This window comes from Bos javanicus, chromosome 2 (genome assembly GCF_032452875.1).
Source record: "Bos javanicus breed banteng chromosome 2, ARS-OSU_banteng_1.0, whole genome shotgun sequence".
Taxonomy (NCBI): domain Eukaryota; kingdom Metazoa; phylum Chordata; class Mammalia; order Artiodactyla; family Bovidae; genus Bos; species Bos javanicus.
Genome location: NC_083869.1, coordinates 126,499,144 through 126,640,477, shown reverse-complemented (window position 1 = coordinate 126,640,477; position 141,334 = coordinate 126,499,144). Strand labels below are relative to the sequence as shown.

General features: G+C 48.0%; 4 protein-coding genes and 1 long non-coding RNA gene across 12 annotated transcripts in view; 4 read left to right on the top strand and 1 right to left on the bottom strand.

The window, feature by feature from the left end:
* Positions 1-3,534, top strand: part of LIN28A (lin-28 homolog A) — an 11,290-nt gene extending 7,756 nt beyond the window's left edge. The window contains exons 3-4 of the mRNA XM_061431246.1: positions 2,122-2,306; positions 3,034-3,534. Of these exons, the coding sequence (XP_061287230.1) occupies positions 2,122-2,306; positions 3,034-3,250 (402 nt within the window). The 3' untranslated portion in view covers positions 3,251-3,534. The remainder of the gene's footprint in view (positions 1-2,121; positions 2,307-3,033) is intronic.
* A 4,220-nt stretch (positions 3,535-7,754) lies between these two features.
* DHDDS (dehydrodolichyl diphosphate synthase subunit) lies at positions 7,755-46,171 on the top strand. Of its 5 annotated transcripts, none has more exons than XM_061392380.1 (9): positions 7,755-7,860; positions 8,390-8,505; positions 10,451-10,567; positions 15,341-15,483; positions 18,836-18,952; positions 19,897-19,998; positions 33,263-33,377; positions 35,568-35,675; positions 43,897-46,171. In XM_061392380.1, the coding sequence occupies exons 2-9, from the start codon at positions 8,443-8,445 to the stop codon at positions 44,131-44,133; spliced, it is 1,002 nt and encodes a 333-aa protein (XP_061248364.1). In that variant the 5' UTR covers positions 7,755-7,860; positions 8,390-8,442; the 3' UTR covers positions 44,134-46,171. The 5 variants fall into 5 exon arrangements, with proteins under 5 accessions (XP_061248364.1, XP_061248351.1, XP_061248385.1 ...); XM_061392367.1 differs by having other exon boundaries at positions 43,894-46,171; XM_061392372.1 differs by having other exon boundaries at positions 7,822-7,913; positions 43,894-46,171.
* Positions 46,172-47,288: 1,117 nt separating this feature from the next.
* Positions 47,289-50,964, top strand: HMGN2 (high mobility group nucleosomal binding domain 2). The gene is made up of 6 exons (XM_061392414.1): positions 47,289-47,527; positions 48,551-48,595; positions 48,790-48,819; positions 49,151-49,201; positions 49,593-49,688; positions 50,106-50,964. Exons 1-6 carry the CDS (start codon positions 47,513-47,515, stop codon positions 50,139-50,141), a joined length of 273 nt encoding a protein of 90 aa, XP_061248398.1. The 5' UTR covers positions 47,289-47,512; the 3' UTR covers positions 50,142-50,964.
* Positions 50,965-91,230: 40,266 nt separating this feature from the next.
* Positions 91,231-104,188, bottom strand: LOC133232643 (uncharacterized). The gene is made up of 2 exons (XR_009731415.1): positions 100,312-104,188; positions 91,231-96,562 (listed from the first exon to the last, which is right to left on the bottom strand). It is a non-coding gene; the product is annotated as an uncharacterized LOC133232643 (long non-coding RNA).
* On the top strand, positions 99,070-137,051 carry RPS6KA1 (ribosomal protein S6 kinase A1). Of its 4 annotated transcripts, XM_061392097.1 has the most exons (22): positions 99,070-99,291; positions 105,412-105,456; positions 113,877-113,993; positions 114,269-114,350; positions 116,191-116,271; positions 116,454-116,533; positions 118,163-118,269; positions 119,240-119,277; positions 119,617-119,759; positions 120,175-120,245; positions 120,558-120,646; positions 121,609-121,673; positions 121,935-122,037; positions 123,428-123,558; positions 125,022-125,147; positions 125,666-125,755; positions 126,127-126,285; positions 133,518-133,679; positions 133,908-133,984; positions 134,266-134,383; positions 135,615-135,752; positions 136,100-137,051. In XM_061392097.1, the coding sequence occupies exons 1-22, from the start codon at positions 99,229-99,231 to the stop codon at positions 136,220-136,222; spliced, it is 2,208 nt and encodes a 735-aa protein (XP_061248081.1). In that variant the 5' UTR covers positions 99,070-99,228; the 3' UTR covers positions 136,223-137,051. The 4 variants fall into 4 exon arrangements, with proteins under 4 accessions (XP_061248081.1, XP_061248090.1, XP_061248100.1 ...); XM_061392106.1 differs by lacking the exon at positions 105,412-105,456 and having other exon boundaries at positions 99,095-99,291; XM_061392116.1 differs by lacking the exons at positions 99,070-99,291; positions 105,412-105,456 and adding an exon at positions 110,859-111,082.
* Positions 137,052-141,334: the final 4,283 nt, after the last annotated feature.

The following is a 141,334-nucleotide window of genomic DNA, read 5'->3' as shown; positions in this document are numbered from 1 at the left end:
AGATTTAACATCAAATTCAGGGTGGTGGTTATGCAACTGGGAGGAGGAAAGAATTTTCACCTTTCTGAAATGTTTTAATGTTCTGCTTTAACGCTCCACATTCAGATTGAGGGAAGGGAGTGAGTCATCACAACCCTGGCTGTTCTATGTGAATAAGAAGGGAGAGGATCCCAAACCCTTGGAATATTTCATTCATTGATATTTATTGAGCATATGTCCTGCCTGCCTAATCTTCATTAAAATTTTAGGTAAATAGCTACTGTTATCCCATTGTCTGAAAGATCTGAGACCCAGAGGAGTGTAACTCACCAAGATCAAACACAATGCCAGAAATTGGTGGAATCAGTATTTCTTGAACCAGGATGTATCCGACATCTGAGCCTAGGCTCTTAATTACCTCAGTGGAAGTTTTGTCTTAAGCAATACCATCTAAATTAAAAGAAAAATGTGACTGAGGAATTGGGATCTCATCTGGCAAAAGAGCATGTTTCATCTAAGTCCCAGTTTGAAATAGCCACCTTGCCCCACCCCCGCCAGCAACACCATAAGAGGCCTCAAGCCAGGACTAGGTACATGGTGATCCCTTTTGCTTCTGAACCACATTTTCAACAAGGACTACACCTTGTTGACATATTTGACATGTTCTTTGGATATTTTGGAAGATATCTATAATGAAGTCTGTTTTGTACAGGGTCTGGGAGAGGCTGTCATTCACTAATGTGTTATTGATGCAGAAAATGGCAAAGTGAAATAGGCTATCCATTCCAGAACTCTGGGTTCTTCTGACCCTGGTGTTGCCACTCAACTGTTTGAATAACTCCTTTTTTTCTTTTAAAATTTTGGTTCAAACAAGCAGTGTTTCAGTGAGATCATTCCACATGGTATTTGAAGTCTTTTCCTTTAAAAATTTGATTCTCTTCCCAAGTTATATAATTAATGCCTACCTCCTTGTTCATTAATTCATCCAAAATGTGCTAGGCATTATTTAGGTGACAAAATGCAGCAGTGAACAAAGCAAGGACTTTACATTACATTCTTTTGAATGGCTTTAATGGTATTTTTGTTTCCTGTTTTTTTTTTTTTTTTTTTTTTGAACCAGTGAGATATTGAATATATGTATCATGCTAGGCCCTCCTGTAAATTATTCTGTTCTGTGAGTCTTTCATATTGATTCATAGTAACTTTTTATAGGTTTATCAATTTAGGTATTTTTCCAAAATATTTTGCATACATATGATGCAAAGTATAAATTTCTGGCTTCATTTTCTAGTGGATAACTGGTTTCTCAATAGTACTATTTATGGAATTCTTTTCCTCACCTGCTGATTTCTGCACTTATTCTTGGATCTTCCAGTAGATTTTCTCTTCTAATTCACTGATCTGTCTGCTTGGGTCATACTGTCTTTTCCCTTCGACTTTCAGTGACATTGTTTTGATGTAATTTCAAAATTAAGGAAAGGTTGCAAGAATAGTATGAAAAACTCCCATATAACGTTTACCCAGATATATCAATTGTTAACATTTTGTACTATTTGCTTTATTTTCAAGCATCTTTATCTTTACAATATTTCAGCATTTTTTTTTTTTTTTTCTAAAATATGGCTCTTCTCTTAGGTAACTTCAGTACAATGATCAAAATTAGGGAACTTAACACATTTGCCTACATTCCACCTTTCTTCTAATATTTTCTGCTGTTCTAAGAGCCAATCAGAATCATGTGTGGCACTCAGTGTCTTTACTTCGTAGGGGTTTGTTTTTCATGACTGACGTGTTTTAAGTGTATAGGCCTGTTCCTTTATATTTTACAATTTTACACTGGTTGATTTCCTATAAATGCTATGTTTAACGGTTTTTCCCGCTGTTTATCTTACTGGGAACCTCCCATGAGAATAGCTGCAGAAAGTGCTACGGCATCTGTTTACATAGTGATTGTTCCTTATGTGATGTAGATTTCTTGTTCTAAATGTGGTGACTCTTCCAATCACAGTGGCTTTACCAATAAAATGGAAATGTTACACCCTTACTCTTCCAACCTTAGAGGAACATGTGTATGCAGGTTTTGGTGTTTGGGGTGTAATAATGAAGACTAACACTAAAATCTACCATGCTTCTCTCCCCCAGAGTAAGCTGCACATGGAGGGCTTCCGGAGCCTGAAGGAGGGGGAGGCCGTGGAGTTCACCTTTAAGAAGTCCGCCAAGGGCCTGGAATCTATCCGAGTCACCGGCCCTGGGGGGGTGTTCTGTATTGGGAGTGAAAGGCGGCCCAAAGGGAAGAATATGCAGAAACGCAGATCAAAGGGAGACAGGTATGGACTGGAAGGCAGCTTCTGTGGGTTGGTAGGGATGATGAGCACTCTTCCATTCTTGCTCTCCCTTTCTTGGTTGGACCAGATGCCAAAGATAAAGTGAAGCCTGTGGTCCCTGGCAACATCTGGATGTGGGAGGCGAAGAGAGGGTGGTATGTATGTGTGGAGGGTACTTCATGACCTACTTTTCTACTTGATAAGTAATTAGGTTCTGGGAGCTCTAGCTTTGATTGCTAAATGGGGACTGTGATCCTAACCTCACATGCTACTTTAGAACTAAAGGAGACCATGGATGTGAAAGTGTACGTGGTGAGGCCAAGACAGTACATCTGTAGCTGTTGCTTCTTCACCTCATCTCCAAATGACTGGTTTCTTTCATGTTAGTTCTGTGTGCAAACAGATTCTGGCCCTTTAATTTCTTCTCTATTTTAATGAATGAGAGGTACTGATTTTAAGGATATGGTAGTTCTCAGTTGAGGTCCAGGATTTCCATTCTTGGTATTTTCAATTTGTCATGAATCTCGAGCTGCCATCTAGATATTACAGGCCTGGAAAAGACTCAGATATCTAGTCATATACCCCTTTTGTAAGTGGGGAAACTGGTCTCCAGGAAGGGAAGTGGATCCAAAGTTACAACTAAAACCAGAGCCCAGGGGTCCTCACTCAGGAAACACTGTGATCTCGTCTCACGCCTTCCTCTCAACTTTACTATCTTGCTTGATGCTAGGTGCTACAACTGTGGAGGTCTAGACCATCATGCCAAGGAATGCAAACTGCCACCGCAGCCCAAGAAGTGCCATTTCTGCCAGAGCATCAACCATATGGTAGCTTCGTGCCCACTGAAGGCCCAGCAAGCTCCCAGCTCCCAGGGAAAGCCAGCCTACTTTCGGGAGGAGGAAGAAGAGATCCATAGCTCTGCCATGCTCCCAGAGGCCCAGAATTGAAGCCACAGTGGGTGGGGGCAATCCTTTTGTGATCAGAAAGCTTTGAGGAGCAGGCATCAATCGGCAGAGTGGAGAAAGTGGGGACAGGGTGGGTAGGGGGCAGCTGGCACTGCCATATATCTGAGGCTGGAGTCCACAGCATCACCCCCTCTTCCCTCTTGGTGGGAAGAAGGGGTGAAGCAAAGAAACTCCAATTAGCTCTTTCCAAATGCATATGAGGGCTTTGAGGGTTAACCCTCCCTGCATGCTTTATCTGAGTCTCCACCCCCAGAATCTCCAGCTTTTGAAAGTGGCCTGGGTAGGGAAGTTGTTTTACTCTTAAAGAAGATTGTGGAATAATATTTCCCGTATCAGAGTGTAAAGATTAAGAAGAGAACAGATTGATGGACCCAACCAACAAGCCACTACATTCCATGGGAGGAAACATCTCAGGGGGGCGGCAGGGTTTTCCTCGTCTTCTCTCCTCATAACCCCCTCTTGGGACAGAATGCTAAGAACTGTCCCAAGTAATGGGTTATGATGACAGGTAAAGGGGTGATTGAGGGAACAGCTGAGACTTGCTGCTTCTAAGCTCACTCTTCACCCCATTCTGGGCCAACTCAATTTTATTTATTTGCTGCCTTGGGTGACTGTACCTTGGGTCCCACTTTCTCCAGGATGCCAACTGCACTAGTGTGCGAATGACGTATCTTGTGCATTTTAGCTTTTTTTTTTTTCGTAATATAAATATTCTGGTTTTGTATTTTTGTGTATTTTAATCTAAGGCCCTCATTCCTGCACTGTGTTCTCAGGTACGTGAGCAATCTCAGGGATAAGTCAGCAGCAGCTCCGGGTCTGCACAGCAGGAATGCTTTTTGTTGCTGTATCATCAGAGAGAACAACTATTTGGAGTGTATAGCCTATTGAACTACCTCATTTTTGCCAATTACAGCTGGCTCTTCTGCCATGGTGTCCTCCTGAAATCCCTCCATCTTCAGCGTTTCATGAGAGACTAGGTTTTAACTGGGTTGCCCCATGACTTGGTCTCCTTCCTACTGAAAGATTGGAAATTGGTCTGAACAGGAAAACGTGGTGCAGAGTGGTTAGGAGAGGCTGGGCCAGGTAAGAAGTGTGAGAGGGGAAGCCAAGATTAGGCAAAGGTCGTCTGTATGTGTGGCAAAGGATTCCTGTTCCAGATCTATAATCCTAGGGCACAGGACTCGCTTTATATACCAGATCCATCCTCCACCTGACTGGGCTAGGCCGACCCTGCACAACAGGGTGTGTGTGTTTTTATAAGAAATGGAAGTTGTTAAGGAGAGGTTTTTAAGAACAATGCCTCTGTACCCATCTTGAGCTGCCCAGGGATGGATATGTGAAGCAAGGACAAGATCTTTAACGATTCTGGGCTTTTCCTTCTTAGCTTCTGGAGAGACCATCAGCAATGGCTTCTTTGTGGTTCCCAGAGCCAGGGTCCTACTCTGCTGCAGCAGTGATTAGTATCATGGCAGCTAAAGGAGAAAGGGCGGTGGGGGTGGCGGGTTCGTTTACAAGCTGTGAGATCACTGCAGACCTACCTCACTGTGTTGTCACGGGGCAAATGCAATAGAACGCATTGGGTGATGTGTGTCTGATCCTTGTCTCCCCCAGCTGCTGCCCCCCTCTAGTTATTATATTTGTCTGGGCTTTGTAGGACTTCACAAGTAGCTGATTTGGTGATTGCTAGGTGGCCTAGTTTGTGTAAATATAATGTGTTGGTCTTCTCCATGTTCTTTTGGGGTTTTATTGTTTACAAACTTCTTTTTATATTGAGAAAAATAGCCAAAGCATCTTTGACAAAATGTTCTGCACCAGGCAAAGAAATCTGAAACGTAAGCTTGGGGGCCCCTCTTGAAGTTGGGGGGGTCTTGAACTACACTTTCTTTTGTGTTCCCCTTCCTCTATTTCCTATTTCAAAGAAGATCTGTCCTGAAAACTAGATTCCTATTCCCTCTTCTTTCCACCTTTGTGCCCCCCCGAAATAGACCATATACCTATACATTTAATTTGTGATCTGTGATTAAGTGATTTGTGCAAAAATCCTGAAAAGGCTAAGATTGCTCCATCCCTTGTTCCCAATTTCTAGTCCTGTCCATTCCTTGATGTGATTCATGCTAAACGGACTGATGTATTTGGTTGGATTAAGACGAACTCCAAGGGTAGAGAGGAGCAATGAAGGGGGCCTTCCATGTAGAAGGTAGGGCTGGGAGACCACGAAAGGAAAGATGAATGTATATCCAAGTCACTCAGGAACTTTCATGCAGGTGCAAGAAACTTATGTCAAAGTAGCCACAAGATTGTTTAATAGCAGACGGACGAATGTAACTCCATGTTTACTGCTAGAAACCAAAGCTTTGTATGAAATCTTGAATTTAATGGGGAGGGAGGGAGGGAGGGTAGAAAAGCATGTACCCATCTGTTCTTTTCCTCATCCCTTCTCATTCCTGAACTGCAGGAGACATAGCCCCTTGGGCTTTGGCGACCCCATCTGGGCAGTGTTTATTTGATGGCTGATTTTGCTGTGCCAGGTACTTCCTTTCCCATTTGCTATCATTTTGTAACACACACGCTGACCCTTTTCCCTTTCCTTTGTTTTCCTTGGGAATATACAATGAATAAAAACTTATTGGTACTGAAACTGTCATCTTGGTTGATACTTAAGGCGCCTTCCTCCGACTGTTATTTCCACCTTCTTGGATTGGGACTCAGAAGTCATGAGAAGAACCATTAAGTTTTTGGTTCAGCCATTTTCTTAGGAGTGAATCTTGAAAGTTCAGTCTTTTTAGCACCTCATTACAGTGGATTTTTGTTTCTAGTTAGGGCCTCTTGTCCTTTCCTTGGAAGCTGCCACATTCAAAGGGGATTAAGGGCTTGGCATGCATAAGAATGGGGTTGCCTGTGCCACTGGCTGGGATGAAAGGATGGGGCCATGGCTTGGGGCATGAGACCCTAATAATACTTTGTCCCTTGCTCCTCAAAGCCCTTTACAAATCTTAATTAATTAACCCCCTGTAGCAACCCAGGGAGGGAAATACTGGAAACTGGGGAAAGTGAGGCCAGAGGAGATAACACTGACTAGTTACAAACACATGTTAACAAGTTCGCTAGCCTTCTATTTCTTAACATCTAGCTTCCCCCATAAAAAGAATTTGATTGGAAGCATACCAACTATCACACAAAGTGCAAAAAACCATTAACAAAAACAAGGGTAAGAAGTTTCCCTGGTGGCTCACTGGTAAACAATTATGCAATGCAGGAGATGATGGTTTGATCCCTGGGTCAAGAAGATCCCCTAGAGAAGGAAATGGCAACTCACTCCAGTATTGCCTGGGAAATCTATTGGACAGAGGATCCTGGCGAGCTACAGTCCATGGGGCTGCAGAGTCAGACATAACGGAGCAACTAAACACTCCAGGGACTTCTACCAAAAGTCAAAGCCGGTCATGGAAGATGTTAAAAGCAGCAAACTACTGGATTTCAGTAAATGGTTTTCCTGCAAAATTGAAGTAATCAGATAGGCAACCTAGATGCCAAGCAGGAAGGATGAAAAATTCATGGATGGGTTACTCATCTCTAGAGGGCTCTGATCATTTCACTCAAAAATAACCCTTTTATCATAAAGAGTGGAAGACAAAATAATGAATTGGGAGTTATGACTGCAGTATCTCTTGTTTCTTTGATGACACTGGAACAGGAAGGTTCTTTGAAAATGGTAGTTTTTGTTTTCCACCCTTTAATTTTGAGAAAACCAAACTCCCAATTCCTTTTGTGAGTTAGTAACTTGAATTCCTGAAGCCCTTTTCGTTAAAGGTTTGGTACAGAAAAAATACCCCCGATTTTTCTGTCAGGGTTAGTTGATGGCCTTATAGTTTAGAAGCCATTCTTAAGCAGAGTTCTTTCTGACCTTAATCCTTTTTTTGAGTTCCTTGGGTAGGTCCTGCAAATGCAAACCCTAAAATGTGTGTGCCTTAAGTCAGCACAAAATGGGTTGAGGTTAAGTGTCTTGTAAGACTAACGAGAGCCAGGAACTTCGCAAACGATTAAATCCACTAAGACAAAACGGTGTAAACACAGGCTTTTTAAGACTTGTATCAGCTCTAAAGCCAATTCTGCAGCCTTACAGTTAGCAGAACACTGCCTTACCCCTTCATCTCAGCAGTCCTACTCTGCTGCTAGCGGCTGAGAAGTCCCGGCATTTCTGAGATGAGGCTCCCCTGACTCCTAATTCCTGTCCTGTAACCTGATGGTCTACAGACTTAGCGGCTCTCCCAGGTGGTCTGGACCCCTCCTTCCCCAGCGAGGTCCCTGACACTTGGCCCGAAGCCGAGTCGCCCGCCTCACCGCTTCCCGAAAGCCCGGCTCTCGCATTCGCCTCACCCCACCCAGCCCCCAGGCGTTCGAACAGCCCGGAATGCTGCTGGCCTCGTCGCTCCTCCTCCTCCGACCGGGCAAGCGCAGGCTAAGGCTCCGCCCCTTAGGTGACGGGAGAGGCGTGTCCCAGCGCCCAACGATGACGTGTTCTTCCAGCGCCACGTCGTGAGGAAGTGTCGGTCCACTGGAGCAGTTGGAAGGCGCTGGTAGTGCTTGTCAAGGTGCTGGATTCAGGGTGGGGTGGACTGAAGGAGAGAGATTGACTGGGCAAGAGGTAGCTGTGGGACAGGCAAAAGGAACAGTGGAAGTGACAGAGAGTAAATAATTGGGAAATCTCTAGGATAGGAGGTAACGGGTGCAGTAGCTGAAAGGGTTGTCGACCTGGTGCACCGAAAGTCAGAAGCTGCCTGGGGGAGGATGGAAAAGGAAGAAGGGGGAAGGATCAGGATGTAGGCGCTACGACGTGACAGGAAACAGACGTTTTCAATAGATGTTCAGAAAAAGGCGGTGCAGACACTGAGGGAGAAGGGAATATAGCAGCAAGCTCCACCAAGCCCGTGGAGCCAAGAAAAGGCCTCTGCCCTCAAAGTCCTGTTGTCTTAAGTCTGGGTGGGGAAAGACTAGAGGCTTAGGCCAGTGCCTTTGGGTTCTTATGCTGGCTGCTCTCTACCATTTTTGGTGAATCCCTGCAAGTCAAACGTAGTTGTTTGCCGGCGTGGTGACTTATGGTTCTCTTTCTTGTTTATACAGAGTTACCTGGTTGGTGTCTGATCGTCCTGTGCTGCTTCTCCGGGGCAAGAACTATGTCATGGGTCAAAGAAGGAGAGCTGTCATTTTGGGAGCGGTTCTGTGCCAATATCATAAAGGTGAGCAGTGTTCCACAGCACCAGCTGGCCTTTTGGTTTGTTGGGTAAATTTATATCAAAACCTGTTATTAAAATTGAGTAACCCCTGACGTTTATGGATTTGTAAGAGAATTTAGCAGTGTTAAAGAATCTTAGAGTTGCAAGTCTACGTTTCTGGCAAATTATTGTCCTAACTCCTGCGTTTTCAGGAAACCTAGGACCTCCTGGTGTCACTGGGCAGCACGGCTGTTAGGTTTTCCTGAAATTTGTTTCCGTAGAACTTTGATCGGTTATTCCTAGTACTGTCCTCTGGGTTTAGATAAAATAACTAATCTTTCTTTGATGTGAGGTAGAGCATAATGGTTAAGAGTTTGGGATCTGGAGGCAGACAACTGTGAATGAACGTCCTATTGTGTCATGTACTAACCATGTGACTTTATATGGTGGTTTTGAGGATTAGATGAAACTACATAGAAAGCCCTCAGCACAGTGTCTAGCAGTTTTTAATTACTATTGTTGGGGGTGCCTTTCAGCCATTTGAAGACTATAGTCACTGTTTCCTACACTCTCCTTGGTTCCCCTGTCTCTTCCCTCATCTTTTCTCTAGGAATCACAGCAAAGTTATATCCTCTGCATATGAAAGGTTTGAGATTGGAGCCAGTCAGCTTGGTTTCAGCCCCAGGCTGCCAAGCAGTGGGTAGCAGTGAATTTATGAGTAAGCCTTGAATACCACCTCCCCACACACAAAAAAATGCCAAGTGATCTCAGGCAGTGCAGGAAATGGAATGCATCTCCTTAGGGAATCACTGCAGTCTTGTGTTGGGAAGAACAAACTTCATGACTTTATTGGAATATTTTTTTGGGGAGGGGCCTATATGTAGGGCAGAGAAGGCGATGGCATCCAGTACTCTTGCCTGGAAAATCCCATGGACGGAGGAGCCTGGTGGGCTGCAGTCCATGGGGTCACTAAGAGTTGGACACGACTGAGTGACTTCACTTTCACTTTTCACTTTTATGCATTGGAGAAGGAAATGGCAACCCACTCCAGTGTTCTTGCCTGGAGAATCCCAGGGACGGGGGAGGCTGGTGGGCTACCATCTATGGGGTCACACAGTCAGACATGACTGAAGCAACTTAGCAGCAGCAGCAGCTCTATGTAGGGGTGAAAATAGAAAATGTCAGAGAGTTGCAGGGGAAGCGGTCTATGAAGAAACCCTCCAATGAGGGAAAATAGTCCAAGGAGTGAATTTTTGCTATGGTGTACAATGTAAGGCTGCTCTAAGCCAGATAAGAAGTTTTGTTTGCCTCCCAAATGCCTTTCTTGTTTGTTTTGAAGTGGCTCCTGACATTGAAATTTTTATAAAAATCTTGAGTGTCTTTTCTTGTGAAATAAGAAGATCCAACAATTTTAGGCCTCTATTCCTGTGTGACAGGACTCAGATGGAAGTGGATGCCTGTTTTATGAGGAGGATGCCCTCTACATTTGACCACATCCATCATTATCTTTCTTGTGTCTTCCAGTTGAAAGCTAATGAAACCAAGCTGGTGGTTCAGGGCATATGGTTAAGGCATGCACTCTGAAAGCACACAGACCTCAGTGTGAATCCCCACTTTGTCTCTTCTTAGCTGTGTAACTTGTGCAGGTCACTTGACCTCTCTGAGCCTCAGTTTTCTCATGTGTAAAGTGCAGATAATACTGTTTACTTCATATGTTTGTATGATGGAAAAAAAGCTAAGGTGAAGTATAAAAAATCTAGTATAGCCCTTGATATGTAGTAAGGGCTCAATAAACACATAAATAAAAATAAAAGTGCTTAATGCTTATATATTGAGCAAAAAAATACAGAATACCCAATTCCCTTCCTCAGGACTTTTATCATATAACTCAAGCCTATCATCTTGGCATATTGTCTCCTTTTATCTCTGAGTATTATGTGATGTGTCCGTTTGTCTTCTTACTTGACAGGCAGGCCCCATGCCCAAACACATTGCGTTTATAATGGATGGGAACCGTCGTTATGCCAAGAAGTGCCAAGTGGAGCGGCAGGAGGGCCACTCACAGGGCTTCAACAAACTGGCAGAGGTGGGTATGGGTGGCAGAATCAAGGGTGAATGGTCTGGGGAGAATTGGATTATAGTTAAAATCCAAGCCCTGAGTTTGCTGTGGTTTGGGAGTGCTTTTATAGCTGTTTGTTTTCTTCCTTGCTTGTTTGCTAGCTGTAAGTCTCATACCAACATTCACAAAAAATTAAATCGTCTAGTTAATCATTACAAAGTATTAGATATAAGAGCAAAATTGTCTCCTCTTACCACTTTAATCAACAGTTTATATTTTTCTGTGCCTCATCCCAGTCCTTATAGTATGTTTGACATGACTTAACATCTGTAAAATTATATCTATGCTTTTGAAAAAGTTTATTTTTCAGTTCAGTTCAGTCGTTCAGTTGTGTCCAACTCTTTGTGACCCTATGGACTGCAGCATGCCAGGCCTCCCTGTCCATCACGGACTCCCAGAGCTTACTGAACCCAAGTCCATTGAGTTGGTGATGCCATCCAACCATTTCATCTTCTGTCGTCCCCTTCTCCTCTCGCCTTCAATCTTGCCCAGCATCAGGGTCTTTTCAGATGAGTCAGTTCTTTGCATCAGGTGGCCAAAGTATTGGGGTTGCAGGAATACTGTGTTGGTTTCTGCCGTATATCAACATGAATTAGCTATAGGTATACATATGTCCCCTCCTCTTGAACCTCCCTCCCACCTCCCACCCTTTCCCACCCCTCTACGTTGTTATAGGGGGTTTGGGTTCCCTGAGTCAGTCATACAGCAAATTTTCATTGGTTATCTGTTTTACATATGGTAGTGTATATGTTTTATGCTACTCTTTCCATTCATCCCACCCTTTCCTTCTCCAACCCCCCACCCATGTCTGTTCTCTATGTCTGCTTCTCCATCGCTGCCCTGCAAATAGGTTCATCAATACATTTTTCTAGGTTCCATATATATGTTTTAATATATATTTATATTTGTTTTTCTGACTTTCTTCACTCTGTATAATATGCTCTAGGTTCATCTACCTAATTAGAATTGACGCAAATGTGTTCCTTTTTATGGCTGAGTAATATTCCATTGTGTGTATATACCACAGCTTCTTTATCCATTTGTTTGTCTGTGGACATCTTGGTTGCTTCCATGTCCTAGCTACTGTAAATAGTGCTACAGTAAACACTGGTGTACATGTGTCTTTTTCAGTTATGGTTTCCTCAGGGTATATGCCTAATAATGATATTACTGGGTTGTGTGATATCTCCATACTGTCTTCCTGGACATACTGGAGTGGGTAGTTGTTCCCTTCTCCAGCTGATCTTCTCAACCAGGGATCAAACCCAGATCTCCTGCATTGCAGACAGATTCTTTACCAGCTGAGCCACCAAGGAAGCCCAAGAATACTAGAGTGGGTAGACTATCCCTTCTCCAGGGGATCTTCCCCACCCAGGAATAGAACCAGGGTCTCTTGCATTGCAGGTGGATTCTTTACCAGCTGAGCTACCAGGGAAGCCCATGATAGTTTTATTCCTAGTTTTTTAAGGAGTCTCCATACTGTCTTCCATAGTAGCTATATCAATTTACATTCCAACCAACAGTACAAGAGGGTTCCGTTTTCTCCACACCCTTTCCAGCGCTTGTTGTTTGTAGATTTTTTTGATGATAGCCATTCTTACTGGGGAGAAGGCAATGGCAACCCACTCCAGTACTCTTGCCTGGAAAATCCCATGGACGGAGGAGCCTGGTAGGCTGCAGTCCATGGGATCACTAAGAGTTGGGCATGACTGAGCGACTTCACTTTCACTTTTCACTTTCACGCATTGGAGAAGGAAATGGCAACCCACTCCAGTGTTCTTGCCTGGAGAATCCCAGGGACAGAGGAGCCTAGTGGGCTGCTGTCTGTGGGGTCACACGGAGTCGGACACGACTGAAGTGACTTAGCAGCATTCTTACTGGTGCGAGGTGATATCTCATTGTAGTTTTGACTTGCATTTTTCTAATAATGATGTTGAGCATATTTTGATGTGTTTATTAGCCATCTGGATGTCTTTGGAGAAATGTCTGGGTAGGTCTTTTACCCACTTTTTGATTGGGTTGATTGTTTTTCTGCTATTGAGTTGTATGAGCTGCTTGTATATTTTGGAAATTAATCCTTTGTCAGTTTCATTTGCTATTATTTCCTCCTGAGGGTTGTCGTTTCACCTTGTTTATAGTTTCCTTTGCTGTGCAAAAGCTTTTAAGTTTAATTAGGTCCCACTTGTTTATTTCTGTTTGCATTTCCATTATTCTAAGAGGTGGGTTATAGAGGATCTTGCTATGATTTATATCATACAGTGTTCTGCTTATGTTTTTCTCTAGGAGTTTTATAGTTTCTGGTCTTACATTTAGGTCTTTAGTCCATTTTGAGTTTATCCTTTTACATGTAGTTGTCCAGTTCTCCCAACACCAATTATTGAAGAGACTGGTCTTTTCCCCATTGTATATTTTTGCCTTCTTTGTCAAAGACACGGTGCCCATAGGTGTGTGGGCTTATCTCTGGACTTTCTATCTTGTTCCATTGGTCTGTATTTTATCTATAGCTTTGATAACCTTGTTTTTTCTTGACATTTGGGCAAGTATTTTTCTAGGTTCATGTATAGCCTTTCTACCTGTATGTTTTGATGACTGTGGAACATTTTATCCTGAGGATCTGACATGGTTTGTTCAGCTGCTCCACTGTTATTGGACATTATAAATGGTACTGGGCTTCCCTGGTGGTTTTGACAGTAAAGAATCCCCTTGCGATTCAGGAGACTTGGGTTCGATACCTGGATCAGGAAGATCCACCGGAGAAGGGAATGGCTACCCACTCCAGTATTCTTGCCTGGAGAATCCCATGGACAGAGGAGCCTGGCGGGCTACAGTCCATTGGATCACAAACAGTTGGATACAACTGAGCAACTAACACTTTCACTTTTCACTTTGATAAATGGCACTAGTTTATAATAAATTCTTAGACGTGACATTTCCAGAGCAAAAGTAGGGGGTAACTACCCATCCTGAGATTGAGGTGTTTTTCAGGACACGGGCCTTTAAGTGCTTAAACTAGGAAAAGGACCAGACAAACAAGGACATGACTCCAACAGAGGTCATCAGCATTTTATGGTTTTAATGCCTATTGCAAATTGGGAAACATTAAATTTAACGATAACAATGGACTGTGTTGATCTTTGTGAAACTCTAGCCCATGGATCTCAGCTTCCTGGCACAAGAACACAGCCAGCACAGTGATACTTTTTGCCTTGAATGAGTGGTTGTGGAGTTCTCTCCAACATTGTGGAGTCTTCAGGTCTGTTGACCTGAAGTTTCTCTTTTATGACTAGAGGCAGTTTTGCCCTAGTGCTTAGGAGCTTAAGCTCTGTGGTCACTTAGAATTCATCGGCACCCCTGCTCTGCCACTTCCTGGCTCTGTGACCTGCTTTAAGTTACATAGCTTCCCTTTGCCTCAGTTCCTCCATCTACAATATGGGGAAATAACATAAGGATTAAATAATATGGTTCAATGAAAAGCATGTGGCACATGCTGGCGTAAAGGAAGTGCTCAAAAATTGAAGTTGTTATTAGCGTCTTTACTGACTGAGGTCAATGGTGGGCTCCAACCCGGATGTACCCACTAAGTTCGCTGCCTGGTAAGGTCTTCAGGGCCCAAGCCTATTGGCAGTTAATGTGTTTGTGTATCTGATAGCGAATTGGAAAGGTGGTTCTTCAGCTTTATTTCTTCAGTTCTGTTTGAATGTCTTCTCTCCCTTGCCTTTAACCTCTAGGCTCCCTGTTTCAGCACTGCTGTTCTCAGCTCCAGTTTGTTCTCCACCTTTAGTGGCACTGGGTTAGAGAAGTACCAGAAGACTGAGTTTAAATTTGAGTTTTACTTCTCTTTTCATTGAGATGTAATTTCATACAGGGAAATGCACAAATTTGGGGTTTTGACAATTGCACTTGTCTGTCTATTCCACACCCCTATCAAGATATAGAACATTTCCATCTTTCTAGAAGGTTCCTTTGTGCCCCCCCACCCCAGTGAAAGCCTATGCTACCTCCTCTTCCTCTCTACAGGCACCCACTGTTCTGATTTCTGTCACTCAGTGTGATGAATGTTTGCTGTTCTAGAACCTCACATAATGGATTCATACAGTAGAGCTGTGGACTTTTGATACATTTCTTCACTTTCCCAGGCTCAGTTTTACTATCTGTAAAGTAGGCATGAAAACAATAATGCCTTTCTCAAAGGGTTGCTTGAAGAATCAAATGAAAAAATGTATGTGGAAACACTTTGGAGACTTAAATGCTACACACTTGTGCAGTTGTTGCGTGTTTTCTTGTAACTCATCAGCCTCTCAGTCTTCTAGAATAATGATGCTATGGGCACCTGTGTTCTTATGTACCTTTAGCCACCTGGTGAGGGATGGATTGTGATGCCATTTCAAAGATAAGGAGATTTAGGCCCTGAGAGGTTAAATGATATGCCTGCAGTCACATAGCTAGTGCATGATGGAGTCAGGGGCTAGGACCTAGAACTTTACTCTCTCAGTGAAGAGTTCTTTCCAGTAAACCACAGTAGCATCAGCGTAATAATACTCATTAAGTTCGCATTTTTCAGCCTCTCAATTGGTGGCTTTCTGCTTGTTTGGTTCACTATTCTGGTATTATCCTAGTTCTACCCAGAGTGGGAAGGAAGAAAGTCTGTCTCCCACTTCCAGCACTGAGATGGGGCTGAGGCATGCCCCGTTTCCCTTCCTGCTCTTCCTGGATCCTAGCTCCTTGCCTTCTCCCCCTCAGACTCTGCGTTGGTGTTTGAACTTGGGCATCCTGGAGGTGACGGTCTATGCGTTCAGCATCGAGAACTTCAAACGCTCCAAGAGTGAAGTAGACGGGCTAATGGATCTGGCCCGGGAGAAGTTTAGTCGCCTGATGGAAGAACAGTAAGATGCTGTCAGAGGGGAGCGTGCGTCCTTCCACCACCTCCAGCCTTATCCTAACCCTCAGCTCTCTTTTCTGGGGCTAGTTAAGGAACTCTAAATCTTTCTGCTGTTAATAAGACCTCTTCAGTGGCAAGTATGACAAGCTAGTTTTTCTCTTTTTTCAAAGGAATCATTTATTTGAGGGTATGGAGGTATTTCATAGAATTCAAGGACAAGTACGACCAGCCTCAGGTAGAACTGAAGTCAGGGATTGGAATCCGTTAGATAATGGATTCTAAATGCCTCCTTGGACATTTACTTCTTTGGCTCCACAGACCAGCTTTGTCTGCTTCAAGAGCACAGCCCAGAATGAACTAAAACCCTAGTTGGTTCTAGTTCTAAGCAGCCCACCTTAGATCGGATTTCTATCCTGGGACCAGTAAGCTGTGACCAGGGGAGTAGAGTGAGAGAAACTTTGAAAAAGTCATTTTCTGTGGTGCAGTCATCCCTAGAAAGCAACTATACTTCCCTGTATATTCCCTTGGAAGGAACTGGATGATGCACAAAAGGCCTTTATGGGGATGAGTCAGTACTAGTCTTATCTGTCATTATGTTTAAGCCTTAATTCAGGGAGCAAAGCCAGAATGGGATGAAGAGGAAGTTTGGTGGAAATTATTTGCTCCAAAATGTGGAACTCTCTCCAGCCCAGACTGCCCCAAAGTCTTCATTACGACCATTTTCTGCCCAGCTCCTCCTCACTCCAGGAAGAGGAGAGAACAGAATACTTAGAGCTCTAGCAGAGCTGGGCCTAGGACAGTTCTGTCATTTCTGTCCCTGTGTGGGTCTGGGTGAGGGGAGAGTAGCCAGGCTTCTCTGTCCATGTTAAGATGGTGAAACTCTGGGCCACAGAGATTACTGCCTCCTTTGTGGCTCAGAAGTCACACCCAAGGGACTGGGGACGGAGGTAATGGGGATACGTTTCAGGTGTTCAGATTCTTCTGTATTTCACACTAATTTTGCCTTTTTAAAGTGCTTATACTGTGTGTCAGGCCCTGAGCCTAATGTGCATTCTCGTTTAATATTCACATTATCCTGTGAGAAAGGTATTATTATCCCAGTTGTAGAGAGGAAGAAAGTAAAAACCAGAGAAGTTTAGGTGTGTATCTTGGGTTGTGCAGCTATCAGACAGACAGAGCCAAAACAGACAGAATCTTTTTGACTCTGGAGCTAAGCTGTTGTCTATTATACTGCACGCCAAGAGACAGGAGGTAATCTTAGAGTTCTTAAAAGGTGCTCCTGAGATTGTTCTAATCAGTCAGTAGTAGAGGACATGGTCTTAGGTTATGAAGTCCTGGGCAGAGCAATAAGAAGCCTCAGCAGTGGTTTTCCTGTAGTGTGCCACAGAACCCCAGTGTTGTGAGGGCGGGCGTGCAAGGGCCCAGAGGGGACAGGGTATGCAGTGCCGCTTTGTCTTTATCTTTTACATATTGGGCATCTGTTTCAGATTTGATTCAAAGAAAGAGTTGTTTGGCTAAAAGAAGTTTGGAAAACCACTGGTCTAGTTTGGTTTCATCAGTTGGGAAACTAACCCTGGTGGAAAGAAGAGAAAGGCTTGCCCATGGTCACACAGCAAACCAGTGGCAGAGCCAGGCTGGGAACCCAGGTCTCCTGGCTCCTTGCCAGCACTTTCACAGCTCCTTCCCTGTAGCCCTCCTTCGGGTCATGTGCACTTTCCCAGTAAGGCAGAGATGGTTAGCACCCCCAGTTTACAAGGTAAGAGGCTCAGCGAGGCTAAGCAGTTATGCTAGGTCAGATAGTAAGCAGTAGCACTAGGGCTTGAATCTAGGTATTCTTTCTCTTTTTTGGCCGCATCCCAGGGCATGCTGGATCTTAGTTCCCTGACCAGGGATTGAACCTGTGCCCCCTGCAGTGGAAGTGCAGAGTCCTAAAAACTGGACTGCTAAGGAATTCCCAAATCTAGGTGTTCTTATTCAAATATTGCCTTGATTTTGAGTATACATTTGTCTACTAGTACTCAAGTGGGTTCTCAAAACTAGGTGATTAGATCTTGCTTCACTCTTGGAAGAAATGTGGTTGAGGGTTGCAGTGTGGAAAGGCTGTGGGTGCAGCCTTCAACTCTGGATCAGGGTTCTCCAGAACCTGCCAGATACCCTCACCCCACAGTATACTTCTTGTTACGGAGCTCCTGTTTTCCAAACATTAGTCATTCTGTTTCTCTTTAGCATTCCCAAGTTCAAGAAGCTGACTAGGAAACAGTGAGCTCATGCTCACTCTGCCATTTGGGAGTTACTATATAGAGGCAGTGTAATGTCGTGATTAAAAAGACAGGCCCTAGAACCAGACTGCCTTAATTCAGTATCTGACTTTCTACTCACCAGCTGCCTGATCTTGAATGAATTAACCTCCCTGGGCCTCAGTTTCTTCATCTGTAAAAGGGGAATAATAATGGTGTCTGCCTCAAACGTAGATGTAAAAATGGAATGCATGTAAAACACTTAGACCAATGTCTGAAAAAGTGAAAATGAAAGTTGCTCAGTGGTGTCTGACTCTTTGTGACCCCATGGACTGTATAGTCCTGAATTCTCCAGGCCAGAACACTGGAGTGGGTAGCCTTTCCCTTCTCCAAGGGATCTTCCCAACCCACGGATCGAACCAAGGTTTCCACATTGCAGATGGATTCCTTCCCAGCTGAGCCACAAGGGAAGCTCAAGAATCCTGGAGTGGGTAGCCTATCCCTTCTCTAGTGGATCTTCCCAGCCCAGGAATCAAACCGGGGTCTCCTGCATTGCAGGCGGATTCTTTACCAACTGAGCTATCAGGGAAGCGCAGACCAATGTCTGGCAATTAACAAACATATAATTAATGTTAGATGTTGCTATACTTATATTTCACGAGAAGTTAACAAAAGTAACTAGTAATACAACTCCTGCCCTTGAGTTTGTTTGCCTGTCAGAATGGGACAGATAGCAGAGAATCCATGTGATGCAGCTTGCCGACAGGGACACGTGAGGCAGTGTAATATGTGTTAAAGAAGTTTGGGTTCTCAAATCAGACAGACCTAGGTTTCAGTCCTGACACGGCTCTTGATGGTTGTTTTGACTTTGGGTAATCCCTATCTGAGCCTCAGCCTATTCTGTCTGAGCCTCAGTTTCCTGCTGGAGAACAGGGAATGTACTAAACTCCTTTCACAGACATTGAAGGCATGCAATGAAATAATACATGTAGAATGGTGCCTGACACACAGGAAAGCACTCACGCTGGTAACTGAGTATTATCTAAGCACTTTGCTCTCTCCAGCTCAGCAGGTGCTCTGTCCCAACTCCCAAACCTGCCTCCTTTCCCCCCTGATTAGGGAGAAACTGCAGAAGCATGGGGTATGTATCCGGGTCCTGGGTGATCTGCATTTGTTGCCCTTGGATCTCCAGGAGCTGGTCGCACAGGCTGTGCAGACCACCAAGAACTACAACAAGTAAGTTTTCAGATTTTCCCTTAGGGGCCTGTATCAATCTTTGACTCCCTCTAACTTTGGGGAGACCTCCTGGGCCTTTCTTGGCCTGCATTTGGTACAAGAGGCAACAAGGACTTGGTTTCGGATGCTTAGAAGCTTCCTCCTTCAGCTATAGGGCAGATGGAGATGTTTTTGCAGTACCTGTTACATGTGTGTATGTTCACACGTGCACTTTCTTATCTTCATCCCTCATGGGCCTTGCCCCCTCCTATATATATGCACATATATATACACACACATACATATTTAAGCGTATAAATATATACATATATTTGTGCATGTATATATATGTGTGTGTACCTGTTTACATACATTTAATGTATATATATACATATTTAAATATATATGTTTGTGTTTGTGTGTATTTTTTAATTGACAGAGGATGGGGTAGGAATGTATCAAGCATTATCCCTGTCTCTGAAGACAGATCCCTCAAGAAATTCTCTTTCTGTCCCACTGCTTTGACCAGTAGATGGGATGCCCTGGGGAGGGCATGCCGATGCATTGGGAACAGAGTTTAATCATCCAAACCTCATTATGTGTGGCTTTGCAATGTAATGTATATTTGGCAGTGGATTTGTTTCACATCAGATTTCCTTCCTATTCTTCTCTACTTGTTCTAATAATCACAATGAATTCACATCCTCTGAAAGCCAGGTGCTAGCAGAAGGCAAGAAGATTAAGTGAATAATAAGGATCAGTTAGTATTATTCTTACTACAAAACTAATGTTTTTTTCCCCAAGGAAAATAGGAAAGCTCAAAAAACTAATAATCTCGCCTTTCAGAGGTAACCATGATTAACCTTTGATGTGTGTTCTACCACAGAGGGGGTGCTCTGTAATCAGGGACTCTGCTTCTTACTCCCTGTCCCTCTCGGTAAATTATTCTGTTCTTCCCTTCTCAGGTGTTTCCTGAACATCTGTTTTGCTTATACATCCCGTCATGAAATCAGCAATGCTGTAAGAGAGATGGCCTGGGGAGTGGAACAAGGCCTGCTGGATCCCAGGTACCCACAGTCGTTCAGCATGGTGACTGATAGGGAAAGCAGGCATGCACCGAACCATACAGTCCCTCCTAAGTCATGTGCGTGGGTCAGAAGTCAGAGCAGGAATGTATGTGGAAAGATTCAGGTGAGGGTGATTCCCCTCACTTAGAGTTTCAGAATGACTTCTTATAGCCTGCTTTAGAATTTCTCTGTGTTCACCACATACCAAGAACTTCCAGAAAAATGGCATAGCAGGATAGCAACACTGTGGCATGCAATAAACATGATGCCCTCCTGGTGCTCTGGCAGAGTTTTTCTAGGAATGATTTTTCAGGAATGCAGCTTTTGGAGGGTATTGTCCTTCAGACCTGTCATGTTACAGTTCATACAAGATTCAGGTATTTTTCAAAAAGAAAGTTGTTCATCATTAACAGTGTGGTGGGATATTTAGAGCTGGGAGAGACTTTGGAAGCCATCTGTCTGCTCAGTCTCTATTATGAGTATAACCTTTGGTAATAATATTAGTAAACTAACAACAGCAATAGTAAAATAAAGTAGCAAAAAAAAAAAAAAACCCAGGTAATACATTATGCTTTGTATTTTATTAAATTAATATTCTTAAGTGTAAGAGATTTGAGTCTTTTCTCCATTTTATAGATGAGAAAACTGAGCTCACACTGAAATGACTTTCCCAAGGTCATTCTGCTAACAAGTGCCAGAGCTGGGACTTCTATCAAAAACTGTCTTGATTCCAGAGGTTTTGTCCTGACATATGGGGTCTTGGGACCCAGGAATTTTTCTGACTCGCCTCTTGGATATAATTTTATTTTCCTGGGAAACTAAATTAAAATGAAGTTTCTCAATGAGAATGAAAGTATATAAGAAGAAAAAGAGATAGTTTTTAAGGCTATTTTATGAATCCCTCTTCTCCCCAATAGCTGAATGATCTTTCTGTGCTACATAATTTTATTCATTCAATCAATCATTCATTCGTTAAACAGATATTTTTTAAGTGCCTACAAAAGGCCAGGCAAATTGCTATATATAGAGGATATAGTGGTAAGAATAAAAAACATGTATTTCCTGTTTTCATGGAGCTCTGGCAAGGGAAGCAAACATTATCAAGGTCATACAAGTCAGCATAAAACTATATTGATGCTAAGCGTGATAAAGGCATTGGTGCGTGGTTCAATAAGAATTTATACTTAAGAGGAATGGACCTAGTATGGAAGGCTCTCCAAAGGAAATGAGTGATAAGTGACCTCCCAGGGGGGTGGGTGGATAAGTAATAGCTGGGGAAAGAGGCAGTCCTGTGAGGAGCTTGTGAGTTGCACAAATACTGTTGGGAAAAATTCAAGCAGAGAGTACTTGGAAGGGAGCTTAAATTATGGTGGTGATGGTGGAATAGCCCAGAGTGAATCAAGAGTAATGCAGCAGATCAAACTGAGAAGACTTGGTGGGCTGACGCTGGGAAACTTGGTGGGTGACTCCAGGTGGGTGTTACGGGTGACTTTGCCTTATGCAACAGAGGACAGTGGTGCCCTTCACTGTGCTGAGAACCCTGAGAGGATGCAGTTTGAGGAAGAAGGTCAGGAGTTTGGTCTAGGATATCCTGTAGTTGTTGAGCATAGATGTCAGGTCTACAGTAGAGAGGAGGGGTGGGGACTGGGGTAACAGTATGGTAACTGATACAAAGAGAGGGCCTAAGGAATCTGAGGAGATTCTAGAGTGAGAAGAAGAGAAGGCCTAGGATGGAGTTTTGAGAAAACTGGCTGGGTAGAGGAAAAGAAGCCTTAAGGGGAAAAGAGAATGAAAAACCAGAAAGGTTGAAACAAAAGCACTGCCAGTATTATAGAAAGCAAGTAAAGAAGGTGTTCATCAGCGCAGGTGGGGTGGGAGCAACAGTATCAAACAGTGTACAGAGGTCAGTTAATATGTGGATTGAAAATTAGCTATTAGTGGGAAAAAATGAAGATACAGGCTAAGTTGGCAGTGTGGGGCTGGGCAGGAAGATGAGGGATAAGTAGATGAGGGATATATAAGTGGATGCAAGTTACTGGTAATTTTCTGATTCTTGGATGATTCTACAGTTGTTCATTATATTCTTAGTGCTTTACAGTTAACATTTTATGCATTTACAAATATTTGTGCTAAAAAGAAAAGAAGCTATTTAGCAAGCAGATTTAACATCCTTCATGCCTGGGACTAGAGCTCTGATCTCTCCTCCTAGTGCAGGATGATTTATGTTCCTCCCACATTGCATAGCCACTGACTTCTTGCCTTTTGCCTAGCAAATTTTCTCGTATCCATTTTCTCTACCCTGCATGGTTTAGTAACTTGCCTGTGTGGGTTAGTCATGCAGACATGGCGTGGGCTGGGCAGGTTACTCGGGTAAGGAGGCTGTCTCTCAAACCACCAGTTCAGGAAGCTTGATGTTCAGCTCAGATTGGGCTGATCAGGGCCTGAGGCAGTGCTCTTTACGTTCTTCAGTTTTAGGCAAATCCATATTTATAACAGGGAGTCAGTGAGTTCACTACAGCCAGGCTCTACTCTTCTCATAACTGGAATTTTTCTGTTCTCTCATTACCACTATCCAGCTCCTCATTTTCCTGTCTTCCAGGGTATATATATTTTTTCTAGCAGCCATATTAATAGATTGTTTTTTGAGTATCAAATTACAGAAGAAGGAATTAGGTTGAGCATAAATGATAGTTAATAAACTCTTCTGGAACAGGTCTTAACACTCTGCCGGCCTCTATCTTCCCCTTAAAACAATAGTGTTAATAATAATTGCTAGTGTTTACTAAGCATTTTCTTTGCAGCCAGCACTTGATAAGTAGTCCATGTATATACTTCATTTAATCCTTAGATAGACGCTTTGAGGTAAATACTGTTTTTATAAATTGAACCTCACTATGAGGTTAAATCGGAGAAGGCAATGGCACCTCACTCCAGTACTCTTGCCTGGAAAATCCCATGGACAGAGGAGCCTGGTGGGCTGCAGGCCATGAGGTCGCTAAGAGTCGGACACAACTGACCGACTTCACTTTCACTTTTCACTTTCATGCATTGGAGAAGGAAATGGCAACCCACTCCAGTGTATTGCCTGGAGAATCCCAGGGACAGGGGAGCCTGGTGGTCTGCCGTCTATGGGGTCGCACAGAGTTAGACACGACTGAAGCGACTTAGCAGCAGCATGAGGTTAAATGGGGCTTCTTTGGTGGCTTAGTTGGTAAAGAATGTAACTGCAGTGCAGGAGGCCTGGGTTTGAACCCTGGGTTGGGAAGATTCCCTGGAGAAGGGCATGGTAACCCACTCCAGAATTCTTGCCTGATGAATCCCCATGAACAGAGGAGCCTGGCGGGCTACACAGTCCATGGGGTTGCAAAGAGTCAGACACGACTGAGCGACTAAGCACAGCACAGCATGGGGTTAAATAACCAAGTTCACAAAGTTGACTAGGATTTCCAGCCTGGCTCCAGAGCCTGTGCTGTCTTTCACTGTGGTATACCGACTGCCTTATAGGAAGGTTGAAATAAGCAATAATAAAGTATAAAAATAAAAATTAATATCTAATAGTTATCAGATCTTATGTGGCAGGCACGAGACTGAGTTTATCATGCATAGTCTCATCTGATTTTCATATAAGGTAGTGACTATTATTTGTCCCACTTTATAAGACCACTCATGTTGTTTAGTCACTAAGTTGTGTCCGACTCTTTGCAACCCCATGGACTGTAGCCTTCCAGGCTCCTCTGTCCATGGGATTTCCTAGGCAAGAATACTGGGTGGGTTGCCATTCCCTTCTCCAGGAGATCTTCCCGACATAGGGATCAAACCCATGTGTCCTGCGTCTCCTGATTGGCATTCTTTACCACTGTGCCATCTGGGAAGCCCAAAACTAAGGTTTAAGAAGATTAGTTGGGACTTCCCTGGCAGTCCAGTGGTTACAGCTGTGCTTCCACTGCAGCGGGTGTGGGCTCAATCCCTGATGGGGGAATTAAGATTCCGCATGCCAGGTGGCACAACCAAAAAATTTAAAAAAAAAAAAAAAAGGTTAGTTGCCCTGCCTAACCTAAAGTCACATAAACTAAGTGGGACAGCCTGGACTCCACCTCAGTGGCATCTGCTTCCGTAGCCTGTGTTCTTCACCACCTTCTTTATAAACTGAATGCTAGAGAAGTGCACTATGGTGTTATCACAGGGCGCATTTCTGAGTTTGTACCTTCTAGAAAAGGGTCTGTGTTTCCAAGATGGTCCTGGGAACAGTGACACGTGCTTACTTTCCCTTACGGGCCATTCACTGTCTTGATACTCACTGTTGCCAGGCCTCCCTTCCCAAAGCTGATGTCATATCTCCATTATAGGTTTTTAATTGATTTTATTTTAGGTTGGCCATATCCTGAAATAAGTAGTTTACTAGGGAGGAGCCATTATCTTGTGGAATATTTGTACCAATATCCTTCCAGAAGATGTTTTACTTTTTTTTGTGATAAGACATGCATAACGTAGATTTTACTGTTTTAACCATTTTTACTATAATTCAGTGGCATAAAGCCCAGTCACAGTGTTGTGTAATCATCACAACTATTTCCAGAAGTTTTCCATTATCCTAAATAGAAATACTTCTTTTAAAAAGAATACAACCTCCCCGCAATATATGCATACTTTTATAAAAGTCAGAGGTAATCATTAGAGAAAATTTGCAAGCTGTATAAAGATGAAAAATTAAATCTCTCAGGATTCGACCCTCAGCAACAGTCCTGGTAACGGGTTTATTTTTCTGGCATGGGTCTTTGTTGCTGCTTGGGCTTTTCTCTAGTTGTGGTGTGTGGGCTTCTCATTGCAGCGGCTTCTCTCATAGCGGAGACGAGCTCTTGGGCTTCACTAGTTATGGTTCCCGGGCTCTACAGCACAGGCCCAGTAGTTAGAGAGCACCGAGTTGTAGCGCACCAGCTTAGGTGCTCTGAGACATGTGGAATCTTCTCGACCCAGTGATCGAACCTGGGTCTCCTGCACTGGTAGGCAGATTGCCTGCCCCTGAGCCACCAGGGAAGCTGCCAGGTAAAGTTTTGATTTGAAGTATTTCCTTCTGAGTCTTCTTGTGTGCTTATGTATGTGTGTGTGTTTAACTATCTTTTCTAGCAAGCTGTGACAATGTCTGTTATTTGTGTTTGAATTCTAGGTTGTTTAAAAAGGTACATAGTCAAATACGTTTTAGATGTATTTATATTTGGAAAACTAGTGAATATTTATTTCTGAGATCTGTTTTCAGTGGCTCATTGATTGATTTATTCGAACAAATCTTCCTCTGTCCTGGCAAAGTCCTCTGCTAGAAGAACAGGATAAGGGCTTGCCCTCAAGCAGTTCACAGTCTGGTGTGTGTACACTAATACGTAATCCATGGTGCCATGTACCACAGTAAGGGATGTGATGTGCAAGGCACAGAGCCGATGCTGACAAAAGTGGTGATCAGCTATGGTTGGGAGTTCAGCCAGAGTCATCTTTTTAAAACACTAATCCAATAATGACATAAATATTTTTAACAGAAGAAATTACACTGTGAACAACTTACAACCTTAATCATGCTTTGTTGCTTATTTGTAATATGAGCACTCGTCCATGTCCCATGTTTTTAATAATTCTTCCCTTTATTTGTTTATTTATTTTTGGCTGTAACAGGTCTTAGTTGCAGCATGTGGGATCTTTCCCTGTGGTACACAGGTTCAGTAGTTGTGGCTCACGACCTCAGTAGCCATGAGGCATGTGGGATCTTAGTTCCCTGACCACGGATTGAACCCTCATCCCCTGTATTGGACGGTGGATTCTTAACCACTGGACCATCAGGGAAGTCTTCTTAATAATTCTTCATATCATAATTTTTAATGGCTACAGAATATATCTTGCTTTAATTTCACTTAAATTACTTAATCACTTTGCTGTTGGTTCTATAAGCTATTTCTAATTTATCATCATTACAAATAGGGCTACAGTGAAATCTATGGCCTTAATTCTTATCTGCATTTTGGATTGTTTCCTCAGGATCTGGGTCTGGATGTGTCTGTTTCACCTTATTTTTGCCAAGATTTTTTATTTAATGTAAACTAGAGTTTTGCCAAGAAAATGCACTGGTCATAGCAAACACCCTCTTCCAACAACACAAGAGAAGACTCTACACATAGACATCACCAGATGGTCAACATCGAAATCAGATTGATTATATTTTTTGCAGCCAACAATGGAGAAGCTCTATACAGTCAACAAAAACAAGACCAGGAGCTGACTGTGGCTCAGATCATGAACTCCTTATTACCAAATTCAGACTTAAATTGAAGAAAGTAGGGAAAACCGCTAGACCATTCAGGTATGACCTAAATCAAATCTCTTATGATTATACAGTGGAAGTGAGAAATAGATTTAAGGGCCTAGATCTGATAGATAGAGTGCCTGATGAACTATGGACTGAGGTTCGTGACTTTGTATAGGAGACAGGGATCAAGACCATCCCCATGGAAAAGAAATGCAAAAAAGCAAAATGGCTGTCTGAGGAGGCCTTACAAATAGCTATGAAAAGAAGAGATGCGAAAAGCAAAGGAGAAAAGGAAAGATATAAACATCTGAATGCAGAGTTCCAAAGAATAGCAAGAAGAGATAAGAAAGCCTTCCTCAGGGATCAATGCAAAGAAATAGAGGAAAACAACAGAATGGGAAAGACTAGAGATCTCTTCAAGAAAATTAGAGATACCAAGGGAACATTTCATGCAAAGATGGGCTCGATAAAGGACAGAAATGGTATGGACCTAACAGAAGCAGAAGATATTAAGAAGAGGTGGCAAGAATACACAGAAGAACTGTACAAAAAAGATCTTCACGACCCAGATAATCACAATGGTGTGATCACTCACCTAGAGCCAGACATCCTGGAATGGGAAGTCAAGTGGGCCTTAGAAAGCATCACTACAAACAAAGCTAGTGGAGGTGATGGCATTCCAGTGGAGCTATTTAAAATCCTGAAAGATGATGCTGTGAAAATGCTGCCCTCAATATGCCAGCAAATTTGGAAAACTCAGCAGTGGGTACAGGACTGGAAAAGGTCAGTTTTCATTGCAATCCCAAAGAAAGGCAATGCCAAAGAATGCTCAAACTACCCCACAATTTCACTCATCTCACACACTAGCAAAGTAATGCTCAAAATTCTCCAAGCCAGGCTTCAGCAATATGTGAACCATGAACTTCCAGATGTTCAAGCTGGTTTTAGAAAAGGCAGAGGAACCAGAGATCAAATTGCCAACATCCGCTGGATCATGGAAAAAGCAAGAGAGTTCCAGAAAAACATCTATTTCTGCTTTATTGACTATGCCAAAGCCTTTGACTATGTGGATCACAATCAACTGTGGAAAATTCTGAAAGAGATGGGAATACCAGACCACCTGACCTGCCTCTTGAGAAATTTGTATGCAGGTCAGGAAGTAACAGTTAGAACTGGACATGGAACAACAGACTAGTTCCATATAGGAAAAGGAGTATGTCAAGGCTGTATATTGTCACCCTGCTTATTTAACTTATATGCAGAGTACATCATGAGAAGCGCTGGGCTGGAAGAAGCACAGGCTGGAATCAAGATTGCTGGGAGAAATATCAATAACCTCAGATATGCAGATGACACCACCCTTATGGCAGAAAGTGAAGAGGAACTAAAAAGCTTCTTGATGAAAATCAAAGTGGAGAGTGAAAAAGTTGGCTTAAAGCTCAACATTCAGAAAACGAAGATCATGGCATCCGGTCCCATCACTTCATGGCAAATACATGGGGAAACAGTGGAAACAGTGTCAGACTTTATTTTTGGGGGCTCCAAAATCACTGCAGATGGTGATTGCAGCCATGAAATTAAAAGACGCTTACTCCTTGGAAGGAAAGTTATGACCAACCTAGATAGCATATTCAAAAGCAGAGACATTACTTTGCCAACAAAGGTCTAGTCAAGGCTATGGTTTTTCCTGTGGTCATGTATGGATGTGAGAGGTGGACTGTGAAGAAAGCTGAGCGCCGAAGAATTGATGCTTTTGAAGTGTGGTGTTGGAGAAGACTCTTGAGAGTCCCTTGGACTGCAAGGAGATCCAACCAGTCCATTCTGAAGGAGATCAGCCCTGGGATTTCTTTGGAAGGAATGATGCTAAAGCTGAAACTCCAGTACTTTGGCCACCTCATGCGAAGAGTTGACTCCTTGGAAAAGACTCTGATGCTGGGAGGGATTGGGGGCAAGAGGAGAAGGGGACGACAGAGGATGAGATGTCTGGATGGCATCACTGACTCGATGGACGTGAGTCTGAGTGAAGTCCGGGAGTTGGTGATGGACAGGGAGGCCTGGCTTGCTGCGATTCATGGGGTCGCAAAGAGTTGGACACGACTGAGTGACTGAACTGAACTGATTCTAATTTTATAGGTAAAAATTGGTATTTTACTTTTCTTTAATGGAAATTATTTCTTAAAATTTTTCATGTGGCCAGATAATACCATATAGTTGGTAGTTTTTTCCTGGCCAAAGCACAGATACTCTATTTTCATTTTGTCACTTTTGTCTGTACCTCCTTAGATTTCTCTTCTTTTTGAAAATAATTCTGCCCACTGCATACAGTAGACAGAACAAACTTATTGCAGACACATTTGAAATTTGGAGAGTTTATGTAGGGATCCCAAGTCCCCCAGCATGCTGCTCGGTCTGGAAATAATCTTTATTCTTCTTATGTATGTAGCATTTTATAGTTCCTAAGGTACACTCAAATCTGTATCTCACTTGAGTTGATCCTCTCAGTAACCTATAAGTAAACAGTACAAATGTGCCTATTTCAAAAACAAAGAGAGCTGAAAAATTGTTGATTGTACAGATTTTGCCTTTTTTTTTTTTTTTTTCATTTTGGCCACAGCACACAGCGTGTAGAATCTCAGTTCCCCAACCAGGGATTGAACCCTGCCCACAGCAGTAAAAGGGCTGAGTCCTAACCACTAGACCACCAGGGGGGCTCCCTGATAGCTCAGTTGGTAAAGAATCCTCTTGCAATGCAGGAGACCCCGGTTCGGTTCCTGGGTTGGGAAGATCTGCTGGAGAAGGGATCGACTACCCACTCCAGTATTCTTGGGCTTTCCTTGTGGCTCAGTTGGTAAAGAATCCTCCTGCAATGTGGGAGACCTGGGTTTGATCCCTGGTTCAGAAGATCCCCCGGAGAAGGAAAAGGTCACCCACTCCAGTATTCTGGCCTAGAGAATTCCATGGACTGTATAGTCCATGGGATTACAAAGAGTCGGACACAACTGAGCGACTTTCACTTTCCGACCACCAGGGAGTTCCCATGTTTCACATTCTTAATGAGAGAATTAAAATCATGCTGTCAAGACAAGACTCGGGGGCTTCTCTGGTGGTCCAGTGGTTAAGAATCCACCTGCCAATGCAGAGGACACAGGTTTGATCCCTGGTCGGAGAAGATCCCACATGCCCCAGGGCAGCTAAGCCCCTGTGTCAAAACCACTGAGCCTAAGTGCCTCAGCTACTGATGCCCACAGGCCTAGAGCCCATCCTCTGCAACACCAGAAGCCTCTGCAGCGAGACGCCTGCACACCACAACTAGAGAGTGGCCCCCGCTTGCCACAACTGAAGAGAGCCCGTGAGCAGCACTGAAGACCCAGCACAGCCAAGACTCAGATTATCAGGGAAATCTGAACCAGAGCCCTTCCTATTGCCCAGACATAAGTGAATATTATTTCTCAAATGATGGTATAGAACATAAAGCTGTGGTTTGCAAAATGATGACTGAGAGATGGACTTACCGAAAGACACACAACTAGTAAGTGTAAATCCTTGTTCTGAATACTCAGCCCAGATTGCTCTGCCTTTTTTTTTTTTATATAATTTTTATTTATTTGTTTTTGGCTCTTTGTTGCTGCATAGGCTTTTCATTAGTTTTGGAGAGCGGGGGCTGCTCTCTGGTTGTAATGCGTGGGCTGCTCATTGTGGTGGCTTTTCTTGTGGAACGGGGGGCTCTAGAGCACAGGCTCAGTAGTTGTGGCACATGGGCTTAGTTGCTCTGTGGCATGTGGGATCTTCCCAGATCAGGGATCAAACCCGTGTCTCCTGCATTGGCAGGCAGATTCTTTAGCCCTGAGCCACCAGGGAAGCCTTTCTGCTTTTTTTGACTACACTCCCAGAAGAATGTTCCCACCAAGAAATTTTGTCTTCTAACCTCTTCCCGAGATGCAACTCTTACCACTTGGAGATTCTAAATTCTGCCTCTTGGTGCTTGGTAGGATAGGTAAACAGCATTCCTAGAACCACCAGACACCAGTCTTGCAAATACCCTCTTTCATTGGACAGAAAAGTTTAACTTAAGATAATTACTCCCAGTCCCCATTCTTCCTTCATTCCATCTCCTTTCTGAGTGTCTGCTTGGAAAAGTAGCTCTTATCAAATGTAAGAGGGCCGATCATTTTGCTGGTTTTCATATCCTATGTGGATTTTTTGCAGTGTTTCACTGTCCATAGGACTTAAATTTAAGGTTTTAAAATTTCTATCTATAATAAATTCAAACCATAGCCAAAGTATATAAAGTAAAAAAAGATAGTCTTTCCTTCTTATCCAACCTTCAGAAATAATCACCGTTAATAGTATGGTGTATGCCTTTTTAGATTTTGTTTGCATGTATCTATGTTTATATGTATTCACAGGTGTGAGGGTTTCTGTGTGTGTTTTCCACACTATTTTTTTCTGAAACTTCCTTTTTTTCATTTAATGTTACGTCTTAGACATCTTTCCAAATCAGTGCACTTAGGTTTATCTGTATTAAAAACATTGGCATAGTATTTAATCAAATTGCAAGGTCCTAGGGTATATCCATTTTATTTTTTAAAAAATATTTATTATTTATTAGGTTGGTGCAAAAGTAAAAAAAAAAATTGCAGTTTTGCATTGTTGAACTTTGCTGTTTGATATTGGAATATATTCTCAAATATGGTTATGTTATACATCATTTTAATGCACATTTCTAGCTTTATGGTTTTTTGCTAATGACATTATTGCTGGTTTTTTTTTTTTTTTTGCTGTTTATATTTTAGACTATAGAAATGATGTTAGACAAAAAGCAAATTCAAGCAGTTTTTTTATTTGAGTTCAAAATGGGTTGTAAAGTAGCGGAGACAACTGGCAACACCCACAGCGCATTTGGCCCAGGAGCTGCCAACAAATGCACAGTGCAATAGTGGTGCAGAACGCCTCACAAGGGAGGCAGAGCCTTGAAGATGAGGTGCTCAGTGGCCGGCCACTGGACGCTGACAACGACCAGTTAAGAACAGTCATCGAAGCTGATCCTCCTCAGACTACACAAGAAGTTGCTAAAGAACCCAACATCAACCATTCTATGTAATTCAACATTTGAAGCAAGTTGGAAAGGTAAAAAAGCTTGATAACTGGGTGCCTCGTATACTGACTGAAAATCAAAACAATTATTGTTTTGAAGTGCCATCTTCTCTTAATTCTGCCCAACCACAACAAGCCATTTCTTTCTTTTTTTTTTTTTACAATTAGAAAATGAAACTTTATTGACAGAGCTTTAACAGTCAAATATACAACATAAGAACAGCATAGATGGTTTCAGTTTATCTTCTTTCAAGCAAATGGCTGCCCTTCACCTGCTTCTGGCATTTCAACAGGCTCTATATTTGATGCAAACTCCTCCCTGACATCAGGACCATCTCCACCTTCACCCCCAGTCTTTGCCTCAGCCAATTGCTGGAGATCAGCTTCCAGGCCAGAATCTTCAAAGGGATCCTTCTCCTCTTCTTCATCACGATTCACTGGATCCTCTCCATGTACTTCTTCCTTTCTAGGTGTGATATCCTGAATCTCAGCTGGCGGTTCCTCTTGTTGAGGTTGCTCAACACTGGGCTGCTGGTCAACCACAGGTTCATCCACCTGGGAGCAATCTTGATTTGTAGGTCCCAATTTTGATGCCACTTGCCCACTCATATTTCTCCCTGGTGAGTCTCAAGTAGTGAGAAAGAACCGGGTCTGATTAAACACACCCGTCTCAGGCCCAACGCTCCTCACAGAATGCTCAGGAAGCAACAAGCCATTTCTTGATCGGATTGTGACATACAACGGGAAATGATTTTATATGACAGCCGGCGACAACTAGCTCAGTAATTGGACCAGGAAGTGGCAGAGTACTTCCCAAAGGCAGACCTGCACCAGAGGAAGGTCCTGGTCACTGTTCGATGGTGTCTGGCCCACTACAGCTTTCTGAATCCCAGTGAAACCATTACATCTGAGAAGCATGCTCAGCAAATCGATGGGATGCACCAATGACTGTAACTCCTGCAACCAGCATTGGTCCACAGAAAGAGACCATTTCTTCCCCATTTCTTCTCCACAGCCATGCCCGACCACCTATCACACAACCAATGCTTCAAAAGTTGAACGACTTGGGCTACAAAGTTTTGCCTCATCTGCCATATTCACCTCACCTCTCGCCAACCAATTAACCACTAGTTCAAGCATCTCAACAACTTTTTGCAGGGAAAATGCTTCCACAGCTAGCAGGAGGCAAAAAATCCTTTCCAGAAAATGCTTCGAATCCTGAAGCACGGATTTTTATGCTACAGGAATAAACAAACTTATTTCTCATTGGCAAAAATATGTTGATTGTAATGGTTCCTATTTTGATTAATAAAAATGTGTTGATCCTAGTTTTAATGATTTAAAATTCACCGTCCAAAACTGCAAGTACTTTTGTTCCAACCTAACATTTGGCTATGCTGGGTCTTAGGTGTGGCATGCGGGATCTTTAGTTTCGGCATGCAGCATCTAGTTCCCTGACCAGGGATTAAACCTGAGCCCCCTGCATTGAGAGCATGGAGTCTTAGTCACTGGACCACCCGGGAAGTCCGTGGTATATGCATTTTTTTAAAAAAAGATGTTTTACATGAAGGACAACACATGCTCTGATGGGTACATCTATTTTAGGCCTGCAACTAAATTACTTTGGGTGAAATTTTCATCTTCTCTGAGCTTCAGTTTCCTTATCTAAAAAGTAAGGATAGAAATATCTTATGTAGTTGTGAAAATTAAAATCATTCTTTAATTTATCAAGCATTTATTGAGGGCCTTCTGCATGCCAGGTAGAAGTAATGTATTTGATGGCGTCCTACAAACTGGGAAGCTTTATGTAAGGAAGTTCATCGTGAGAGTAATTCAAGAGGAGATATGTGCTTATCTTTGTCTCTTCCTCACTCACCTTAGCGATGTCTCTGAGTCTCTGCTCGATAAGTGCCTCTATACCAACCACTCTCCTCACCCTGACATCTTGATACGGACTTCTGGGGAAGTGAGGCTCAGCGACTTCCTCCTCTGGCAGGTAGGTCATTTCCAGCCACTATTCTGTTTGTGTCAGAACTGAAAACTGTGACTGCACCCGCAGAACAGATTGGAGGGGGAGCTAAAATCCAGAGTACTGTCTGCAGGCTGCGCCTGGTAACATTTGTTATTCCTTCCTCATCCACCCCTGGCTTTTTGAGTCTGTGTGGTTCTTGCTGCCTGGAATGCCCAGAGGAAAAATCAAAGCCATCCTGCTGTAGTGGAAGCTTTACTTGTGCCTCTGTTCAAGGAACTGGACTTCTGCCTTATGTCCTGAGCACAAGCTCCTGCCTTGGTAACCTGCTATGTAACCTGCACCTCTAGGCTGGAACCTTGCCTTGAATTTACTGATTTCTCTCTTTCAGAATAAAGGGCTGCATTTACACAAGCACAGTCCACAAGGGATATAAACCATATGCAGACTCTTTCTTTGGGGCCTGCCATTGCCTCTCAGCTCAGTTATCCCAGTGTAGGTAGTCATCTGAAAGCTCATACTCAATTAAGTTTGTCTTTGCTTGAGAATCTCCATCATCTGTTCGCTTTGCCCCTGGGTAGCACATGGCTGGAGAAAATCTTGTTCAAGGAGAGGCTGGAGGGAGAGACATGAGTTGGAAACAATTCACATGGTAAATTCCAGAAATTGTAATGGCCCGTAGTCTCAAAAGCAAACTAACAAGATTCAGCTACTGAAGATACTTTTAGTCTTTGGCTATACTAAAGAAGTGTAACATGCAGCTTATGGTTTTATGGCCCGCTCTGTTGGTCAGATGATGTCGGAAGAATTTACATCTGGGCACTGAGTTTTAAGAGATTGCAGTGGTAAACTAGAGGACTTAGCAGAAGAGGCCAACCAGAAGATGGCCAGGAATCTGAGACTCATGTCCTCTAAGGCATAAGTGAAGGATGATGGTCTGGAAAATAGTTTATTCTCTTGAGGGGAAAAAAAAATTGAGTTCCTCCTTGGTGCTGGGAATATGGCAGTGACCAAGTTAGAAATTGGAGAAGGTGATGGCACCCCACTCCAGTACTCTTGCCTGGAAAATCCCATGGACGGAGGAGCCTGGTAGGCTGCAGTCCATGGGGTCGCAAATAGTCGGACATGATTAAGAGACTTCCCTTTCACTTTTCACTTTCATGCATTGGAGAAGGAAATGGCAACCCACTGCAGTGTTCTTGCCTGGAGAATCCCAGGGACGGGGGAGCCTGGTGGGCTGCTGTTTATGGGGTCGCACAGAGTCGGACACGACTGAAGTGACTTAGCAGCAGCAGCAAGTTAGAAATAATCCCTACTGTCTTAAAACTTACAGTTTGTTAGCAAGGACAAACTGAACAAGTCATTACAACCTTGGGAGCAGATAACAGGCAGCTGTAACCTAGCCTTCCAATATGTGAAAAATGTCACTTTGGAAAAGAAAGTTGTTCCAGAGAGAAGACCTTAGACCTTGGTAGGAGTTCCAGGGAAGGTGACACTGGTTTAGCTTAATGAGCTCTTTGACAGCTAACATATCCCCCTTTAGGCACTGAATTCCTTTCCACTAAAGGTCTCAACAGTGACTGTCAAGAATGTTCCAAAATCAGTAATGATTGTTAAAAGTTCACTCAGCTCTGTGCTTTGTTTTACGTATGTTATCTTATTAAATTTTTATAGTACCTTATAATACAAGATACTCTTATATACCCAGAGAAGTTAAGTAACTTGCCTCAGGTCAGATAGATGGTAAATGGTGGAGCCAGAATTCAAAGCCAGGCAGTCTGGCCCCAGAGCCCATGCTCTTAACCATTGTGCCATACTCTGCTACTTAAAAATAACAATGGCAGCTACCATTTATTCATTGCTAACTTTTATCAGACACTGTGTCTCTGAGATGACCTCTGAGGGCCAAGAGCCAATAACATAATCCAGATGTTATTTCATAGTCCTAAAATTGGCTCTTAGAAAACTCCTGGTGGAAATGTTGATCTCGCCTCGCTTTAGTTCTGCCTTGCTACAGGCAGGTGACCTTACTGCCTCAGATGACCCTTCCCCCATCAGTGAGTGGATCCGGGCTGGCAACAGCAGCTGCAGCTCAGGATGCCTGGGCCACCTCATCTCTGGACATGATCAGCCTGCTCCTTCTTTGGAACCTGACTAGGGATATGTTCCAGTGACACGTTACTAAACCAAACTCTCTTCCTTCCCCACCTTTCCCAGACCTCCCACTCCTGCCTGGTGTTCCAGCCTGTTCTGTGGCCAGAATACACGTTTTGGAACCTCTGTGAGGCCATCCTGCAGTTCCAGATGAACCATAGCATGCTTCAGGTAAGAGTTCATGGCTGGCCTGACTGGATGGGATGGAAGAAAATATTAGCATTGATTGACCCCCATGACTGTATATGTCAGGCACTTGCTACTGGCATGTTAATGATAATGATGAGTAGCTACCACTTACCGAGTATTTACTGTGTGTCAGGCACTGTGAACAGTGTATATATCACCGTCTCATTTAATGTTCCCAAGAACCCAACAGCCCCACTTGTGCAAATGAGTAAATCAAAATTATTTAGTTAAGGACACAGAACCAATAAAAGACCGAACTGAGATTCAAGTTACAAGTCTTTAATCTTTTCACTGTGGAAACTCAGGAAATGCTTCTCAGAGAGAATGGCCATTATTCACTGAAGGAATTAGCCTAACAAAAGATTGTAGAAGTGGAAGTATGCAACATCCAAGACTCTTCCAGAGGGATTAAAAACAAAATAGCACTATCTTCCCATTGTATAAAGCTGTGTTCTACCAGTACTTGAAGTTCTGCTTTCGGTTTTGATCACTAGATCTTGAAACAGGTTTCATTAGGAGGGAGATTCACCTATATCTGATTAGGACTCTTCATCATAATGACAATGTGTATGCTGGTGGCAGCTAACTTATTGAGGGTCTGCTAAGGCACTTTGGTGTTTTCTTATTTAACCCTTCCAACAATCCAGCAGCTTTGGTGTCCTCATTGTTCAGATATGGAAACAGAGGGATACGGTAACTGTCTCAAAGTCACAGAATTTTAAGCCCAAAGCTGGTGATGCTTCTTGAGTCTGGAGAGTTAATGGCCAGGAGGAAATAAAGATATAAGTCGGGGCTTCTCAGTCCCCCTGGCATCGGGGACTCCTTGGAGAAACTGATGAAAGTCATAGACCATCTCCCTAGAAAAACTGCAAAGGTCACTCTAACACATGGCATCTTGCATAGAATTGCACGAATCACTGAAGCACGTAAACTACTTCTGGAGGTTCACATAACTCGTGAAATCTTTCCCTGAATCCCAAGTCCAGAACTCCTGGAATAAGTCAGTGAGATTATGTGCCTGATCATTTAGGCTCAGAATATGAGGAAACTGAAAGAGGAAGTTGAGTTCAATTGAAAGGAAAAACAGCAAAGTCTCAATTATCCACTGTCAGTGAGGAATGAATATCAGTTTTTCCACATGACCAAATCTCCCTTTAAGAACTAAAACTTCTTTATCCTTTTTTGATAGAGAACTTTCTGAAACATGTCCTGTGTGTAATTCATTGACACCTACTGTGTATTAGGCACTTGCTAATAATTATGATGATCAGAATAATCACATTCTACTGATGCTGATAGTGATGGTAGTGATCCCATCTTGAAGCACTTCATTGTCCAGGATGGCCTTGAAAGATGGGATTCTTTCTCTAAGCTAGAATACTTGACTCTAAGTCTGCAGACTCTAAGTCTGCAAATACTTGACTTTAGAATTTCTTGTTTATGGTCAGTGGCTAATTTTGACAGCATTTCTTCTTCCCTTCTCTTCCTGTTTCCAGTTTTAAATGAGCTACAGGTAAGAAAACCAGTCAACCAAGCTTGTTAGAATTATATCTGTAAAGAAAGAGTAAACTGGCCTTTCATGAAGCCCAGAGGATCTTGGTGTACGAGCTTTTGTGTATGGCTGTTCTTGTCTCTGGGCTTCCCTGGTGCTCAGATGGTAAAGAATCTACCTTCAGCGTGGGAGACCTGTGTTCAGTCCCTGGGTTGGGAAGATCCCTGGAGAAGGGAACGGCTGCCCACTCCAGTATTCTGGCCTGGAGAATTCCATGGACAGTGGAGCCTGGCAGGCTACAGTCCATGGGGTCACAAAGAATCAGACATGACTGAGTGACTTTCACATTACTGTCTCTAATTAGGAAGCTCAGAAGTCTTTTAGTAATTCAGATTTCTCAGATACTTTCCCACATGGCTATCAGAGGAATTACCTCAAGTTGCACTCATTCCGTTCAGTTCAATACAGTTCAGTCGCTCAGTCGTGTCCGACTCTTTGGGACTCCATGAACCGCAGCACGTCAGGCCTCCCTGTCCATCACCAACTCCCGGAGTTTACTCAAACTCATGTCCATTGAGTCGGTGATGCCATCCAACCATCTCATCCTCTGTCGTCCCCTTCTTCTCCCACCTTCAACCTTTCCCAGCATCAGGGTCTTTTCCAATGACTCAGCTCTTGCATCAGGTGGCCACAGCAAATGTCTCATTCTATACATGTCTGTTACCGAGCACCTGGTCTGAGTCAGACACTATGTCAGTATTCCACACAAGAGATTGAAGCAGTTAATTGGCCAGACAAGATCCCTACCTTCATGGAGATTATATTTTTACTTGAGGAGACAGATAATAAGTAAACAAATATATGCAATAAGGCAGTGAAGAAACAGAGTGTTGTCCTAGAAAGGAAGGAAGCAAGCAAGAGGTGCTGAGTGGAGCAGTCAAGGAAGGTCTTGATAAGCCATGATATTAAAGATGAGAAGTAGCAGACATGTAAAAATCTAAGGGAGAAGGATTATTCTCTGTAGAGGGAGCAGGAAGTGGAAGGATGCTACAGTTATATAGTTTAGGTCTTAGAAGAACAAAGAGGCCAGCATGCATGAAGAAGGATGTGAGATGAAGCTGGGTAGGAGTCAGGCCTCTGATCATTCATGGCCTTGTAGGCTATGGGGACACATCTGAAGACTTCTGATCAGAGGGAATGGCAGGATCTAATTTACATTTTGTATAATTCACTCAGGATTTTCACAGGGCAGGAGTCAGAGATCAAATTCCTAGAGTTGTCCAGGTGGGAGGATGTGGCCTCGAGGTGGGGTGGCGGCTGCAGAGAAGGGAAGGGCTGAGTGGACTGAGATGGAGGAAAAACAAACCTTAAAACAGAAACAAATGAAACTAAGTTGATAATACAACCTTCAGAGAAAGGGATTAATTCAAGTTACCTGAACATAGTTCTCTGATTATACATCTTCAGCAGTATATGTTCTAAGAATAATACAAACTGGAAAGCAAACTTAAACATCACTTAAGAGGTTTATCAGTGGTAGTTAATTATGTAATTCTGAAATTCTTTCATGCCTCTTGTAGGAGAAAACCAATGAGCATGAATATTAATGTTACTAGGAACCAAAACATTTAGGTTTTGGCCTGGGGAGTTGGGTGGATGGTTCTGCTGTTTTCTAGAATGGGGTGGAACATGTTTAAGGACAACCTTTAAGAGTTTCATTTGATACCTAAGAATCATAATTCCAGACATTTATTGAGTTCTTACCACGTGTCAGGCATCCTTTTACTTGATTCTACGTAGTTCTATAAGGTATATACTACTCTTAATTGCCTCCATTTTTAGAGTGAGGAGACCAAAGTAATAACAGATATTGACTGTCCTGAACTCTTTCTCAGCAGACCCCATGGGGGTTTTGGCCAGATTTCCTCTGCCCAGGAGCATTCATACTGTTTCTAGAAATCTTAGCACCTCAGCAGAAGCATTAGCAGTATAGTCCAGACTAAACATCCTGGCCAGTATGCTGTCAGACTAGAGAGCTGATCTTTCTGATATCCGCCTTGTATGTGTTCTGTATCCTCACCAAATTGGATTGTTCAGTTCCTTATTCTCATCCCCTTTGGTTTTCTGCCTCCACATCTGTGTTCTTGCCCCATCTCCCAAATTCTTACTGTTCAGTTTGAGCTTCTCTGTCTCTAAGCCCAGCCCAGTATGTCCTGATGCCCTGCAGGAAGCCAAGGTAGGGAGCTGGGTTCTTGACCTAGCTCACTGGGATGAGGGCAGGTGCTGGATGCTAATGGAAGCAGAGACTCAGCTACAAATTGTTGGAAGCTAGATCCTGGTATCTGAAGGGATCGTGAAAGTTTCCAGGTGGTCACCCTTCATCTTAGAGAATGGGGTCTAGCAAAGGGAAGCAATCTTGACGATGACACAGTAGGACAGAGAAAATCAGGGTGGGGAAGGGTTGGGCAGCAGTACAGAGCCACTGATTCTCAGTTACAAGCTGCATGGATGGTAGGTCCCCGGGGATCTTTTCTCAGCGATGAGGAGTAATAGTGTGGTCCACCTGATCTGTAATGATGTAGAGGGAGAAGATACAGGTTCCCACTAAACTTCCTTTGATGCATCTGTCAGAGGTTAAATACTAGGCTGGATCAATCAACCATTTTATTTCTAGTACTCTAAAGGTAGTCAATGTCTTCTCCTCAAGAGAAGTTAGAAAACTTCAGCTGTTATCTCAGACATTCCTGACTTTGAATCATAGTGCTTCCTACTGGCTATGTGACTGACTAGGCAATTACTTAACCCTTCAGAGAATCACTTTTCTCATCTGTAAAATGAGAGAAGTAATGATAATACCTGCCTCACAAGTTTGTGATCAGCCTTCAGTGAACTAATACACCAAGAGAACTGAGTGCAGTGGTGGAACAGAGTTCATTCTCAGAGACTCGTGGTCAGTAGAGTTCATCATGTTTGTCTCTGGGCCCTTCATTAGACTTCATCTGTCTCCAGAAAATCCACAGACACTTAGCACCCTGCTCATCCCGTCCCTAGGACAGTTCCCTTGGCACGGAGACTCTGGGTGCTCGTCAGAATATCATGTTACCAGCAGGAGGTGCTGTCTCAGCCCTCCGAAATGCATCCCACTTGCTACCAACCTGGGGAGATGGGGACTCAAGAGAGGACTTATTAGCTGGTGAATGTTTTGAAGCCCAAGACCTGTATCCTCTTTCCATGCCCTAGTGAAGTCAGTGGACCTGAGGATTTATGTACTGTGGAGGGGCCATTACATCTGGTTCCCTAATTCTGCTGAAGAGAGAACAAGAGCAGAGAGTCTTAATGCCCAGGAGAGGTTTATATTGATAGTTTAGAGTCCCATTTCTCAAAATGAGCTCCATGAAGCCCTTACACCAAGACCACAGAAGGTCTGTATAAGAAGTATCTACGGTAATTATTAACGCCCTCCCCCAATTGCTCCTTATACAGGGAGAGTAGACAGTATGGTCAGGGAGAGAGAAGTTGACCATTAGGACCTCCATTAGCCTAGATTTTCAGAGGCTGAGTACCTGAGAAGAACTTGGAACACCTTTGAGGCGGGGTAGTAGATCCAGACCATCTGGTTGCACAGAGGCATCCAGATGCAGGTCACTGGTTCCCCACTCCACCCCTAGAAAGTACAGCTTATCCAGAGGCACACAACACATGTCCTATAGATCTTTCAAGAAGTCACCTTAGTGGAAACCAAGGGAACTTTAACTCACTGTGTGACTTAGGCCAAGTCCCTCCCTAGCATGGTGTCATTGTCTGTACAGGAGAAGTATAGAGCTGATGGGCTTTCTGCTCTCCCCTGACTCTGTCATCCTAACAGTGAATTGCTGATTCCTGGCAAATTAGGGTCCAGACTCTGCCCGACTGCCACCTTTCTTCTCAACACTCAGTCTCGGGCTGCCATTTGGAAAAAGCCAGAGCAGTTTTAACCAGCTCCACATCTCCTGCCTCTGTGGCTGGCTGGCCTCGTCCTTTCTGTTTGGCTAGAACTTTGCCTACCTAGTCTCAAGCAGTGGTGACAGAAGAATAGCTACCTGTTAATAGCCAGGCACCAGATTGGGCATTCATTATCTCCTTTTTCTTCAAACCACCCAATGAAATGGATGTTATCATCCTCATTTTGCAGATGAAGAAATAGGCTTAGTGAGGTGAGGACATTCTTGGAACAGAAACTTCTCAGACCCCAATGTTCCAGGCAGACTCACTGGCCTAATCACCCTCTCTGATTTCATGAGTCTGCCCATTATTCCCCTGCCTAATATTCTCCTCCCCCATACACTCTACCTTTATCTGACTCTTTCCCATTGGTTAAATGGAGAAGGCAATGACACCCCACTCCAGTACTCTTGCCTGGACAATCCCATGGACTGAGGAGCCTGGTAGGCTGCAGTCTATGGGGTCACTAAGAGTTGGACACAACTGAGCGACTTCACTTTCACTTTCATGCATTGGAGAAGGAAATGGCAACCCACTCCAGTGTTCTTGCCTGGAGAATCCCAGGGATGGGGGAGCCTGGTGGGCTGCCATCTGTGGGGTCGCACAGAGTTGGACACGACTGAAGTGACTTAGCAGCAGCAGCAGCATTGGTTAAAGTTCATCTGGTTCTGCCTGCCCATGAGATTCCACTGCCCCTTGACCTTCATCAATCACAATTTCTTTCCTCTGAATTACTCAGCCCTTTCCCTTACCTTCCTGATGACCCTTACCGCATTCCACCAGTACTATGGCATTTGGGTACATCTCTGTGTTCTCAGCTTGTGAGCATATGGATTGTGGTGACTATAGCCTATGCACTTCTGAACCCCCAATAAGGTCCCACATGTGGGACCCAGGGTCCTCCCTGACCAAGGCCAGGAAGAAGCCCTTCTAGCAAGATGGAGACACTTAAGCAGCAACTTCTCAAACTTGTTTAGCCTTCATAGCACCACACGTGAGTTCGTTATCATAGCAGAAGAGTGCCCTTGAATGCCTTGGATCATTTAAGAGCCTGAGGGGGTATTTTCTAGATTTTTCATTTCTCATCTTTGTGGTGGTGGTGGTGTTTAGTTGCTGAGTCATGTCTGAATCTTTTGTGACCCCATGGACTATAGCCCTCCAAACTCCTCTGTCCATGGGATTTCCAAGGCAAGAATAGTGGAGTGGGTTGCCATTTCCTCCTCCAGGAGATCTTCCCAACCCAGGGATTGAACCCACATCTTCTGTGTCTCCTGCATTAGCAGATGGGTTCTTTACCACTGTGCCTTATTCATGCAATAAATCTTTATTGTTGAGAAGATACTAGAAAATCACTTCCCTACTCTGAATCTCCATGTCTATCTCCAGCAGATAGAAAATCCCTTCCTAGCTCTATTGTGAGGGTCAAGTGAGACAACAGGTGAAGTGCTTGTGTATGTGTAAGATATTCCTTAAAGGAGGAACACAGAGCAGTCCAGGTGTTCACAGGCTGAGTAGGACACAGACAGGTATCCAGATACCACAGTACGAGGTAGAGTGTGGTGGAGGGGCACCAAAGGTATAGTTGGCAGCAGGATGGGAGTTTCTCCAACATGGAATAGGACTGACAGGAGGAACTCTGAGGCTAAGGTTCTGCAGCCTGTTAGCAAGAGCAGAGAGCATCAGTAAGGCACAGCATGGCCTTGGTCCTGCTCCAAAAGGATTTTCGCCTCCGGTGCCAGGAACATCCTCCATGGCCTCCTGGGGGCATATGGTCAGTCTGTTGAACAGGTACAGGGTGCCCCAAGTGCCAGAAAGAAAGAGCCACAGTCTCTTTCCTCTAGGAGTTCATGGTTTGTCTGAAGACACAGTATGAGAAGTGCTGCCAAGGAATGTAATCACTTACCTGGTGTCAGAACTGATTCCAGGAGCCCGAGGGCTCTATGGAGCCTTCAATGGCTCCTTTTCTAACAGAAATGGTGGACTGTGGTCCTAATGCCTATTCTAGAGGCAGAATGCAGTAAGTGGCTTAGGAAAGCTGAACCTGCTCTCAGAATGTTCACAGGAGGGTCATTTGCTGAGCAGGTCAGCCTGGTCTCACATGAGAGGCAGTTCTGGATCCAAACCCTGAAAGGTAACTTAGGAAGTTGGGAAGATGACCCCCTCAGAGTGCCTGGGGAACCAAAAGAAATGACCCAATGGATATGCCCCAGGCAGGAATAGAACCTTCCTTGCATCGGAGAATAGGCAATAATAACTTGTAAAATTGCTATTTCTGTTTGAGAGCCTGCTAATATGCTGGAGGGGTTTTGCATATATTATCTCTAATCCTTAAAACCATTCTTCAAGATAGGCACAACCCCCACTTTACAGATGAAGAAATGAGGTTAGGAGAGGATTTGTCCAAAGCCACAAAGCTAGGTGGTGGGAGAACCAGAAGTCAGACCCAAATTTGCTGGTTTCCTTCCAAGTACACACCTGAGAAGAATTTCGAGAAATACAGAAGCTCACCCCAAAGAGACCAACATGGATCCAGAACTGGAGCACCCTGCCTGTACAATGTGGGCACCACCCATTGCATACCTATTCCCAGATCTTTCCAAATGTGATCCAAAAGCCCTACTGTTCCACTTAACTTGGCCAGTCCTGTGCCCCACCCCCACCTCCTCCATTCCAATTCCACCCAAACCTAAAGATGATTTCCCCACCCCAAACCCTGCTTTTCTCTAGCAGAAGGCCCGAGACATGTATGCAGAGGAGCGGAAGAGGCAGCAGCTGGAGAGGGACCAGGCTGCAGTGACAGAGCAGCTGCTGCAAGAGGGGCTCCCGGCCAGTGGGGACCCCCAGCTCCGACGGACACGCTTGCACAAACTCTCAGCCAGACGGGAAGAGCGGGTCCAGGGCTTCCTGCAAGCCTTGGAACTCAAGCGGGCTGACTGGCTGGCACATCTGGGCACTGCATCAACCTGAGTGAGGCTGGCCTCCTGCCACTTTGCCCTACCCTTGGCCTCCAGGGCCCCACTCCCCTTTCTTTTCTTGGCAAAAGGCACCTCCCTCCTGATGGATGAATTGTGTTCCTTGGCTTAGCAAGGAAGCCCGAGGCTAGGTCTGCTGGCCAAATATCTATGGGCCACCTGGGACAGTGCCGCTGGGGAGAGGGATGGGGGTGAGTCTCAAGTACCCTGAGCCCAGCTGTGATCACCGTAGGTCTGGGGAGCAGAGGGCCCCAGCTCTTCCATCTTTGCCACCTCTACCTGTACTTCTAGGTGCATTTTGGTTTTCCACCAGCACATCCTTCAACACACAAAATTTGGGGGAAGAGGTCTCCCACAAACCTTGGCCCTTTACCCATCCATCTTAGCCATCACAAAAGATGTGGCCCCACCATGGATTTGCTGGTAAAGAGCTAATAGATGGCCAGCATGATTTAGGCAAAGGGGAGGCAGAGACAGAAAATTTGCCCATCTGCTGCTCCTCCTCCTTGGCTCTCCACCTGGGATTTGCTATTGAATCTTACCCCCTCCCACCACGCTGGGCTGATTGCTCACTGAAAGGCTCAGCGCCCCCAATGGTGCGAGGAAGCCAGGCGGGTGATTACAATCCAATTACCTATTGTCGACTCAGCCCACACAAGCTTTTCTCCTCCTCTTGCAGGGCATGGGGCCAGGCTCCACTCCCCAATGAGACGGGCCCCCTCCATTGCCACAGGGTAACAGAAGAGCCTGTAGGCCCTGGTGAGTCTAATCTAGCACAGGCCGCCTCCCATGGATCACATGAGGACCAAGAGCACAGAAAGCAGCCCATCTCCCAACTGACTGCCTCCTGCCCTCAGCATCTCAGACAATGCTTCCCACCTCCACAGCCTTTGAGGCTTTTCTCAGCTTTTGACCTGGCCCCCTCAGTAGGCTGTGAGATGATTTAGTCTCAGCATGGCAGAGTCTCAGCTTGTGAGGGCCAAGGTTGCCCAGCAGGGAGAAGAGGGCCAAGTCAAGGGTTGTGTCCTTTCCCTTACCTCTCCCTGCCAGGCCTGGCTACAGAGCTGCTGAGAGGATTAGTGCCTTTGAAGAGCTGTCTGTCTGAGCAACTCCATGCTTCAGGTGCCCCACAGCAGCAAGCACCAGCGGGTAGTACCAACCAAACGCTGTGTCTTCCCATTTTACTTTCTGCAAACTATTTCCCCAGCACCTCCCTCTAGGGGAGAGGTGGGGTCTTGCAAGCAGTGCTAAGAACATATTCTTTAAAACCCCTAACTTCCTTGTATTCCAATCGTCTCCCCTTTCTGTGCCTGGATACCTGGCACAAGAGACCCCTTGGCCATCATCACTGCTCCCAGAATCAGGCATGAATGCCAGACACTGTGATGGAAAAGCCAATCAGTGCACCCTTTGGCAAGTCCCCCACACACACCTGGCACTCCCCACTACCAATGGCTGGCACAGGGTTCCCAGAGAGCAGGTGCTGTACATTTTCCAGCTTTACAATGAGGCTGTTGACAGCCTTAATTAGGGAGGCATGAATTATGCGGCTATAAAGGCAGAGCCCTACAATTAAGGCGGGAAAGAGGGGCTGGAGACAGCAAATGGAATCTGCCCTGTGAGCATGGTAGTTGAGTCCTTGTCTCCTTTCTGGGTCTGACTTTCCCTAACGTGATCAGGGGTACCGCAGAGGTGATTAATGGGCAGGTATCTCTCCGGCCTGAGGTCCTGTATTCTGGGAGAGGTACACGGGGTGGGGGAGGGGCGAGTGGCTGCCTCGGGAGGCACGGGAGAGGTGAAAAGCAGCTGAGGGATCACGGATGCTTTGAACCGGGCTGCAAATAGTTGATACGAAGTCACCGTGATTGCTTTCGACCGGTATGATTTGTACAAACCAGCTCAACCCTTGCCTCAAGAAACTCGGTGCGACCTATTTAAATGTCCTCCCACCTGTGAGCCAACCCCCCCCCCCCAACTTGAGGATATTTATCGTGTTGTGTTCTCTTGGGTGTCAAATAGAATTTTAAAAATTCTTTCTTAGAGGTAAAACTTGTTTGCGAGGGCAACAGAAGACCGCGTTTTGCTGCAGCAATTGTCCACCTCCCTCAGGTGCACTCGGCCACTTCCAGGATCCCTAGCTTTGGGGGCGGAGGGCGGGGAGCCACTGGAAGAGCCCTTTTGCCATCGCAACACCTGTTCTCTACTTGTTCCCTAATCCCTGGACGCTTTCCTCCACCCTCCTTTTCCTCGCGCAAGTGAAAGGAAGCCAGCCTGCCAGTGTGGAAGGAGGGATTTCGCCAGCTGCGTTAGCAGCGCCCAGGCTTGGTGGCCGCGTCGGGTGGGGGCAGCTGAGCTTGATGTCTCCGAAGCGGGTGGAGCTTAGGGGGAGGGGAATGCTAGTAGGCCGCCTTGGCGGCCACTCTCCATCATTCGGTGGCGGGGTTCTGAGGTCCGGGAATACAAGGACCTAAGGGAGCCCAGCCGCCCGACAGGCTTCGGGGGGCGGTGGCGGGGGGGTGGCTTTGTTGGTATTTGGGGAGGCGGCTGAGCAACGGGTGCTGAAAGGACAGCTCCTACCTGCCCCACTGCACCCGAAAGGCACCTCTACGCATAAAGTCTCCCCGCTGGATCCTCCACCCCACCTCGAGCGGTCCGCCTTCCAGGTGAGGTGCACGAAAGGCTTCCTCTGAGTGGCAGCTTAGAAGGATGCACGTCCGGCTGCGCCAAGCTGGCTTCCCGGCTGTTTCCCCACTTCAGGCGTCAGCCTCGGCCCTGGGAACTGCAGCCCATGCCTCCAAGCCGCGCGCTTCCTCCCGCCTCCGGCGGAGAAGGGCAGTGCGGCCAGGCCTAGCAAACCCTTCTTCTGGGGCCCCCAGCGGGAACAGGAAGGAAAGCGGCTGAGATGCGCCCTAAGTGTCGCACGGCTTGGAGAAGTGGGTAGCTCGGTTGCATAAGGTGGAAGGAACTTGGTAGTTTGCAAAAGCCAAGCTCTTGGCGGGAGCCGAAACCCAGAGCCCGCCGACTCACACCACAACCACCCCCCCCCCCATTTACTGCCTTCGACGCGCGCCTCCCCCACTGCGCCCCCACCCCCTCGGCGCGCCGCCGTCTCGCGCGCCCTACCCCCCCATACTCCCTCCAGAGGAGGTGAGTTTAAACCCCGCCCACGTGACCCCAGCTGGGCCAATGAGCGGCGGCGGGAGGTGAAATCCGGTTCTAACCGGTCCGGGGCTCCCAGCGCTATAAAAACTTTATAAACCCCCCGGAGCCCGAGCAGTGTGAAGAAGAGGCGAGAGCGACCCCTGGATCGACTTAAAGCCCGCGCGCCACTGCATCCCCGTGTCCAGCTCCTACGTCCCGCCGCCGCAGCCACCATGCCCAAGAGAAAGGTACGTGGCGCGAGGGCCCCAGGCGCTGGGCCGCCGCCGCCGCCGCCACTACCACCACCGTCAGTGCTGCTCCGCCGCTCTCCTCGGCTTCGGGGCGCGCGAGCCGGCTACGATGCTGGAGCAGGCTCAGCCGCCCGGCGCAGCGTCTCAAGGCGGTGTCAGGCGGCCCCAGGCTACCCTGCGCGGTTCGTCTGCCCGCGGGCGCCAGAGGCCATATTGGAGGAGCGGCGGCCGCGGCGGGAGGAGCCATGTTGGCGGCTGTTTATCCCGCTCCCCTCGGGCTCGACGTGCCCTCCCCCCATGGCTAAGCTCTCCCTCCCTCCTCCCGTCCCTTCCCCGCGGGCGGGCAATTCAAACCCGAAAGGGCGGGAAGGCGGCGTTCTGGGTTGGCGGGCGGGGGGAACGCGCTGCCGCCAAAAAACCGCCGCCGTGAGGGGGCGGGACCCTCCCTCCTGGGGGCGGGGCTTCGATGCGGCCCCGCCTCCACCCGCGCACCGCCCACGGCCCCAGCGCACGAGACTCGGCGCCGGTGCGCGCCGCTGCCGCCCACGGGTTCCCCCCCTCAGCTGCGTGCGCCTGCCGTCTCCCGCCCTCGACGGCTGCCATGGCAACGGCGCTTGGGCCCCGCCCCCGGAGGGGTTTGTTTGCTCCCTGTGCAGCTGTTGCTTCTGCCTGGCGCGGCGGCGCGGGCCGCACTTCGCGCGCCTAGCTCCAGGTTTCCCCGCGTTTTCCCAGGCTGATTGGGGCTCTTACGCTCGCTGTCTAAGCGCGGTTCGAGCCTGCTCGGGCGTGCAGCTTGACACAAAAGGTCACTCCTAGAGCTTTCTAAGCACTTGGAGGATTTGCAGAGGAGCTGGAGATGCTACAAACTGACGATTTGTATGTCCTGGAAAAAGTTGTGTACAAGATTCCCATTGATCCCCCCATCCCCGGGACTTAAGTTTACTGAATCATTAAGAATTGCTTCAGAAGCTGCAACTTTCTTAGCTTTTGCTTGTTTTTTTTTTTTTTTTTTCTTTTTAGGCTGAAGGGGATGCTAAAGGAGATAAAGCCAAGGTGAAGGACGAAGTAAGTCTTTCTACTTTTGGAATCTCACAAAGCTTTGGGCCCCTTCAGTGGAGCCCAAACCATATCCTTAGTCCTGAATTCACCTCAGTAAGCTCTCTTTAGTCTGTGGAGTCCAGAACAACTTAGCTCCAAAGCTTATGTTTTTAAGTGCTTCCACTGCCCTATTTGTAACTTTTTTCCTTTTTTTTTAATAGCCACAGAGAAGATCTGCAAGATTATCTGCTGTAAGTGTGACTGCCTCTAAACTTTCATGTTATTCCCTGAAACTAAAAAGTGCTGGAAAACAATTCCCTTTACTTCCCATGAGTTACAGTTAGTCTCTTGCCCATTGGAGTTTGCTCGTTGTGAAATTGTGTTGACTGTAGCTAAAGTGGGACACTTCTGAGTGTTGTTTGAGTGGGTTTCTAAAGATAAGTTCTAATACAAAGCCCACTGCAAACTTTACAAAGCTGGAGAAACTTCTATGCCAGTGATACTGTGGTTTGGTTGTGGGGTGGTTTTCTTTGGTCTATTGTACTAATGTTTTCTGCTTTCTTTCTCTCCCCCAAATAAAAGAAACCTGCTCCTCCAAAGCCAGAACCCAAGCCTAAAAAGGCCCCTGCAAAGGTGAGCAAGATGGTGAGACAAACATTGCTTATAGGATTTATGCAAAAGTCTGAATAGTTGTCTCATGTTGCTGACAGGGAGACCTGCTATAAACAAATTCTTTTGTTGACACAAAGTTGAGATTTCACAAAGTTACTAGGGCTGGTCCTTAACCAAAACCTCTGTCTTCAGTTTACAGCAAATTCTGCACTTGGGTATTAAAACACCCAAGTGTTTAAACTGTTTTATTCTATTATTTGCACCTGAAAGATTCTGTATATTGAAGACCACAATTGGTTTTGTTTGTCAATGGGGGAGGCATTTGTCTTATATTTGATAAAGCAGACTGTATCCTGGTGATATGAAATGAGGAGAAACAGCTTTTTTTTTTCCCCCTCCCTCCCCTTTTTAGAAGGGAGAGAAGGTACCCAAAGGGAAAAAGGGGAAAGCTGATGCTGGCAAGGATGGGAATAACCCTGCAGAAAATGGAGATGCCAAAACAGACCAGGTACAACTACTATTTTCACTTTCTTTAGGTCTCCTCTTTCAGTTACTGATCCCAAAAGCTTTTATGGCCTTTTTCTTGCATCTGCATCACTCCCCAAATGTCCCTTTTAATCCAGAGTTTGCTTGTGGTTTTTTCCCCCCTGTGAATTTAATGTGGATTCCTGAAGTCTCTGCCATCCAGTATATGAGAGCCTTGTGCTTGGCTTAAGCGTCACACTCCTGCTACACCATGGTTTTCAAGTGGGGAGTCACCTCAGACCTTGTCATGCTGATGTGTCCCCTTCCCCAATTTCACAGTAAGATCCAGAGGGGAAGTGACTTAGTAAAGTTACCTACTAAGTCGTTTTAAAGAGAAGTACAGAGTCTCTAAGATAGTTTCCAAGTCTGCTTATTGTATTCTTCTGTCCTTTTCTTGCAGGCACAGAAAGCTGAAGGTGCTGGAGATGCCAAGTGAAGTGTGTGCATTTTTGATAACTGTGTACTTCTGGTGACTGTACAGTTTGAAATACTATTTTTTATCAAGTTTTATAAAAATGCAGAATTTTGTTTTACTTTTTTTTTTTTTTAAGCTATGTTGTTAGCACACAGAACACTTCATTGTTGTTTTTTGGGGGAAGGGCACGTCACTAACAGAATGTCTCCGAAGCTGAATTGACGTGGGGGAAAAATACCTTTCCCGTCTAGTTTTGAGAGACTTCCTCTTGGTTCCCAGGAAGGAGGGATTCCTTGGTGTTGACACACATGAGCCACCGTGGCACAAACGCCTTGTGGTGTGGGGAACTAAACTTTAGTTTTCATGTCCTCTTCTCCCTCTCCACCTCAGCACAGACTTGACTCCCCTAACCCAGAGACCTGTTGGAACCTGAACCCCGTGCCCCCCCAAAATTGATGACCAGTATGTCAGGCAATCTGGACTTTCTAGTGTCACCATTGAGATGGCGTCCTTCAAAAGAGCAGCGGTTCCTTTTTTAGACTGTGGCTCCTCAGAGTGACACTTCTGCCATTTTCATTTCCATTTCCTGAAAGTCAGGGTCGGCTTGTGAAAAGTTGTTAAACAACATGCTAAATGTGAAATGTCAACCCTCACTCTAAACTTTCCCTGTTCAGAGCATCACATGAAGATTTCATTGGGTTTTATAGTGGCTTTCTGATTTTGGTAGTCCATTGAAAAAGGGAGTTTGAAAGTTGTATACTGTTAACGATTGTCTGCCCATGTCCTGCCTGAAATACCATGATTGTTTATGAAAAGTATCTTTAATAAAGCTGGATACAGTTTGGCTTGGAATGCTGCTTTTAATCTTTTCCCAGGAGTGGGGGAGCCTGGTTTCTCCCAAGTCTCTTGGGACAGGATGCATTCTGGTGTGAGGTGTAGAGGCTCCATGTACAGTCGATCTTTATGGTCCATCTATAGAACACAGTGCTGCATGGAGTTGGGAAAGATCCCAGGAGCAGACTGCTGGTGAGGCTGGGAGCAGAGAAGTGGTTTCTGTACTTGGTTATACCTGAAGTGTATCTTTAAATGCAGGTATCTGGTAGGTCTGATGTTTTGGCCTGGTAGGTGACAGTAAAAGAGCCTTTCCACTTCACTCGCATTTAAGGTCTCTGTAAAGTTAGCAGCTTAATAGATGCAGCTATATATTCCTTAAGCACACCAAAGGAAGTGCTTTGGTGTCTACACAGTTGGCCATAGGATGTGTAAGGCAGATGGCACCCTGCTCTTGAGAAGTGATTATAAATTCTTGTCCTTGCTGGTGAAGTATTCTAGCTCCACAAACAAAGATGTTAGTGGGGACTTTACTCATTGCTTTAGCTTGAAAACCCTTCAGAGAAACCCTTTCTTTTAGAAAAATAGCAAGAACTCATCTGTTAGAAAATCAAACTTGTAATAAATTGACAGTTGCAATTTGAATTTGCTTTCACAGGTCATCTCTTATTTGAGGGGAGTTAACGTATTGGGTTGGCCAAAAATTTGAAAGTGTTTATGGAAAAACTTCTTGGCCAGCCCAATACTTTTTTTTTTTTTTTAAACCTTATGTTACTTTATCCCTTTAATCAAAAAGGTAGAGCTTTCATATGGGTTAAGCTCTTTGTTGGTAACTTTTCTATTGTCTCTGACCTTCAATTTTGAGACAATTGTGTAATCCAAGTGTTAACACCCTTTTTACTAATGGGGAAATAGATGAAGAAACTTGTTCAAGGTTATATGTACATCTAAGGAGTAGCAAAGTCCTGGTTCAAACCCCCGACTTTAGTGAAAAATAATTTCCAAGTTCGACTTGTACTAGGGGCACTATCAGGAGAAGGTATACTTTGCCCACTTGGGCAGTTTCAGGCATTTGCCTCCATTATTGCTGAAATAGTTCTAGGGTGTTGGTGGTTAATTTTTATTCAGGGATGGTGTCATTTTCCAGAGTGGAGCCTGTTACAACTGTTAAGAGTCGGGGTATGGCAACTTGTTATTGCACAGAAGTTGCAGGATTTGAGAAAGCCACAGTTAAGGTTACCTTATCAGTATTTGTTAAGAGTTCACATTGTTGAGACCTGTTGAGACATAGACCAGGCTAGGAGTTTGGTCACTTTCTGTCCTTTACTCTTTGGGTCAGTCCTGTGTAGATGTTATCCCCATTTTATAGTTAAGTGATTCAGAGGTGAAGTGACTGGCTTAGATTATATTCAGTAACCATCTTTTTCTCTTACCTAGAAAATAGGATGAGGAAGGTGAGCTTGAATTTTTTTTTTCCTTCCTGGAAAATATTTACTGACTTGACTGACTGTGGAGCATGAGAGTGCCTGGGTTTACAAATCAAGAAAGTAGATGTGAAAACCTTGTAAGGACATTTAAGACAATCCTACAGCTTGATCAGTGGCAGTCCTGACCTGAACATCTTATAAAAACATTCCCTTCCCCGTGCCCTGTCTCCAAGCCCAATTGGGAAGAGTTGCCAGTAACCTGCCTTGGGCTGCTTTCTTGACTCTTTAAAAAAGAAAAAAAAAAAAAAATCAAATGCCTTAAACAGGAGGATTTCTGTCCCTAAGAAAACTCCTGGCTTAGAGTGGTTTCTAAGAACCCAGGTGGTTCTTTCCAGCTTTTCTGCCCTAAGAGTGTGGTCCACCCACCACCCCTCCCCAGTGAGCTGCTGCAGACCTCGGCTTCACACCCGTGTGCAGAGGCAGAAGATGGTTTGTTTTTTTCTTCTTAAGAATAATGAATTATTTCACAGATGTGCCTCAGTAGCTTGAGTCTAATTGGGCAAAAGTAGATCACCTGCTCACACTTAAGCCAGTCATAGCAAGAGGGATGGAACCACAGAATCTGTTGAGGATTCAGCCAGAATTACTGAAATTAAATAGGGTAGAGATGATAACAGAAGAACTGAGTGGATAATCACCACTACACTCCAGTCCTGTGATGTGTCCAGGCCTCACCTTGCCAGGCTTGACCGCAGCATTTAGTATTGCTGAGCACAGGCCCCCGACCTTATTTCAAAGTGGGAAAAAATTCACCCCGTAAATTCCACCATTTTAACACATAATTGAGTGGTTTTAAAATATTCACAAGTTTATACCACAGTTTCCACTATGCAGAATATTTTTAGCACTCCAGAGAAACCTCATAGCTATTAGCAGTCATTCCCCGTTCCCCTTCCCACCAACCCTAGGCAACTGCTAATCCCCATTGTCTTAATTTTTTAAATTTTTATTGAAGTAGAGTTGTTCCACATTGTCTTTAGTTTAGCCAATCAAAGACATTCTATCTAAATGAAGTCTTGGAATACATAGTCTTGTGACTGGCTGATCTCACTAAGCATGTGCATGCAGGTATTTCATTCCTCCTATTGCCAGGTGTCCATCGGATGGATGATAAACCGTATTTTATCCATTGATGAGTTGGGCATTCAGGTTTCCTTTTTTGGCTATTATGAATACTGTTTAAAATATTGTATACAAGTTTTTTGTATGGACATGTATTCAGATTGGGGCATATGGTATCTCTTAGGTTTACCTTTTTGAGGAACCAACAGTTTTCCATAGCAGCCGTGCCATTTTACATTCCCACCAGTGATAAATGAAGGTTCCATTTTCCCCACGTCCTCACCAACGCGTATTGTTTTATTATAGGCATCCTGGTGGGTATGAAGTGATGTTTCATTGTGGTATTGACTTACGTTTCCCTTATGATTCGGACGTTGAGCATCTTTTCACATGCGTCGGCCATTTGTATACCTTTTTTTATTTTGGCCAAGGGCTTACAGGATCCTAGTTTCCCAACTAGGGGTTGAATGTATGCCTCCTGCAATAGAAGCACAGGAGTTTTAACCACTGGAATGCCAGGAAATTTATTTATTTATTGAGAAATGTTTATTTAGATCCTTTGCCCATTTTTAATTGAGTTATCTACTGTTGAGGTGCAGGGGTTCTTTATATATTCTGCATACTACATTCTCATCAGGTATATGATTTGCAAGGACTCCCATCTTGTGGGATTATATTTTTTTGTCCTGTGACTATAGCAGTCTTTATATGTGAAATTCAAGAAAGAAACAGCTGTGTTCCAAAGCAGACTCTCAGGTCCAAAAAATGAAGGTATTTTTTGAACTGCCGCCTTCACTCCAAAGCCCATCCATCTTGGCATCCAAAGATTAAGGACACGTTCTGCTTAGCTATTTAATAGAGTGGCAAGCTCTGCACCACTGACGCCACAGGGCAGTTGCCTATGAAACGACGTCTGCCGCGGGGCCCCAGCTTCACTTTCTCACATTTATCATCTTCGTCTGGGAGAGCGGTTGTCTGAGCATCCCTCTAGACTGTGCTCATGCTGTGCTGCCAAGGCTATGCTGGCAGGGCAAGAGCAGGCATGGCTTCAGACTCCAAGAGGAACGGCTTTTCAAAGCTATAGTTACTTTTGGCAGCAATGTCATAGTACTGAAGATTCTTTCTGGGGAAGACAGTTGACTTTGCCTTAATCTTTCTGTCCTTAACATCTACTTCGTTGCCACACAACACAATGGGGATGTTCTCACACTCGTACCAGATCTCTATGCCAGTTAGGCACATTGTTGTATGTAACTCTCAATTCAACATCAAACATCCAGACGGCACACTGAGCCTTGGATATAATAGTCATCTCTCAGTCCACCAAATTTCTCCTAATCAACTGTATCACATAATGTTGAATTTAATAGGTCCTCTGTTGGTATGGAACTCAAGGAGATGGCCCTCAACACCCAAGGTGGTGGTGGTGGTTTAGTCGCTAAGTCGTGTCAAAATCTTGTGACCCTATGGACAGAGGAGCCTGGCAGGCTACAGTCCGTGGGATTTTCCAGGCAAGAATACTGGAGTGGGTTGCCATTTCCAAGGTGGCTACATAATCTCAGAGTCACCAGTCAGATGTTTTACCAGTTTAGTTTTTTCTAGTACCACCATCACCAGGCAATACAAGCTACTTGGAACTGAACTTGGGGTTCTCCTTGGTCAGCCATCGTGGTCTTATTTCCGGAAGTGTCTCCATGCCCATCTGACTGAGGGGCGGGTTTTATTGTTTAATAGTTGTGTTTTGGTTGGTTGTGATAAATCCATTGCCTAGTTCAAGGTCATAAAGATTTACATTTAACATTTTTATAAAAGTTTTAAATAATTTTAGTTCTTAAATTTAGCTCTGAACCGTTTGAGTTACTTTTTTGTATGTTGTGAGATCTAAGCATTCCTCCTTTTAAAAGCTGTTCTAGACCTCTTCCTGGGCCTTCCCATTTTCTAAGACACCGTTTATCCATGTCTTTGCCTTATGACCACTCAGACTCCTTTGAGACCCTCTTTTCTACAGTTTCTCCTAGTAATGTTATCCAGTGACTCCCATTTTCATCTTCCACATCTCTGGAGTTTAGTGTTCCACCATTGCACAGATTCTCCTGTGCAGTCCCATCTAGACATACCACAGACACCCCAAGTTAAGCATGACTCACATGGAGTTCATCTTGCTCACAAACTGACCTCCCTGGCTTGTCTCAGGTCTGGTAAAAGCACCATACCCATTCCATCCCTCAAACTGTCCTGAAGTTTAGCCCAGATACCCTGCTCCCTCTCCATCATCACACATTTCCAGTGAGTGCGGAAATCATGGAGACCTTTGGGGAAAACTTTTTTCATATTTTTGTCATGAAAAATTTTAAACGTGCAAAAGTAAAATAATGTAACAAACCCCAGTGTACCTATCACATTGTACAGTTGCTAAGTCTTGTCCGACTCTGCAACCCCATGGACTGTGGCATGTCAGGCTTCCCTGTCCTTCACCATCTCAGAGTTTGCTCAAACTTATGTGCATTGAGTCAGTGATACCATCCAACCATCTAATCCTCTGGTGCCCCCTTCTGCCCTCTAATCTTTCCCATCATCAGGGTCTTTTCCAATGAGCTGGCTCTTTGCATCAGGTAGCCAAAGTATTGGAGCTTCAGCACCAGTCCTTCCAATGAATATTCAGGACTATTTTCCTTTAGGATTGACTGGTTTGATTTTCTTGCTGTCCAAGGGACTCTCAAGAGTCTTCTCCAGCCTCCAAAGTTCGAAAGCATCAATTCTTCGGTGCTCAGCTTTCTTTATGATCCAACTCTCACATCTGTACATGACTACTGGGAAAACCATAGCTCTGAGTGTACAGACATTTGTTGACAAAGTAATGTCTCTGCTTTTTAATACACTGTCTAGGTTTGTCATAGATTTTCTTCCAAAGAGCAAGTGTCTTTTAATTTCATGGCTGCAGTCACTATCTGCAGTGATTTTTTAGCCCCCCAAAATGATGTCTCTCACTGTTCCCATTGTTTCCTCATCTATTTGCCATGAAGTGATGGGACTGGATGCCATGATCTTAGTTTTTTGAAGGTTGAGTTTTAAGCCAGCTTTTTCACTCTCTGACTTTAATCAAGAGGCTTTTTAGTTGTTCTTCACTTTCTGCCATAAAGGTGGTGTCATCTGCATATCTGAGGTAATTGATATTTCTCCCAGCAATCTTGATTCCAGCTTGTGCTCCAGCCTGGCATTTCTCATGGTGTACTCTGCATATAAGTTAAATAAGCAGGGTGACAATATACAGCCTTGACAAACTCCTTTCCCAATTTGGAACCAGTCCGTTGTTCCATGTCCAGTTCTAACTTGCTTCTTGATCTGCACACAGATTTCTCAGGAGGCAGGTCAGGTGGTCTGGTTCCCATCTCAGAATTTTCCACAGTTTGTTGTGATCACACAGTCAAAGGCTTTAGCATAGTCAGTGAAACAGAAGTAGATGTTTTTCTGGAATTCTCTGGCTTTTTCTATGATCCAATGGATGTTGGCAATTTGAGCTCTGATTCCTCTGCGTTTTTCTAAATTCAGCTTGTATATCTGGAAGTTCTCAGTTCATATACTGTTGAAACCTAGCTTGAAGGATTTTAAGTATTACGTTGCTAGCATGTTAAATGAGTACAACTGAGTGGTAGTTTGAGCATTCTTTGGCATTGCCTTTCTTTGGGATTGGAATGAAAACTGACCTTTTCCAGTCCTGTGGCCACTGCTGAGTTTTCCAAATTTGCCGGCATGTTGAACGCAGCACTTTAACGGCATCATCTTTTGGGATTTGAAGTGGCTCAGCTGGAATTCCATCACCTCCAGCACCTTTGTAGTAATGCTTCCTTTGACCCACTTGACTTCACACTCCAGGATGTCTGGCTCTTAAGTGAGTGAGGACACCATTGTGGTTATCTGGGTCATTAAGACCTTTTTTTATACAGTTCTTCTGCATATTCTTGCCACCTCTTCTTTTTATTTATTTATTTATTTATTTTTTACCACCTCTTCTTATATCTTCTGCTTCTATTAGGTCCATACCATTTCTGTCCTTTATTGTGCCTATCTTTGCATGAAATGTTCCCTTGGTATCCCTAATTTTCTTCAAGAGATCCCTAGTCTTTCCCATTCTATTGTTTTCCTTTGTTTCTTTGCATTGTTCACTTAATAAGTGAAAAGAAATACCTGTCCCATAGCTTCAGTAACTATCAGCTCATACATGGCCAGTCTTGATTTAATACCACTGTCTACTTATTCCTCTTAACCATACATAGCCTGACATCATATTTCATCCAAAAATACTTCAGTATATATGGATATGAACTTTTTAAGATACACGATCATAACAGCATATCAAAAACATGAATTCCTTAATGTTATGAAATACTAAAGTACTCAAATTTCTATGTCTTTATTTTTCACAAATTCATTTATTTGAAAATCCAAACAGGGTTTTATATTAAAGTTGGCATATTCCTTGAAGTCTTTTTGAGCTGGTAGGTTCCTCTCCATCTCTTTCCCATTCTGGCTTTTGCTAAAGTGTCATTTAACAGGTTTCTTTACCCTTTGTATTTCCTGTTAATTAGGAATAGACCTGGAAGAGTGAGTGAATTCAGATTTAATGGCAAGAAAACCTCACAGATAGTGTTGTGTGTTTTCATCAAAGATGCGTCATGTCTGATTGTCTCTTTTTCTGTGTTGCAGCCATTGAAGCTCAGTGCTTAGATTGCTTATCGAAGCAATAAGCTCAGTGCTTATCCAAGTTTGCAACATGGTGATACCACCTTTTCACCATTCCTTTCCTTACAATACCTGAAATACCACTATAAACGGAAACTTGTCTACATTACTGTTCATATTGGAAAGAGGAAAAGCGTCCAGATTTTTTGCCAGTTTTCTAAATAATGAGTTGGTTTACTGGCACCCTCCAAAAGTGACAAGTAGGCTGTGTTTCTTTTTATTATTATTGTTAGTATCATAGTTACTGAATTAAATAAATTTTATGTGTTTCAGTTCATTGCAGTTATTAAACATCAGTGATGCTTTAATTGTCCTTAATTTTGTCCAGTGGCCGTCTCTTCAAGTTGGCTCCCAAGTCCTTTTGATACAACTCTTTTGATAGTAATATTTGGTAACTTCTTCGCTATCTAGTATGATAAGATGTTCCAAACATATCCTGTTCATTTTCTGCTCCAGACCTGGAGTCAGTTATTTTTAGGGGGATAGAACAAAACAACAAAATCCATTGTTCTTTTTAGTGATGAGAGGTAAATCTAGGCTCTAGAAGGCCCATTGCTGCTGTTTTGGTCATTGTTTCTAGGCCTTTTTAGGGCACAAAGCTAGGATACATAGTTTAAGATAAAACACACAGATACTTCTGTTCAAATTCAAGACTTCAGAGTATTTTGTTTTTAATATTTATTTATTTGGCTGTACCCAGTCTTATTTGCAGCATGTGTGATCTTTGATCTTCATTGTTTCGGCACACAGGATCTTCAGTTGCAGCATGTGGGGTCTATAGTTTCCGGACCAGCGACTGAACCCATGCCCACTGCAGTAGAAGTGTGGAATCCTAGCCACTGGGCCACCAGCAAGGTCCCTCCTTAAAGTTGACTTATGTAAAATAATTACGTAGTTCAGGTCTAATCGTTAAAACAAGATATATTCAGACAAGTCTAATTTCTGTTCCTGTATCATCCTCTGGCTTCCCAGGTGGCTCAGTGGTAAAAGAATCCACCTGCCAATGCAGGAGACATTGGTTCTATCCCTGGGTCGGGAAGATCCCTGGAGAAGAGAATGGCAACCCACTCCAGTATTCTTGCCTGGGAAATCACATGGACAGAGCCTGGAGGCTACAGTCTGTGGGGTCGCAAAAGAGGCGGACACGACTGAGCGACTCAACAACCACCAATCATCCTCTACCATATGCCCTTGCTTCCCACTGAGGGACTTTTTGGTTAATTTTTTTCCTTAAAAATTTTTTTTCAACAGATAAATAATGTTATATTCCCCCTTTCTTATATGAAGATAACATATTTCTCCGCTTACTCACTTAATACAGTCTGGAGATGTGTAATGCCCCTTTTACAGTACTGTTTTGTGTTATATTTATGTGTATTTCAAGTCTTTTGTATATAGTTCTTCTTACATAGTATAATTTTTATCTTTTAGATGTTTTTAAAAAAATTTCAGCTGCTTTTGGTATTTAAAAAGGTGTGTGTGTTTGCTCAGTGGTAATGAGTAATTACCATTACTTTAAACGCCATTACTTTATAGTAATGCCTTTATATGATAAACTTAGTCTCTTCCAACCCCAAACTCCCAATTCGTTGGCCTTTCTTAATTTTTCCCCAGCAGTCACTACTTCTCTCTGCCTTCATTTCCCTTCTCACACCTTAGGCTCCACTGTCCAGCACTGAAGCCACACCCCAGCTCGCTTCTCCCGCCTCCATCACTCTCACCAAGCACTCAACCAGCATGTGCACACAAGCAGCTGAATGTCGCAGAGGACACCTGCCACCACGCAGCCAGAATCACTTGACAGTTTAGACCACGTTTCAGATGGGGCCCAAACCCTGCCGACCTCCCTGTTAGATTTCTCTGAAAGACTCGGCTTTCCTCTCTGCGTCTATTCCATACCATCACCTCTCCCATCTGCAGCACCCCATCTCCATCCTCATTGGTCACTTCCATTCAGACTTCATAGTCATGGAAGATGCAGTTGAGAGGAGCCCCCTTGTCTTCCTGCCACCTGCATATCCCCCAAAGGTGGGGGAACACCTCTCTTCTTTAGTCCAAGCCTTTTACTTGGTGTCCAGATCCATGCCGCTCAGCTCCTCTGAGACTAAACCCACAAGGTGTCCCCTTTCTCTCCTGCCTTATCCATTTCTCCTCTCCTGGCTTGTTCCTGCCTGCAAACACACCAGGCCTCAAGAGCATCCTCCCTTGGCCCTTTGGAGTCACCATCCCATTTTTCTGCTCCCCTTTATGGCAGAACTACTCAAGGAACTTGTCTGTCTTCTCCATCATCACTTCCTCTTCGCCTAGTCTCTTCTCAGCCCATTCTAACAAGGAGGCTTTGCCTCTCCCCCACCTGTTGTTAAGCCACAGTGGTGTACATCTTGCCAAAGTAAAAAATTCTGCCTCATCTCCTTTTTGCTCTCAACCATCCTCTTTTCTTAGATGTTGACAACCAGTATTGTATTCTGACTTTACCATCTACATGTGTGATTGCTCAGTTGTGTCTGACTCTGTGACCCTGTAGGGTGTAGCCTACCAGGCTCCTCTGTCCATGGGATTTTCCAGGCAAGAGTACTGGAGTGGGTTTTCTACTCCAGGGGATCTTCCCAACCCAAGGACTGAACCCGCATCTTCTCATTGGCAGGTGGATTTGTTACCACTGAGTCACCTGGGATGCCCACCGTCTACATGGCAGTGACTCAAATTCCTATCTCCAAGCAGAACTTCTCCCCTCAAATCCAGACTTAGGGCACTTAATAGACTTCACCAATCTAACAAAAATTTATTAATTTTTATAACAAAGAATCTTTCCCTCAAGCTTTCCCCATCTAAGTAAACAGGACCATCATCCACCAAAACCTTGATTTCTCTCTTTGCCCGTCCATCACTCCATTCACCATCAGTCCATCAATAAATTCTTTTGGTCCAATTTGAAAAATCTGTTTTGGACCCAACCAGTTTGCAGTGTCCTAACTACAGAGGACACAGACTCTATGAGATCCCTCAGACTCCTCAGCAGCCTCTGCAGCTCTCATTTGGACCCCACCTGCACCCAGTCACCCCTCTACTTTCAGACTTGGATGAAAGACCACTCTTGGGCCACGAGATCTGACTTCCTAAAAGGCAGCCCAGCGGCTGGTTGATTTGGTCCAGAACTGTGGAGACATTCGCTCCCTAGAAACATGGGGGACGGGAGATGAATGGTGAGGGAGCTGTGCTAGTGAACGCCTCTGCCTCCAAGTTTCCTCCTTTCAGCCCTTCCAGAAAACTGTTGTGCCAAGGAAGTCCAGCCTCTGGATGGCCTGCGGCGTCTGCAGATGGTTGGGAAGCAGTAGCCGGCGCGTCAGGCATCCCGTCTCGTGACGCTGCCTCTTTCCCCTTCCTCACCCTTGTCACCCTGGGCTTGCTTAGATGAGTAAAGTTGTTTCAGTCACTAAATCATGTCTGACTTTTGCAACACCCTGGACTGAAAAACATCTACTTCACTGACTACGCTAACGTCGATGATAGTGTGGATCACACCAAACTATGGGAATTTCTTAAAGAGATGGAAATACCAGACCACCTTACCTATCTCCCGAGAAACCTGTATACGGGTCAAGAAGCAACAGTTAGAACCAGACATGGAACAACTGACTGGTTCAAAATTGGGAAAAGAGTATGTCAAGGCTGTCTCTTGTCGCCCTGCTTGTTTAACCTGTATGCAGAGTACATCATGCGAAATGTTGGGCTGGATGAAGCACAAGCTAGAATCAAGATTGCTGAGAGAAACATCAGCAACCTCAGAAATGCAGATGATACAACTATAATGGCAGAAAGCAAAGAGGAACTTGATGAGGGTGAAAGAGGAGAGTGAAAAAGCTGGCTTAGAAGGAGGAAAAGTGGAAGCAGTGACAGATTTTATTTTCTTGGGCTCTGAAATCACTGGATGGTGACTGCAGCATGAAATTAAAAGATGCCAGCTCCTTGGAAGGAAAGCTGTGACAAACCTAGACAGCGTATTAAAAAGCAGGGACATCACTTTGCTGACAAAGGTCCATATAGTCAAGGCCATGGTTTTTCCAGAAGGCGTGTATGGATGGGAGTTGATTCATAAAAGAAGGCTGAGCACAAAAGAAGTAATGCTTTCCAATTGTGCTGGAGAAGACTCTTGAGAGCCCCTTGGACGGCAAGGAGATCAAACCAGTCAGTCCTAAAGGAAATCAACCTTGAATATTCATTGGAAGCTCCAGTACTTTGGATATCTGATGTGAAGAGGTGACTCATTGGAAAAGACCTTGATGCTGGAAAGATTGAGGGCAAGAGGAGAAAGGGCACCAAGAGGATGAGATGGTTGAATGGCACCATTGACTCAGTGGACGTAAGTTTGAGCAACCTCTGGGAGATAGTAAGGATGAGGAAGCCTAGCGTGCCTCAATCCATGAGGGTCACAAAGAGTCGGACACGAATTAGCAACTGAACAGCAGTAACATGGACTGCAGCCCGTCAGGCTCCAATGTCCATAGGATTTCCTAGGCAAGAATATTGGAGTGGGTTGCCATTTCCTTCTCCAGGGAATCTTCTCAACCCAGGGATTGAAACCCATGTCTCCTGTATTGGCAAGTGGATTCTTTACCACTGAGCCACCAGGGAATCCCCTCAGGTAAAATATCAGTACTTTAGTCCTTTCCTCAGCCTTTTCTTTCCCAAGGAACAAGGATAATACCAGCGTAAAACACAATCCCGATCCAAGCCAGTGTTCACTGTCTCTGGGGCAGTGCCTCAGAACACCTGTGAACCTGTGAGCAGTGCAGGTCTGGAGCCCCACCCGAGACCCGCAGAGTTGGATTGCTGGAGAAGGGGCTCAGGACTCTGATTTGAAAAGTTCTTCAGGTGATTCTTGTGCCCATAAAGTTTGAGGAAGAAAGAGTTTCTAGAGGGGAAAAACCTGCTGCTATCTTCCTCTCATTAACTCCCTGTTTGGTGGCGTATGAGGATGTGAATCTTGGAGCTGCAGCAACTGCTCTGTGACCATACGGCCAAATGTTGCCAATACACAGGAGATGACAGAGCAGAAAGCCTAGGACAGCCCGAGCTGCAAGCTCATTTTAGAGCTACCAGATCTAGATACTTTTTATTTTTGTCTGGTAATATTACATGCAGCTGAAAACAGCCCTAACTGATTCCATGTGTGTATGCCCAGTTCGGTTCAGTTCAGTCGCTCAGTTGTGTCCGACTCCTTGTGACCCTATGGACTGCAGCATGCCAGGCCTCCCAGTCCGTCACCAACTCCCAGAGCTTACTCAAACTCATGTCCATTGCATCAGTGATGCCATCCAACCATCTCATCCTCTGTCGTCCCCTTCTCCTCCCACCCTCAATCTTTCCCAGCATCAGGGTCTTTCCCATTGAGTTGGTTCTTTGCATCAGGTGGCCAAAGTATTGGAGTTTCAGCTTCAACATCAGTCCTTCCAATGAATATTCAGGACTGACTTCAGGATTGACCGGTTGGATCTCTTTGCTGTCCAAGGGACTCTCAAGAGTCTTCTCCAACACCACAGTTCAAAAGCATCAGTTCTTCAGTGCTCAGCTTTCTTTATAGTCCAACTCTCACATCCATACATGACTATTGAAAAAACCATAGCTTTGACTATACAGACCTTTGTTGGTAAAGTAATGTCTCTGCTTTTTAATATGCTGTCTAGGTTGGTCATAGCTTTTCTTCAGAGGAGCAAGCATCTCACCGCACCACCTACTGTTTTCTACCACTGAACCTTTGAAGGTACCAGCTTCCCTACTGGTACCATACCCCACAAAGTCTCCAGTAACTCTGTCTCTTCCTGGGGCCACCAGACAAAACTGGCCCTCGGAACCCCATGTCCTATGGAGATGTACTTTTCTTACGAAGTTTTATTTACTTTGGCTGTGCTGGGTCTCTTGCTGCCCAGGCCATCTTCTAGTTGCAGTGAGAGGGGACCGCTCTCCAGTTGCAGTTCCCGAGCTTCTCGTTGCGGTGTGTTCTCTTGTTGCAGAGCAGGAGGTCTAGGGTGTGCAGATTTCAGTAGGTGCAGCACGTGGGCTCCGTAGTTGTGATTCCCGGGCTCTACAGCACAGGCTCAATAGTGGCCCATGGGCTCAGTTGCTCCTTGGCATGTGGGCTGTTCGCCAATCAGGGGTCAAATCTATTATCTCCTGCATTGGCAGGCAGATTCTTTACCATTGAGCCACCAGGGGAGCCCCTACCCACTACATTTAACAGAAAAAACTTTAGCCCCTCTCACTTCCTTTACCAAAGCTGGAGGTTTAGTCCAGCCAAGACTAGTTTCTCGAATGTTTTTCTTCTTACTAATATCACTTTGTGGGACTTCCCTGGTGTTCCATTGGCGCTCCCAATGCAGGGGACCAGGGTTCAATCCCTGGTCAAGGAACTAGGTCTCTCCTGCCATAACTAAGACTCAGCGCAGCCAAATAAGTAAATAAAAATCACTTTGTGCCAAATATGACATATATATCTCATTTAATCCTCATGACAATATTTTACAAAAAGAAGACTGAAGCACCGAACAGTTCATGAGTTGTCCAAACTACTGCTGTCCATGCTGGGAGAAGGCAGTGTCCATGGGGCCAGAGGGCGCTTCTTCCATGTTCCTGATGCAGCCCCAGTCCAGACACCTGGGCCCCCAGCAGGCACCACCGCTCAGCAAGGGCACCATTTCCACTCCCAGCACAGGGGCCCAGACCCCTCACAGTCCCTGGGCCCAAGAGGAACCTTTTGGGCCACTCTGACCTTTGGCTGTTCTGGAGCTGGGGTAACATGGTGGGACCTTGACAGGGTCTGTGCGGGAAGGGGCCAGCCAGAAGCTGGACGTTTCCCCAGAGAGTTTTAGCGACTGAGGGCACAGTGGTCACTGCTGGGCAGTGAGTCAGTACTGACTGCTGTTTCTTATTCTTCCTTGCCTGCCCATATGTTCTGAATTTCCCACACTGCCCGTGTATTCCTTGAATGAGCTGGGAGGGAAGTGTTTGGGTGGGGGGAGTGTTTGCCTTCTAAACACAAATGTTTTGCCTGCTCACTATAAAAATGTTATTTGAAACAATTTAAGGATTAGAAACATAGAGTAAACGTGAAAATCCCCGTCACCTCTCCAGACCTTCTCTCCTCCCAGAGACAGCCACAGCCATGCTGATGTGGAGCCCTCAAGCCACAAGAAAGGCCTGAGGGGAAAGAGCTGAGCCCAAATGTGTCCAGTCTCCAGCTTCCTCAGTCCCCTTGGCTCTGCTCCTGCGGTCTCTTTTCCAAACCAGTTGAGAAGCTCAGCCCCTTTCTGGAATCTACCCTGAAACTCATGTGCCCTGAGTGTTGGTCAGCCAAGTGGACTTCACAAAGGGTTTGGAAGTTCCTTGAAGGGTTCACATGGTACCCCACGCAGCAAACAATTTTAAGCAGCATCTCTGTGATGGGTTCAAAGTCCTTTCACCCACCTCTGCCAATAAGAAGCGCCCCGTGGTTCTTTGCCCCATACATCCCACCATTTTGCTCCTGGCCCATCCTTCCCCAACTTGGGAAATTAAAATTCTCCTCCCTTCTCTCCCCAAGCAGTTCAGCTCCCCTGCTCCTCATGGAGCCAACACAAAGGCCTTCCATGGTCCTGGGCCTGCCCTCCGTGGCAGGCATCTGTGGTTGTACAGTTCGTTTTTTCCTTCTGGTCTCATGGATTGGGGTTGGCGATCTCATCAGGAGGCTTTTGCTTACATCTGGGTTACATGCTTAACATATATAAATAGTTCGGGGGTGGAATTTTCATTTGTTTGTTTGCACAAGTGAGATCTTGTTGTACTGAGTGTTCAGCAACAGGCTGGTTTCACTCAGCCTAAAGGACAGACGTCTTAAAGGTCACCAGTAACAGTGGCTGATCTTCTTAAGAACATAGCTTGTGCTGGGCACTTTATATCTGCGCTATCCCAACCTGATCGCCACTAGCCACACGTGGCTCCTCAGCTCTTAAAATGTGGGTGGTGCTACTGAGGAAGAAGGTTTACATTTTTATTTAAAGTTTTAAAATTCATTTATCCGGCTGCACCAGGTCTTAGCTGCAGCATGTACGATTCAGTTCCCTGCCCAGGGATCAAACCTGGGCCCCCGGCATTGGGAGTGGAGTCTTTGCCTCCGGACCACCAGGGAAGTCCCTAATTTTAATTCAATTTAAAAATAAAAATATTTGCTAAGTACTTTATTTTTTGGTAAGACTATGTTTTATTTTATTACATTGCGTAAGAGCTCCAACCAATGCATTCTAAAGGAGATCAGCCTGGGATTTCTTTGGAAGGAATGATGCTGAAGCTGAAACTCCAATACTTTGGCCACCTGATGCGAAGAGCTGACTCATTGGAAAAGACCCTGATGCTGGGAGGGATTGGGGGCAGGAGGAGAAGGGGACGACAGAGGATGAGATGGTTGGATGACATCACCGACTCGATGGACGTGAGTCTGAGTGAACTCCGGGAGTTGGTGATGGACAGGGAGGCCTGGTGTGCTGTGATTCATGTGGTCGCAAAGAGTCAGACATGACTGAGCGACTGAACTGAACTGAACTGAAGACATTGTATAGCCGAAATGTGCTATAGGTATAAAATATACACCAGATTTTGAAGACTTAGTAAGAGAAAAAGAGTGAAAAGTAGCTCGATAATTTTTATATTGATTTCATGTTACAATGATATTTTGGATATATTAACATATATATTATTAAAATTAATTCTGTTTCTTTTTACTTTTTTAACATGGCTACTAGAAATCTTAAAATCATAATGTAGGTTGTATTACTTTTCTGTTAGCGCTGCTTTATACATTACCTCATTATTCCACAGACTTGTTCAACAAATGTTTATTGAATAGCTGTGCCAGCTGAAATGACTGAAACAGATCAAAATCCTGCCCTTAAAGAGTTTCCATTCTAGGTTCCAAATTTTTTTACAATAACTGTATCAGGTAGATACTGTTGTTAGCCCATCTATAAAATTAGATGAGGAAACAGAGACACAGAAGAGTTAAATAACTTTCCCAAAGTCACAGAGCTAATGAACGGCTGAGCTGGGATTTGGATTCCAGCATTCCAAGTCCACTGAGGTTAAGTTTTGTATTGTACAGTATTAATGTATTAAAATTTATCCAACCAGGCCTCTACTGTTGGATGCTATATAGGAAGCAAACAATAAATGTTATGAGAACAAGTAAACTGTGGTTGAGGGCAAATATAGACGTTGAAAAGAGACAAGCTTCAGGTCAAAGGTCATAAGCAGGGCCAGGGATAAGACAATAAGGGACATGTTCAGAAAAGATGCTCAACATCACTAGTTATTCGAGAAATGCAAATCAAAACTATTGATACAACGAAATATCTGACCTCACACTGGTCAGAATAACCATCATTAAAAATTCTACAAATAACAAATTCTGGAGAGCATATGGAAAAAAGGGAACCCTCGTACACTGTTGGTGGGAATGTGAATTGGTTCAGCAACCATGGAAAACAGTATGGAAGGTCCTCAAAAAACTAAAAACAGAATTACCATATGATCCAGCAATCCCACTCCTGGGCATGTATCCAGACAAAACTCCAATAAAAAAAGACATACATGCCCTACGTTCATGTGCTTTATGCTGTGCTTTATGTCAAGTCCGGCCGGTTTCATTCATACCCCGTGGACTGTAGCCCACCAGGCTCCTCTGTCCATGGGATTCTCCAGGCAAGAATACTGGAGTGGGTTGCTGTGCCCTCCTCCAGGGGATCTTCCCAACCCAGGGATCAAACCCAGGTCTCCCGCATTGCAGGCAGATTCTTTACCATCTGAGCCACCAGGGAAACCCAAGAATACTGGAGTGGGTAGCCTTTCTCTTCTCCAGGGGATCTTCCTGACCCAGGAACTGAACCTCGGGCTCCTGCACTGCAGGTGGATTCTGTACGAGCTGAGCTACCAGGGAAGCCCCGTGTTCACAGCAGCACCATTCACAACAGCTGAAACAACCTAAGTGTCCATCAGCAGGTGGATGGATACGGATGCGTGAGATGCATGTATCAGCTCAGTTCAGTCGCTCAGTCGTGTCCCACCCTTTTTGACCCCATGGACTGCAGCACGCCAGGCCTCCCTGTCCATCACCAGCTCCCAGCGTTTACTCAACCTCATGTCCATTGAGTCGGTGATGCCATCCAACCATCTCATCCTCTGCCATCCCCTTTTCCTCCCCGCTCCAATCTTTCCCAGCATCAGGGTCTTTTCAAATGAGTCAGCTCTTTGCATCAGGTGGCCAAAGTATTGGAGTTTCAGCTTCAACATCAGTCCTTCCAATGAATATGCCAGACTGAATTTCCGTAGTTTATTGTGATCCACACAGTCAAAGGCTTTGGCATAGTCAATAAAGCAGAAATAGATGTTTTTCTGGAACTCTTGTTTTTTTGATGATCCAATGGATGTTGGCAATTTGATCTCTGGTTCCTCTGCCTTTTCTAAAACCAGCTTGAACATCTGGAAGTTCACGGTTCATGTATTGCTGAAGCCTGACTTGGAGAATTTTGATCATTACTTTGCTAGTGTGTGAGATGAGTGCAATTGTGGGGTAGTTTGAGCATTCTTTGGCATTGCTTCTCTTTGGGATTGGAATGAAAACTGACCTTTTCCAGTCCTGTGGTCACTGCTGAGTTTCCAATTTTTTGGCATATTGAGTGCAGCACTTTCACAGCATCATCTTTTAGGATTTGAAATAGCTCAACTGAAATTCCATCACCTCCACTAGCTTTGTTCATAGTGATGCTTCCTAAGGCCTGCTTGACTTCACTTTCCAGAATGTCTAGCTCTAGGTGAGTGATCACACCATCGTGATTATCTGGGTCATGAAGATCTTTTCTGTATAGTTCTTCTGTGTATTCTTGCCGCCTCTTCTTAATATCTTCTGCTTCTGTTAGGTCCATATCATTTATGTCCTTTATTGTGCCCATCTTTGCATGAAATATTCCCTTGGTATCTCTAATTTTCTTGAAGAGATCTCTAGTCTTTCCCATTCTATTGTTTTCCTCTATTTCTTTGTGTTGATCACCGAGGAAGGCTTTCTCCTTGCTATTCTTTGGAACTCTGTGTTCAAATGGGTATATCTTTCCTTTTCTCCTTTGCCTTTCACTTCTCTTCTTTTCACAGTTATTTGTAAGGCCTCCTCAGACAGCCATTTTGCCTTTTTTGCATTTCTTTTTCTTGGGGATGGTCTTGATGCCTGCCTCCTGTCCAGTGTCCAATGTCCTGTACAATGTCCTCCGTCCATAGTTCTTCAGGCACTCTGTTTATCAGATCTAACCCCTTGAATCTATTTCTCACTTCCATTGTATAATCGTGTCCAAGATCCTGGACACTGATTAATGTATTTCAAGCCCAAGTACCCTGCCTGTGGCTTTGGCCCCACTCTTCAGTCACTCACCCAGGCTCAGAACCTTAGAGACCTTTTAAAAATGTATTTATGTATTTATTTTGGCTTTGCTGGGCCTTCATTGCTGTGTGCGGGCTTTCTCTGGTTGTGGTGAGCAGGGGGAGGTGGGGGTTACTCTCAGTGGCTGTGCACGGGCTTGTCCTTCGTGTGGCCTCTCTTGTTGCAGGGCGTGGCCTCTCAGCACATGGGCTTCAGCAGTTGTACCCTGCAGGCTCCATAGTTGTGGCGCATGAGCTTAGTTCTTCCATGGCATGTGGCATCTTCGTGCATTGGCAGGCGAATTCTTAACCACTGGACCAACCAGGGAAGCCTTAGAGCCTTAGAGACCTTTGAATCACTCCCCTCCTCTTAGACATGTCTACCTCAGCTTTCAAACTCCATCTCCAGGGCATGCTCCTCCAGGAAGTTTTCCCTGACGCCCTCACCAGCCTAGTTCAGCGCTTATCTCACCAAGCCTGGAGTTATAGACATTCACATGCACTGCAGAGCTCAGGGGCAGGGCCAGGCCCAGCACGAAACAAAGGCCCGGGCCGGTTTCATTCAGCCAGAGCCCAGCAGGCCCTGAGACCGGCCTTCTCTCTCAGGACTTCTGCCCCTCGACTGCGCTCTGGCTGCACGCGCTCCCTCCCAGGTCACTCCACACCTCCTCTGTGGTCTCTCCATCAACCTCCTCCAACCCACCGCCTCTGTGAGATGACACCTACCTTCATTTAGGTTCCTTCAACCATTACATATAGCAAAGACTATAGGTAACATTACTGCAATGTATATTTGAAAGTTGCCAAATATACAATAGATGGTAAAAATATACAATATACAATATATACAAATATACAATAGATAGTAAAAGTTTTCATGGCAGGGGGAAAAATTTGAAACCATGTATGCTGACAGATGTTAACTAAACTTATTATGGTAATCAATTCCCAATATATCCAAACATTGAATTGAATAAAATGAGTACAATGTTATATGCTGATTACATCTCAATAAATAAGTTTGAAAAGTATACTGGGCCCTCTTTTGCATGCTTGGCTCAGTCCTGGGTGCTAGGGATATAATGGTAAATAAAACAACAGGTTCCCCATGTCTCCTGCATTGGCAGGAGCCAGCAGGGAAGCCTGGATTCCAGGAATTGTAATGGAAGATTCTCAGTGACACTGGTTTCTGGATAGAAAACATAATTTGATGTTATAGTCACATCATCTGGATTCTTAATGGGAAATGCAATTTAGTAAGTCGATGTGTATGCATGCTCAGTTGCTCGGTTGTGTCTGGCAAAAACAGAAAGGAGAAAAAAGCAAAAGAGAAGGGATAAAAAAGGCAGGTTCCATCTATTACAAAGCTCACACTCTATGGGGAATCTGACATTAAACCCAGAAGCCACCAATGGCCTCACAACTGCAAGCTGAGTCCTGCAGAAAAAGAGCATGGTTGAAGGATCAGACTGCGGGGGACTGCCCTTGTGGCCTCCCTGCTTCCACTGCAGGGAGCACGGGTTCGATCCCTGATCGGGGAACTATGATCTCCCATGCTGCATGCCATGTCGTACAGTCAAAAAAAAAAAAAATTGAAATCAATAAATGGCTTTTTAAAAAGAATCAGACTGTGGGAAGGAGGGACAAATCGGGAGGTTGGGATTGATATATACACCCTACTATATACAAAATAGATAACTAATAAGGATCTACTGTATAGCTCAGGGAACTCTACTCAATATTCTGTCATGACCTATATGGGAAAGGACTTTAAAAAAAGAGTGGATATATGTATATCCACTGGTTCACTGTCCTGTACTCCTGAAACTAAAACAACACTGTAAATCAACTATTGTGGTTCAGTTGTGTCTACTCTCTGTGACCCCACGGACTGCAGCACGCCAGCCTTCCCTGTCCTTCACCATCTTTCGGAGTTTGCTCAAACTCACATCCATTGAATCAGTGATGCCATCCAACCATCTCATCCTCTGTCATCCCCTTCTCTTCCTGCCTTCAATCTTTCCCAGCATCGGGGTCTTTTCCAATGAGTTGTCTCTTCCCATCAGGTGGCCAAAGTATCAAAATGATTTTTAAAATGTACAGAACAGAAAGGCATGATTAATAAAAAAAAAAAAAAAGATGAAGAACCAGACGGTGGTCTCCTGAGGCCAGTATGGGGTGTGGAGGGGCCAGGTGAGGGACTGAGGCCGGGGAGAGGATGTCAGCCAGGGGGAACTGCTGGAGGGCCAGAGTGGAGTGTGATGGGAGGAAGGCCGGCTGGAGACTGAGGGCCCACATGACACAGACCCTGCGTGCACGTGAAGGCCTGCTCTCCCCTGCTGGTCATCCCCTGCTCCAGACCTTCCGTGGAGCCCTCTGTTGGCCTCTGTGGCCCTTAGTTGGCCTCCGAGGTCTGCTCTGCAGGGAGAAACCTGAAGGTCATTCTCCTCTCCTTTCCCCTCTTCACCCCTCCATGTCCAGCCAGAAACATTTATCAAACGTCTCTGGTAACCAGACAACTGGACATATATACACAGAAGGCATGTCTGGGCTTATACACAGCGGGCAGCCGAGTGGATGTAGCTCCTGCCCTTTTGGAGGTGACAGTCCGCCTGTGTCCTGAACGGCTCCCTCCAGCTCACCAGCCATCACCTTTCCAGTCTAGCCCAGCCTTCACCTTGATCGCCAGTGGCTTCCTGTCTCCAACCCCACGAATGTTCCTCACGTGCTCTTCTCTACACTGAAACAAGGATCACAGTTTAAAGATACAACTCTGCATTTCTTACGTCTGAGTCGTCCTGCGGCTGTTCATGTCTCGGTCTTGTGTTTGTTTCCTCTGTAGCATCACAGTCTGTAATTATTATCTTTTAAATATTTATTTATTTGGCTGCACCAGGTCTTCATTGCAGCAGGCATACTCTTAGTTGAGGCATGTGGGATCTAGTTCCCTGACCAGGGATGAAACTTGGGCCCCCTTGTATTGAGAGCACAGAGTCTTAGCCACTGGACCACCACAGAAATCCCTCAGTCTTTATTCATCTGTTTACTGGCTTAGGTAAAAACAGAAGCTCTGAAAATTATGGCAAATTGAACATATGCATCTAATTTCACTCCCTCCCCAAAGTTCACTAAAACTACAGTAAAGGGATTTTGTTTAAGGCACAAACCCTTTAACATGAGCAGAATGAGGGAGAAGACAAGACTAGGGCATTGGAAGCTGGAAAACAGATGGTCGGGTGGTAACTACACTGCAAACCCAAGGAAACCACTGCCTAACCTGGGTGTGGGGAAGGAAAGCCAACACAGTTTAGACCCCCGGCTCCCCTAAAAGGCTCAGGTACCTCTTTAAACGGGGGTGTGAATACGAAAAAAGGAGAAGAGGTTGGAAGATGTTTCTGGATCAGAACTGTTAGGTCCCTACGTCCCTTCCCCAGTCCTAGAAGGAAACTGGAGGTTTATTCTCTAGACAGAATTAAACAGGATCACTGGGATGGTAGACCATTGGCATAGTAGAGGGCGGGGGTATCTTTCCCAAATCAGGTGGTGAAGCGACTGTATACACTGGGAGGGCTGAGCCACCTCCCAGCCTGTCTCCCAGCTTGCCTTCCAGAAAGCTGGCAGCCATGGCTGCCTCCAGGAGGTAAGAATGGGATGTTGTTTTAAAAAGAAACCAACATCAACAACAAAAAATCCTTGAAATTAAAAATTCAACTGGGACTTCCCTGGTGGTCCAGTGGTTAAACATCCACCTGCCAATGCGGGGGACACAGGTCCAGGAAGATTCCACAAACCGGGGGCAACGAAAGCCATGCAATTACTCACGGTTACTGAGCCCAGGCTCTAGAGCCCAAGAGCCGCAACTACTGAAGACCATGAGCCTTAGAGCCCATCCTCTGTAACAAAAGAAGCCACTGCAATGAGAAGCCCATTCACCATAACTAGAGAGTAGCCCCCATTCACTGCAATTGGAGAAAGCCCTGGCACAGTAATGAAGACACAGTACAGCCAAAAACATAAAATAAGCCAATAACTTAATTAAAACTTCAGTGGAAGGGTTGGAAGACAAATTTGAGGAAATCTTCCAGAAAGTAAAACAAAGAAAATAAGAAATAGAAAAGCAGAAAGAGGGGAAAAAAAGAAAATTAGAGTACTACTCCGAGACACTCAACATCTGAATAACAGAAATTAAAGAAAGAGAAAGCAGAAACAGAGAGGAAGTGTCATCAATTAAAAATCGAAGAAAATTCCCAGAACTGAAGGACATAATGTTTTCATGTTGAAAGGTGTCTCCAAGGCAAAAATATACAATGGAGAAAAGACAATCTCTTTAACAAGTGGTGCTGGGAAAACTGGTCGACCACTTGTAAAGAATGAGACTAGAACACTTTCTAATACCATACACAGAAATAAACTCAAAATGGATTAAAGATCTAAATGTAAGACCAGAAACTATAAAAGTCCTAGAGGAAAACATAGGCAGAACACTCTCTGACACAAATCACAGCAAGATCCTCTATGACCCACCTTCCAGAGTAATGGAAATAAAAGCAAAAATAAACAAGTGGGACCTAATTAAACTTAAAAGCTTTTGCACAAAGAAGGAAACTATAAGCAATGTGAAAAGACAGCCTTCAGAATGGGAGAAAATAATAGCAAACGAAACAACTGACAAAGAATTAATCCAAAATATACAAGCAGCTCATGCAACTCAATAGTAGAAAAATAAATGAGCCAACCAAAAAACGGGCCCAAGAACCAAAGACATGTCTCCAAAGGAGACTTACAGATGGCTAACAAACACATGAAAAGATGCTCAACATCACTCATTATCAGAGAAATGCAAATCAAAACCACAGTGAGGTACCATCTCACGCCAATCAGAATGGCTGCCATCAAAACGTCTACAAACAATAAATGCTGGAGAGGGTGTGGAGAAAAGGGAACCCTCTTACACTGTTGATGGGAATGCAAACTAGTACAGCCACTATGGAGAACAGTGTGAAGATTCCTTAAAAAAGTGGAAATAGAACCACCTTACGACCCAGCAATCCCACTGCTGGGCAAACATACCAAAGAAACCAGAATTGAAAGAGAAATGTGTACCCCAATGTTCATTGCAGCACTGTTTACAACAGCCAGGACATGGAAGCAACCTAGATGTCCATCGACAGACAAATGGATAAGAAAGCTGTGGTACATATACACAATGGAATATTACTCACGTATTAGAAAGAACGCATTTGAGTGAGTTCTAAAGAGGTGGATGAATCTGGAGCCTATTATACAGAGTGAAGTAAATCAGAAAGAAAAACACCAATACAGTATATTAATGTACCTATATGGAATTTAGAAAGATGGTAATGACCACCCTATATGCAAGACAGCAAAAGAGACACAGATATAAAAAACAGATTTTTGGACTCTGTGGGAGAAGGCGAGGGTGGGATGATTTGAGAGAATAGCACTGAAACATGTATACTACCATATGTGAAATAGATCGCCAGTCCAGGTTCGATGCATGAAACAGGGCACTCACAGATGGTGCACTGGGAGAACCCAGAGGGATGGGGTGGGGAGGGAGGTGGGAAGGGGGTTCGGGACGGGGGCGGGGGGGGAACACGTGTACACCCATGGCTGATTCATGTCAATGGATGACAAAAACCATCACAATATTGTAATTAGCCTCCAATTAAAATTAGTTAATTAATTAAAAAAACAAAAAAGGTGTCTCCAAGTGCTCAGTGCCATGGATGGAAATGGACCTGTCCCAAAGGTACCATCTTGAGGTATCAGAGTTTGGGGGTGGCAGGTTGGGGGGAGGTGCGCAGGGGCCAGGAGATGCAGAAAAGACCCTGTAGCTTCCAGAGCAGAAAAGAGACCCCACACAAAGCACCAGGGATCAGGATGCCTTTGGACTTCTCACAACAACACTGAAAGAAAATAATCTCCAATGAGAGTTTTTTAATAATGAGAGCAAAACTCCTGTCACTTACGATGTGCCAGGCACTGTTCTAAGAGTTTTTATATATCCTGTACTGAGCCACATTATTAAGGGCGAAGATAGAATGAAGATATTTGCAGACTTGTAAGGTCTCAAAAATCCTCGTTCCCAAGAAACTGTTGGAGGAGGTACTCCACTGAAAGGAAGGGCAAAAAGAGAAGCAGTCCCAGGGATACCCAATGGAGGAGTAAGGTGAGAGATGCCCCTGAAGACCCCAGGATCAGAAAGGGGCTCACTTGGAAGCCTAAGCTTCTGATTCCTGCAACTCTCCCCAGGGCTCTGGCATGCTGGGGTGGGGGTGGGGTTGTAAGTGTTCTCTAAGGAGGCGGGGAAAAGCCAAACAGAAGAAAGCATTTCCGCTGGATTGTCCAATCAGAGCTCAGAAGAATAGATCCTGAATCTCCAGGATCTCAAGCTCCAGGAATTTATTGATTTATCAATCCAAATTAAATATACCTAACTTTGTATACCTATTTTTTTAAGGGCCCCCAGATATAAACTTGAAACCCTACGAAGTCTGGATCTTTCCCTGCTCAGAATGAGAACTGTTCACCAAATAGAAAGGGCCGATACTCCAGACTGGAGTAGAAGGTAGACTCCAAAGAAAGTTCCCTTTAAGAAGATGGAACTGACAGAAAACCCGATGTGGTGGTCATGGAGCTCGTCTCCCAGAGCCCTCTCCTAGGAAGGGCTGGTGGCCCCACTGTGGAGGAGTTTGGACAGCGGACCACCTCCAGCTGTTAGCACCTTCAGGGCCGGTCTCTGATGCAGAGAGCTGCATTGAAAATGCAGATCCTTCCTGGGGCAGCCCATAGCGGGGACTGAGTCAGGCATAAAGGCCTGGCCATTTCAGCGGGCTTCAGGACACTTTTAGATGGGCCATACTTGCTCCAGGGCTCCCTACCAGGCAAGCAGAAGCTTCCTAGGCCTCAGTACAGTTCCTTTCGCCCTGCCCCCTCCGCTTCCACCCACTGCCACTTCAGAGGTGTTGATCCCTAGTAAACATCTCTGTCTCCATCTCTGCTGCCAGAGACCCCAACCTGAGACACCTGATTCATAGGAACCTCTTGAGAAGAGATTCAGCTAACCAGCGGAGGGTGGAACATATACAAACTAAGCAAGTGACAAAACAGGGCAACTGCTAACTCTGGGGAAAACAAAAAGGGGTACAGGAAAGGACAGATAATCACAGCGTACATATAGTAATGCACACAGTGGCTACTGAGCTAAGCAAGATCGTGCTGGCAATTTGGAGATGGGGGGCTTATGTGTATGATGGCGCAGAGGATGGGGAAAGAGAATTAAAACTATCTTCCATAGTAGAGAATCAAAAGGCAGTCTTTAAACAGAAACATCTAGGAACTGCAGGGGGCATGGGACCTATCCCTGGTAGAGGAACTAGGATTCCACATGCTGTGAAGCAAAAAAAACAACAACTTTTTAAACCCCCCTAAAACCCTGAAAACATCTAGAAGTGGCAAGATGAGAAGATCAGAGATGATGGAGATGAATCTAAAATATAGTCAGTTAAAAGACCTGAAAGTGTCCATAGATGTGTCTGTGAATGTGGAGATGAGGGAAAAGCGTAGTGGACCAGACCACCTTCTGTTTTCATGGAAAACCTTACAATACTTGGTATGTCTTTAAACCACGTGTAAGTATCACTTCTGTTTTTTTAAAAGAATATAAGCTTTCTGGTGGCAGGGACCATGAGAGTCTGGTTCTATAAAATCCCCACTTGAAGTAGGTGTTCAAAAAGTTATTTGTTATTTGAATAATTGAAGTCACCTTACTTGAAGCTCTGAACAGCTCCTCATAAGGCATACATAGTGTGATGATCACAATGCTTATGATGCCTCCAGGGACTGCAGCTGGGGTCTGGCCCTGCAAACTCCTCTCCCTGACTCTTCCTCTCATGCCTCTTTCAGGTGCTCACAGGCACACTGCTCCTTTCTGCCTCAGGAACATTTGCACATGCTGTTCTACCTAAAAAGCTCTTCACCGACATCACCTAATTCTCTTCCATAAATCAGACTTCAGTTCAAATGTCACTACCTCCAGGAGGTCCTCCCTGTCTTCTCTCTCCCTGTCTTTACCACCAGCAGGCTTATCCCAGGATCCCCAAGGACCTTGTGGTTATGTTACTACATTTACTCCTTATCTAGAAGACAGGGAGCCACCAAAGTGTTGCCAGCCAGGAAAGAGAAGATGGAACATTCTGGTAGGTCTGGGGCTCAGAGAATTATGAACAGTGGCAAGCAGCTTACTTGGGACACAGATGATCCTTGCTCAACAAAAAGCGGCCTCATCCTACCTCCCCAGGGTACCTCGGTAATTCCCTATGTGTATTTTCCAGAATGGGGCATGGCTACCACTGGGCATGGGGGGTAATTTTAGTGGCATATGGCCAAATATTTTTCAGAGTTACATATTTTCTTAATGTACTAAGTCACTGCAGTCGTGTCTGACTCTTTGTGACCCTATGGGGTGTGGCCCGCCAGGCTCCTCTGTCCATGGGATGTCTCAGGCAAGAAAACTGGAGTGGGTTGCCATTTCCTTCTCCAGGTGATCTTCCTGACCCAGGGATCAAAATGGAGTCTCTTCTGTCTCCTGCATCGGCAGGCAGGCAGGCGGGTTCTTTACCACTAGTGCCGCCTTGGAAGCCCTAATTTTTATTTATTTATTTGACTGTGCTGGGTCTTCGTTGCTGCGTGGGCTTTTCTCTAGTCGCAGTGAGTGGGGGCTACTCTCTAGCTGCAATGTGCAGACTTCTCATTGCAGTGGCTTCTTGTTGCGGAGCACAGGCTCGAGGGTGGGCAGACTTCAGCAGCTGTGGCTCGTGGGCTCAACAGTTGTGGTTCCTGGGCTCTAGAGCACAGGCTCAGTAGCTGCATCACATGGGCTTAGTTGCTCTGCAGCATGTGGGATCTTTCCAGATCAGAGATAGAACCCATGTCTCCTGCATTGGCAGGCGGATTCTTTACCACTGAGCCACCAGGGAAGCCCAAAGACTTACATATTTATTTCAACTGGTATTCAAAAATAAAACTTTCATACTAAATCCATGATTTCATGGCCATTATTGCTTAGGACAAACTTCATGAGGTTGATACTCAATTGACCAACTAAGATTTGCAGCCTCTTGGTCAAGTCAAATTTGTCACACACCCTAAAAATCCCTCCACGTCTTTCTCTATACAAGTCTCCTGCCTGAAACGCCTTTCCTACCCCCTGCTTTGGAAATTCTATGTACCCTTCAAAGTCCCAGTTGAATCCCTGTTCAGGAACGTGGCCTTCAATTAGGGTAGGAGGTTGGCATAGTGGTTAAAAGCCGAGACTTATCAAATGAAAGTTTAGGCTTTGGGTGATAATGATGTATCAAAGTAGGTTCACTAATCGTAACAAATGCATCATTCTATGTGTGAGATGTTCAAAGAGGGAGGAGGTTATGTGTTGGGGCAGTAGGCATAGGGAAATACCGCATCTTAGCTTGATTTTGCTGTGAATGTAAAAATGCTGTAAAAAAATAAAGTCTATTTGGGGGAAAAAGAAAAAAAAAAACAAGGGAGTTCCCTGGTGGCCAAGTGGTTAGGATTTTAGGTTTTCACCGCAGAGGCTGCAGTCAGTCATTGGTGGGGGAACTGAGATCCTGCAAGCCCCATGCTTGGCCAAAAAAAAAAAAACCAAGGCTTAGAAATTTTTTTTTTTTTTGGCTTAGAAATTTGATCCTTAGCTAGCTGTGTGACTTTGAGCAAGATACTTAACTTCTCTGAATTTATCCTCATCTGTTGGATAGGAATAATAGTGCCTACTCTTAGAGGATTGTGAGAATTTAACGTCATCATGCATATAAAAGTAATCAGTAAATGTCTACCATACAGTAAGCCGTCTTCAAAAGTAACCTGTTATTTTCATGAGTATGGGAAGCAACGAATACGACTTTCCCTACTTACTTTAATTATTCGTCTTTGTACGCCTTTCACATAGTACGTGCTTAGGAAAAGCTGGCTGGTTGTTGAATTTGCTGCCTTTGGAAGGGGCCATTCTCATCCACACCTCCACATCTCCTTATTCAGTGAGCAACAAGATGCTGGCGCTTATTGGATGTCCACACCCGAGTCCCATGCCTTCCTGAGTAGGATCCACGGTGCCTGGGGGAAGCCCTGGTGACCGCTCCGCCGCCACCATGGCAGCTTCAACCCCATTTCTGGAAGCTAGCTCGGGAGGAGCAGGGTGTATAAAGTCAGACTCCCCAAGGGCGGCCCTCCCGATGTCTTCGGGGACCTGTTCTCCCGCCCGGGCCGTGAGGAGTCTCTCCAGGAACCCGGCAAGGCGCTGCTCCCGGGGGCCACACGGTGGCGGCGTAGAGCCAAGCTCCGCGCCCCACCCGGGAAGCGCTGGCAGAGCCAGAGCCCCAAAAGGTGGTCTCCTGCTCCCCACCCTTTTGCCAGGACATGGCACGGCATCCAGGGCGAGAGAACCGCGGGCCTAACCTCACTTCATTACCTCCGACTGGACCCTCGACTCCCGACCCTAGGCCGGGCACTCCCGGTTCGCTTGACTCGCCCTGCACGCCCGACAAACGCTGCCGGGGCTACCCCGCCGTGCCGCCAGTCCCGCGCAGCACACCTGGCGGGTACCGGGCCAGCTCGTGCTCAGAGTCAGGCTCCGAGCTCGCCGGACGCAGACCGAGTGTCCAGTCCCAACTCCCATAGTGCGCGGGCCCGAGGGATGGAGGTGGGCGTGGGCTCGGACTCTGAGGTCCTCACAGCCCGGACCTCCGGCCCGCTCCATCCTCGGCTTCCGCTTCCGGGCCTGCATCGTCTCCGAGCTTCTCTGAATGCCGCGAATCCCCTTCCTAACCATCCGAACGCAAGTCTCAAGGACTGAAAGCATCCCCAGGGCTCTACCTATAGCGGGGTCCCCTTAACAGCGGGGAGAGGCAAACAGGGCAAGCGCTGGCACGTGCCGGGGCGGGGCTTTGGGGGCGGGGCCTCGGGCGGCACTTTGGGGCGGGGCCCTGGGGGCGGGGCCTCCGAGCTAGCGCTCCCGCGGGCTGGGGAGGTACGCGAGGCGCGCGCAGGGTGCCGGGAGCGCGAACTACGCGGAAACGGGGTGGGGGGTCGGGGGGAGGGGAAAGCGCGGGACTTGGGGCTGGACGGACGCCGGAGTTGGTTTGAGTGAGCGAGAGCAGGGCCGGCTAGACCTGGGAGGTGAATGGTCTGGCCCTGGGGTTGGGCCTGGATCTGGGGCCCCAAAGCGGGAAGGGCCTGGGGTGGGGGGGCGAGGGGAAGAAAGAAGCAGGAACCCCGCCCACTTTCCGACCTGGGTTTCTTGGAACGAGCCAGGAAATCTTGGGGCTTGATCTGTAGGCCATGGTGTTTATAGAGAAGGCTGATAGGGGGCCCCATATGGTTTTTATAGAGATGGCTGATAAGACACCCATTTCCCCCACATTCCAGGAAGTTCTCAGGCTTGTGCCCCAAGTGTTTGGGGGGCCTCAGCAGCCTCCTCCCCCACACGCTGCAGGATGAGCCCCACCCCGAGAACCCAGGAAGGCCCTGTGGTCCCTCCAGAGCCTGCCCTCATCTTCAGTTTTAACGAGATTTGGGGGGAAAGACGAAGTCTTGGGGCCACAGGCCACATACATCTAGATCTTCAGGCCCGAGGGCCTTCACTCTTCCCCCTACCCTCCTGGCTCCGACAAACCTTACTCTCCTTAGCAGAGGTATTAGAGGGGTCCCCATGGGGAGAAATGGAGCAATTTCAACTGGCTTTTTTCTATTGCAGTCTGCAAAAAAGGACGTGGGGGGAGGACTGAAGATGAGGTGCCCTGTTAACTCTTCCTGCCCAGCCTAGTGGCTGGCAGGAGCTCAGCAATTGGGCTGAGGTGCGCAGAATCTCAGAGTCCTTTTGTTTTCTGGTGTTTGGTTCTGCTCTGGGCCTGGGAAACACAGCTAGAAACTCTCTATGCCTGTTTTTTAAGCCCCTTCAGTGTTCCTCTTGTGTAAAGGTAATTCATACATATTATATTTTTAAATTAAACTTTACAAAAATATGGATTTGAAAATTGAAAAACTTCACTGATAATTGCTTAACATGTATAAAAACACAGGCATACATAAAGGGGTCAAACCACATATAGTTTTGCAACTTGCTGTATATTGTGGACATTTTTTGTGTGTGTCATTTATAGAGATACTTCATTTTTAAGGAGTTCATAATATTCCAGAATACAGGTACCCCATAATTCTTTTGATCTTCTACTGATAAACATTTAGTTTTATGCTTATGTTTATAATGATCTTCATGTTGTTTCATTTTAAATTACAAATATGTGCTTATTGGAAAAAATGTAAATATTGATAAAGGCAAGAAATATGGATAAAGGCAGCACCATATTCGTACCAGCTAACTCCTTTATTTTGTAAGCTACATTTTATGGAACGCTTACTGTATGCCAGATACCATGCTAAGTCATTCACGGAACAGCAATCTGAGGTTTGGAGAAATGTCTCCAGTGAGGCTTGCCCAAGGTCACACAGCTAGAAAGTGGCAGAGCCAGGACCCAACTTTATCTGATTCCAAAGCTTTCCTGGCATCTTCCTGTTAACATTCGGGTGTCTTTCCTTCCAACCTTTTTCTTTTTTTTTAAACATGCAACAGGACAGAAATACTCACATGTAAATATGCACTGCTTTTCCTCCTCCCCAGGCTAAGTTCTAAGGAGCCTTTGTAAGGAGGGCAGAGGGAGACGAATAGACCTAAGCAGAAGACTGGAGAGACCTGGAGGAATTTCCTTCCAGCCCCAGTCAGGAAGAGCTGCTACTGAGAGAAGGGAGGGGAGTTGGCAGAGTTTGGGTGGTCAGGAATTTGGAAAAAAAGAGAAAAAAGGGAGAGCTTGGGGAGCTGTTGTAATCGTGTGGAACTTTGAGGAAGAGAGATTTGGGAGGATTCTGAAAAGAGGTCTTGCCACGCACTATGCTGCGTAATCCCTTTGCAGTGTCCTCCAGAGAGCTTTGGTAACAAAGCCTTTTGTTTCCTGTCAGTGCTTTTTGCAGTTGGATCGATTTCTTTTGGGTGAGAAGGGAGCGAAAGAAGACGAGCTTTCTCCAGGTTCACGTGCATTTTGTTTACTTTTTCTTTTATGAAAATGAGATAGCCTCTCTACCCTTGCTCACTCGGTACCCACCCCCTAGAGTGCCCTGTCTTTCCCGTATCCTTCTCCAGTCCCCTCATCCTCGAAGGCTCACCTCTCCACCTCTTTCCCTCCTGTTGACCCTTGCTTTTTCCAAGTCCCGCATGATAGCCCAAATCAGGACAGATGACTGGCCCGTTGCTGGTAGGCCATACTGAATAGGAATTTTGCCACCACCAGAATCTCTTTGGTTACAAAAAACTGGGCTGGTTTGCTGGTTTTAGAAATCTCCTGGTGTCAAGCAGAGTACCCACGTTATCATTATCAGGGGAAGACTCTATAAACACGTATACCCATTTCCTTTTGGCATCTGAGTAGTCGAGGAAGACCCAAAGCGGTTGAGCACCGGATAGAACAATGCTTTACTCACGTAGAGAAAAGACAGAACAAGACCAACTTCAGGAGTGGGTGTTGGTCTCTCATTGCCTGGGGATCTCACAGTGATCAGCACAGGGAATTCACTGTATTCACTGTTTGTGCCACAGAGGAAGGACCTTGTCCCCTCTAAGAGGAGGACAGATACAGCAATGGGGTTGGCTAGATGCCAAATGACCGACATGCTTTAAGCAGAGGTGAAAGAGTACTCATGACACCTGGAACTAGGAAGGAAACACACACACAAGGTGGTAAATCCAGCACTGGTTGCACGGGCTCTTTATCTCCTGGTTAGGAAGAGTTCCAGGCCCAGGGCCCACTCTTACGTCATTGAATAAGGGTTAAAAAACTGCAGGCAGGAGACATTCTCAGCATTTGGCCATCATGACTCTTGTTTCCATCTTTGTTTTGACTGCTAAGAAACTCAGAACTTAAAAAAAAAATCAACATTTTGTTTATTTAAAATTTTTAGTTTTGTCTGCGCTGGATCTTTGCTTCCTGTGGCCTTTCTCTAGTTGCGGTGAGTGGGGACTACTCTCCAGTTGCAGTGCACGGGCTTCTCACTGCGGTGGCTTCTCTTCTTGCAGAGGCGAGTGGGCACAATTGTTGCGGTGCACGGGCTTAGTTGCTCCACTGCACGTGGAATCTTCCTGGGACAGGAATCGAACCTATGTCTCCTTTGTTGGCAGGCAGATTCTTAATCACTAGACCACCAGGGAAGTCCCAGAACTTTTCTACTGCTGGATCAGTATTTTCTCTTTGTCCCAATTTTCTTAATTACTTATTTTTAGCCTTTAAAAACTTTTTATTATGGAATATGTCAACATTTATCTTTATTTTTGGCTGCATCAGGTCTTAGTTGCGGTATTCCAGCGCCGCTGTAGTTGCGGAGTACAGGCTTAGATGCCCCAAGTCATGTGGGATCTTAGTGCCCCGACCAAGGATCAAACCTGCATCCGCTGTATTAGAAGGTGGATTCTTAACCAGTGGACCACCAGGGAACTCCCTTTATTATGGAAGATTTCAAACACATGAAAGTAGAGAGAATGTAATGAATTTTCGCATGCCTATAACCCATCCTCAATAATCATCAACATTTTGCCAATCTTGTTTCATCTGCCTTCCCTCTGAAGTATTATAAAGCACACCCCAGACATCATATCACTTCACTGGCATTATTTCAGCAAATGTCTTTAAAAGACAGGGCTTTTTCAAACACAACAGCAATGCCATTATCATACCTAACAAAATTAATACAAATTCCTTAAAACCTTTTAATACCTAGTTCATGTTCAGATTTCTTTAATAGTCTGTTTCAATCAGGACTCAAGGCTCACATCGTTTATTTGGTTGATGTATCTCATAAGTAACTTTTCATCTATAACAGTTTTCCCTTTCCTTTCATTTTTCATGCTATTTATTTGTAAAGGAAACCAGAGCATTTGTTCTATAAAGCTTCCCACATCCCAGAAGATTTGGCTGATTGCTTCCTGATGGTGTAGTTTAACTTGTTCGTCTCTCTCTTGAATTTCCAGTAGACTGAACGTTAGATCTAGAGCTTGATTGTATGTGTTAGTCGCTCAGTCATGTCCAACTCTTTGCGACTCCACGGACTCCGGCTCTTCTGTCCATGGGATTTTTCAGGCAAGGATACTGGAGTTGGTTGCCATTTCTTTCTCCAGGGGATCTTCCCGACCCAGGGATTGAACCCGGGTCTCCTGCATTGCAGGCAGATGCTTTACTGTCTGAGGTACTAGGGAAGCCCTAGAGCTTGATTAGGTTTAATGTCTTTGGCAAGCATACCTTATTGGCAACGGTGTTGTCTACTTGTTTTTATGTCATTAATCAGTTCAGTTCAGCCACTCAGTCGTGTCCGACTCTCTGCGACCCCATGAACCGCAGCACGCCAGGCCTCCCTGTCCATCACCAACTCCTGGAGTCGACCCAAACCCTTGTCCATTGAGTCGGTGATGCCACCCAACCATCTCATCCTCTGTCGTCCCCTTCTTCTCCTGCCTTCAATCTTTCCCAGCATCAGGGTCTTTTCAAATGAGTCAGCTCTTTGTATCAGGTGGCCAAAGTATTGGAGTTTCAGCTTCAACATCAGTCCTTCCAATGAACACCCAGGACTGATCTCCTTTAGGATGAACTGGTTGGATCTCCTTGCAGTCCAAGGGACTCTCAAGAGTCTTCTCCAACACCACAGTTCAGAAGCATCAATTCTTCAGCGCTCAGCTTTCTTTATAGTCCAACTCTCACATCCATACATGACCACTGGAAAAACCATAGCCTTGACTAGACGGACCTTTCTTGACAAAGTAATGTGTCTGCTTTTGAATATGCTATCTAGGTTGGTCATAACTTTCCTTCCAAGGAGTAAGCGTGTTTTCATTTCATGGCTGCAGTCACCATCTGCAGTGATTTTGGAGCCCAGAAAAATAAAGTCCCCCACTGTTTCCACATCTATCTGCCATGAAGTGATGGGACCAGATGCCATAATCTTAGTTTTCTGAATGTTGAGCTTTAAGCCAACTTTTTCACTCTCCACTTTCACCTTCATCAAGAGGCTCTTTAGTTCTTTACTTTCTGCCATAAAGGTGGTGTCATCTGCATATCTGAGGTTACTCATATTTCTCCTGACAATCTTGATTCTAGCCTGTGCTTCCTCCAGCCCAGCGTTTCTCATAATGTACTCTGAGTATAAGTTAAATAAGTAGGGTGACAATATACAGCCTTGACGTACTCCTTTTCCTATGTGGAACCAGTCTGTTGTTCCATGTCCAGTTCTAACTGTTGCTTCCTGACCTGCGTACAGATTTCTCAAGAGGCAGGTCAGGTGGTCTGGTATTCCCTTCTCTTGAAGAATTTTCCACAGTTTATTGTGATCCACATAGTCAAAGGCTTTGGCATAGTCAATAAAGCAGAAATAGATGTTTTTCTGGAACTCTTGCTTTTTCAGTGATCCAGCGGATGCTGGCAATTTGATCTCTGGTTCCTCTGCCTTTTCTAAAACCAGCTTGAACATCTGGAAGTTCACGGTTCACGTATTGCTGAAGCCTGGCTTGGAGAATTTTAAGCATTACTTTACTAGTGTGTGACGGAGAAGGCAATGGCAACCCACGCCAGTACTCTTGCCTGGAAAATCCCATGGACGGAGGAGCCTGGTGGGCTGCAGTCCGTGGGGTCACTAGGAGTCGGACACGACTGAGCGACTTCACTTTCACTTTTCACTTTCATGCATTGGAGAAGGAAATGGCAACCCACTCCAGTGTTCTTGCCTGGAGAATCCCAGGGATGGGGGAGCCTGGTGGGCTGCCATCTATGGGGTCACACAGAGTTGGACACTACTGAAGCAACTTAGCAGCAGCAGCGTGTGAAATGAGTGCAATTGTGTGGTAGTTTGAGCATTCTTTGGCCTTGCCTTTCTTTGGGATTGGAATGAAAACTGACCTTTTCCAGTCCTGTGGCCACTGCTGAGTTTTCCAAATTTGCTGGCATATTGAGTGCAGCACTTTCACAGCATCATCTTTCAGGATTTGAAATGGCTCAACTGGAATTCCATTACCTCCACTAGCTTTGTTCATAGTGATGCTTCCTAAGGCCTGCTTGACTTCACATTCCAGGATGTCTGGCTCTAGGTGAGTGATCACACCATCGTGATTATTTGGGTCGTGAAGCTCTTTTTTGTACAGTTCTTCTGTGTATTCTTGCCACTTCTTCTTAATATCTTCTGCTTCTGTTAGGTCCCTACCATTTCTGTCCTTTATCAAGCCCATCTTTGCATGAAATGTTCCCTTGGTATCTCTAATTTTCTTGAAGAGATCTCTAGTCTTTACCATTCAATTGTTTCCCTCTATTTCTTTGCACTGATTGCTGAGGAAGGCTTTCTTATCTCTCCTTGCTATTCTTTGGAACTCTGCATTCAAATGGGTATATCTTCCCTTTTCCCCTTTGCTTTTTGCTTCCCTTCTTTTCACGGCTATTTGTAAGGCCTCCTCAGACAGCCATTTTGCTTTTTGCATTTCTTTTTCTTGGGGATGGTCTTGATCCCTGTCTCCTGTACAATGTCATGAACCTCTGTCCATAGTTCATCAGGCACTCTATCTATCAGATCTAGTCCCTTAAATCTATTTCTCACTTCCATTGTTTAGTCATAAGGGATTTTATTTAGGTCATACCTGAATGTTCTAGTGGTTTTCTCCACTTTCTTCAATTGGAGTCTGAATTTGGCAATAAGGAGTTCATGATCTGAGCCACAGTCAGCTCCTGGTCTTGTTTTTGCTGACTGTATAGAGCTTCTCCATCTTTGGCTACAAAGAATATAGTCATCTGATTTTGGTGTCAACCATCTGGTGATATCCATGTGTCATATCATATCCATGTCATATCATATCATGTCCATGTCATATCATATCATGTCCATGTCATATCTGCTGCTCCTGCTAAGTCTAGTGGTACATAATATTGACTTGAAATATTTTTATTGACTCATCCATGGTTTCAGGGCCCTTGGTCTAGTCTCTTCATTATGGAATTCCCCCCAAAGTTTTATCTGTTAGTTTTAGCATCCACTGATGATCCATTATCTCATTAGGTTTACAAAATGGTGACTTTCTATTAATAATTCTGTCATTCTTTTTGCATTCATTAGCTGGAATTCTTCCATAAAGAATAACTTTTCCTCATCCATTATTTGATTTTCCTGAAATAGTTTGTACAGGAAAGTTAAAATAAATGCTTGATCCCTTTTATGTATTTTTAATTTTTTTGGCTATAGTTCCCTGACTAGGGACCAGGCCACTCCAGTGAAAGTGCTGAGTCTTAACTACTGGACTGCCAAGGAATTCCCTCTTTTTTGTATTTTTATAAATTGCCTGAACTCCTTTGTGGAACAAGGTGTTACAAAACAAAGGGGAGAAGGGTAGGCAGAGTAGTGGAATGGAAAGAGCACAGGCCTTGGATTTGGACAGCATCTTGACTTCATCACTTCCTAGCTGTGTGACCTTGGGCCAGCCTTCCGAGCCTCAATTTCCTTAACTGCAGATTGGGGATATTGCTCCCCGTTTCCCCACACCTTCAGTAGAATCATTTCTCAGCCTAGATCAAGCAATTCCTTGCACAGGAAAATAAAATATTTTATTCATTGTGGAAATTTTAGAGGATGCAGATAAATATAAAGAAGAGAATACTAAAAACTCTGAAAAGCATTTAGCACATGATTGGCATATAGGCTTTTTTTTAATCTTTATCTATTTGGCTGTCTTCATTGTGGCACACACAATCTTCTTTGGGACGCGCAGGGTCTCTAGTTGTGGTGCGTGGTGGAGAGGACTCTGAAGTGTGGAGGCTCAGTAGTTTCGACAGGCAGGCTTAGTTGCTCTGAGACATGTGGGATCTTAGTTTCCCGATCAGAGAGCGAACCCGTGTCCTCTGCATTGCAAGGCAGATTCTTAACCACTGGACCACCAGGAAAGTCCCTATATCAGTATTTTTGACAACTCCAGCTTGACTCTCAGGCTGCCCTGTGTCGGCATCCTTCTGGAAGAGAGTAAATTTAAGCAGCCGTGACTCCAGCCTCAGCCTAAGAAAATCCTAGCAAGAGAGAGAGAGGGGAGCCTTTGGGAGAGAGCAGGAGGTGGACTCCTCTGTTCTTATTTCAAGAGCTAGTGAAGTTAGACAGACCTGCCACAAACTTGCAGTGAGATCCTGGGAGAGTCACAAACCCCTGAGCCCTTTTCTCACCTGGAAGCTAGAGGTTGTCAAGGCTGACCTGCCAGAGTCATTGGGAGATTCCCATGAAATGTTGATGTGGAAACGCCCACCTTGGAGACAAGTGGGAGGTGCTCAGGAAATAGGGGTTAGCTTGATCTGTCTGATGGGGGCTCAGAAAGGAGGTTTCCTTTCTGAGCCCCCATCAAGTGTAAAGTCGCAAGTGACTCTTGTCACTGAAGGGCTGTGTAAGGCCTGGCTTGGAGTCCAGCTCAAAGTACTGTGTGAACTGGGTAAACGTCTTCCCCTCTGGGGCTTGGGTTCTTCCATTTGCGAAATGGCTACATTAGGGGTCCAGATCCAAGCCCCCGGGAGCAGTCAGGTAGCAAGTGAATGAAACGGACGAGGCACTGGGACAATAGCAGGTGGTGGAGACTGTGGTAATCTGCTGGACTTGTTTTACCTAAGAGGGGCTGCCTGCTGATGGTCGCAAAACGGACTGTGAGCCCAGGTGGCCTGACTTTTAAAGAGGCAGGAAAGTTCTATTTTAAATTTTATTCTTCCTGTCTTTTTTTAATATATATATATACATTTTCTTTTTACAAACCCTTCTCTCTGACTTTCAATAGATCTCAGCAAGGGAGCTGCTGTGTTACGTAGGAAACTCCGACCCAGAAGCAGGTCATCTATGAATGGTTTAACCCCAGTTTCCCCACCAATGTGCATTGTGTGACAGGTGAAAGGGTGGCTGCCTTTCCGGCTGTGCCTCATGTCCCAAGGACTTTCCCTGACCAGAGGGGCAGTGGAATGTGCCTCCCTGTATTTTTAATTTTAAATTCAAAATTTAAATTCAAGTTATTTGAGATATTTAGCCACCCGTATAGACTACACAAAATGTAAATATAAACAAAATGTAAAATAGGGTTAAGAGCATGGACTCTAAGAGAACTTTATGCACCAGCTTTACCACTTAACTGTATGACTTTGAGCAAATCATTTAGCTTCTCTGTGCCTCACTTTTCTTATCTGTAGAATGGGGCTAATTATTGCACCTACTTCACATGATTGTTGAAAGGGTCACATGAGCAAGGACAGGACTAGGCTGAGGTTACTAGAATGAAGTTAATGAGGAACCATCATGGATGCAGAATGTAAGGGGAGCACCACCGAAAAAACTCAGCAGCGCGTGGGCTTCTCATTGTGGTGGCTTCTTGTTGCAGAGCACAGGCTCTAGAGCGTTTGGGCTTCAGCATTTGTTTAAGCCTTCTGGGCCTTAGTGTGCAGGCTCAGTGGTTGTGGCTCATGGGCCTAGTTGTCCCACAGCATGTGGGATCTTCCTGGACCAGGGATTAAACCCATGTCTCCCGCCCTGCATTGGCAGGCGGATTCTTTACCGCTGAGCCACCAGGGAAGCCCCACATGTGTCTTTCTGGATTGTGATTTCCTTAGGGCATATGCCCAGTAATGGGATTGCTGGGTCTTATGGTAGTTTTTTCCCTAGTTTTTTTTTTAAAGAATTTCCATACTGTTCTCCATGGCTATATCAGTTTATATTCCCACCGTGGCTTTATTCTTAAAACATGATGATACACAAAGAGAACACCCATTCCACCTCCAGGGCCAGTGGTTCAAGGGTAAGAGAGAGAAAGCATTCGGCTTTGTTCGCTGTCATATCCCCAGCGCCTACCATGGTGCCTCACACATGGGTAAGATCTTAATAAACATTTGTGGAGTGGGGGAAATAACGGGATGACACATGTCAAACCTTAGAACAGTGCCTGGCACCAAGGAGGTGCCTCAATAAAATAATAATTATGTTTGAGAAGATAACAATGTCATTGTCTGTGGGTCCTATTCTGTCTTCAGACCAATGGTGAACTTGGTATGTTTGACACCCAGAATGTATCTTTTTTCCCCCCAAGATATCAGATTTTATTTTTCATTAACTTCTTTAACTTATATTTTCCAGTAATTTTTCAAAAAATATTTTCATTTTTATTGTAATATAGTTGATTTACAGTGTTGTGTTAGTTTCAGGTGTACCACAAAGTGATCCAGTTGCACGTATACTTATTCTTCTTTTAGATTCTTTTCTCATATAGGTTATCACAGAATATTGAGTAGAGTTCCCTGTGCTATACAGCAGGTCCTTGTTGGTTATCCATCTTGTATACAGTAGTGTGGGTAGAATAGATCATTTTTTTAAGGCCAACATGACAAGATTATCTTCAATAATAATCATGAAATAAAACATAATAATGGCAGAAAAGCAACAAAAATAGTAAAAACTGGCTTTTATTGAACCTCATATATACACTCAGACCAATAAAATTTTTAATAAATTAAAAATTGTAGTACAAAGGGGAACAAAGTAATGGACTAATAATTTTTGGTTACATTATTTTTTTAACAAAAAGGGACATACACACACACACGACAAAATGCCTCCAAAAGAGGCAACTCATGAAGTTTAGAGAATGGTTTGCACAGAGAATGACAGAACTGCAGTAACAATTACTGTTTTACCATCACTGTGCTATCACTGTTGACTTCAAATCTGCTGTTCAAATGCAGGGACATGGGAACCTCCCTGGGCATCCGGTGGTTGGGTCTTCGCTTTCCAATGCAGAGGGTGCAAGTTTGATCCCTGGTCGGGGAGCTAAGTTCCCACATGCCTCACAGGCAAAAACCCGAAACATAAAACAGAAATACTGAACTTCAATAAAGACTTTAAAAATGTAGATAAATGGAGGGACACAGGGACATGAACACTCCTGATGTGAGCTCCAGTGATGCTGACCTGCTATGAACTCTCACCTGAAGGTGTATGTTGGGGCCAGTTATGTAACTGGGGATTCTTCAAGTTAGCGTCCATGTAGAATGCATTATTTATGAAAGGTTAGGTGATAAAATGTCCAAATTTGAAGCATATATATATATATATATATAATTTAAGTTAGACCAATAAAGATCTCTTCAGGAGGGAGGGTTTTATCACCAAGGACATTGTTTAGAATTGCCAGGGCATGGTGATAATAAAAGGGGACGCACCCAGTTTCACTAACGTTTTAAACCTCTCTACAGACAATGCATGCCTTATGTCTTGCACACGGAGGACTGGCCACCACCCTTACCTGATTCACCTCTTGCCTCAGGCCATCAGTTTCCTATCTCTGGCTGAGACAGTCTCAAAGTCCCTTCCAAAGCTGACGTTGCACTACTTTCTAATTCTGGCTCTGCAAGCTATTTCAAGCTATGTGACCCTGGGTAAGTCAGGTCCTCCCTCCAAGTCTCAGTTTCTTCATCTGTAGGGGAACAGTAACCCCAAGCCATGTCTTATCCTGTAAGAGCTCAAGGAGATAGTGTGAGAGAAGACTCTGTAAAGAAGGAGATGCTGCACACAGGTGGCAGGTACCCAGGTGGCAGACCTTGATGACAAAGGTGACCATGTTCCTCCAAAGTCATAAAGGAATTGTTCTTAGATTGAGGATCTGAGATAGGGGAAGGTTATCTAGTGGGTGCTGGACTTCACAAATCACTGACAGTGACTTTTTCCTTCCAGGAAAAGGCTTGATCCTCTTGGCCCGGAAGCAGGGGGCTGGTTACAATGACCCCAGTTCCTCTCTTGCTGTATTACATCCCAGCTGGAGGGAGCAACTTCCCTTCCAGGGGAAGGTGGCCAAGGCAGAAGCAGGGTGTGAGGAAATGCTGATGCCGGCTGGCTCTGAAATTAGCTTACCTGCTTGTTTAACCATTTCTCCAAAGAGAATGCAAGTTCCTAGAGCAGGGGTTGACAAAAAAAAAAAAAATTTCTTTTATTTCCTGAAGAGCCAGCTAGTAAACATTTTAGGCTTTCTTGGCCATATGGTCTCTGTTGAGACTGCTCGACGCTGCTGTTGCAGTGTGGAAGCAGCCCTAGACCATACGTAAACGGAGCGTGGCTGTGCTCCAATAAAACTTTATTTATGGATCCTGGAATCTGAATTTCACATAATTTTCACACATTATAAAATATCCTTTTGATTTTTTTTTCAGTCTTTTAAAGATGCAAAAGCTGCTCTTAGCTCATAGGCACATAAAAAGAGGCCAGATTTGGTCCACAGGCCACTGATAGTTTACCCACCCCTACTGGGCAGAGACCCTCTGTGTTTTCCTCCACGGTGTCCTCAGTGCCCAGAACAGTGCCTGGCATATAGCTGCCCATTAGTATCTGTTGATGAGCCTCTGCTTACTCTCTGCCTGTTGTCTCCAATTCCATCCCCATCTCTAGCTACTACTGAATCTCCCTCTCCTGCCAGCTCCCATCCGCTGTAACCAGCAGTGAGAAGCTTCTGCGTCTCTCTGCCTTCCCACCCCTGGCCCCATCTCCAGGTCAGTGGAGGATCCCACTAGCTAATTCTCCAGTAGCCCTGGGACTGTCTCATCTGGATGCTCCCATGTCTCCTCTTCTCTGACTGCCTTTGGCCTCATGTTTATTTCTCCAGCATCCAAAATCTTTTTACTAACAAGGCAGGATCTAGGGTTAGTTTTTTTTTTTTTTTTTCTGAAAAAGAAACAACTGTATTGAGGTATAATTTAAGTTCCGTATTTAAATTGTACAGTTCAATGACCTTTTAAAAAAAGCTTATTTTTAAATGTACAACAGGCTCCAAGACAACTTCATTCTAGATATGGGTGGCAATAGATGTTATGGCAAGGAACCCAGATGCTTAAACAGGAATGGAATTGAGGATCACTTCAATGACCTTCATTAAACTTACCTAGCTGTGCAACTATCACCACAGTCAAGTTCTGTAACATTTTTATCTCCCCAATAAGATTCCTCTTACTAATTAACAGTGATGAGTCCCATTCTTACCCCTATGGTCAGTAGCTCAGTTGTATCCTATTTGTGTCCATGTGGATTCCTCTGTCTATGGAATTTTCTAGGCAAGAATACTGGAGTAGGTTGCCATTTCCTTCTCCAGGGTAGGGTTAGTTTTTGTAGCAGCAGCTGGCCCACTGGTTTCCAGCGCACTTAAACTTCTAGCCCTGGGAATGCAGGATTTGCCTGTACCACCTCTCAGCCTTCACCAGGACCAGAGAGCAGGCCAGTGCCACAGCCCTTGGGAGAGTCCAGGGCCAGCTGGTTGAAGGTTGAGGATCTTGCTCCAGGCCTTGGAGATGATGCCCTGGGTGTGGCTGCTCCTGGGGCAGCCCACACACCCTCAGTTTGGTACCTCCTGGGCAGGCACAACATCAATTAGATCCCTACAACCACAGCTGTTTTGCCTTCCTGGCCAGGAAATTCCATCTTCCAGATCATCCGGGAAAGGGCCAGAGGTGGCTGATTGGTGTAACTTATGATCAAGGTCTTTAGCACAACTTGATCAAAGGAGTTGGTTCATTTGGCCAGAAACCTGTACAGCTTGACCAACAGCCTTAGGTAGATGTCCTGGCTTTTCGCCTCATTCTTTACCAGCCTCTTGATCACAGTTATGGGAATTCCTTCAAGCTGAAGCCTCTTCTTACGTATTCATCTCACACCAATGGAGAACTCACCCAGTGAGCTGCTGAAGCCCCAGTCTATTGCCCTCCTCCTACTTTTCAGGGGCAAGAATTTGGAGAGAAGAGAGAGAGTCTAGGATTGTTACATACCCTTTCCAGTGAGCACTGATCGTGTAGCAGACACTGCACAGGCATTTTGTTCCCTGACTTCACCTAATAACTCATAACCACTCCTATTTTACAGATGTGGAAACAAACTCAGATGTGTTAACTGAAATTCTGTCAGGCAACTAGGAAGCGGGCAAGCAGGGGTTAGAGGCCAGGTTGGTGTGGCTCTATTCACAAGCCTATTTTGAGGGCTTGCCATGTCTGCCATGTCCAGCGAGTATCAGTAAACAAAACAGAAAAGTCCTACCTCATGGAGCTTTGTTCCTAGTGGGAGAAACAAACAATAAACCGGTAAATATACAATATGATTGTTGGTAGAGAGGCATGCCATGAAAGAAAGGTGAGTAATACCATTGGGACGTCCCTGGCGGTCCAGTGGTTAAGAATCCACCTGCTGATGCAGGGGACAGGGGTTCGATCCCTAGTCAGGGAACTGGATGCCACATGCCACAGTGAAGACTGAAAACCCCGTGTGCCACAGCTAAGACCTGGTGCAGCCAAATAAATAAATAAAATATTTTTAAAATGTTTAATTATCCAGATTTAAAAAATAAGCTGTCATAGCTGATAATGATGATTATTTAAATGCTGAGCCAAGTTCTGGTTAAAGGTAACTACCATTATGATCATTCCCTGCATGCTGTTCCACCTGCTGCCAGGAGACACATGTGCCAAGACCTTCCCCTACTGAAAGGCCAAGAAAAAAATAATGACAGATTCCCTTCCTGAGGCAGGGAGCATCCAGAACCTGCACTCTTGAACATTATAGCAAGCTCATGGCCAGGCTGCAGGAGAGGGACCTAAAACCAGGTGCTCAGCCCCTATCAGCTCAGACCACTGCTCCAGGCCAGAATAACCTCTTCCACAGGGAACAGACTAAGAACCTCACTTGTGTCCAGCACACACTTATGAGTCATTCATTTAACAAACACCTCAAGTGACTGCCCAGAACAGCCTGTTTTCATCCTATTATGAATAGTAATCATAGCTAGCATTTATCCACACCTCAGAGTGTAGCATTTCAGAGCCTGAGAATAGATTGGCTGCCTGGATCCGAGTCCCAGGTTTACTGTGTTGCAGCCAGATGATGTTGCACATATCATTTATCCTCGCTGAGCGTCTCCTATGTTCCCAGCAGTGTGTCAGGTGCCAGGAAAACAAGAAAGAGCCAAGAAGAGCCCATTGCTGCCCTCTCACAGCTTACTGTCTAATTGGAGAGCCAGATGTTAATCAAGTAATCACAAAAACAAATGCAAAAGTGTATCTTGAGGTATACTTCCCTGGAGGAGAAGGCAATGGCACCCCACTCCAGTACTCTTGCCTGGAAAATCCCATGGACGGAGGAGCCTGGTGGGCTGAAGTCCGTGGGGTCGCAAAGAGTTGGACACGACTGAGCGACTTCACTTTCACTTTTCACTTTCATGCATTGGAGAAGGAAATGGCAACCCACTCCAGTGTTCTTGCCTGGAGAATCCCAGGGACGGGGGAGCCTGGTGGGCTGCCGTCTATGGGGTCGCACAGAATTGGACACGACTGAAGCGACTTAGCAGCAGCAGCAGCATACTTCCCTGGTGGCTCAGACAGTAGAGAATCTGCTTGCAATGCCGGAGACCTGGGTTCGATCCCTGGGTTGGGAAGATTCCCTGGAGGAGGAAATGGCAAACCACTCCAGTATTCTGTCCTGGAGAACGTCATTGACAGTGGAGCCTAGTAGGCTACAGTTCATGGGGTCTCAGAGAGGTGGACACGACTGAGCGACTAACATTTTCACTTTCATACCTTGAGGAGCACTCAGGAGCAGTGTCCATTGTCCATAACAGGGAGGTAAAGAAAGATGTCCTGGAGGAAGTGACTGTGGAGATAAACTGGCTTGAGGAAGATGGAAGACAGTTTTAAGAACAAAGAACAAGGTGCTGTGGCAGGGGAACTGCAGGAAAGTCAGTGTGGCTGGAGCCTTGAGAGAAATGGAGAAAACTGTGAGCTGAGGCTACAGCAGGATCAGCACATTGTAGGCTACAGATCGGTGTCTTGGTGTCCACAGCTCTCTGCTGAGTGACCGCAACATCCCTACTACAGTGATGGCAAGCTGACCTGCCCAAGCTCCCAGGCAGGGCCCAGGTGGCCTCTGTCCCCTCCCCCACCCTCTGCTCCCTTTTCCATCATGACCTGCTGCCTCTCCAATACTTTTCAGAGGACACAGGAAATAAAATATTCACAGGAAAGCACAATCACTACTGGATCCTTAAATTGAGATGATGCACTTGATAGGGAATCCTTTCGTGTAAGAAGGGAAAGGACGAGACCAGCAGCTCCAGGAAGGGGGCATACTGAAGGCCAAATCATTCCAGTTTTCCCTTCACCTACACACCTCCCACTCATCCACCTCATTTTCCTCCCCCAGTCCTTTGTGCTTATTCTCTGGGTCACAATGTCTCTTCCCAAGTTTAACTTATTTAAACTGGCTTGCAGCCAGATATTCGGCACCTGTGTGCAATCTGTTCTGAGCCCTGAATAGGATGGCTAGATTTAGCAAATCAATGGAATACCCAATTAAATCTGAATTCAGATAAACAACGATTTTTAGTCTAAGTAGGTCCAAATATTACAACGCTATCCCTGAGCAGCAGGGACTGGGGTGTCAGAAACTGGTTCCGGTCAACTGATAACTAACGCTGGTGATAATAACAGGTGCCAACACTGGCCCAGGTTACCTCCGGTATGGCCCTCATCAGGGAAGTAACCAAGTGAGTGAACAAGAGAATGAACTCTGGGCCCAGACTAGCAGGGTTGTCTTTCAGCTCTGCCATTTTCTAGCTGTGTAACCTTGGAGGGACCCAACAAATGAAATGCTTAACTTCTCTGTTCTCAATTTCATCATCTGTATATTGCAGTAATAACAGCACCTACTTTATAAAGATGTCGTGAGGATTAAATGCATTTACAGGTAAAGTGTTTAGAACAGTACCTGGTCCACAGTAAGTGCTGTACTAATGTTAGCTGTGATTATTTATCTAATCACACCAGACCAAATGTAAACTCCATAAGAACATGGATTTTCTTTTGTTCATTGCTAGGAGTGGGGCTGGTTTACAGTACATACTCAAGAAGAGGGCCTGGCATGTAATATATACCCATAAATGTTTATTGAATTAAATCTAGTCCTCAGGATATACCGGAAAGATTGGAATCATGATTCCCTTTTTACAGATAAGGAAACAGGTTTAGGGACCCGAAAGGAGTTTCCCAACGTTAAGCAGGTAGCAAGGACGGGATTCCAACCCAGATTTGTTAGGTTCCAAAGTGTTTTCCACTCAAAACTCAATTCACTTCAACAGTTGAGGTGCTACCCTTGGAAAATAAATAACGGGAGCATGTGGATTCAGGAGAAACCTTCATTGACTTTTTTTAAGGTCCTATAATCTGTTCCCGATCTGCTGTGTGACTTTGGGTAAGTCACCCCATCTTTCTGAAGCTGTTTTATGATGTGTAAACCAGGAGGTCATAAGTTGGTGAAGCCTGATCAGAAGAAAGCTTCTGATAAACAATCCTGCCTTAGAATTGCTTTGCAAATGGCCATTCTTCCCCCTCCATGAAACCCACAAGCCCATCTCTACACTCTTCCAGGTGTGAATCTCACCACACCTGGACTCTTAACACCGCTTTAGATGGAGGCTGAGTCTCTCCAGGGGGGATCCCTCTCCCTGGCCTCTTACTACAAGTGCAGCCCACGTGTCGGTGGATCCTGGGAGCCTCCCCAGAGGGGGCACAAAACCCAATCAGCCCAGAGCCAGGTCTCCAGCTGGAGAGATTCTGGAGAGACTTGGCTTGAAAAGAGCAAAGCATGCATATTAAGACATCAGTCTGGAGGTACTGTGAGCCCTGATGGTGGCGAAAGAAGATCCGTACCCTGCCCGGAGCTGGGGCGCAGGGGATCCCAGTGTCGGTTTGGGGTGGGGGGTGGGTGGGATGCGGGGAGTGTCCTAGGGCCTCGCAACAAGGGGAGTAGGGCTCAGGCTCCTTTCCTTTTCCAGCTTCTCCCTGGGTCAGGCCTAGGACATTCGGTGTGACTGGGAGTGGGGCGGGGGGGGAGGGGCGGTTGAGGGGAGATAGGGGAGGTAAAGGGAATAAGGGGGTACAGGCCCGCTGGAGAGAGAGGGGGCATCTGGGAAGCTATTCCAAATGAGCTGAGTGTGGGGAGACCGGCGGCCCTGATGAGGTTTGGGCCCCGGGGACCGGGCTTGGGAGGGAGGAGCCAGGAGAGCCTCTCCTGGGCGGAGCGGAGCGTGGGCCGGGGGCTCACGGTGGAGGCGGGGCCCTCACTCCCCGCGTGGCGGAGGCGGGGGTCCTCCCTGGGAATATGCCGCGCCGCGGGGGCCGGGGCGGGGCTACACTGGCCCCGCCCCCTCGCGCAGGTAGCCAATGGGCGCGGCGGCGCCGGGTGACGGAGGGAGCCGAAGTGCTAGTGCCGCGGCGGCGGCGGCGGCGGACGGCCCAGCCAGAGCAAGAGGGTCTCGGCGGGGAGGAAGGGGACGCTGGGGACGCTGAGCGTGGGACCTCAGAACCCAGGAGGCGGCGCGGCTCGGGCCGCCGGTGGAGCACGGGCGGCCCGGCTGCGGCGCGATGCCGCTCGCCCAGCTCAAGGAGCCCTGGCCGCTCATGGAGCTGGTGCCGCTGGACCCGGAGGTGAGTGAGCTGGGCGGGGGACGGGCGCCGGCGGCCCGCAAGCCCGAGTCCCAACAGGGGCGGGGCGGCCCGCGGCGCCGCTGTAGCCTGGCGGGCGCCCGCGAGGACGCGAGTGCCCTCCGGTCTCCAGCCTCGTCTCCGGCTCCACCCCCTAATGCTCCGGGTGTGTGTGCGCGAGGGACCGCTCTGCCAAGCCCCGAGGAAGCCCCTTACCCCGGAGAGCGAATCCCGTGCTGCGCTTAGATCTGACCCCCGCCTCACCCCACACATACCTGGGACCTGTACCCGGAGCCGTCGGAGGTTCCTTCATTAGGGCAGACGGACCAGGGCTGGGATGCCAGATGTCTTGGATTCCACAAGAGACGAGGGTCATGGGACCCCCCACCCCAGCCCCCTGCCAACTTCTTGATGTCTCACAGCGGCCCTACCCCAAGAGCTCCCAGCATCTCCGCTGCTGACCTTAGAAGGATTTCCTTCTTGATCGTCGCAGTTGTGGAATTTGGGGTGACTCTGCCCGTCTGGGGCTGAAACCCTTGGTTTTCTTTGCTCCAGGCTAGGGTCAGAGGACGCCTGTGTCACCTCTCCCAGGCTCGGGAGAAGAGAATGGGGAACCTTAGACCTTTGAGAAAATTATTCCTGGAGATGAGGAGGTCCTTGGTTCCTGCCCCCTCCCATGGGAAGGGGTGGGCCTCTAGGGAATTTGGCCTTTGCCTGCCTAGCTTCTCCCAGAAGCAGCTCTTGCCTTCTGAGGATACTGTGGTTTAGGCCCTAACCTTGCAGAAGGCTCGCTCTTCCTGTGCCTACCAGGGTCAAGGTCAAGACCTTGAACCGGCAAATGGACAAAACTTTCCCCTCAGCCTCATTATGGGAAGGACAGTAGGTGATACTGCCTTTCCAGGGGGATGTGAGGATATGAGGGAGACGATGGAAACCTCAGAGAGCCTGAGACCCAAAGTGATTTTCTTGTGGCTGGGGCTCGGATCCCTCCCCACTTAGATCCCCTCCTCTGCCCTCTCTTACCTGGGGCAACCACCAAGTGCCCTGCCCCTCAGGGCCGCTGGTTGGGAGCTGAGTGAGGATCCTGGGTCCCCAGCACCCGGAGTGTGCTGCCCCTTTAAAGGGATGGTCACCGCTGACACTGGCTATTGGAGGGTGGGCGCGGCAAGATTAGGTAACCAACCTGAAGGCGCAATTTGGAGTAAATTGCTCTGGGATCCCTGCCATGGGGTTTTTACGGGCCCTGCACAGCTCAAAAGTTCTCCCGCTGACTCACCCTCTGAACTGAGGAACACGGCCCTCTGCAGCCCCTATCCACGGGCTGCCCACCCTCTAGGACTGGGGCACAAGGGGTTAGGGGTGGTGCTCAGAGGTAAATTCCTTTGTCCTGGCACACCCTTGAGACCTAGGCCTCCCTAGAGGAAGGTGGACTGGGAGAGGCCAGGGAGGGACTTACCGTGGGTTATATTAGTTGGGAAGGCAGACACCCAGAAACTTGATTCCCAGTCCAGGGCACTGCTTCCTGCTTCTCTTTGGGAAATCCTGAGGCAGGGACCAGGTTTAAACAGGAAACTCAACTCAGTTTTAGTCCTACTGCACCTGAACTTTGAGAGGAAAAAGGACGGCTTATTTCCCTGGTTTAGTGGGGCTGTGATTTCTACAGGAGCTTCACCTCGGATTTGCTGTGTGACCCTCAATCAGTCCATAGCCTCTCTGGACCTCTGTTTCTCCACTGGCCAGGGTTGGGTTCTGGCCTCTGCTTTCTGGGCCTGAGAGGGTGCAGAGCCCTAAGGAGTGCTGCCCATTTTCCTCCTCCCCACTCCATGGAAGTGCCAGGCGACTCGGTGTTATTGTTTGGGTAACAGGAGGCATGGGGCAGCCAGGGCACGGGTTGGGCGCAGGTTCTTACTGGAGAACAGGGCCTCGCTGTTCTCAGCCCAGGTGACATGTAAGTGATACAGCACCCTGACCTGCAGGTACAGGCTCCTGGCCGGGAGGGAGGCAGGCCGAGGGGCTGGCAGGGCGTTTGGCAGAGGCCTGGGATCTGCTCTCCCTGTGACGCTGCCGAGAATGGGCTGCTCGGAGGCAGGGCCTTGTCTGGGGTGTGGCCCAGGTGGAGCCACCCCACTGGAAGTGTGGGTGAGGATTCTGCCGGGGCCTCCCCCTGGCCCTGCTGGGCTCAGTAACCGTGGCCGCAGGCCCAGCCTCGCTGTGCAGAGCTTTGCTCTGTGCCGTCCACCCCACTCCGCCAGTGTGGCCTTATTAAAGTCAAATAATTCTCCAAACAGCTTCTCAGGGCAGAGAGTATTACCCCTGTCATATGGAATAACTGAACTCAGTGGGACCTGGCCTGTGAATTAATGTCAGAGTCAGAATTAGAATCCAGATCTCTCACTGTCTTCTACCCAGTAGGCGGAGGCTTAAAGACAGGCAAGAGCTGGGGTCAAGCCGGCCAGGTGGAAGGTACTCCAGGAGAGGCTCCGGATGTTGGCAGACTCTCCTGTCCAGCCTTGGCTGAGGGCTAGTAGTGCCAGCCAGCCCTGGCACCTGGCCCCCAGCTTCCAGCAGTGGGCAGGGTTGCCAGTGCTGGGCTCTGAACCCAACTCCTGGGGCTGCTTCCTGCCTATGGGGCACGTGCTGTCTTTGTCCATCTGCTGCCCGGCTTCTCCAGACACTGCCCTGGATGCTTCTCTTCCCAAGACAGAGCGGCTTGGGTGGAAAGGAAGGATGCTTATTGGAACCCATCTCTGACCTTTGGGGAGGGGGCACAATGGCCTGGAGGCCCTCGGTTGCTGTGCCCATGAGTATTGCTCTCTGAGGAAGCGGGAGGAGAGTGAGTCCCCATCCTCTAAGGGGCCAGAGGCCTTTCCTGTACCAGACTCGTAGACAAGGTCTTTCATTCAGTTTTCTGCAAGGTCAGTATCATTGTCCTTATTCATTCATTCAACAAGTATTTATTGAGCACTTACAATGTGACAAGTACTTCTCCAACCAGCAGGGTGCCAGTGTGAACAAGACAGACCTGCCCTCCTAGTACACGTGAGGAAGCCGAGGCTCAGAGAAGTAATGAGACAGACACATTCAGAGTGAGTGGCTGGCAGAGCCAGCATTAGGGGCTCTGTCTTTGTGGCTGCAGACCTGTGTTCTTTCCACCCTCTGTGCAACAGTCAGTCCGGAAGGGCAGATGCGCCCTGTCTTCCCAGGACCCCGGCTTTCAAGGGGAAGGCCACCTGTGGTCCTCTTTGCACTCCTAGTGCTTTCTCCGGGGCCGCCCATTCCCCGCAAGAGACCTTGTGCATCAGCTCTTACAGGCCTGGGCGTTGCATGAAGATGGTACCCAAGCCAGACCCCGGGACTGGAGGCAGCCAAACAGGCTCCCTGAATCCTCCAAGATACTGCTCTGTAAGCGCCCACCTCTGGATTCACCCACCACCTCCTCCTCTCTCTCACTGGGGATTCATGTGACTCTGGGTCATAGCCCCATGTGTCACCTGCTAACAGGCTGCAGTTAAGTCACTCAGCTCTTCTGAGCCTCATCTGAAAAATGGGAGGAATAGAACCTACTCTGGCTTCCTTGCTCGCTTTGCTGGTTTGAGGTTTCATTTGACAGGCTATGTGCCAGACCCTGAGCTGGGTGCCAAGGAGACAGTACTGGACAAGCCGTGGCTCCTCCCTGAGTTAATCTGAGGTTTGCTCGGTGCTGTGAGGCCCAGAGGAGGGAGGAAAGGACTTGAGGCTGTATGGACAGAGGAGAAGACATTTAACTGAGTCCTCCAAGAAGACCAGGAGTGTACTGAAGTGACTGGGCAGGAAAGATTTTCTTGGTAGAAGGAGCCACCATGCAAATGATTGGGGACAAGCTGATCTGTTCAGGGTCTCAGCTTGTTCAGTTTAGCTCCAAAATAGGGATAGTAATAATGGTGATTGTTTGTGGACCAGTTATATGCCAGCTGTACTTTTTTTTTTTTAATATTTATTTAGCTGTGCCGGATCTTAGTTGTAGCACTTGGGATCTTTAGTTGTGGCATGTGGGATCTGACCAGGGATCGAACCTGGGCCCCCTGCTTTGGGAGTGTAGAGTCTTGGCCCACTGGACCACCAGGGAAGTCCCTGGATGTATGTATTTTATAGACACTATTTTGCCTGCTTCTTAAAGCTACCCAGTGAGGTACTTTACTTTTATCCCCATTTCACAGATGGGGAAACTGAAGCTTTGAGAAATGCAGTAACCTCAGAGTTATGCAGGTGATAACCCACAAGGTCAGATTCCAGAACCCACATTAATCACCTGTGGGAGCTGGAGATGATGGCTTTGAATGCCATACCAAGGAGCTGGGACTTTATCCCACAGGCAGTGGGAAGCCATGGAAGAGTTTGAGACCTGGTACCTAGAAAGTTCTCAGTAAGGAGTGAGTGACCAGGGGAGTCTTACTCAAGTGTGATGATTGCAGTTGAGTTTTAGGAAGGGTGAGGGCTTAGAATGGGGGAGGCTGGCGTGTAGGCCCTTGTTACCATCCGGGGTTATGTCAGGAGTCTGCAATGCTGGGTGAAGTAGAACTCTGTCTACGAAGGCCTCACGCCTCCTCCTCCCCTCAGGCCTGGTTCCGCCCAGTCCTACTTCCCAAGCTCCTGAGAGAGAACACGTATGATGGGGCCTCAGAACACTGGCCCCTGGGGAGGATTAGGGGCATTAAGGGGGTTCAAGGGGCAGGATGTCCAGGGACTGGCGGGGAGGGAGTGCTGCTCCAGGAGCAGGAAGATTATATAATGGGGAAAGCACAGCTGTGCCCGCTGCTGCCAACAAGACTGCAGCTGCCCTGTGGACTTGGCCTCTGGCTCCAAAGTCCTGGGTCTTCCTGGTCTCTCCACACTCTTGCTGTGCATGAGGGCTGGGGACTGCTCCTTTTAGCTTCCCAGCGCCCGGATGGGGTAGGTTACTCACCTCATATCACACAGGAAAGGGGTGGTATACCCAGGGTGGACAGCACCCAGCGGAGGGCGAAGTCTGGGGTCTGGAGGACTGCGCAGGGGCCAGCTGCCATGCCTGCCTCTCTGTTGCCCTGGCTGGGCACTGGAGCCGGCTCCTCTTCCTCAGTCCTCTTGAGCACCTCCTGGTGTCAGAGACCGGATTTTGAATTCCCACTGAGCAGTGGTATGGCCTTAGGTGCCATCACTAGGCCCCTCTGCACCTCAGTTTCTTTCTCTGCCAAATGGGACCCAGGCCTACCTCCCAGGTCAGGAGGGTTTAATGGTGCCCCAGGTGTGAGGCAACAAACTCAGTGCCGGCGTGCAGCAGGGGCTCGGAAGAGAGCAGCTGTTAGCACCAAAGCCTCATCTCTGCCTCCCAGGATTCCCCATTTATTAGGAGGGGCTCCCAGGTGGCACTAGTGGTAAAGAACCTGCCTGTCAACGCAGGAGACCTAAGAGACGTGGGTTCGATCCCTGGGTGGGGAAGATTCCCTGGAGAAGGGAACAGCAACCCACTCCAATACTCTTGTCTGAAGAATCCCATGGACAGAGGAGCCTGGCAGGCTACAGTCCATGGGGTCGCGAAGAGTCGGAGACAATTGAAGTGACTTAGCACGCACGGCCCATGAGTCAGTAGTCCCTGCTTTGTGATAAGTGGTAAAATGAAGGTTCATAGGGAGTAGCAGTGATTCTGCAAGAATGGAGAGGGGTCCCAGAGCAGGCAGGGCCAGGGCATTTCTGGGCTGGGCACTCTCCCAGACTTTGTGTCCTTCAGCCCTTGCATCAGCTCTGGGAGGTGGATGTAAATACCCATGTTACAGATTGGGAAACTGAGGCCTCTTGAGTTGGTTAGTTGGCACACACCCACAGTCCTTTCCTTCTCACTGGGGGAGGTGGCATTTGAGCCAGACCTTCAAAGATGAGATGTTTTCTAGGCAGAGAACATGGGAGGGGTGCCCAAAGCAGGCTGCCTGAGTTGGGGCGATTGCAGGAGGCTTGAGGCCTGTGCCCTCCCAGAACTCCCGCCCCCGCCTCCAGGGCCCCTCTAGCCACTGGGAGCAGCCAGGGGCTGGGGCGCCCCATAGGGTCTGTCTTTGCTTTGTGCCACTCTGGTAAGTTCTGACAGTGTTCCCCACTCTCTCCTCTCTTTTCCAGAATGGTCAAGCCTCAGGGGAGGAAGCTGGGCTTCAGCCATCCAAGGTAAGGCCCAGGCCCTAGCACCGGAGCTAGGGATCGTCAGGGGTGGAGTGACTTTGCCTGGAGTGGACGAGGAGGGAGGCACTGACCTTGTCCCGCCCAGGTGTGAGGCCCCCTGGGGCAGGCAGGCAGCTCAGCCTGCCTTCTCTGAAAGTGAAAGTGAAAGTCACTCAGTCATGTCCCACTCTTTGCAACCCCGTGGACTATTCAGTCCATGGGATTCTCCAGGCCAGAATACTAGAGTGGGTAGCCGTTCCCTTCTCCAAGGGATCTTCCCAACCCAGGGATCGAACGCCGCATTGAAGGTGGATTTTTTACCTACTGAGCCACCAGGGAAGCCCAAGTCCTTCTCTGGTGCCACCGAATGCTCGAGGCAACCCCATATGTCAGGATTACTCACTTCAGCCTTCCAGTTCTTCAGGTGAGTGGACTATGGCCCAGACAGGGTCAGAAGCCAGGCTAGAACTCAGGTTTACCTGTCACCGAGACCAGGACGCTTCCTCTGTTTATTTGCTCATGGTGGCTTGGCTGACTGTATTAAGAGGGTGAAGGGCTGATGGGAGAGGCTCAAGTCCACTGGCTCTGATGAGGGCATGGCACCTGGCGCTGGAGGGAACCTGGTGGCCTCCAATCAAACCAAGGCCCAGTGCCTGGCACGTGGCACACAGGCCGTTTCTCAGGGCTCCCTGCTCCCAGCCCCAGGCCGGCTCCCTGGGCTCTGAGCTCTCTGGTCCCTTGGGCTCTCCCTTCAGCTCCCCAGGGCCTGTTGCTGGTTTTGAGTGTCAACAGCACTGCGAGGCTGGGGGACAGTCTGGCCTGGGCTTTCTCATCACCATGCTGGGAATGACCTCACCCAGTTCTCAAGGTGCTGTGAGGTCGCAGAGCTGCTGGCTGGGGAGGGGCTGTGGAAGCCGCCAGGCAGGACAGGGCGTGAGTTCTGGCAGTAGAGCTGACCTGAGTTCTAGTCCTGCCTCCACCATCACCATTTGACCTGAAGCTTCTCCCTTCTGAGTCTAGTTTCCTCAGCAGTAAAATGGGAATAATGGTACCTGCCTCCTGCCTCTCAGAAGTGACTTGAAGGACAAATGGAAGAGCAGCTGCCTGGCACACAGTAGCTTTAGCCCTGGCAGCCTGAGTGCCTGGCCATGTTGCTCAGCTCCACTGCCTGTTAGTGGCCGCGCCCTTCTGGCCTGGGTCTGCCTAGGTATCAGACCATAAGCCCGACCTTTGAGATGGACCGAGGGCTGGTCCTGATGTTTGTCTTGACTCAGCCTCCTAAGATAAGGGAGCCGAGTTTCCTGGGGCAGGGCAGGCCAACAGAAGTAGGCTCCCACCCCCTCCTCTTTTTGTTACTATGGCAACCTTGGGTCATCAAAGGCCAGGCCGAGTCATGTGGACTGGGCCCCTTGACTTGTCTCAGCCCCATGTCTCAGCCTCATGTGGGAGAATCTCTTCCCACCAAGTAGCTGCCCCTGGTTGCCTTGTAATGAAGGGACTGTAGGTCTCCAGTGAAGATCCAGATGTTCAGATCTTGGGGCTGTAGTTCTAGGGGTTGCAGAGGTGCCTGCAGCTTTGAGGGAACTGGTGGTGAGTGCAGCTTCTCACCTCAGAGCTAGAGGGGCTGGTTAAGAGAAGACAAGCACTTACCTAGGTGGACAACCTACATTTGATCCCAAGTCTGTGACTCCTTCCTGCTTCTGGAACAGCAGATCCTGGGGTGGGAAGGGAGACGAGGCTGGACATGGATGGGGCAGAGAGAGCCTTGAATGCCATGTTAAGAGAGAGAAAGTGCCATACCAGGAGCTTTGCATTTGGTTCTCATAACATCCTCAGAGGTAGAAACTGTTACTCTCCCCATTTTACAGATGAGAAAGTTGAGGCCCAAGGCCAGATCGCTAGTGGGCAATGAAGTCAGGTCTTGCTTGACCACAGAACCCACATTCCTCCCAGCCCAGGAAACACACTGAGTGCTGAAGAGGAGGAGCACTGCGTCCCTGTGAGCTCAGTTTCCATCATTACTTGGCACCTGCTCATTCACCTCTGTTGCTGCAGAATCTTGTAGCATTCCCAGTGCCCACTTTTGGGCTCAACACACCAGGGGGCGCTCAGCCTGTGGTCAGAACCTCATCACTTTGTGCAGTGGAAGGAGCTGGTTTTATCTTTTGCATCATCACATGTTCATGGCACTGGGAACCCCAAAATGAAGTCAACACCCCACCTTTAGGGAGTTCTCAGCATTGGGGAAGGGTGGTGATGAGAAAGCTGTGTGGTGGATGCAGTGATGGGGAGGAACAGGCTGTGGGCACATAGAACCTCCATTCAGTGCCAGGCCTGACAGTGGGCAGTGAAATATACCACCTGCCTACCTGCCTCTCTGGGGCATGATGAGATGAGCACGTCCCAGGGAACCCAGTAGCATCCACTCTCAAGGTTGATGGTGGACCAGATGGACGGGCACTGCTGTGTGTGGCAGAAGAGGAAACGTGGGCTGTGGGGCACCAGGTCACCTTCCCCACAGAGCTGGCATTTGCCTGGGCCTCGAAAGCCGGGATTTGGGCAGCTGGAGAGAGAAGTGGCCCTTCCAGGGGGAGGAGAGGCCTGACTTGGAGGAGAGGCAGGCTCTCTTGAGTTCAAAATCCTGCGCCTCTTTCTTATTTGCCAGCTGACCTTGGGCGAGTTGTTTTACCCCTTGGAGGCTCCGATGCCTCTTCTGTAAAAGGAGACTAGAGTCCACCCATCAGGGCCACCCAGAAGGAAGGAACGTGATGTGCATAAATTGGAGCATCCAGCAGTGTTTGAGACATCATATTGGTGTTTAATGCTTGTTTATTTGATCCGTTTCAGGCAGAAGAAGGGATTGGGGTTTTAGCAGCTGTAGAGAGGACTGCAGTCTAGGATGAGAGCTCCCCGTGTGCACCTGGTCCTTTAGGCATGCTGGGGCTCCATTCACCCTCCCTCCCTTCCTGGGGGTGGATTGGGCACCCCAGGCCCCCTCCCTGGCTATCTCCGGAGCTGGACCCCTTGGAAGCGCCTGCAGGTCTATTTTGAGAGCTGAGCGTCTCCCCCCCTCCCCTCCTCTCTTCCTGTTTATGAAACCCTGATCCCTCCCGGATCCCTCATGCTCCCCTGGCTGGAGCTCAGGCAGGATGTGATTGTGGACTTCGGGGAGCCTTGGGAGTCTCAGGTGTTCGGGGGGGAATTTCCCTGGGACTGGCCGGGGAAGGCTCCCCAACCCTCCACCCTCGCAACACCTGAGACCCGTGGACTCTTGTCCCTTCAGCCTGCCCAGAGGAGACCCTGCAGCAGTAAGAAAGCCCTTGCCGTTCAGGGAGTTCTGTTTACCACATCCCTTTATCTCTGTGGCCCATTTTTGCTTCTTGAAACAACCTTTTGAGGGTGCGAACATTTTACAGAAGAAGCTGAGGCTTAGATAGGGAGAAAGGGTTGCACGGGAACAAATGAGTAGACGGGTCTTAGTTTCCCACCCTGCCCTCCTGGCCTCAGGCCTCTTTTCCGTGCTGGTCTCTTTACACGGAGTGTCTTTTTTCCACCTCTCTGCTTGGCCAGCTCCTATTGATCTTCAGGGTCCAGCTAGACTGTCGCATCTTCCCAGATCTTACCCCGGGCAGAGAGTGAGACCCTATGGGCACCTCCAGCACTTGGCCTGCACTGTTGCACGCCGCGCTTCCGTTTCGTTATTGTGTATTTGGGGGAGCTGCCTGAGGACAAGGCTGGAGGCTTCCTTAACACGTGCGCCTCCTAGTGTCTGGCTCCTGGCCTGGGGACACATAGCCGGGGCCCGTAGCGGTGAGTAACGTCCCGAGGGGAGGCAGGCTGGTGGGCCTCGCAAGGAGGGTGATGATGAAATGCTTCAGCCTGTAGGCTTCGATTTTGCCCCAAGCTCTCTGCCTTTCTAGCCATGTGGCCTTGGGAAAGTCACTTTCTGTCTGAGTCTGGTTTCCTCTTCTCTGGAATGGGATGACAGCACTTCCCTTGGAGTAGGACATCTGAGCCTGGCAGAATCCACACCAATAAAAGCTGAAGGAAAGAATGGCTTCCTGCAATAAATGCTCAGCTAAGAGGCACAGTTCTCGTTGTCACTGCATGCCAGTCCTGGCCTCGGGCCCAAGGCCAGCTCGCCTATCAAGGAGGCCTGGAAACTGTGGACCCACTGCCCAGAGGCATGCTGGGAGAGGCGTCTGGGGATGTTTGCCCCATGAGAGGGGGCACCCCTGGGAGGCCCTGCAGATGCTGCCATCTGGGGGAGGGGCTGTTGATGTCCGTTAGGGCCAGAGATCAGCAGGTGGGCTTGGGCTGCAGCTGCTGGAGGGAGGCCCAGGTTGGGGACCCTACAGGCCAGGGATCAGGCAGGGAGTGTGGTAACGGGGGGCAGAGGCGGGTGGCGCTCTGGGCTTCTCTCCAGCTGCCTTGTGGGAGGAAGTAAATAAGAGGAAGTATCTATGGGGGGAATGGGGCCACGACCAGGGGGTGGGGTCTGGCGCTGTCCTCCCCGCTGCTGCCACCAGAGGCTCCCAGGCCCTGCACGCACCCCTCCAGAGCAGGCAGTTTGGAGACAGTGTCCTTCCTATTGCCCCTTCTTGTACCCTGCCAGCCACGGAGAGCCTTCTTTGCTTCTGAAGGGTACACGGGTAGTGAGGAGTCGGCGCGGGGGCGTAGCTGGTACTGGACCAGAGAGCTTTGGGGCTCTCAGGGCAACCCCAGACCCCAGGTCCTCCAGGAGAAGCTGGAGTACAACGAGAGGCCTCAGTCTAAGGAAGTATCTTGCCCAACAGCCAGCAGGCCCTCCTCAGACTGCTGTCAGGGGCTCTGTGGGGACTGGAAGGGGAAGTTCTGTGTCCGTGGGGGCGTTTCCACATAGGGCATGTCTGTGGAAATGGTTTCCGATCAGCGGACTCTGTGCATCTGTGTGTGTCAGTTCCTGTGAGGGTACTGGGTGAGTGATGTGGTGAGGCCATGTGGCAAAGGGCCGGGCCTGGTCCCCCCTGCCCCACGGCTACCTGTGAGGTCCATGCCTTCTGCACCGTCCCCCCCCACCGCCCCCACCTCAGGGCCCTGGGCGGATAGGCTTCTTCAGGGCAGCGCTGAGTGCGGTCGTGCCTGCTCTGTGGGCTGCCATTTTGGGTGGGCCCAGCCATGGGAAGGTCACCACAGGGGGAGGAACGCCCGTGCTCTGGGCCAGACTGTCAGAGGTGGTGGCCCTGCTGCCTTTTGCCCCCCATTCTCTCCTGGAGGTGTTTGCAAGTAAAGGGTGTACCCTGTGTGGCTGCCGCCTCTACTTGTGACTTCTGTCTGTGTCCGGCTCTTCTTTCCTTAGGATCAGAGAAGATGAGGAGAAAGGTCTCTCTGCATCCACCCTGGAGTTGTGGGCTTGGGGTCTACGGTGTCCCCTCCTCCGCAGGGGAGCCTTACCCATGTTCTGTCCCTCCTCCCGGCAGAGGGGGAAGTGAGAAGGAGGGGGTCAAGGACCCTGCCTTCTGGGCCAGGAAAGTTGCAAAAGCAGAAGTGAGGGGAGTAGCCAGGCTCTCTGGCCATAGGCGTGGGACCCACCATGCAGACCCCAGCAGATTTCCCCAGGGCTGAGAGAGACTCACGCCCCTGCCCCAGAAAGGTGAGCAGAGGCTTGGCCAGCCTCCAGCGGTGTCTGTCACCAAGACTCTGCGCCAGGAATGGGTTTGGGGGTGGCTCTGTGCCCTGGGGTTTCCGGGTGACTACCTCTGTCCCCAGGGACGGTTCTCAGTCAGAGGCAGACCGAGCGGTGGAGACTCAGACCTCAGGATGGGGCAGGTCGATGTTGCTGTGTGGTCTTTGCCCTCCCCAGCCCCTCTCTCAGCCAGGTTTTCTGCCTGTCCCACGTACTGGGTTCCTCTCAGGGGCCTGATTGACCTGCAGTTTTTCGTGACTGCAGCTTCTGTGGCTGTTCAGGCTCCCTCAAGGGAGGCGTCTCTGAGGGTCGACATCTAGAGGCAGAAGTCCCCAGACTCTCCCTGGTACTAAGGGAGGGGCCGGGCTTGGCTCGGCAGGGCATCGCTCTGGCTGACTTGCCCGCCCTCCCTTTCCTGGCCCCTGAGGCCTGCTGACCCCCGGCCAGGCAGGGCCCAGGGAGAGGACCTGGGTTTGAGCAGGCTCTGCCACCAGTTCACTTTGAGCCTGGGTGAGTCGCTGTCCGGTGAAGCTCAGTTTCTGGTTCCTGAAGTGGGGCATGACAGCTTTGGGATATCTGTCTGGGTCAGGGTCAGAGTCATCAGATTACACTCAGCAGACATCCGTCTCCGTCTAGTGACTTGATCCTGGGCCCCTCTCAGGCCCTGGCATAGGACGGAAAGCCCAAAGAAATGGAATTCCTCAGAGATGAGTCGTCCACAAGTACCAGACTGCTCTCTCTCAAGTGCTGGGGTTTTGCAGATGATGTTCCCCCAGGTGGACCAGCAGGAACCCAGAGCTCTTGCCCTTAAGTCCAGGGTCTGACTCTCTGGGTGCCTGTGTGTCTATGTGCCCTGGGTATCTGTCAGCCTCCTTGGGCCTCACTGACGCTGGCTGCCTCTGACTGCTGCCCACTTGCTTCTGCTGTTGAGTTCCTGTCTGTCTCCACTCCATGAATGCCTGTCTTTACCTGTTGGGTCCATGTCACATAGCTGGGTGCCTGTTGGGTCGTGTCCCTTCTGTCTCTGCCTGTTGAGTACATTCCCCATCTGTCTCCACCTGTTGGATGCAAGCCCCCATCTGCCTCTGCCTGTTGGATCCCCATCTGTCTCTGCCTGTTGGGTACATGTTACCATCTATCTTTGCCTGTTGGAATGTGTGCCCCCCATCTGCCTCTCCATGGTAGATATGAGTCCTTGTCCACTTCTGCCTGTTGGGTATGAGTCCCTTCCTGCCTCCTCCATATGTTGGGTACATGTTCCCATCTGTCTCTGCCCACCGGATGTGTATTCTTCCCACCTCCTTCCTGTTGGGTGCATGGCCCTGTGCATCCCAGCCTGCTGGGCACGGGGACTCTCCTACCCATCTGTTGGATGTGCGCCTTCATCTGTCTTCACCTGTAGGGAGCCTGCCTCTGCCTGTTGGTTGTCCCTCCTCATCTGCCTGAACATGTCTGGTCCCTGTGTCTGCCTGTTGGGCACCTGTCTCCTCCTCAGCAGCTGGCTTGGCATATGGGGCTTTCCCTCTGCAGGCCCACAGGGAGGATGGGGAGGAGGGCCAGAGGGCAGCCCTCCGGCGATGGGGAGGGTGGGGGAGAGAGAGGAAGGGAGGTGGTAAGGGAGCTGGGAAACCACAGGCCCTGAGTGATTGGCGGCCCTGGGCTGGCCCAGCCCCCGCCTTCACCCTGCACATCCGCCTTGGGCCTGGCCACCTCCGCAGCAGCCCCGGACGCTGCCTGCTCCTGCCATGGTGCCTCGGCCCAGCCGGGCGCATGGAGCAGGATCCCAAGCCGCCCCGTCTGCGGCTCTGGGCCCTGCTCCCCTGGCTGCCCAGGAAGCAGCGGCCCAGGATCAGCCAGACCTCCCTGCCTGCCCCTGGCCCTGGCCCTGGCCCTGGCCCCAGGCAGGACTCGGTGAGTGTGCCCAGCTGTCTGGGCCTGGCCTGACGGTGGCCCCTGGAACAGGTGCCCTGGTAACCAGTTTGGAAACAGCTGGCTCTGGGTTCTCCTTGCCCATGCCTGACCCTCCTGGGTGACTAGACCCTGTCCAGCCTTGCTTCCTGGGAGAGTGAGGAGGCACTTCCGGGCTCCAGGGTGGCATCAACAGATTGGAGGGAGAGCAGAGGGGTTCTAGAACATCTGGGACCTGGCAGGAGTTTCTAGTAGACTTGTGTGAAGGAAGTGTCAGAGGGTGGTGCAGAGAGTCCCAGTCTTACTCCCTCAACCTCAGGCTGACACTTACTGGGATGCTAGGGGGAGTCTGAAGTGGCGACTTTGTGTTCTTGTGTATCTTAGCCTTGTCCTTCTACCAGAGAGAGCCCATCTTCCATCTTGGCCAGAAACAAAACCCAGCTGTGCCTTCCCAGTACATGAGCAAACTCGACTTCCTATTGTGGCAAAACCAAAACCTTTGTAGCTGCGGGAGGGGAGCCTCCAGGGAGGACTTGGGGCAGGTCTGTAGGCCTCAGCCAGAGCCTGGCATTGGCTCAGCCCGGCCGTGCCTGGGCACCCCTCTGGGCCTGACCAGGCTGGAGCAGCAGGAACGATACGAGCTCGCCTGACCCGGCTCCTTGGTGGTTTGGCCCTCCCTGGGTTTTGATATGCATGAATTGGGAGGCCTCGTCTTCCAGGGTAGCTGGCTGGTTGGGCCTGCAGGACCCTGTCTGCTGAGATCTGGCGGGAGTAGGATCTCAGGATGGGGGGCCATGCCCTTTGCTGACCTGGATGGGACCCACCATGCTCACCAGCTCTGTTCCTCCATCAGGATGAGGGCGTTCTCAAGGAGATCTCCATCACACACCATGTCAAGGCTGGCTCGGAGAAGGCCGACCCATCCCATTTTGAGCTCCTCAAGGTCCTGGGCCAAGGATCCTTTGGCAAAGTGAGTCCCGAGCCCAGAGCTGGGAGGGCAGCACTGGTCATGTCACAGTGGGGGTGGGAGGACCGCCTTGGAGCTCAAAGGATCAGAGCGCAAGGGTTGATGGGTCTGAGGGGAGGAGGAGAGAGGTCACTGTGGTACCCAGGGGCAACACAAGGGCAAGCTGGTACTTAGGGAAGCTGGAGGTCAGCCTGGGGCATGCGAGCTGGCAGGGTCAGCCCCCTGCCCATCTTCTCTTCTGCTTCCCCCTCACCACCCCCACCCCGATGCCGTCTAAGGTCTTCCTGGTACGAAAGGTCACCCGACCTGACAGTGGACACTTGTACGCCATGAAGGTACTAAAGAAGGCAACGCTGAAAGGTGAGTGGGGGGTGCCTCCCCGCAGAGCCTCAGGCTGGGCAGAGATAGAGGGCAGATGACACCCAGCTCTTAGGGGCCTAGGGTCTGATGGGAGAGACAGCTATCTCACCAGGAATACCCGGTCTGAAGATACAGAAACAGGCCTATTCTCAGCCCCTCCTTCTCTCCCACTGCCCCAATGGCAAAGACAGGATCCATTCAGAAGAAAAGACTTCGGGAACTAACCCCTTCCCACCCCCCTAAGCCAAGTGCCAGTGTCTGTAGCTGAAGGGCGTCTGGCAGGAGGCAGGGGTGAGTGCAGTGTGTTGCGGGGGCGGGCGGGGCAAGGGCTTCAGATATCAGGCATCAGCTTGGTTAGGCCGAGGCATTCTGTTAGCAGAATTGCTTCATGATGCTTGAAGAGTCTGAGGGAGACCTCTCAGAGTTGGGGAGAGCGTGAGAGGAGAGGAGGGAACCCAGGGAATGAGGGAGTTGGGCGGGTTGGAGAGGGTGAGTCAAGGCAGGGCCCCAGAGATGGGGGCCTCAGGGCCTCAGAAAGGAGCTGAGCCCACGTCTAGAATTCCCAGACTTACAGAGGGTGTGAGGGTGGTTGCGAGTGGGCTTTGGACTGGACAGTGACTCCTTGGTCAGCCTGGGGACCAGGCTGGTCCTGCTGACCAGGAGGAGTGGGCCCTGGCTAGGATGGTGGGGGCAGAATAGGAGGTACTGGCCTTGGGTTCCTGTGGCCACAGTGGGCTGGCTGTGGGGTGACTTAGCTGTGGTGCTCTAAGACCAGCCTGGTAGTAATGGGAATCCTTCCCCAGGAAGGATGATGGAAGGAGAAAGATGCTGTGAAGGGCTCCCAGGCTGGGACAGGGGAGGGGGTGCGGGACCCCACAGACTGGTGCAGTTGGTGCTGGGACCCAGGAGAATCTGGGTTTCAGCCTCACAAGGGAGAGGCTCCCATGGGAGTAGCCAGGTAAGCTGTGCCTTTAGAGGGTGAGTTAGGCCTTCTCTCCAGACTGAAAACATAGAGGAAAGACACCCCAGGAGGGAGGAACTATGCCTGAACAGAAATGTAGAGTCATTTGATAGTTTGAAAATGCTAGATGTATTTGGGAAGCAGTGATGAGGGTAGTTAATCCAGCATGGTCCTGGCCTTGTCGGGTGAGTGAAGCAAAAAAATTAGAGGGTGAAAGGTGCTCTGAAGGGGGACATAGAGCACTACAAGAGTCCAGAGGGCTCCAGCTCAGCCTGGCAGGTTAAGGAAAGTTTCCTGGAGGAGAGGATGCCTGAACTGAGTCAGAGGAGAACTGGCTGACGATCAGAACGGCCTAGGGACTTTTATTCTTAAAAAAAAAAGGGTGAGGTGCCTGCTCAGACCTATGAGTCTGAAATTCATGCCCAGGGAGTCTACCCTCAGCTATAATCAGGGACTTTTTTCTTGCTTTTTTTGGCCACACCGCATGGCATGTGGAACTTCCCCAACCAGGGATCGAACCCACGCCCGCTCTAGTGGAAGTGCAGAGTCTTAACCACCGGACCACCAGGGAAGTCTGGGAATTGGAGATTTTTATGCCAGACGGAGAAGGGGCTGATGAAGGCATCCCAGGGGGAGCCACAGGGGCAGAGGCTGGGGGCACACAAGGAACAGGTTGCTTAGGCTGGCTGGATTGAATGGCCCCTCGGGACACAGCTAGCGACAGGGCTAGAGAGGTGGGCAGGGCACCAAGGGCCAGTCTTGGGCACTGCCGAGAGACATGAGGAACAAGTAGAAAAGAGAGTCCTTCTTAGCCAAGGCTGGGGGCGGTGCTGTGCTGGGCGGCCAGACCTTTGGTAAGCCTCTTCTTCCTTTGACCAGTGCGTGACCGCGTTCGGACCAAAATGGAGAGAGACATCCTGGCTGACGTAAACCACCCGTTTGTGGTGAAGCTGCACTACGGTAAGACCACAGACCCTCCCTGACCTCCCACCCCACCTGCCGGCCTTTGCCCTTGTCGGGGGGCTGTTGCCTCCCCTATATACTGCCCCATTTGCCGCCTGGCAGACCAAGAGAGCTGAGGGGCAGAGGGACAAGGCCCAGGGCGCAGCTGGCTCCCCCATGGCCTTTTCCCGTCTCCCCAGCCTTCCAGACTGAGGGCAAGCTCTACCTTATCCTGGACTTCCTGCGCGGCGGGGACCTCTTCACCCGGCTCTCTAAAGAGGTGAGCTGATGCCCGGGACACCTGGACACCCCACTGCCAGGGCCCCGGATGGAGCTGGCGCGAAAGTGAGGCCTCCACCTGGGACTCGCCAGGCCTGCCCAGCATTCCCTGACCGACCCTGGGACAGAGCCCATTCCCTGGCTGAAATTCTGAGAGTTCCCTGAGATGGGTGAGGAGAATCAGGCCCAGGATGTGATCCTGCCCTGATTCCAGGAACCCAAGAGTGGCTCTCACCTCTTCACCTCCTTGCTTCTTCTTTTTTTTTTTTTTAAGATTTATTTATTTGAGAGTTTTTATTTATTTTTTGGCTGTGGTGGGTCTTTATTACTGCATGCAGGCTTTCCCTAGTTGCAGCATGTGGGGGCTGTGACTCATTGCAGTGCTTGGGTTTCTCATTGCAGTGGCTTCTCTCGTGGTGGAGCATGGGCTCTGGGGTGAATTGGCCTCAGGAGTTGTAGCTTGTGGCCTCTAGAGCTTGGCCTTAGCAGTTGCGGTGCACAGATTTAGTTGCTCCAAGACATGTGGGATCTTCCCAGACCAGGGATCAAATCCCTGCCCCTAACATCACAAGGTGGATTCTTAACCACTGGGCCACCAGGGAAACCCCTTCACTTCCATTTTTTTCAGGGCTTCCCTGGGCAGGGTTATGAGGATTCGGAGAAGCTCAAATCCACCTGGAAAGCTGGATTCTTTAGGATTATGTGCTGTTAACCAAAAGGCTTTTGAACTCACATATAAGAATTTGAGCCAGATATAAAAATGGGACCAGTAATACAAATTAAATTTTAGAAGAGAACCAAAGTTTTTAAATGTTTAAAATGCTGTTTGAATGATCAAATAGATAATACATGACTGAGAAGAAAAATATCCATTGAGAAGTCTTCCTCCCACCCCAGCCCTCTCGACTCCCTCCTCTAGGTAAACATTTTTCTTATCTAAATTTCCCATGTTTCTTTGGGAAAAAAATACAAACCAATTCAACGTATGATCTGAATCCTGACCCCTACTTTCTTACATACAAAACACCATTCTACATATACTGTACTTTGCTTTCTTCATGACAGTGTGTTTTGGGGTAACTTGGCACTTATACCTTGGAGATGGATCTGTAGCCATCCGTCATATGGAGGGATCCTTGTTCTAGTTTATGGCTGCATTGTTGTTCAGTTGCCAAGTCATGGCTGACTCTTTTGCAACCCCATGGACTGTAGCCTGCCAGCATCCTCTGTCCATGGGAGTTTCCAGGCAAGAATACTGGAATGGGTTGCCATGCCCTCCTCCAGGGAATCTTCCCGACCCAGATCTTGAACCCGTGTCTCCTGCTTGGCAGGCAGACTCTTCATCACTGAACCACCTGGGAACCCCTCATGGCTGGCAGAGCACTCCGTGATGTGGGAAGGAGACAGTTTAGTTTACTGCTTGACCCTTGGGCTGTCTCCAGCCTTTCCCTACTTGCCTTTCAACGCTACCATGAGTGACTTGGATATTAGTCACTTTATTCTTTAAACCCCTTCATAAAGAGAAGGGGGTATGGAATCTCTGAGGGGGATGGGGAAGCTGCTGAGTGCCCAGTGCCCCAGCTCCTGAGAAAGGGGCGATCCCGGCTGAAGTCCCTCCCGCCCGTTGCAGGTTATGTTCACGGAGGAGGATGTGAAGTTTTACCTGGCCGAGCTGGCTTTGGGCCTGGATCACCTGCACAGTCTAGGCATCATTTACAGAGACCTGAAGCCTGAGAAGTGAGTGAAGGCCCAGCTCTGCCCAGCTCCCTAGGGTGTGCAGAGGCAGGCCCCAGGGGCCTCTTCTAGAGCAGAGCCAGTCTGAGGGGGTGGGGTGACTCCCCCTGAGAAAGTCCCCCTCTCTTGGGTTGCCCCAAGAACTGGCGGGTGGAGCAGAGTGGTGGCAGCAGTAGGCTCGCCTGGGGGCTGCCTCATCACTAGGGCTGCCATCACCAAGCACCAGGTACCTCTGTGCCTGGGCGTTGCCTACCTTTTTTGCTAATCCAGTGTGACATCTGAGATGCCACTATTAAAAGTCCTTCCTTGATATGACCCTCTGTAGAATCTTCCTTAACATCTAAATATCCTCAAGTGGTAACTTGGGAGCCAGGGGCAGGTGCTTACGTGGAGTGGGATGTAGCTTTCGAGTAAGGCAGAAAGTGAAAAGTGAAAGTGTTAAGTCACTCAGTCATGTCCAACTCTTTGCAACCACTTGGACTGTAGCCCACCAGATTCTTCTGTCCGTGGAATTCTCCAGGCAAGATCACTGGAGTAGGTAGCCATTCCTTTTTCCAGGGGATGTTCCTGACCCAGGGATCGAACCTGGGTCTCCTGCATTGCAGGCAGATTCTTTACCATCTGAGCCACCAGGGAAGCCCAGAGTCAGGCAGACCTGAATTCAAATCTAATCTCTGCCACCTCCTAACTCTCCAACTGGGGGAGTTATTTAACCTCCCTGGGCCTTAACTTCCCCATCATTAAAACGGGGCCATGTGAGTATCTACCTCACACAGTCATTTCAAGAATTAGCAGAAAGGTAGGCAACACACCTGTGCAGCACCCCCAGTCCCTGCGCCACCCACCCATTCATCAGCCGGACCTGGTGGACCAGCTTCCCTGGGCTGAGCCCAGCCCCTACAGACCCATGGCGTCACCTGACCCCACCAAAGGCCCACGACTGAGGGGCCCTGAACCCTTCTCTCCATTGCAGCATCCTTCTGGATGAGGAAGGCCACATCAAACTCACTGGTGAGTGGAGGGCGCCTGCCCGTCCGGTTTCAGGGGAGGGCAGGGTGGGCTCTAGAGGGACCTGGGCTGAGTGCTAGGGTATCCGCTTGTCCTGAGAGGCTGTGCCAGGCACTTAGAAGTGGTCAAAAGTCCAGGCCTGGCATGACGTGGGTTTGCATCCCAGGTCCCCACTGTGTAATGCTGAGCAGACCATCTCACCCCCCTGGGCCTCAGCTTCCTCCTGAGTACCATGGCGGTGATGCCCTCAGGCCTCTGGGCAGGAGGGCATGGGTGTGCAGGGGTGGCAGCGAGGAAGGTAGGGGGTCCTGAAGGTGTGTCCACTTGCGCTCCTTGTCACAGACTTCGGTTTGAGCAAGGAGGCCATCGACCATGAGAAGAAGGCCTATTCCTTCTGCGGGACAGTGGAGTACATGGCCCCTGAGGTTGTCAACCGCCAGGGCCATACCCACAGTGCAGACTGGTGGTCCTATGGGGTGTTGATGGTGAGTGCCCAGGCAGGGGTAAAGCATCCAGCAACCAGCCCAGGCATTGGGCCTCAGTTTTCCCATCTGTGGGGCATGGGGGCAAGGGAGGGTGGTTTCTGGTCTCTAAGGCTCTTCTCTTGTCCTCTCATAGCTAAGCTGGCCTCACACTCCTCCGAGCTGCAGTTTCCTTCCTTGGAAGGATTCCGGGCTTGGCCCCACCTGGGGTGCCCCCCGCCCCATACTGGGCCTCTCCCCAACCTCAGGCCCCTAGTTCTGCTCCTGGTGGTCTGATTGATGGAGAGGGGAGGGACACACACAGTTCTTGATCCAGGTGGACCTCCTGGGCAGGGGGCTGAGTGGCTGGCCCGGGTGGGAGGAGGTGGGGGGCCTGAGGGGCGGGAGCAGAGCCTGAACGGACCCTTGTTCCCTGCAGTTTGAGATGCTGACGGGCTCCCTGCCCTTCCAGGGGAAGGACCGGAAGGAGACTATGACTCTGATTCTGAAGTAAGCCCAGCCTGTCTCTGACATCTCCAGGTGTCTCCTTTCTTGGCCTCGTTTGGGGGCCAGAGTATCACCCCACACCTATCCTCAGATTCTCCAAGAACGAGACACTCTGCTGGTTCGAGTGCTATGCTTTTGCTAGGGCTCCCTTTTCACCCACGGGGCCTGTGGGTGGAGAATCCTGAGTCTCTGGGAGGGAAGTTAGTGGACGGCTTGTCTGGACTGAGCTGGAAATGAGATGTGGACAGAGGCGGGAGGTGAGATGGGGCCTCCGGGGCGGGGCTCAACCCTGACGAGACCCGGGGGCCATTGCAGGGCAAAGCTGGGCATGCCCCAGTTTCTAAGCACGGAAGCCCAGAGCCTCCTGCGGGCCCTGTTCAAGCGGAATCCTGCCAACCGGCTCGGTAAGTGGCCCCAGCCCAGGGGAGGGGAGCGGGTACAGCTGTGACCTAGGCCACGGGGCCACATCTGGGGCTGAAAGGGGCCGTTGTCCTTTGTGTGGGCAGACAATGCCGGCGGCCACCCTGCCTTCTGGCCCCATGTGTGGAGTGTGGGGCGGGGGGGTGACCTGTGTCTGGGGGAAAGCAGGAACTGAGTCATCTCCACTCCCCCTGGGGATGAGGACAGAGGCCGGCACGGCTCCTCCGCCAAGGCTGCTGGCTCAGGAGAAGGGGCACGAGTTCGGGCGCCAGGGGCTCGGGACCCCACTGCTGGCACGCGGTGGTCCCTCCACAGATACTGTGGTCGGATGAGTGCTGTTTGTGAGCAGAGTGACCCAAAGCAGTTGACGTCTCCCCTCAGAGCCCGAGGTCCTTGTCTCCACCAGGGACAATGATCTCGAGCTTTGTGGATTAAATGAAGTCACATGAACGTGCCTGTAGTAGCTGATCAGTATGTGTTGGCTCCTTGGCTCCCGGGTTCACCTGGACCTTGACCAGCTTCGTAAGGTCCCATCCAGGTGTCTGGGCTTGAAAGGAGGGAGAGCCTGTCTGGTGGCTGACAAGGGCGATGGGCTAAGAGCAGCAGAGATGAGGCCTAAGTTGGTGCGGAGCTGGGGGAGGTGGGGACCCCCTGCAAATCTCAGGACAGGTTTGACCTGTCCTGACTTTGGCCTTTGACAAGTTGTCTAGCTTCTCTTCTCTGGACCCTCCTTCTCCCATCAGTACATGGGAGCCCAATCATCAAGAGGCTCCAGAAAGTGGAAAATGCTGAGTGGTCTGTAGGCCTCGGGGTGATAGCTGGACTTGGGGTGGTGTGAGCCCAGCCTCTGGTCCCAGACCCCAGTGAGGCGCGGCCACTCGGAGGACAGGGCGGCTGTCTGGGGTCGGAAGGCCCTGGGGCAGGCCCCTCATCTGGGCTCTTGCAGGCTCCGGCCCTGATGGGGCAGAGGAAATCAAGCGGCATGTCTTCTACTCCACCATTGACTGGAATGTGAGTGAGTCTATCCACCCTGGGGCCCCAGGCAGGGCTTCGGCTGTGGTGGGAGGGGGCCTCTGCTGACTCGAGCCTCCGACGTGAAGCAGAGGTGACAGCGTGGCCTTGGGGGCACGGGCTGGCCTCCTGAGGGCGAGCAGTTATGCCCTGTCTGCATAGCCTGTGCTCCGTCCAGGCCATTAACTCCTCCTCCTGCATGGGGCTGCTGATGGGCTGTGGGGGTGCCAAGGTAACCAGGGCGCCCACTCCACCTTGCAGAAGCTGTACCGGCGTGAGATCAAGCCACCCTTCAAGCCGGCCGTGGCGCAACCTGATGACACCTTCTACTTTGACACTGAGTTCACGTCCCGCACACCCAAGGGTGCGTCCCTCGTCTGACTTTGTCCTGGACTTTCCCTTCCCCAGGAGGGAAGTGGGGAGTCGGGGCCTCTTTGGGGCACAGGGGCCCTGAGGGCTGAGGCAGGCCCAGGTGTGTGGGCAGACAGGCGGGGAGTCTCTGACTCTTTGTCCCCGTCTCATTCAGCCTGGCTGTCCCACTCTGGGGCTCTATGGGCTTCTTTGTGCCTGGGCAAGGGGGTGGGAGTGAGTGGGTGAGTGGGCCACAATAGAAAAGTCAGGACCCTTGGCCCCGGGCACCTTCAGCCCACTGGAAAGACCAGACACATCAGGCTCCCACTCACGTCAGGGGTGAAGAATCTGACCTGGCAAATGCGCGAGGTGGACGGTCTGGCAGAGCAGGGGTGACGGTGCCCAGAGGTCAGGGGCTAGCGTGGGAATCGGCTTTGGCTGCTCTGACAACTGGGCTTCGGTGACGCATCTGGAACACGGACTTAGCCAAAGACCCACTCAGTCCATGGGATTACAGATAGAAGCCAAGGAGGGGGCTTCTGAGAGGGAACTTGGTGAATCCTGACGTTTTGGCCACATACTGGGGAGGAGTGTTCTGAAAGGCCTCCTAGAGGGACAGGTTTTAGCAGAGGGGTGCTTGTACGTCTCTGATGTCGGGGAACTTGTCACTTCCCCGAGCAGCCCGTCGCATCTTTATTTATCTGACAAGTATGTACCAGGTCCGTTAGTGTGCCAGCCATGCGGGGACTGACGGTGCACAGGACAGACCCAGGCCCTGCCTTCATACGGCTCAGGCTGCAGTGGGAGAGACACAAAGTCAGCTCTGGGCAGCTCGGCAAGTGCAGCTTAGCAGGGGCAACGGGCTGGAGGAGCAGCGTGAGGCCAGGTTTCTCAGAGGACAGTGTGTGAGCTGAGCCTCAAAGGATGGACAAGGAATGGTTGTCTAGTTAGCAGGAACAGCATGTACAATGGCTTAGAGTCTCCTCTAAGGATCTGAGAAGCTGGGCGTGGCTGAGCTGTGGAGTGGGGCGAAAGGAGGCTAAGATCACAAGCATCTCATTGCCTGGGCTATCCCAAGGGCAGAGGAAGGGTACAGACAGGGCACAGACTTGTGATCGGAACCCTCCATCTGGCTGCTGCAGAGAAGATGGACCTAAAGGGGCAGACCAGACACAAGAAGGCCTCCAGGAAGGGATAAAGTGCCCTGGCCTGGGCGGGTGGTGGATGTGAGGGGTTTTGCTGTTTCTTGCATGACAGGGCTGGACTGGTCTGAACACACATGGGCAGACGGGCTAAAGCCGGAGATGAGAGGTCCTGCCCAGGCTCCCATCCCGGCCAGCTTTCTGGGCTACCTCGGGTCAAGGGTGCCTCCTCTGGTTCACACCCCGCTCCTGCCTCTGCAGACTCCCCAGGCATCCCTCCCAGTGCCGGTGCCCATCAGCTGTTCCGCGGCTTCAGTTTTGTGGCCACCGGCCTAATGGAGGACGACGGCAAGCCTCGGGCCACACAGGCGCCCCTGCACGCGGTGGTACAGGTGAGGGGCGGGAGAAACTTCTCAGCTGTCCCTTTCTTCTTGGAAGCCGCGAGGTGGAAGAGCTGAGAACACAGGCACTGAACGCGGACAGACTTGGGTTCAGACCCTGCTGCCACCGGGGAGCCCACTGCGCCGCAACCTCCTTGAGCCTCAGTTTCCCCACTTGTAAAACAGGGAAGGCAGCGTGCTTATGAGTTTCTTTTTTTTTTTTTTTTAGTACCTTGAAACTTTATTTTAAAAATATTCTGAAATTTGAATTTTTCAAGAATCGCCATCTGCTTTCCTTTCACACACGCTTGGTCCTAATAAGTCCCGTGTGCATGTGTGTTCAGTTGCTTAGTCTTGTCTGACTCTCTGAGACCCCATGGACTGTAGCCTGCCAGGCTGCTCTGTCCATGGACACTTCCAGGCAAGAATACTGGAGTAGGTAGCCCTTCCCTTCTCCAGGTTATGAGTTTCTTGACACAGAGCCAGAATGTTGGAGGGCCGGGGCACACCCAGGTTGGTGGCGCTGGGTGGTGGCTGGCCCTGACAGGTTGGGCGGGCACTCGGATCTCTTCCCACTGTCTCCCACTTGCCTACTCTCCGAACTCCATGGGAAATTTAGAGTTGAGAGGCAAGAATGGAGACTTTGGAGCTCACTGCCTGGGTCAGAGCTTCCAAGGTCAGGGATTGTGGAGGGGACACTTCCTCGTGCCTCAGTTTCCTCATCTGTAAATGGGGGTGAGGATAGAACCTTTCCCCGAGGGTTGTTTCAAGGATTATGTGAGTTACATAACACAAAGTTATGCGTAAAGTTAGGGTGACTTATGTGATTTATTATCCAACTGGGATATCTTGGTCCCAGACAAGTGTTAAACCAGACTGGATGTGAGGACAGCAGATGTGAAGCAGGGCCGTGTGGGCTGTGTGGTCACCTGGTGAAAAGGGCTCCTGCTACACACTCAGCATCACAAAGCATTTGATACAGTTAATGTCTTAGAGCCTCGAGACATCCCACAAGGTGGGCTGTGTCTCCCAGAAAAGGGAAACAACCTGCCAACAGCCACAGGAAGTGGAGAGCTGGGACCTGGCTCAGGGCTCCCATGCCCCTCGCAGGCCTGCCTGGGTTCTCAGAGCCACCAGCTGTTCCACATGTGTGTTATGGCTCCTTACCTGCCTGCTTCAGCACCCACTGACCACAAACTGCAGCCAGGCGCCCAGGAGCCAGCAAGTGTGCCCATCATATAGTGTAGAAAACAGGCCCGGAGAGGGGCAGGTTCTTGCCCGAGGCCTTCTACCCCAGGCTTCCTATTGTTGTTCAGTCACTAAGTGGTGTCCGATTCTTTGTGACCCCAATGACTGCAGCGCACCAGGCTTCCTTCTTGCCCAGTGCCACCTCCAGGGGCCCAAGGCCTGGGGCTCTGGGAGATGACTTTACATTCTAGAGCACATAATCAGTCCCACCTCTTGGTCTTCTGCAGCAATTACATGGGAAAAACCTGGTTTTTAGCGATGGCTATGTGGTAAAAGAGACGATTGGTGTGGGCTCCTACTCTGAGTGCAAGCGCTGTGTCCACAAAGCCACCAACATGGAGTATGCTGTCAAGGTGAGCCTCATGACCTTGTCCAGGCCAAGGATGCTCGGCTGGGGTGGAGATGGTGGGTGATGTAGCCCTGGCCCTCTGGTCGGGGAGGGATAGTGCTGGAAGCTCTGTGGATGGGTGAAAGGCGTGCGGCTGAGACTCCACGCCCTGCAGCGTGGGGCTCTGTGGCAGGTCGGGTGAAAGGCGTGCGGCTGAGACTCCACGCCCTGCAGCGTGGGACTCTGTGGCAGGTCAGGTGAAAGGCGTGCGGCTGAGACTCCACGCCCTGCAGCGTGGGGCTCTGTGGCAGGTCGGGTGAAAGGTATGTGGCTGAGACTCCACGCCCTGCAGCGTGGGGCTCTGTGGCAGGTCGGGTGAAAGGTGTGCAGCTGAGACTCCACGCCCTGCAGCGTGGGGCTCTGTGGCAGGTCGGGTGAAATGCGTGCGGCTGAGACTCCACGCCCTGCAGCATGGGGCTCTGTGGCAGGTCGGGACTCTGGAGTTGATCCCCCAACACCGCCACGTGCACCCCCTTTCCTCAGGTCATCGACAAGAGCAAGCGAGACCCCTCGGAAGAGATTGAAATTCTTCTGCGGTACGGGCAGCACCCCAACATCATCACTCTGAAAGATGTGAGTGGGGGTCCTTGAGGGTGGGGTGGGGACACGGGCCCTCGATTCTCGGACGGGTCTCGGGGTGGCCATTCCTTTGATTTCTGATCCTCCTCTGCTCACGGATGGGAGGTCCACTGAGGCGCCTCTAGTCTGGCTGCACCAGGTGCCCTCCCTGGGTGACGCTGGCATTCTCTGAGAGCATTCTTGCCCTCAGGACAGAGCCAGCATCCTGCTCAGGGGCCCAGGTGAAAGCCCTGCCAGGGTGATGAGACACAGAGCAGAACCCAGGCCCAAGGCTCAGGTCGTGCCTCCCTGGCCCTGTGAGCGGGCGACCGAGGAGCCTAGGCCTGGCGTCGAGGGGAGGGGCCTGACGGTGCGGTCTCTGGCAGGTGTACGATGACGGCAAGCACGTGTACCTGGTGACAGAGCTGATGCGGGGAGGGGAGCTGCTGGATAAGATCCTGCGGCAGAAGTTCTTCTCGGAACGCGAGGCCAGCTTCGTCCTGCACACCATCAGCAAGACTGTGGAGTACCTGCACTCCCAGGGGGTAAGTCTTGAGTAGGGAGCACCGAGTGGGCCTGGGGCAGGGGGCGGCCTAGGGTCTTACCATCAGCAGAGTGCATGGACCATGACTGGCCCAGACAGTGGCAGTCTTCCACCAGCCAGACAGAGGGGAGACCCGAGCTGGGTGAGTGGGCAGGTGGATGGAAGTAAGGAAGGAAAGGAGGATGAGGCCACATTGTGAAAAGGAACGTTTATTCAGGACCTAGGCAGGCATCATGCTGCGTTCCTTCTTGGTTATCTCAACTGATTTTCACAGCAACTCTATTAGGTAGATGCTGGTCTTAGCCTCACTTTATGGTTATGGAAGCCGAGGCTCAGAGATGTGAGCTCACTTGCCTGAGGTCACACAGCCTGGGAAGAAGGGAGCCAGTGTTTGAGAAATTTGGGTGGGGCGCTACAGATGCAGAATGGTTTTGAGTTAGGAAACAGCAAGATCACTGGGAGCTTCAAGGCTTCAGGGAGGAATCTGGCTGCGGGTTCAGCTGTCAGGACAAGAGGAAGTGGATGTAAGAGGAAATGCTGCTGGAAACACTGGCTAATTTCTTTACAATATTGTGGTTTTTGCTGTCCATTGACAAGATCAGCCACAGGTACACATGTGTCTCCCCATCCTGAATCCCCCTCCCACCTCCCTCCCCACCCCATCCCTCTGGGTTCTCAGAGCCCTGGCTTTGAGTGCCCTGCTTCATGCATTGAACTTGTACTGCTCATCTATTTTACATGTGGTAATATACATGTTTCAGTGCTATTCTCTCAAATCATCCCCCCTTGCCTTCTCCCAGAGTCCAAAAGTCTGTTCTTTACATCTGAGTCTCTTTTGCTGCCTTTCATATAGGATTGCTGTTACCATCTTTCTAAATTCCATATGTATGCGTTAATATACTGTATTTTTGTTTCTTTTTCTGACTTACTTCAGATTCATCCACCTCATTAGAACTGACTCGAATGTCAAAAATGTCTGCAATTTGTTTATTGGATTCACAAGCTCTGCAAGGTTCATACCTTTCATTCACTTATCATACCCCTTAAGTCTCTTATAAAACTGAGATAAAATTTGCCTACAGTAGATTTTAAGCGTACAAGTTGATGAGTTTCATTAAATGTGTACATCCATCACCTCCGTAGTAAAACCTCCCTTTCAGATGCCACTGACTTGTTGAAGAGAGCAGTTCTGTGGAATGTCCCACATTATTTACTTATTTATTTGGCCTCACTGCAGAACATATGGGATTTTAGTTCCCCAACCAGGGACTGAATCTGTAACCCTACATTGGCAGCACAGAGTCTTAACCGCTGGACCACCAGGGGAGTCCCGGTCCCGCATTCTGGATGTGTTTGCCTCCTTGTGGCATCATTTTCATTGTTTCTCTATTGCCTATGTTTCCTGTAAACTGCAAGGTGCTCCAAAGTCTTAACTAGATTTCACTTCAACTTCTTTTGGGGAGCAAGGAGTCAAAAGTCACTCCATGGGAGGTGCAGTGACCTTTGCACAGCGTCGTGTCCAGGAGCCAGTGTCTCATTGCCCCTGTTAGTCATCAGGGGATGACTGAACGGGTCTGGGGACGGGTGAACGGGTGTCAGGCGGTGGGTGGGTGTGAGGTGTATCATGGAGATCGTCATCAACCTTTCATGCAATGGTTTCAGCCTTTCGTGACATTTCCCTGAATCAATCATTTCATTAGAATTTGCAAAAATAACAATGTGTAATTCTGTCTAACTTATTAGGGGGATTCTTTTGTGAAAAAGAACTTTACCTTATCACCAGAGGTCTAGTTTGGTTACTGCGTGGTCGTGTTTGAAGTGGTTTTGTGTTTTGAAATGACCAATACAAACAGACTGATATGGAAATATGTCAGGTCAGACAGTACACAGGCTTCCTTTTCCTGTTTTGGTCTCACGTGAGTACTAGCTAGCATTACCCGAAGAAGGTTTAGAAGATAGAGCTGAAGTGGTGAGTTTCCAGCAGGCCACCTAAAGCTCAGAGCAGGGACTGCTGTGCCTCAGAGCTTATAGTACATTCGTTCCCTCAACAAGGGAACCTGCATCCTCAGCTGTGAAAGCTCAGGGTCCTAACCACTGGACCACCAGGAAATTAACCAGGGAAGGGCTTTTTAGAGTGGGAGCTGCTTCCAAAAGTAGTGAGCCTCTCTATGAGGGGTAGGTGAGCTCCAAGTGCAGACGTTCATTCTGTAGAGGTGTCATGGGAGAATATTATTTCTTTCCCAAAGGACATCTTTGGGATTTTGGAACCTATGGGCCCTAAAGTTTCTCCAGGCCAGAATACTGGAGTGGGTAGCCTTTCCCTTCTCCAGGGGATCTTCCCAACCTAGGAATCAAACCCAGGTCTCCCGTGTTGCAGGCAGATTCTTTACCAGCTGCCTCTAAAGTTTCTGGCCCTTTCCAAATACTAGGGGAAGATGAGGAGGAAATTGGAAGCCCTCATAGAGGTGTTTGGAGGGAGATTCTCGAGCTGTTTACACTTCGGCAGCATCTGTGGTCCAGAAGCCGGAAATCTCATAACAGCTGAGGAATGAGAAGGGAGTCACCAGTTCTGGACCCTCCTATTTGTTTTAATGTTATCTTCATATTGAAATATCACATAAACAGGTCATCATGCACAATTCAATAAGTCTTCAAAAAGTGAATACACCCACGTAACCAGCACCCAGAGCAGACAGGGCTGTGCCTCTCAGCTTAGTTCCCCGACCAGGAATTGAACCCACACCCTCGGCAATGAAAACTGGGAGTCCTAACCACTGGACCACCAGGGAACTCCTCAGGGAAGGGCTTTCTAGAGTGGGAGCTGAAGGATTTCTAGTTCCCCCCAACCCCCTCGAGCCCCTTCCACTCTCCCTCCTCAAGGATAACCATTCTAAGCTGACTTCTAATTTGACATTCATGTGCTCTTTCATATCTGACTTCAGCCGCTCAGCACTCTCTCTGAGAGTCACCGGTGATGCTGTGTGGCTTCAGTTCCCTCAGTCTCATTGCTCTGTGATGTCTACTGTGCGAATACAGTTTAACTATCCTTTCTACTGTTAATGGACATGGATTGTTAGTAGTTTACTTATTTAATTTTTTAAAGAAGGTATTCAAGAACAAAGGGGTTGATAGTGATGCTGGTCCCTTCGGCATATTGCTTCACAAAGCTGATCAAGTAAGGTTTGGATGATATTCAGGATTCTTCTCTTTTGTCTGCTCTGGGTCTTGGTTGCAGGAGGCGGGCTCTTTAGTTTTGGCTCGTGTGATCTAGTTCCCTGACAAGAGCCTGAACTGCGTTCAGAGCCCCCCTGCATTGGGAGCTTGGAGTCTTAGCCAGCGGACCCCCAGGAAAGTCTCTGTTACCAGTTTTTTGACTATGACAAGTAACGCTGCCGTGACCTTCTTGCACTTGTCTCTCGTGAACACTCGTCCACTATAACCTGGGTGTGAACACGGCAGTGCGATTGCTGGGTCATAGTGCAGGATATGCTCATCTTTAGTAGATGTTGGCGGGTTTCCGAAGTTGTTTTACATATTTATCCTCTCCAGAAGTGTGTGAGAGTTCTGTTACTTGCCAACACTTGGCATTTTCCATCTTTTTAATTATAGCCACTCTAAGAGATGAGGAGTGGTATCCCATAGTGCTTTTAACTTAGGTTTTCCGGATGACTGATGAAGTTGAGCACCTCTTCAGTGGTTTATTGCCATTTGGACAGCCTCTTTTATGGAAAGTCGGTTGAAGTCTTTCGTGCATTAAATGAAATTGGGTTGTCTGCTTTTTTTCATCTTATTTTGCAAGAGTTCTTTGTTTAATATGTGGAGCCCTTTCAAGTCTCTAGCTTCCCTCAGGGCCCCAGGGTGCCGAGAACAGCCTGTCTGAGAACTCAGTCGTGCTTCGCACTTTGACTCCTCTGTTTAACCGGACGACTTATGTAGAAGAACTTCAGCCTTTATCTGTGTGTGTGGCTGGTCACAGGTGCCCTAATGCATCTTCCGATGATGCTGGCGATGACAGGGCACTTTGCTGCCATTGGCATCTCCGAGCACTTTCCACAGGCCGGACAGCTTCTAAGTACTTTACACATCTACTCACTTAGCTGTTTGAACAAATCTATGAAGAAGGTGTGAGTATTAGGTCATCCATTTTATAGGTGAGGAAACTGAGGCTCTGGGACCTTAAGTAAAAGTCTCATAGCTAAACTGGCTTTAGGTCCGTGCTTCTTCCTTGCATACGATTGGCTGCTGCTTTGGACAACATCTGTGGCCTCATTTTCTTGCCCTTCTTGTCCTCTAATTTTTAAGGGCTTCTTAACAAGCACTCGCTGTATCTTGATATCCAGCATGATGGTGGGTTCACCCAGGAAGTGCTGGGGTTACTATGGCAGCAGCTGTCATTTTCCAGGCCCTGTGCTGCATACTCCTGGTACATAACTCGTATGCGCCTTCCTGTAACGCTGGGGGCCGAGCACTCTTATCAGCCCCGTTTTACAGGTGAGAAAACCAAAGGCTGGCGAGGTTGAGTGACACATCATGGTCACACAGCTGCTGCTGGTAGAGCCAGGATTCACACTGCAGCCCGTCTGCCTCCTGACTGAAATCACAACTCCACTGGAGCCACAGACTGACTCAGTGGCTGTGTTTGGCCTGCGCAATGCAGGTATTTTCTTGGTTTGGTAATTTGGCTGCTTTTGAAACCCGGGCCCGAGGTGGTGCGTAGTGATTGTCAGCTGGAGTGAGCAGCAGCTGCCTCTGGAGCCTGTTGGCCTGGCTCCACAGGGACCATGCAGGAATTCTCTCATAAAGCCAACTAACCGGTGAGATTCAGCCGATCTAATGTGCAAGGTCTCTTGTGTTTCGGAGGTGTGATTCATTCATTCATGGCACAGAGTTCACGTAGCGCTTGCTGTGTGCGAGTCCCTGTGCTGGGTCCTGGGGGTGAGCAGGCATTCCACAGAGAGATATGGCTGTTCGTGGTTGAAGGACCCCTCTCTGACCTGGGCTCCAGGCACTGGAGGGATGTGGTGGACAGTGAGGCTAGAAAGGACAGCTTGGCTCTCCACACCAGGATGGGGACTTCAGGCTTTATCCCGAAGTAGTAGGGAGCCAATGAAGGTTTTTCACAGCTCTCAGGGAGGTACGTGAGCTCATGGGAGAAGGAAGGTGAAAATGAGTTTAGTCTGGGATTATTGGGCTTGAGGGGCTAGGGGACATTCAGTGGTTGCCATCTGGTCAGCAGCTGTGTGATCCTGGACTCAGGAAAGTTCTGGGTTAATGTCGGAGATCTGAGAGTTGTCAATAATTAGGTGAGAGTTAGTGACTCTGAATGGAACCATGCAGAGGGAGAGGCTGTGGATGGAAAGCAAGTGGAATGCGTCAGCCTCCTCCGGTTACACACGAGCACGTGGGGCCAGGGGAGAGTCACGTGCTTAAGGCCTCAGCAGTGTCGTTTGTCCATTTCTCCAGCAGGTATTTATTGAGTACCTATTGTGTGCTGGGAACTGTTCTTAATGCTGGGATGCAGCAGTGAGCAAAACACTCATGGAGCTTACATTCCAGTGGGTGGGTTCTGAAGACGATGAAGTAAATCTCCAGCAGTGGTAAATGCTGTGGGTAAAGCTAAAGCAGTGTGAGGAGACTAAGGAGTACTGCTCTGTGGTTGCTGTTTTGTATGGAATGGACCAGGTGGCATTTTATATTTTATATGGAGTAGTCCAGGGAAGCCCTTGTTGGTAAGGTGGCATTTCAGCCGAAACCTGAAAGAAATAAGAGAATGAGCCAGGCAGATGCCTAAGAGGAGAGTATTCCAGAAAAAGGGAACAGCACATGCAAAGGCCCTGGGGCAGGAGTGTGCTTAGCACGCTGAGGGAAGAGCAGAGAGGCTGGCGTGGCCAAAGCCAGCTGAGCAAGGAAAGGAGTGCTAGAGGACCAGAGTGCCAGCGATATGGTGGGCAGTCGGGGAGAGAGGAGGTGAGCCACCAGGCCATTGTAAAGACTTTTCTTCCTAAGAGGGGAACCCTTGGAGGTGACATGATCTGACTTACATTTAACAGGATCACTCTGGCTGCTCTGTTTAGAACAGGCCATAGGAAATGAGACAGAAGCAGGGAGACCGGTTAGGAGGTTGTTGCCGTAATCCAGGGGAGGAATGATAATGGCTGGGATCCGCATGCTGCCAGTAGAGGGGCTGAGAAGTGCCTGGGCTCTGGACATTTTTTTAAAAACATTTATTTATTTGACCGTACCAGGTCTTAGTTGCGGCACTCCAGATCTTTAGCTATGGTGTGTGGGATCTTGTTCCCTGACCAGGGATCAAACCTGGCCTGCTGCATTGGGAGCACAAAGTCTTAACCACTGGACCACTATCCAGGGAAGTCCCTAGATATATTTTAATGGTAGAGCCAGCTGTGTTTGGTGATGGATTGATTGAGGAATATGAGAAAAAAAGAGGAATTAAGAATGACTCTTTAGGAGTTTGACCCATGCAGTGGGAAGAGTGGAGTTGCCATTAGGTCACATGTGTGGTCCCCCCTTCCCAGGTGGTGCTAGTAGTAAAGACCCCGCCTGCCAATGCAGGAAACATAAGGAGACATGGGTTTGTTTGATCCCTGAGTTGGGAAGATTCCTTGGAGGACGGCATGGCACCCACTCCAGTATTCATGCCTAGAGAATCCAGTGGACAGAGGAGTCTGGTGGGCTACAGTCCATGGGTTCTCAAAGAGTCACGACTCTCAAAGAGTCACACGACTGGAGCGACTTAGCACGCGTGTATATACACACACGTGTGGCACGCAGATTTGAGGAGTTCACTGTGGACAGTGAAGTTAGACCTGCCAAGTGGCTCAGTGGTAAAGAACCCGCCTGCCAACGCAGGAGGCACAAGAGACCTGGGTTTGATCTCTGAGTCAAAAAGACCCCCTTGGGTAGGAAATGGCAACCCACTCCAGGATTCTTGCCTGGAAAATTCCATGGACAGAGGAACCTGACGGGCTACAGTCCATGGGGTTGCAAAGTCGGACACAACTGAGCACGTCCACGCACACAGACATTGACCGAGAGGGTTCAGGTTGATAATGCCAGCAGCAAGGCCCCCTGGCAGCCCCTCCCCCCTTTCAGATTCTGGGTCCTTCTGCCCCGTCTCTGGGCCCATCTTCTGACTCTCCCAGCCCTGGCAGTGGACCTGGGCCCCCGGCAGCCTGCCCACATGGAGAACTGACCCGGACCCTCTGCCCCCAGGTCGTGCACAGGGACCTCAAGCCCAGCAACATCCTGTACGTGGACGAGTCTGGGAACCCCGAGTGCCTGCGCATCTGTGACTTTGGCTTTGCCAAGCAGCTGCGGGCTGAGAACGGGCTCCTCATGACACCTTGCTACACCGCCAACTTCGTGGCACCCGAGGTGAGTGGCCCGGCCTCCTCAGCTACGAGAGTGAGGGGGGCTGGCACGGGGGCCTTGTGTCCCTTCCAGAGGCCCCACGCTGTCCAGGACTCCGGTCTGTGTGGCCTTGGTCCAGGGACCAAGGCAGGATCAGCCCACGCCTGGGACCCTCGTCCTGCGTTTTGGGGAGTAGCAGGCAGGCATATGCCCCTCACCCCGACCACTCTCCCCTGCCCACCTTCCTGCCAGGTCCTGAAGCGCCAGGGCTATGATGAAGGCTGCGACATTTGGAGCCTGGGCATTCTGCTGTACACCATGCTGGCGGGGTGAGTGCCCCTCTGGCCTGCACCCCGTCTGCCCCCTGCCCCTTCCTCCAGCCCTAGTGTACAGGCTGGGGTGGTGCTTGTCTGATGGGAAAGACTCATCCCTGCTTCAGGAAGGGCTGGAGACAGGGGCGTGGTGCTGCCTTTGGGAGCTCCACCTTGGGGAGAAAGTGCCACCTTTGGGGGCACCCACTCCGAAGGGGGAGACACAGTGCCCCCTCGCCACCCCAGCCGCCCGGATGGAGGCCAGAGGCTATACCCACACCGGGTGCACTTTCCTCCAGATACACTCCATTTGCCAATGGACCCAGTGACACACCAGAGGAAATCCTGACCCGGATCGGCAGTGGCAAGTTTACTCTCAGTGGGGGAAACTGGAACACAGTTTCAGACACAGCCAAGGTGAGTCTGTAAGGCCTGGACCCTGCTCACTCAAGGCTGGGGAGGCAGGATCCCATCCCAGGGCTTTTCGGCATTTCATGGACAGGTGACTGGCAGCCTCATTTCTCCAAGTGGAACATCCCACAAACCTCTGTTGCTGTATTTCTCCAAGTGGAAGATTCCCAGGCAGACTGCTGTCCCCTCCCCCGCCCTCTATCTTGTGTATTGTTTGAACAACTTGGTGATCGTTCACTGGCCCTTCCTGTGTTCTGGGCCCTGAAGCAGGACAGAGGGCTGCATCGTCACGGCCCCTACCTCGTGGGGACTTAGTGTGAGGGGTCAGACAGGCTTGCACACAAGGGGACAGAGAGGCAGGTCCTCCTGGTCAGAGGTATAGGCAGTGGAGACCCAGGCAGAGCTACGGGCCAACAGGCAGACAGGCCTTCTCAGAGGAGGGAACATTTGTGCTTTCAGTACTAAACAACAGGTCCCAGTGGTGGGAACCTCTGTGTCAGATGCTGGGTTGAGTCCTTAGTGAACAGTACCCCCTCGCATTGACCTTATGCTGCTGCTGCTGCTGCTGCTAAGTTGCTTCAGTTGTGTCCGACTCTGTGCAACCCCATAGACAGCAGCTCACCAGGCTCCCCCGTCCCTGGGATTCTCCAGGCAAGAATACTGGAGTGGGTTGCCATTTCCTTCTCCAATGCATGAAAGTGAAAAGTGAAAAGTGAAAGTGAAGTCGCTCAGTCTTGTCCGACTCTTCACGACCCCATGGACTGCAGCCCACCAGGCTCCTCCATCCATGGGATTTTTTGGGTCAGAGTACTGGAGTGGGGTGCCATTGCCTTCTCTGATTGACCTTATGATTTGGGTACTTTTGCTATCCTGTTTCTCGGAGGGGAAGCTGAGGCTCAGAGAGTCAAAGTAACTTGCCCCGGATATGCAGTCGATGAGCAGCAGAGTCAGGTTTTGATCCTTCCCAGCCCAGCCTTCGGTTCTTCCCACCTTCCTACGTGGCTTCTAGACGGTGAAAGAGGAAAGAAAGGGCCTTCCAGGAAGAAATCCCCAAAAAGGGCATGTGCCACTCAAACAGGCCCTGGAGCAGCGTGGAGAATGGATTGCAGGGGCTAATGCAAGGGTCCAGGCAGGACATTGCAGGAAACGGCTGCCTTAGCCATTCCCCATCAGCCAGGCCCAGCACTCTGCTCCTCTGCTAGCCTCTCCCACCAACCCCTTGCCTGCTCTCCCCCAGGACCTGGTGTCCAAGATGCTGCACGTGGACCCCCACCAGCGCCTCACAGCCAAGCAGGTCCTGCAGCACCCGTGGATCACCCAGAAAGACAAGCTTCCGCAGAGCCAGCTGTCACATCAGGACCTGCAGCTTGTGAAGGTACCACCACCCTAGGCCGCCAGGCCGCAGGGGCCCAAGCCAGGGTTCCGTGGGCAAGGACTCAGGGTGGTAGAGCCAGGAGATGCCACGTGTGTCTCTCCCCAGGGAGCCCCCATCTGACAGGCCGGGGTGTTGGCACTGCACTCATGGCCCCCAGTCCTTTGGGGGTGGGCACAGCTCCTGCCCTCTGAAGTCTGAGGGAGGAGGCAGGACTGATGACCATGAAGAACGACCAAGGCAGGATTAACAGGGGACCGGGTGGGCTGTAGAACCCTGGGAGGGGCTGGCTTGGCCTTGGAGCACATGTACCTCCCACCCTTGTGAACTGAGTTCCCCTTGTCTCCCAGGGAGCCATGGCAGCTACCTACTCAGCACTCAACAGCTCCAAGCCCACCCCTCAGCTGAAGCCCATCGAGTCGTCTATCCTGGCCCAGCGGCGGGTGAGGAAGCTGCCGTCCACCACCCTGTGAGGGGCCCGAGCATCCAGGCCGCAGGGCGGTGCTAGCTGGATGGAGGGAGCGTGCTTCCCAGAAGAAGCAGGCCTGAATCCCAGGGCCAGAGGGAGCGGAGCCCCGAGGGGCCCAAGAAGCAGCCAGCCCAGATCACCCCAGGGAGGGTGTGAGAAGTGCCTTCTCCTTCCCCAGGACGGACTGTTCTCGGCTCAGGCTCTGCTGGTTGAAATCGATTCACTGTACAAACTCTTTATCTATTTTTAAGGACAAAATGGCATCAACCACCATGGATTTCTACAAGATCCATTTGCCTTTCTGGGAACAGAAGTAGCCAGTGGAGCCCCAGGAGGGCGCTGAGTCACGCAAGGGCGCTCTGTGGCTGAGACCCCTTAGAGCAGCTTCAGGATTCCCCCAGGGGGACCCCCACAATTGGCTGTCTATAGCCATCAGCACCCCTCCGAGGCAGTCCGGCGTCCCCTCCCAGAGCCTTTGGCTGTTTCGCAGAACTTGCTCTATCCCGGTTGGCTCCTTTTCTGTTCTGTTGTGCTGCAGTGGGGAGGTCTGGAACCACTTTCTGCTAGAGGAGAGGACAAAGGCCCTGTGGCTCCCAGCTCCAGGCACCAGCATCCACCCCTGGGTCCCCTGCAGACAGGTCAAGCAGTCCCTGAAGGAGCATCGAGAAAGCACTTTCTGGCTGACTTCTGTTGGAGTCCGCCACAGGACAGAGTTCATGAGAGGCCTGTGGGGCGGGCCAAGAGGGGCAGGAGCTTTTTTCATTTCTTCCTCAGCTGGTAACTCAGGGTTCATCTGTCCATGGCCTTTCTAATAAACTTACAGTTGAATTGAAGCATGCTCGCCTCTGCTTGTCATCCCTGGATTTGCCTGCCCTCTGCTGCTGGGTGTTGAGGACTTTGGCCATGATCAGTACTGGGCCCGGGCCAGTTAGCCCACTGCTTGGAGCTCAATTGGGGAGCAGTGGGAGTCCCACTGGCTCTCCCCATTTCTGCCAGGGATTCCATTATGGTATTGATAATCAGTCAGTTCAGTTCAGTCGCTCAGTCATGTCCAACTCTTTGTGACCCCATGAATCGCAGCACACCAGGCCTCCTGTCCATCACCAACTCCCAGAGTCCACCCAAACTCATGTCCATCGAGTCGGTGATGCCATCCAGCCATCTCATCCTCTGTCGTCCCCTTCTCCTCCTGCCCCCAATCCCTCCCAGCATCGGATCTTTTCCAGTGAGTCAACTCTTCACATCAGGTGGCCAAAGTATTGGAGTTTCAGCTTCAGCATCAGTCCTTCCAATGAACACCCAGGACTGATCTCCTTTAGGATGGACTGGTTGGATCTCCTTGCAGTCCAAGGGACTCTCAAGAGTCTTCTCCAACACCACAGTTCAAAAGCATCAATTCTTGGGCGCTCAGCTTTCTTTCCAGTCCAACTCTCACATCCATACATGACAACTGGAAAAACCATAGCCTTGACTAGACGGACCTTTGTTGGCAAAGTAATATCTCTGCTTTTGAATATGCTATCTAGGTTGGTCATAGCTTTCCTTCCAAGGAGTAAGCGTCTTTTAATTTCATGGCTTCAGTCACCATCTGCAGTGATTTTGGAGCCCCAAAAAATAAAGTCTGACACTGTTTCTACTGTTTCCCCATCTGTTTGCCATGAAGTGATGGGACCAGATGCCATGATCTTCGTGTTCTGAATGTTGAGCTTTAAGCCAACTTTTTCACTCTCCTCTTTCACTTTCATCAAGAGGCTCTTTAGTTCCTCTTCACTTTCTGCCATACGGGTGGTGTCATCTGCATATCTGAGGTTATTGATATTTCTCCCAGCAATCTTGATTCCAGCTTGTGCTCCTTCCAGCCCAGCGTTTCTCATGATATACTCTGCATTTAAGTTAAAGGTACTCTGCATTTAAGTTAAATATACAGCCTTGACGTACTCTTTTTCCTATTTGGAACCAGTCTGTTGTTCCATGTCCAGTTCTAACTGTTGCTTCCTGACCTGCATACAAATTTCTCAAGAGGCAGGTCAGGTGGTCTGGTATTCCCATCTCTTTCAGAATTTTCCACAGTTGATTGTGATCCACACAGTCAAAGGCTTTGGCATAGTCAATAAAGCAGAAATAGATGTTTTTCTGGAACTCTCTTGCTTTTTCGATGATCCAGCAGATGTTGGCAATTTGATCTCTGGTTCCTCTGCCTTTTCTAAAACCAGCTTGAACATGTGGAAGTTCACAGTTCACATATTGCTGAAGCCTGGCTTGGAGAATTTTGAGCATTACTTTACTAGCGTGTGAGATGAGTGCAATTGTACGGTAGTTTGAGCATTCTTTGGCATTGCCTTTCTTTGGGATTGGGATGAAAACTGACCTTTTCCAGTCCTGTGGCCACTGCTGAGCTTTGTAATGGGATTATTAGCCACTTGTGAGCAAGTGCCAGGCACTGTGCCTGAGCCTTACGTGTATTTCTCATTTGATCTTTTTTTTAATTTATTTTATTTTTGTTTGTGCTGGGTCTTCACTGCTGCGCTCGGGCTTTCTCTAGTTGCAGCAATAGGGGGTGGGGGCTACTCTCAATTTGCAGTGCACAAGCTTCTCACTGCAGGGGCTTCTCTTGTTGCAGAGCACGGGCTCTAGCCATTCAGGCTTCAGTAATTGTTTTATGTGGCCCAATTTGGTGACCTTTGACCTCCAGAGCACAGGCTGAGTAGTTGTGGGGCACAGGCTTAGTTGCTCTGAGGTGTGTAGAATCTTCCCAGACCAGGGATCAAACCTGTGTCCCTTGCATTGGCAGGCGGATTCTTAACCACTGGACCTCTAGGCAAGTCCTTCTCATTTAATCTTAACTCTGTGAGGAAGATATTATCATGTTATTATCCCTGTTTAGTAGATGGGGAAACTGAGGCTTGGGGTGGAGGGAATTGACATTTCTTCACACAATAAATTTTCTCTGGGTACCTATTCTGGCCCTGTTCCAGATGCCGGTGAACCAAGTAGAAAACAAGGTCATTGTTTTCCTGGACTTACTTCTTAGTGGAGAAACAGACAATTAAACAAAGGTCAGCTACTGGTGAAACATGCGGAGTGAAACCGGGGTGAGAGACAAGGTGATCAGGGAAGGCCTCTCAGGGGAGGTGACCCAGAAGCTGAGATCTGAATGATGAGAAGGGCCCAGCCAGAACCAGGAGACAGAGGGCAGGGTCAGAGTAAAGGCGCCAAGGAGGAAATAGGCTGTGCTCAGGGACTGGAGAGAAGCCAGCAAGACTGTGGTGTCAGGGCCAGAGGTTTACCTGAGATGAGGTTCAGAAGGAAGGCAGAGGCCAGACATGCTGGGTTTTATAGGCTAGGGTAAGGAGTTAGGATTCAACTCTAGATGAGATGCAAGCTCCTAAAGGAATTTCATGAAGCAGGAAAGTAACGTGATTTGATTTATATTTTAGAAAACTCACTCTAACTAATGTGTAGAGAATGGATAGGGGGAGAAGGGGGAGAGGGCAGGCAGGAAGCAAAGTGATCAGTGGCTTCTGTAGCAGCTCACACAAGCGAGGAGGTCGCCTGGACTAGGGTGGTGGGAATGGAGAGCAGAGGGAGTAAAGGGTCCTGATAAGCTGTGGAGGTAAAGTAGACAGCACTTGCTATCAGTTTGGATATAGACTGAGAAAAAGGCTATTCGTGGATAGTTTCTAGGTTTTGACTTGAGTCCTTGAGTCCTGAGGGAGACGTTGGCAGGAGTAGGTGTGAGAACCCTGTTGTTCTTTAGTCACTACGTCATGTCCAACTCTTTTGTGACCCCAAGGATAGTAGCCCGCCAGGCTCCTCTGTCCATGGGATTTCCCAGGCAAGAATACTGGAGTGGGTTGCCATTTCCTTCTCCAGGAGATCTTCCCAGATCAGGGATCGAACCCGTATCTCTTGCAGTGGCAGGCAGATTCTTTACCACTGAGCCACCAGGGAAGCCCTTGAGAAATTTAGGAGATGCCTTATAAATATCCAAACAGAGGTGTCAGCTAAGAGTTGTAATTAGAAGTGGCAGTTCGGGAGAGAGGTCTGGATTGGAAGTCTAAATTTGGGAGCCATTAGTTTAGAGAAAGTTTGTAGAGCCTGGAGGTTGGACTTTCAGAACGTGGTCCCTGGACCGGCAGTATTAGCATCACCTGGGAACTTGTTAGAAATGCAGAAACTTAGGGCCATCCCCAGGACTGCTCAATCAGAATCTACATTCTAATGAGATCTACATGTGATTTGTGTGCACATTAATGTTTGAGAAATGCTATTATAGGGACTGCTCATACCAAACACCCTTTTCCAACAACACAAGAGACATCTCTACACATGGACATCACCTAATGGTCAATACTGAAATCAGACTGAGTGTATTTTTTGCAGCCAAGGATAGAGAAACTCTATACACTCAGCAAAAACAAGGCTTGGAGCTGACTGTGGCTCAGATCATCAGCTCCTTATTGCAAAATTCAGGCTTAAATTGAAGAAAGTAGAGAAAATCATTAGACCATTCAAGTGTGACCTAAATCAAATCCCTTATGATTTACGCAGTGGAGGTAATGAATAGATCCAAGGGATTAGATCTAGTAGACAGATTGCTTGAAGAACTATAGATGGAAGTTCATAACATTGTACAGGAGGCAGTGACCAAAATCATCCCCAAAAAAAGAAATGCAAGGAGGCAAAGTAGTTGTCTGAAGAGGTTTCACAAATAGCTGAGGAAAGAAGAGAAGTGAAAGGCAAGGGAGAAATTGAATTGCAGAATTCCAGAGAATAGCAAGGAGAGAAAAGAAGGCCTTCTTAAATGAATAATGCAAAGAAATCAAGGAAAACAACAGAATGGGAAAATTGGAGACAGCAAGGGAGTATTTTGTGCAAGATGGGCACCATAAAGACAGAAATGGTAAGGACCTAACAGAAGCAGAAAAGATTAAGAAGAGGTGGCAAGAATACACAGGAGAACTACACAAAAAAGGTCTTAATGACCCAGAAAACCACGATGGTGTGGTCACTCACTTAGAGCCAGACATCCTGGAGTGTGAAGTCAAGTGAGCCTTAGAAAGCATTACTACAAACAAGGTTGGTGGAGGTAATGGAATTCCAGCAGAGCTATTCA

Bases quoted from the DNA above. Each gene is read 5' to 3' on its own strand.
- RPS6KA1 (XM_061392089.1), top strand. From the start codon at position 112,886: ATGGAGCAGGATCCCAAGCCGCCCCGTCTGCGGCTCTGGGCCCTGCTC. The intron at 119,760-120,174 runs GTGAGTGCCCAG...TGTTCCCTGCAG, and splicing joins GGTCCTATGGGGTGTTGATG to TTTGAGATGCTGACGGGCTC. The intron at 122,038-123,427 runs GTGCGTCCCTCG...CTGCCTCTGCAG, and splicing joins CACGTCCCGCACACCCAAGG to ACTCCCCAGGCATCCCTCCC.
- DHDDS (XM_061392367.1), top strand. From the start codon at position 8,443: ATGTCATGGGTCAAAGAAGGAGAGCTGTCATTTTGGGAGCGGTTCTGT. The intron at 10,568-15,340 runs GTGGGTATGGGT...TCTCCCCCTCAG, and splicing joins GCTTCAACAAACTGGCAGAG to ACTCTGCGTTGGTGTTTGAA. The intron at 19,999-33,262 runs GTACCCACAGTC...CACTCACCTTAG, and splicing joins CAAGGCCTGCTGGATCCCAG to CGATGTCTCTGAGTCTCTGC.
- HMGN2 (XM_061392414.1), top strand. The intron at 48,596-48,789 runs GTAAGTCTTTCT...TTTTTTTAATAG, and splicing joins AAGCCAAGGTGAAGGACGAA to CCACAGAGAAGATCTGCAAG. The intron at 48,820-49,150 runs GTAAGTGTGACT...CCCAAATAAAAG, and splicing joins GATCTGCAAGATTATCTGCT to AAACCTGCTCCTCCAAAGCC.